This window comes from Aulonocara sp. 'chitande type north' Nkhata Bay, linkage group LG9 (genome assembly GCF_057382095.1).
Source record: "Aulonocara sp. 'chitande type north' Nkhata Bay isolate Kocher_YH1m ecotype deep benthic linkage group LG9, A_spYH_male_GT1.1, whole genome shotgun sequence".
NCBI classification, from domain to species: Eukaryota; Metazoa; Chordata; class Actinopteri; order Cichliformes; family Cichlidae; genus Aulonocara; species Aulonocara sp. 'chitande type north' Nkhata Bay.
Genome location: NC_141352.1, coordinates 36,054,681 through 36,176,576, shown reverse-complemented (window position 1 = coordinate 36,176,576; position 121,896 = coordinate 36,054,681). Strand labels below are relative to the sequence as shown.

At 40.2% G+C, this 121,896-nt stretch overlaps 2 protein-coding genes across 5 annotated transcripts; both read right to left on the bottom strand.

Annotated features, from left to right (window-relative positions):
* Window positions 1-2,315: 2,315 nt before the first annotated feature.
* LOC147322737 (outer dynein arm-docking complex subunit 2-like) lies at window positions 2,316-21,836 on the bottom strand. Of its 4 annotated transcripts, none has more exons than XM_086307282.1 (22): window positions 21,700-21,836; window positions 20,844-21,091; window positions 20,424-20,581; window positions 19,869-20,073; window positions 19,626-19,732; window positions 17,844-17,980; window positions 17,364-17,477; window positions 15,168-15,298; window positions 14,568-14,699; window positions 14,292-14,423; window positions 14,011-14,164; window positions 13,463-13,609; window positions 12,913-13,122; window positions 11,791-12,024; window positions 9,685-9,795; window positions 9,419-9,573; window positions 6,348-6,528; window positions 6,194-6,255; window positions 5,441-5,555; window positions 3,737-3,925; window positions 3,306-3,527; window positions 2,316-2,684 (listed from the first exon to the last, which is right to left on the bottom strand). In XM_086307282.1, exons 2-22 carry the CDS (start codon window positions 21,065-21,067, stop codon window positions 2,559-2,561), a joined length of 3,246 nt encoding a protein of 1,081 aa, XP_086163408.1. In that variant the 5' UTR covers window positions 21,068-21,091; window positions 21,700-21,836; the 3' UTR covers window positions 2,316-2,558. The 4 variants fall into 4 exon arrangements, with proteins under 4 accessions (XP_086163408.1, XP_086163410.1, XP_086163409.1 ...); XM_086307284.1 differs by having other exon boundaries at window positions 15,168-15,295; XM_086307283.1 differs by having other exon boundaries at window positions 20,844-21,085; window positions 21,700-21,810.
* Window positions 21,837-24,713: 2,877 nt separating this feature from the next.
* Window positions 24,714-61,680, bottom strand: LOC147322736 (MAGUK p55 subfamily member 7-like; the record flags this gene model as incomplete). Its single annotated transcript, XM_086305066.1, has 20 exons — window positions 24,714-26,911; window positions 29,655-29,798; window positions 31,389-31,497; window positions 32,184-32,277; window positions 33,257-33,337; window positions 33,788-33,958; window positions 36,620-36,652; window positions 37,402-37,416; window positions 37,529-37,549; window positions 38,099-38,140; window positions 39,513-39,577; window positions 40,107-40,303; window positions 40,592-40,666; window positions 41,163-41,248; window positions 41,931-42,012; window positions 42,169-42,300; window positions 46,679-46,759; window positions 47,896-47,973; window positions 51,937-52,055; window positions 61,668-61,680. Coding segments are annotated over 20 exons (1,818 nt in total), but the record flags the coding sequence as incomplete, so codon positions are not given.
* Between the last annotated feature and the right edge of the window lie 60,216 nt (window positions 61,681-121,896).

The window sequence follows — 121,896 nt, the reverse complement described above, 5'->3', positions numbered from 1 at the left end:
TGTAAGGTCTAGTCCAACGTAAGATCACTAAGTTAGGACAACTTAGTCATTGCAAGTACACAGTAATAAGAATAACCCGATTAATCTCAGTGTGAAATACCAATTGTATACCCACTAAACACCAAGTGCTAATAAATTAAAAGAAAACATTTTTTTCTTACACAAATTAAATGCAACTAGATCACATGATGTTTTTTTCTCATATTTCTAGATTAACACTGCAAATATAATTCAAAAATAATTAACAACACTTCTTGTAATGGAGTTAAAATCCAAATTTTATTTTCAAAACAAAAAATATATCAGCCAACATACTGGACACTGTTCTGCTGCACAACAAACAATATATTGCCACTATTAGAGCTTGTGTTATTTCACTATATTTTAAATGTTATCAATTTTATATACTATATTTTTAGTTAGACAACCTGAAACTTTAAGCTTACAATGAAACTTAGTCTCAGATTTAATTAATCTGAAACTAAGTTTAAGCTTCCCATAACTTTGTATTGCAAGTTACATTACCGATATAGTCTATATAAAATGTATTGTTTACCTACAAATGCAGTCTGTAGTTCAAATGCTTTTTTTGCATTCAAAAAACAGAAGCTAATATTCCAGTCATGGCATTACTGCCAAAATGACTGTCATGGATTTAGGTCGTCCAAATATAAGTTGATTCTGTTCATCTGGACGTACGCTACGATACGTCCAGATGATACAGTAGTGAGGAGTAGATTTCTTCACAGTAGATGTCATTCTAAAAGTGCGGTAACTACGTTTTTAGGATATAATCCACCCACTGTTATCATCGTCAATGCCCTGTACCAACACAGAGCAGAGCAGCTACTTGAACGCTACTCTAACAGAGGTCGATTATCTTGTTAATAATTTTACCTCCTCACTATTTATGACTGGTGAGTAGAGCTACAACATCAACTCATAAAAGATCACTAAAGTGAAATTACACAAGATGAAAAATGACAATATATGAATTTCCTATGAATTCATTATCATGTGAGCCCTTAAATGAAAGTCTTTCTCGAAGTCTGCTTTTCCTGAGCTGTAAAGGACTCAGTCTCACCTGTGAATGGTAAATGCACTGATTCTTATATAGTGCTTTTCTACTCTCCCGGAGTACTCAAAGCACTCTATACAACATGGCTCATTCACAAGCACTTCTATACACAAGTGCAAACTAACCTGCATTCACATCGGAGGGCAATTTGGGGTTAGTATCTTGCCTAGGGATACTCGCCATGCAGACTGGGGAAGCCAAGGATCGAACCAACGACCTTCCGATCAGTAGCTGATCTGCTCTACAGCCATCCCTGTGAAGAACGCGTGCAGACAGCAGATCAATTATGAGTACAGTGGCTAAATAAATGTTATGTGACTCGTGCGCATCAATGCAGTAAGCTTCAATTCTATTCTATTCAACTTGTAATTTCTAGTTAAATACTGAAATCTGTCCTGACAAGAGAAGCACCTTTGAGCTTTCATCATTAACATTGCGCTAATTCCGTGCAACAAAAGCACAGAAACTAAACACCCAAGCAGTATTTTTAAGTTCCAACCTGTGTCACCATTTATGACATTTAGTTTTCTATATGGGGTTACAGGTGAGAATAAAGAGCCATGCAAACTCGGTCCAGTTCGTTCAAAGTTGTATACGTGTTTGTCCTCTACATCATCCCTGTCCTGAGTCTCAGTAACGTGGCTCCATTCCTGCTGCAGTGTGAGCGCAGTTACCTTGTCCCGGCTCCCTCCTGAGTCTGAAATACTACTCAGAGTTGCCAGCTTGTGAAAACCCCCTTTGGCTGGTATTTAGTCCTTCCGTTTGGAACATAATACTGCAAAGCAATATTATAACTAGTCATTAATGAAGCCTGAGTAATTATAAATTAGTAGACCTGAGTACAGATTATCTTCAAACTTGAAGAGTTGGCTGGATTTGTACAAAGTGAAATGGTTGGCAATGAACAGATGCAAGGATATCACTGTTATAGCCTCATGCAGTAAAGAGCATGTATGCTATATCACAAGACACAATAAGATGACTGATCAAGGTTTTCACTACCTCATCGATACGAGGCATTTTGTAGAGGGTCAAGCAGCTGTGGCAGTTGTTTGACTTCAAATGACAACTTTAATATCCACATTTAACTTTCAACTTTTTTCTCAAAATGAACATATTTTTTTCTTAAATCGGTCCTAATACTCTGTTGTAGGCACCTGAGCTGTAAAGTAGGAGCTCAGGATCAAAGTTCCCTGTTGAAATCGAAACAAGAAAGCCAACAAATATACACTCATCGATCAAGGTAAAGCAGTTTATTTGAAACCAACAGATAGAATATATCTGAAAGACAGTTCAGACAGTTCAGTGAACACTTTCGTTATTAGAGCAGAAAGTGTAGGAATTTTTTTTCTAACAATTAAATGGTCCAAACGAAATTTGATAAGCCTGGAAAAACACAGTTCTTTAAAGTAACACATTACATAACTGCGCTGATCATTTTTGTATAGTCCCTCTTACATATCCAGGGGTGTTGCTGTGATCAGTTTCTAAAAGTGAATAACTCAGCATTCCTGTTAGCCATGTACAGTAGTCGGATGCTGCGCACACAGCCGGCAGCAGCTTCTTGAAGCTCCTCGTCATCGGATCCCATCATGTGGATCAGTGGCTGTGGAAGTATACAGGACAGAGCTGACAACCAGCAGAAGAATGTATTCCCAACAAATCTCATTTACTAAAGAGTGTTTCTCAAAACTGAATTAAAACACCAGAAACACATCACATTTCAAAGCATGAGATGCATTATAATACACCAGTCCACACATCGGTGTGGTTAGCAAAGAAGCAGAGGCAAGGCATTCCTAGGATTTTCCCAGAAAAACCAGAAGATGAAGTGAGCTAGCCTGTGGATGAAAAAGCTGTGAACTTACAGAATAAGTCCGGTTAAAATCTAAAAAACTGCTGTTCTTCTACTTATAACCACATTATTTTGTAGAAAAATACAAAAGCAGTCTGCTCAGTGTCGAGGAGTGTGTGTGAAACATTTGTGTTTCATGTGATTAAAATCCAAATATACATTATGGAGTAGTGTTGCAACTCTTAACTGGTACATTAATAAGGGCAAACATAGACACAGATTTAAAAAGTATTTCTTAAATTGGCACATTCTTACCACCCGTTAAAAAAAATCTAATAAAAATGTAAGTCTAAATGGAGGAAACAAAAAAGCAGTTTGAATGTGACTGAATTTTGGAGTCAGATATCTAGGTACCACAGCACTGTAACTGACCTGAACTACTTCTTTTTCATGCATGGTAATACAGTTGTTGGGATTCCTTGACAGCTGATACAGGGCCATGGCTGTGCTCCGCTGTACCGAGCCTTCTTTCGACTTAAGGTTACGCACAAGTGGTGCCACAGCTCCAGCCTCACCAAATGATGCCCTATTGCTGCCCCACATGCAGCACTGTGCGATGGCATCAGCAAGATGGTGACGGAGCCTGTCATGAGTCTGGAGAGAAATAAGACGCTACTGAATCCCAGACAGCATTTTTTACATTGCCCAGAACAAGTTGTGTCTACTAATGCACCCCTCATTAGCTGGATTCATACAGCAGTGAGTGATTAAAGAGCACCTAAACTCAGCATAAAGACGGTATATGAATACTGACAACAACACTACAACCCTGTTGTTTTTCTCCAGCTGTGAGGTGTTCTTACTGTGTTAGTCAGCTTGGCCAGCGATGGGACAACCCCGAAATCAGTGAGGATTGCCAGATTCTCCTCATCTTTGGCTATTTTGCAGATGGCAGCACAAATACTTGCCAGCACCTCATTGTTTGTTGAGCTCAGCAATTTAACAATCAGTTGGAATCCACCGATGAGCGAGCGTGCAGTTTCTCCTGCATCCTAGAGTCAAAAAGTCTGTTATTAGCTGCAAATGAACACAGAAGATGATCAATAGGGGAGCAGTCCTAAGAATCCAGTCCAGTGGATCCAGTGAATAAGTACTAACAAAGCCCGACCCTGTTTCCAGAAAATATCAGGATGCCTTTTAAAATGTAAATAAAAACAGAATGCAAGCATTTACATTTTTTTTCTTCCATCCATCCATCCATCCATCCATCCATCCATCCATCCATCCATCCATCCATCCATCCATCTTCATCCGCTTTATCCGAGGCCGGGTCGCGGGGGCAGCAGCCTAAGCAAAGAGGCCCAGACCTCCCTCTCCCCAGCCACCTCCTCCAGCTTATCCGGGGGAACACCAAGGCGTTCCCAGGCCAGCCGAGAGATATAATCTCTCCAGCGTGTCCTGGGTCTGCCCCGGGGCCTCCTCCCGGTGGGACATGCCTGGAACACCTCACTCAGGAAGCGCCCAGGAGGCATCCTTGTCAGATGCCCGAACCACCTCAGCTGGCTCCTTTCGATGTGGAGCAGCGGCTCCACTCTGAGCCCCTCCCGGATGGCCGAACTTCTCACCCTATCTCTAAGGGAGAGGCCAGCCACCCTTCGGAGGAAGCTCATTTCTGCCGCTTGTATCCGCGATCTCGTTCTTTCGGTCACTACCCACAGCTCGTGGCCATAGGTGAGGGTAGGGGCGTAGATCGACCGGTAAATTGAGAGCTTTGCCTTTACACTCAGCTCCCTCTTCACCACGACGGACCGGTGCAGCGTCTGCATTACTGCAGCTGCAGCCCCAATCCGTCTGTCGATCTCCGGCTCCCTTCTCCCATCACTCGCGAACAAGACCCCGAGATACTTGAACTCCTCCACATTTTTTTTCTTTTTAATTTTAATTTTTATCTATCATCTATCTATCTATAAATCGATCTATCGATCTATCAACTTTCAAATCACTGAAGTGGACTCTGACAAACAACACGAGTAACTGATGCTTAAATTATTTTCTGTGTTAAAGCTCAATTTAACTGGAATCTACACTGGTCCAAAATATGGATTGGCCTTGCTAACCACACAACTTAGCATAACCTTGTTCAAATATTGGCACACAATAACAACACAAAAATGTCCAAACTGCTGAGCTAGAGGTTTAAAGGTGGTAGTCCACTGGATTTGGACACAGTGGGTACATCAATATTTAATTTACAGCATTTCATAAGTTTATATGTTTTCTATGCTTTTAACATACCACGGTTACAAATGAATATAATGTTATTCTGTGCATGGTTGCTCTGTCCTCTGAGCTACAGCCACCCCAACTGTGTGCCTCTGGAGCTGGTAGCATGTTCAGAGAAGATTTTCAGCTGGGAAATCAGAAGCCATGCCACAGGATATTTACTCAGTCTGGCAAAAACACTGCAGAACTCTTTGGTTTACAGGATAAATATGTGCTTCACTTCACACAAACAGGAGACACAAAAGACCCAGTTTTAAGTCACAGACAACTAAAGAAATACATACCTCTGCATTTTCAATGCATGCACAAAGAGCCCAAGCAGCACTAGACTGAACATCTGCACTGGGGGTTTTTAGCAGCGACCACACCAGACGGATTCCATCAAGCTGGTCAATGATTCTGAAGAGAGAGAAAGACATGGAAGTGTTGTGAGAAAAGAGGGAATGAAAGACGGAATGAACAAACAAATAAACAATTGTAAACACATTTTGCCCACTGTGTGAAACTCCCCACAGTAACTGGCTATATTTTATCATACTAACAATTTTTTATTGGGCTTTTTATCCCAAACACATGTAATGGGTTTATTGTTAGTTAGCACTAATAGATAACTAACAACGTGAATTCTGACATTAAGTTGTATTTAGGTTTAGGTATGTTAGTCTGACCAGCTCACCTCCTAACAGTGACTGCAGGCCGATAGTAAAACACTGGGAATTAAACCACAACCACATTTAACACAGCAGGTACAATAAACAAAGCTTTTAAAACCTGTCATTAAGCCGGGGATAACAGGGTAACCTACCTGCATAATTACAAATGTAAAAAACAGGAGATTTCTTGAAGCATCAATGCATGACCAGTTAATGATACCGTGTTTAGATCCTTGACTTGATGTCATTCTTTTGTAAAACGGTATGACCGTATTGTCAAGAATATGTGAGTGTATGAATATATGAGTCAGACACATCACATTTTAACAGGCAGTTTGTCTTGTGTAAATTGTACTTGTGATGTACAGAAAGAGACAGACTTACACCATGTTATCCTTATTTGTTGCACAGGCACCCACTGCTTTGGTAACATTCACAAGCAGCGCCTGGTTAGATTACAGGAAGATGAATCGGTAAAGGAGCAAGTTGTAAACATGGCATCACCATTAATGCAAAAATAGAAAAAAAATCTAGATACCTGGTTTGGGCTTGTGAGCAACTTAACTAGTGGTTTGATGCCTCCAAACTCACGGATGGCAGCCTTGTTAGCAGGTATCTGGGCAAATTCTCCCAGGGCTCCCACTACATTGACCAAGACTTCTTCGGGTTGATCAGTTAGTAGATTCACCAAGATCTCCAAGGCTTTGTACTCTTGAAACCTTTAAGGAAAGAAGACAAAACTGGGGTTGTATGATATCACTTAGAATAATTTAGCAATTAATTATATTAACCAAAGAATGTAAAACAACACTAAGAGTTTAGTAGTGTTTACCAGGTTGTGCTAGACTGGGAACTGTAAACATTTGTGCTACCATTGGCAGCAAAAAAATACATAGGTGGAAAGTCAGGGGATGAATAAAGTACTTCTTATCTCACTTTTTAATCCATTCACTAGTCTGAACCATGTCTGGACCACGGTGTGAAGTGGTTTGAACAACAGACTGATGACTATCACTATGTCTAGAACCCCATGCAGGGCATACTACTCAAACTTAGCATTGACTTAGTTGCATCTGCAAGCCACACTGCAACCCACCTCTACTCCCCTTCTCCTTTCATGCCGTTTCTGACTAAATCCAGCATGAAATACTAGGAAAACACATGCATATCTACAATGGGAAGAAAACCAAGTCAAAAATAAATGTAAAATGTCAACAGCCAGCACACTGTGTGGCTCCAGTTTTGCCTTTTAACTGCACCATGGAATCAATGTCTGTATTATCATTAATCAAGAAAATGGCTAATATGTGCTGCTGTCCAGACCATGTAAATCATCAGTCACAGAAAAGAAAAAAACATCCTGTTGTTTGCAGTGGGCCACAGGGTCTCATTTGACCATGAACTTAATGACGGAAAAGAGAAGAAAGTCGACTTCCCTCTCAATACTCCTGTAACAAAACATATTCAAAAATGATTGTCATTTCAGTACGCCACTCAGCCTGTGACTGATTCTGAAATGAGCGCATGCCCCTAAAACCCTGTTACCATTAACAGCCTTTCCTTTTTGACAGTAATGGCTCTGTCGCTTCATTCCAAACTTTTGCCTGACCTAGACATTTCAACCTCCTAAGACCCGCACTCCTCTACGGCATGCATTTTTCATTTCTCTTTGATATTTGGTCACATTGGGGCCTTATTTTTGTTTTTAAGAAAAATAAGAGCCACATATGAGGATATTCGTTTAAAATTTTGATAGAACAGTAGCAGTATAATGTCCTTGTAAGTGGATATCAGGCCCTTGTCGAGCAAAATTGAGTATTTTGGTCTAAATAACCCAAAATGTGATGTCCAAATATGTGGACGCCAGGTCCTAGAAGGTTAAGTGATAAGCCTGAGAGAGTTCGAAAAAACAGATCCACTTACACATTCAAGTGGGAATTAAAAACATTTGCTGTACATCATGCTGGTTTCCTCCCGAAGAGGCGGCCAATTTCACCTTCATTCATATCCAGCTGTGCATGTCATCCAAAAAACACAACATAACACAACACACGGAAACCAAACCACAAAATGAGAGAACGCTGTCAACCTTTGTGATAAGTTAAAGTTAGAGTGAGGACAACCAAAGTGTTTTTTAGTCTTTGTAGTGTCACTAAATGTGCTTTACATAAGATTAATGGCATCATTTCTTCTCCCATGGAGGTTATGTACGTGAAAGTGTTTGTGCGTGTGTGCATGCATGCATGTCATTCTTTCTGTAAACACTAAAATTGTTTTTATAATCCTTATAAAAATGTCTAAGGCTGTAGAGTGGGGTCATGTTTACTATCCATTAAAGTTTGGCTAACATCCTCCGAGGTCTCAAAGGTTGAGTTGATAATTAATTGGTCAAAAATTGGTAAATAGCTTCAAGTGTAGAGTGTATTGTCAACATAGAGAAAGTACCGTACAAAGACCTATTTAAAACTATGTTTGTTACTGCCATTGTTTGTATGATAACAGCATATAAGAGATTCTAAATATCACATTACTTTGGACCTCTCACCTCTCTTTCATGGTCAAATGTTCATAAAATGTCTTTTATGTCGTAAACTGCTTAAAATTCTACTGCCATTGTTTGTAGTGGAAACATTTAGGAAGTGATACTGGCATATGGGAATTCTAAATATTACTTTATAGTTTTCATCCAAATATCATGTAACATTTGACCTCTGACCTCACTTTCAAAGAACAAAGAAAACGATAGGAACAAAATACAATACTGTTTCCTTGAAAGTAAATACAGCCCAGAGAGTGAGCTGCCTTGGCTGAGGTTTGCACTGTCTGAGCGCTTCTTCTGTTATTATTATTATCATTATCGGTAGCTGGATAACTGTTTTATAGTGTGACAATTCATTAAGTGAGGCAGAGACCCTGTACTGACAACAAGTGTTTTAAGCTGCTAAATTAGTCATGGCCAGTTAAGCTTTCATTGTGTCAGTTATGATATATGAAGTGCAGAAAGCCTTGTGAGTGCTACTGAACCCTTTTTCTAATTATTTTTAGAATTCCACTAAAATCTGAACTACACATAAGAAAAAATGCACTTTCTCACCTCAGGAAAAAGCTTTCAACTTCATATAGTACTTTTTTTTAAAAAATCATAACAATTATTACAACAGACTAGCTTATGAGTTCATTTGCTAAACTGAAGGGAATAACCAACACATCCTGACGTCTATGCAATCAGCATCCACGCTGATCCTTTTGTTTAGCTGTGCAAAAAACTGAAATCTATAAAAATAACATGTGGTGATGGTATAATGTCCCTCATGCACAGAAGTCGGCAGGATGCGTTCTATATCCACCGCTGCTACTCATGTGTTCACAGACTGCATCATTCTGGCAAACATATGTTCGAAAGGCATGGGCATATGTGGACGATTCAGTGTTTTACTGCTATCAAACTATTTCATCAAGAGATTTGTCAAAGTCATACTAATCTGTTACATCTAATAACGAACACTAAAAAGTTATGAATACATTGTTCTTTGTGTCTCTTTTATATTCTCTTTTAAAATCTGTGTGTGTTAATGAGTGGTACCGCTGTGCTGTCTGAGGTATTCATACTTAGTTACATTCTCCTGGCTTATGGAACATTTCCATATTGCTCCGGTAGCAGCAGCCAGAAGTTGCTTGTTGTCTGCTTTATGCAGCAGTGAGACCAGTGGCTGCAGACCTTTATACTTGCGCACCAGGTCACGGGTTTGCTTATCCTCTGCACACTGCAGAGCAAAAAGAAAGAAGTGAGAGCTATGTTAACACTGTATAGAACTCTTTTAGTCCAAATCCTTTATTCTCCAATGGATCCAAGACACAGACAAGAAACACGGTACCTTAAAGATAGCACTGGCACAGTGCATTTGTAGCTCATCGTTGTCACTGCTTAGGTTTCTGACCAAATCTTTGATCATGCCTAAAGTCTGAATGTCATTCCTGTAGCTCTCCTGTAGTGACACAAGAATAAACAGATCACATAACCATGAATGAACCATGAGGTGCTGTAGGGTTAGGCTCAGTGTGTCTCAGGCAGCAGCCAAGAGTGAAGGCCATGGAGGACCAATTGGTGGCTATTGAGGCTGGCGACTGAGTCCCAGCCTCCCAGTCTCCTCTCTAGTGGGGAAGGAGCCTGAACTAGTGTGTGAGGTTGAGAGATACTGGCTAGATATAGCCTCATCTCAACACATGGCTTGAGCTATGGAACCAGTCTCCTAGAGAAGGACTGGACTCTGTTCTAGTCTAGAGTTGCCTTCAATGGGAGGTGGTGGGCTGCGGTGGGCATCCTTGAATTAGAGTTTTAATCAGTGGACAAGAGCGTTTGATCCCTGCACCTGCAAGCCAGGGAATAGGTCCTGGATGTTGTTTGCGCTTGGAGTACCCAGTGTACCCATAGTATCCACCCTTCTTGGAGTTGCTGGGTGGTGTGCTCGACAGTGCTCTGTCTGGAGCCTCTGTTTTCCTACTAGGAGACTTCCACACTCATATAGGCAACAATAGTAAAACCAAATGGTGTTCTGTTATTGGACCTGCACTATATTGCCAAATGTATTCACTCATCTATCCAAATCACTGAATGTAGGTGTTCCAATCACTTCTGTGGTCACAGGTATATAAAATCAAGCACTTAGGAATGCACACTGTTTCTATAAACATTAGAAAGAAAGAATGGGTTGCTCTCAGGAGCTCAGTGAATTCCAGCGTTGCACTGTGATAGGATGCCACCTGTGCAACAAGTCCAGCCATGAATACTTCCTAGCTACTAGACAGCCGACAGTCAACTATTAGTGGTATTAGCTCAAGAACAGTGCATAGAGAGCTTCATGGATTTGTTTTCCATGGCCGAGGAGCTCCAATTAAGCCTTACATCTATAAGTGCAATGCAAAGTGTTGGATGCCATGTTGTAAAGCATGCCTGGAGTGAAAAATCATGCTTCTCTGGCTGGAAGAGTCTGGTTTGGTGGTTGGAGTGATACTTGACTAACTGCACTGTGCCAAGTGTAAAGTTTGGTGGATGGGGGATTATGGTGTGTGGTTGTTTTTCAGGACTTGGGCTTTGCCCCTTAGTTCCAGTAGAAGGAATTAAAAAATTTTCAGCATACCAAAGCATTTCTGACAAGTTCATGCTTCCAACTTTGTGGGGAGAGTTAAGGAAAGAATGACAATAAGTCAGAATTGTTTTGTGCTCATCCAGTGCTCTCCTATGTCACACATTTTGTTCATAACCTTTAAGCACAGAATTTGTATGAACAACCAAGCATCGGAAAGTTACGGTTCGTGGCACCCAGTATCTCATGTGGTCTTGTTGGCTGCAGGCGGTGGTCTCCAGCTCACACTGGAGCAATTCACAGTCGAGCATGAACCAGTGAATATGAGAATTAACTCCTACACGTCTAAGGCCATGGCCATCAGCAGAAATAGGGTAAATATTTTGACCCCTCCAGATAAGGGGCTCGTTGCTGTCCCAAGTGGAGGGATTCTTGTTCCCTTGATTGAGGGAAGACAGGGGCAGAAGATTGACAAATAGATTGCGGCTGCTGTACTCGTCCGTCGTGGTCAAGAGAAAGCTAAATGTGAAAGCAAAGCTGTCGATTTACCGGTCTATTTACGTCCCTACCCTCACCTATGGTCACAAGCTTTGAAACTAGTAGAAAACCAGCAGAAACTAAAAACTAAACATTTTTAAACAACAACAAAGAAAATGTAAATAAGAAAGTTAACTCTGAAACTAAATTTTAATTTTTTTTAAAGTTAAAATGAAATAAAAATAAAAACTAATTAGAAAATGCAAAACTATTATCAGTTCTATAAATGTATTTACAATAAAAAAGAAAGGGAAATTACTGGCATTGTCATTTAATAAAAATGATTTGCAGTATTTGTTTTAACACTTTGAATAGATGTTTTAATTTGACGACTTGTTGTCAATCCTAGGCCCCTCTCACCTCTGAAGCACATTCCTGTAGGGTGCCAACCACTGGAATAAGCATTTTCTGAAGTGGAGACTTGAGCAGGCGTCCCAGCAGAGGGATACCCCCAGCCTTCCGAATGGCCTTCTTGTTCTTGGTGCTCCTGCTGCAGCTCCATAATGCTAAAGCCCCACAACAGGCCACCTCTATATCCTCCTCCTGGCTGGGAGTAAGGCTGGCGAAATTAGGAAGGCAGTCCAGCAGCTTTACCTGATTAGAGATATAGACACCCCAAAACTTACATGTATATAAACACACAGATGAAGCTGTGTGCAGACAAGCAAACACACTCTGTATTTAATCTGATATTCTCTACATATAAGATCTGTGAGCCTAACACAAATTCAAGAACTAAACTCAAAAAATTTATTTGCTAGATTTGGGTAATAATTGATGGTTCCAGATGGAAATAGCTCATTTTTGGTCATGATGGGTGGGATTAAAGTTCTGTTACTAGAACATTTCATTCAGGGAGAATTAAAACAACAGAGAAGTTAGGAGTGGAAAACTGTCAGGATAGATGTTGATGCTGAAAAGCCCAGTGTGACCATTTAAAGCCATCATTCTGTGTTCATTTGATTTGGAGCTGAACAAAATAAACAAGACATGGTGGCTAAATTAGGAAGGCAGTCCAGTCAAAGATCCCTCCATCAATAATCACAAATGCAGGTCAGAGGATGTAGGAGACATTCTATCTGGTACCCAGCACCCACTTTCTAATTTAAAAAAAAAACTGATGACCACTATCAGGCATCTATTGTGTGAAAAGGGAACATAATTCTTTACTTCAAGGAAGCCAAAACAACAAAAAAAAACCTTTGAACTATGTTAATATATGGATTTCATCAGAATAAAACAGAATTTTTCTCAAAGTTTTCAGGTTTTCTGAGGTTATTACAAAGAAATACTACATCATAAATAAGCTGACCTGTGTTTTCAAGGAAAATCTGCCACTGTTGGACATTTTTCGTTATTACCAGTACAGAAAGATCAGGCTCAAATCTGCAGTGTTTTTTCCTGCTGCATTCCTCACCATGGGATTGTAGAGCTTGAGCCATGTCACACTCTGAACTTGCATTTTACTCTGCTTACACTCACCAGTTTATTGATACCACCATATAACCTGACATTTCTTCTTGCTCTGCGGAACTTGGCCACGTTAGCGATGGTCTCGGCAGCTAAGGCCTTCAGTTCCTTGACTGGTGAGTCCAGGATCTTCACTATGCTCTGCACGCCTTTCATGTCAACAATAACCCGACGGATTTGCGAGTTGTGGCTGATGGTTCTCAGTATTTTTAGAGATCCGATCTAATCACAAGAACACACATTAATATTAAATATAACCAGTTAAAAATTATGTTTGTTTTATGATAAAGAAACTTATGCCTACAAGAGGTCTCTAGTAGCCAAAAAAGTAGCAAAACTTTCCACTAAAAGTAGATAAAATGTTGCAGTACAACCCAGTTGAAAAGCACCAACCCACACATCTCATTAGGAATGCTATAGAATAATTGCTACCCCATGTTTTAAACAGCATGCTTTCTACCTTGCACTCATGTTTCTGAAACTAAAACACAGGCTGGCACACATGGCCAGCTCTGTTCATGCCAGCAGGCCATGCAGGTCCAACTTTGTCATGGCAACTCACTTTGCATTTGTGTTCATCTGTATCCAGCAAGTTAAGGAGGACTTTAAGGCCACCTGTGTCCTGGATAGCCATTTGGCATGACTCCTGCATCAAATTAAAGTCCATCATGGCACAAAGAGTGTCAACAGTGACTATCTGGTCACCATCCTGAAACAATAATTTCAAACACAAATGAATTAAAAAGTAGGAGAGGAGGAAATAACATTAAGAATTCTCCATTCTCTTATACTGCTCTTCCCTCTTACTCTGTTGTTTTTTTTCATAATGCTACACATGCTGGAGCTGTTTCATTGATGCCACAGCCTTGTACTTTAAGTGTTTAGCGTTGTGCTGGTTAACACTGATAGAAAAAAAATGATTTGCTAAATTCCTGGTGTTCAGTTTGGCTCATGGTAGGTTTCAGCATCTAATGGTAATGATATTATAAAATGACTACTGGGCAAACTATAAATAACTGTGCTGTGTGGCGTCCAGACACACACACACACACAAAGAGGTTTTTGTGAAACCTGAGTTTGCTTCTGTTGTGCAGAGTGAACTTATCATACCTTGAGATACTTAACCAGTTTCTGGATTTGCCAGTATTCAGAGGGCAGGTCTGTGTTAGTCTCTGGATGGCGATATGGCTGCTCCTCTTCCTCTTCACTCTCAGTGGAGCTCTCACTGAAAAGTTCCCCTGGCAGGGCTCCTGCTGATGTCTTCCTAAAATACACAAGAGCAACTTCTGCCTTTTTAATTAGACATACAATCAAAACCCTATATGTCTAACGTCTTGGTTGAATTTACCCCAATTGCAGATCTAGAGGAAACTCTTAAAAGGAAAACTTACAGTTTCTGGGAAGACACGTGTCCAGGTGAAAAAGATGCAGATAATTCTGCTTTCGTCTTGCTCTTGGCTCTTTGTCTTAGATTTTTGTGCTCATCTTCAGAACTCTTAAGGGGTTTATTTTCCTCTGTTTTACTATAATGAGGTGAAATAAGAGTCATTATAGCTGCTTCATGGCTACAATCAGATCCCTTGCACTTTTAACCTCTGCTTAGTTTAATTTAGCCCAGCTGCAGTGCAAGAAGGAACCCTTGTAGGTTTTGACAAAAGAGATCTTACCGTTTTTGGGAGGACATGTGTCCAGGTGAAGAAGATGCAGAGAATTCTGCTTTTATTTTGCTCTTGGCTCCTTGTCTAAGACTTTTTTCCTCCTCTTCAGAACTCTTACGGCCTTTATTTTCCTCTGTTTTACTGTAATGATGTGAAATAAGACTCATTATACCTACTTCTATTTTGAGATGGTCATTTTTCTGGCATAATCATTATTTAACAATTCAGGACAGGGTTCAGCATTTTTTAAGCAATTAAGATTAAAAAGACCAGTTTCTCCTCAGATGGGTACAAATATCCTGAGGTAAAGCTGCAACAGCTCAGCCCTTGCTAGATCTATTTATCAATCAAAGACCAAATTTGATAGATCTTTTGGGGATTCTTTTCTCATACTTATTCCTAAGTTTTGTGTTTAGCAGAGAGCAAAGAGGGTTTCCCTTGAATTTCTAAACCATATAACGATGTTTTTATAACATCTTAGCAGATACACTAAACACATGCATTAAAGACTTGGCATCATGGTCATCAAAGTTCATCTGCTCTTCAAGAAGAATACCTGCAATGCAATGAATATTCAGAAGAATTCTTAAGTGAGGAATCATCACATACCCACATGTAGACAAGATACCACTTGGTCTTGGTTCATATATGTTCCTACGTGTTGTGTGCAGCTCAAGCTGTAGTTGCTCATTCACAGTCTTTTCCTTTTTTGTTGATAGTTCTTGAACTGCAGAAGCCTGCTGGTAAGGGGGAAAGCGAGAAGTTGAAGAATGAGTGTAAATACCTCTTCCAATTTGCAACAAAACAAGCGAAATTTGACTGTAAAGTGCTTTGTAGTCTGACTGTACATTTCTCAAATTCTTGCTTATATAAAAAAAGCTATTCTGATTAAGCTGATTAGCATTTCTTTGACTTCTTGTCAATCAGCGTGCTGTATTTTCCATCCATTTTTGCAACTCTATGTCTGACAAAGTCTTGGTCATGCCACTCAAGGAAGACTATAAAAACCACGAAAGAGTAAAAAGTTATAATTAAAAACACAAAATTGACATAAGAGCCCGTACTCAACAATATATGGACTTATTTATTTGGGCTGTGTTTGTGCATTAGCTAGAGCCAAGCATGCCCAATTGCTTTTTTCATTGGCTTGTGTTTTATAAAACACAAAGTGCTATTGGAAACGTATGTCAATATACAAACCCACAGTTTGACTTTACTAGGCTAACCAACTTTCTCCAGTTCTACTATATGAGAAATGGACAAATTCCTACTTGTCTGCCTGGAACTCAAAAGTACTACAGGAAATTAGCCCTGTTGTTCTCAGCCAACTTTGGTGGTTTCTCCCATTGATACTTGGGGACGTCTAGTCCATATGCGGCACAGATGTTTCCTATACACAATGTCTCTGTGCTGTCCTTTTTTTGCTTTTAGCCTTTATTTGGACAGATGCAGTGAAGAAAGACAGGAAAGCAGGGAGAGAGAGAGGGGGGTTGGTTTCACGGACTTCAGGTGGAGACCTCAATGCACTGTAAGGAGTTTTTTATGTCTTGGCATCAATGCCACCTATCACCTCCTGTGGCCAGCTTATTATTCCATCAATACATATGCCCTATCAGCATATGATCTTATTCCTGCTGTTCAGTTTGCTTTTCAGAACCTTTTTTACCTTCTAGAGGTACTTGGCTATGGCAGGCCTTCACTTCACCTCAGTTCCCACTGGCCTGTGGGATAAGAAGGTACTTGCAGCTGCACTTTTTATCTGATATTCTATCTTCTAGCAAGTTTGGATCACCTTCCCTCTCTTTGCAGCTATTCGCCTACACGTTCCCAGTCTGAATGACATCTTGATATCCTCGCTAATGATCCTGGTGATGTAATGTTCCCTCACTGATGGGATTTTGCCAGTGAGCCGGGGACTCCTGCTCTTGGTTGAGTGGCTACTTGAGGTTGGGCACAATCTTTTTCCTCTGATAAAGATTAGATCCTTCTGTCCCTGTAGGCAGCTGGGTATCAACTAGTTCAATTCTGCTGGTCTCTTTTACTACAGTTGGTTCATTATGTCCATATTGCTCACTACTGTTTCCACTGTGCAATAGCCTCTTAAACTCCAGCTTCATCTTTTATTGATGTCATTGCAGTGAGCTGCCAGGTGCTTCTTGGGCAGTGTGGATGTTGGCTTTTGTGTTCATCCATAGTTCCCACATGTGTTAAAGATAACTGATCTCTTACTGCATTGGCTGGAATAGTAGCATCCATCAATTCTGTGTTGTCAGTCCTTGTCCATGTATAAGGCATACATGGACAAGTAGTAGTTCCAGTAGTCCACTTATCATCAGTATATCTGGGCATATATACAGATGTATAGTATTGCACTATTGCAAAAAATTCACATTCATTCACTCAGCTTAAATGGCTGAGAGTAGTACAACATGCTAATATAAACTGGGAGTTGGTGCAGACTATTGACTGATTAGCAAAGTCTGATAAAAAGTAAAAAAAACAGGGACACTGCAGGTTCATATACTAACAACTGCTCAATCATTGAAGTCATGTCCAGAAGCATACCCTGCTTTGCTGTCTGTTTGGTCTCTAACGAAATTTTTTAGCCTGGATTACAGAATCCCAACTCTGTGTACAGATATGAATCACACAGCATCAGTCATAAAATCACAGGATTAGAGAGAAGGTTCATAAGACAAAGAGGCATTTGAGAACCCACACACTTTTGCTTAGAGTTACAATTCACAGCAAAAAAAAAAGACACACCTTAATGTGTTTATGTTAATTGCTATAATTCTACTCTACCTGGTTTATTTTATCAGCAAAATGTGGAGATCTGCTCTTCAGAAGTGTTACCAGGTCTTCATAAGCATCACTTGTTCGCTCATATCCATTCTCCTCCCCCTCCTGTTTTATGCCCTGTGAAAACAAAGTTAAATTAACTTTTTTTTTATTCCAAAAACCACAATTTATTGTGGCTCACATGTCAGCTGTTGTTAGTTAAAGTTACAGTTGAGCTGAGGTTAGAACATATCTGAAAGCTTGTGTGAAAATGAAATGATTATGTTTTAAGTCATATTTACATAGAAATATAAAAGATCACAATGTGGACCACACTGCCTTTCTACGGAAGAGGATTAGGGCCACTGGAAAAAAAATCTGAGAAAAAAGTTAGAATTCTGACTTTTTTCTCAGAATTCAGGAAAAGAAGAAAAAAAAAGACGTGCCCACTTTTTTTTTCCAGTGGCCCTAATCCTCTTCCGTACCTTTCACTTCTAGTCTTACCCCATTGAGAAAACTCCCAGCAGTGCTACAGGTAATGTAGAGGGTTTCAGTGTCACAGGGCTCAATCACAAGGTAGCAAATGTCACCCTGCACCTGTCTCCACAGGGGGGCACGATAGCCATTTGAAAATTGAAAGTCTGAAAACAAAAACAAGAAAGCCAACTTAATAACCTTGGAAATGGTTAAAGGTACAGTCCGTTGATTTTCGAGTTTATTTCACAGAAAAAAAGAATTCAGCTTCAAGCCTCATCTCCTGAACTCAAGTTAGGGTTCTAACCAGGGTTCATACGCATTTTTGAGCATCAAATTCAAGCACTTTCAAGGTCCATTTTCAAGCTTTTCCAGCACATTACCAAAAAAAAAGAATGCCTGTTTCACTTTGCATCACCTCAGTAAGACCATGTAAAAATTAAAACAAACCATCTTAGGTCGACTTAAATGTACTTTGTGCCTCTTGTTAAAACAGAGAAAAATGCACCACACAAAAATACTGAAAAAGGAAATGGTTGCCTTATATGCATATAGTATACAAACTCAAACACATTTCTCTTAAAAATTAAGATATGCAAATGTGAACAAATGAACTTGTTAGAGATATTCATCTCCACTTGAAAAAAACAACAACCCCACAAAACAAGAAAACTGCACCAAACACCACAATAATACACAGCAAGGCCAAATTAATAAGTCTCTTATCAGGTATTGATGCTTCTTTCCTATGTGACACAAAAATAGGAGACAGATGTTTGTTTTTTTTAAGCACCCATGCCCAGAAAAATGGGGGCAAAAGGGAGGAGATCACGTTTAATCGGTTATAACAAGAGGTCAGAAATATAAGTGCCGACGTGAGTAGTGTCCATAGAAACCTCCGAATCTCAGCCAGAAAATCATGTAAACCATTTCAACAACAACCAAACAAAGCGAAGATACCAAACAGTTAAAAGAGCAGCTATGTCACCATGAATCTGTGGACAGGTAATATCCATATTTTGATTTATGATTTTCTGGAGTTAAAGGTGTTATATGCTATAAAATACTTTTAAATAAATTAGGTGAAGGGACTTTAAGAATGCACAAGCATCTACCTAAAATCTATTTATTTAGTCTATCATCTGTGATATAATTATGCAAAATTATAATGTGTTGTTCATCTCCCTTAAACAAACAGGCAGCCTTAAAGTATGAAATATTAATATATTAAAACACTTAAATTTCTCTGCTGTCTTGCTCATAGAGGGGCTGTCTGATTGTTGAGGTTTTCTCTGTATTATTTTAGGTGCTTAGCTTACAAAATAAAGGTGATGGTTGTGATTTGGCACTATATAAATTGTTTTGAATTAAAGTAAAAATATAGTGTGTAACAATTTTCTTTTTACGCAAACAGTAGTTGAACCACACCAGCTGGTGCAGCCATCATGGGGCACAGTCTAAATTTCATGTTTTTGATGTTTTCTACAGTAGCTAATCTACTGACATCTAACAGTGCAGCATGATATCATTGGTTATGATGTCTATAGTTATACTTGCAATATAAATCGGATTTGAATGGGGGGTTTTTTGTTTGTTTGCTTTTTCTGTAGAATAGAATAAAATGTGTCATTATGTGTGCATGCTGCTAAATGCAATGCAATGAAGCAAAATACCTGAGCTGAAAAATGACTTTGTAAACTGGAATCTGTCTCTCATGTCTTTGAGAGCAGCAGAACACAGCTTTTATGCAGCATTAGAGTTAACAGTGACTGCTTTCCTCGTATTCCAGTAAAATGTGGAACTGATTCAAACCTGATGTGTATCGCAGCGACTTCAACAGCCCTTTATCCCCTCCACCGCAGAACATTTGAAGGATTTCCACTTCATTCTTCACTGCTTTGGGGTTCAGCCTTACTTGTCTTTTGTGAATATTAAGGAAAACAAAACAATAATTCATTAGTAGTTACTTTTTTCAATATGCTTCCTAGTCCAATCAGATAGGCTGTTTCAAATGTGCTTGAACATGTCTAAATGGAAATATTGTGGAGCACTCACTCTGATATGTCTTTAAGAAGCTTGTCAAGGATCTGTTTGTCCATGACTTGGAACAACTGAAACAGTTTGACCTTGACCTCCAAGTCCTTAGATAAGCCTTCCTCCTTCGTCCTGTCTACCACACTTACTGCATCGTCATGGGCTTCTATCGCCAGGTCAGAGGAAAAGCTCCTACCAAGAATCTTAACCAGGGGCTCTTTGTTTTCTGAACAACAAAAGAGGGGAGGTTTAGCGATTCAAATTCAAATGCTATGAGTTGGATTCATTCTGAACTATAAAAACAGCTGGCTTTGACTGTACTTTGTTTCTTTTCAAAACTAAGCTAATATTATCTCTCCATAACAAATCCACTGGCAGTATGAAATAAGTATTACTATATTCATCATGTGTCCATCTGTTAAAGAAATATATATTAGTTCAGAGAAAGAATTACCAATGGTGGCATAATTGGATGGCTGTACACAGTAACAAGGAGGACAAACACATTAAGTCTGTGGGTTATGGAGGAATGCTGGTGGTTGGACTGCTTAGGATGCAAATTGGACTCAAATTTACCTTCTAGACATGCCCGAACCTCCACCAACTTCTTATCATCTGCCAGATGAAGCAGTTTAGAGAGCTGGCTGAAGCTGCGTACATAAACAGTCGGTGGAGAGAGCTGCAGGAGTGGATGGCCCTCACTATCTCTTTCGTGGGACTGAACATCTGAGTCACTGAGTAGGAAATAAAACAAAAAAGAAACTTTAATTGCCTGAAATGCTTAATGGAGATCTGAGTCTTTGTTTTTGTACTTCTGATGAAATACAGTGGAACGTTCTCAATCTTACTGAAGCTGAAAAACAAATTAATTACAGTCCACATGCAGCTTTGAGTATGTCTAAGGTAAAAACATTTGGAGACCATGGTGACAGCAAATCCTGCACAGACACATAATACTGAGAGCCAGCCAGCTGCCCACTTCATGATTAGACCAACCTGATGTCGTAGTCTGTTTTGAAATCAGACGGCACTAAAGTGGTACTCCACTGGAGTGGCTCCTCAAACACATGTTCAGCTTCCTGTGGGTGTTGGGAACTAAAGTGCTCCACAAAGTGCAGGATTTCTTTCAACAAGGACTCATTCATTGGTGTGGATGCCAGCTTTGCAGTACTGGAGCTGACCATGGTCCATTGGGCAGCCCTGGTCAATGATATCCCCATCGCTGTGTCTGGGATACTCTAAAACTTAACATTAACAAAGGAACCATTTAAAACAGCCTTTTAAGTCTTGGTTTGCTTGTTGGATATGACAGGAAATAAATAAATATTTCTGGATGGATTCATGGATAATTTTAAAAAAAAGAAGACAGATGCTTGCACTGGTATCATGATGGCCATAGTGGGTCATTCAAATAAATGGCATGTACTATATACACTATATAATCCCCTCCCTCCTCCCATCATTATTATAGCTAAATAAAATCTAGAGAGCCAGACCCTTACGTCTGTGTTAGCTGCAGAACTTTAACAAAAGAAAGACATATCCAACAATCAAAACTCGCTAGAGGACAGCAATGCAAAAATAAACAAGTAATGTATTATAATAACGGCGTTAACGAGACTGTGAAGAGCACCAGCACACTTTCTTGGGACAGGAGTGACTACAGTTAAGCGTATTTTTATGCTACAGAGTCCCGTTATTAGAAAAGCCGATGGTCTTCAGCTAATATTAGATACAACAACTGAAACCACACCGAGGTATTCCTCATTAATTCACCATGAAGCAAGTCTCTTCCGCTGTCTGTCATGAAGTTATGACTATCTGTTTTTTACCTGTATTAGTACAAACTTACCGTGTATTTTAACTTGCTTTACAACACCTTTACTGGTAGCTAGTCAACCACAGTGTCCATAGAAACAAGACCACTATCGGCTCTAGTAAGTGCCCCTCCCACTTTTGTTGCCATGACACTGGTAAACGAAACGGCAAGCGAGTTAAGTCAAAATTCACAAAACCAATTGTTTCAGTTGACACATGACGATAGAAAACGACTTTTTATATAGAGAAGAAGAAGAAGAAGAAGAAGAAGAAGAAGAAGAAGAAGAAGAAAGGTGGTGTCAAGTGTTGTTGTTGTCACTTACTGAAGTTGGCAATCTTTTCAGCTGCTGGTGAACATGTTAGGAGCCTACAAGTCATGTCCTGCGACCCAATCACTTACTGTATTCAAATTCAAATTTTATTTGTCACATACACAGTCATACACAGCACGATATGCAGTGAAATGCTTAGACAACTGCTCGTGACCTAAAATAAAAGACTATGAATAGGATAGGAAATAAATATGAAAATTTAAAAAAAAAGAAAGTTAAAAATAAAATAACTGTACAACAAAATACACAATATAGAAAATATATAAGAATATATGAAGAAATATAGAACAATAAGAGCAGCTGTACAAGTAATAAATGGTAATGAAAGAAATGTAATGTCCAGGGTTGTGCAATCCACATATTTAAGTGTCTTGTGCAGTGCAAAAATGCTTAAAAGTGATTTATTTAAGTGACGTGTGACTAAGTGAGTGATTTGATTAGATGACCATGCAGTGTAGTTGTGAAGTGCCCACTAGTGTAAACAAATGTCCGGAATGTCCAGTGTGTGTGTAAGAACCATATGTGTGGGTCAGTATTATGTGGTGATGTGATTGAGAGACCGTATCGCCTGCGGGAAGAAGCTCCTCCTCAGTCTCTCTGTGTTGGTCTTCAGGGAGCGGAATCGCTTTCCTGACCTCAACAGAGAGAACAGTCTGTTGTTGGGATGGCTGAGGTCCTTCACGATCTTCCTGGCCTTGGTCCAGCACCGTCTGCTGTAGATTGAGTGCAGGTCAGGGAGCTCGGAGCGGATGGTGCGCTCAGCTGATCGCACAACCCTCTGTAGAGCTCGTCGTCTGTCCTGCATGGTGATGTTCCTGAACCAGGTTGAGATGTTTCCCGTCAGGATGCTCTCTATGGTGCACGAGTAAAAGTTCCTGAGCACCTTGGAGGGCAGTTGGAAGTCTCTCAAGCGTCTGAGGTGGTAGAGACGCTGACGGGCCTTTTTCACCACGGTGTTGATGTGACAGGACCATGACAGGTCCTGCGTGATGTGAACTCCGAGGTATTTGAAGCTGTCCACTCTCTCCACTGGGCACTCGTTGATGACGGGGGTCTGGTAGTTCCTCTCCTGCTTAGTGCTGAAGTCCACTATCAGCTCCTTTGTCTTACTGACGTTTAGAAGGAGGTTGTTCCTCTGGCACCAGTTCTCCTGTACTGTACTACTTTGTTATTTTAATGATCACAGAAGTGTAGTAAACTTTTCACGGATAATATTTGTGTTTAGTAAGTCACATAAACCAGTAAAATAAAAAGCTATGAAATGTTCAGGATTTAGCCTGTGGAAGGTTAGTGTGTAACAAATGAGATAATTATAAAAATCACTCTGTGTGATAGTTTGCATGTGAGAGGTGTATGAAAACACAGCTGCTGGGTGATCTTATGTGTGTTGGGAAATAATTTATAATTGTGATTTTTTCATGAAGTTATGGCTATTGCCATAACTTGGCAATAGCCATAACTATGGCTATGCCACGTGTGTCTCTTAGATACAGTGAGTACCAAAATGCCACTGAAAATTTGTCACACTTTCTCAAGGATGATACAGTTTGATAACCTCGAGTCAAGACCTGCAATATGTGTGATGACAAACTAGCTGCCTTAAACTAGCCCACTGAATGAACAATGGGCTTTGAGGTCGGTTCCATAATCATTAATAATCAAGGAACTGACCTCACAGCCCATTGTTCTTTCAGTGGTGCTAGTTTCAGTCATTGTTCAAAGGTACTGTTTATAAGGTTGTGAAAATCCTGCAGTCAGCTGAGACTCAAAGTCGTCACTTAGAGGAGTGACAAAATGTTCCTCCCACTGAAGACGCTACGTCCAGATGAACAGAACTTTTGGGGATTTACTTACTTGGATGACTGAACATGCATCAAGACATAGCTCCCATAACAGAGGTGTGGGACAAGTGGGTAAAGGTTCTTCAGATTTTAGATTTTTAGTGAGTTTGGGTCATTTTTGACCCTAGGCGTGTACAGGACATGAGGACAACAGGAGGGCTAGAGTGTCTTCCTTAAAAGATGCAAAGCAACTTGTGGTATTAACAATTTAAGAGAAAATTTGGTCAAATACACTTACTTAGCACCTCCTAAACCCATCACTGTGCAAGCTTTAGACAGCCTGGAGGTGCTGTTGCCAGTACCCAGTACATCTCCGCATATTAAAAATGAGCCACTGACCTTGATTGCTTTTGGGGGGGAAAAACGTATTTGCCCATTCATTCACTTGTGCGTACAGCCTTGGGAGTGTGGAGGGTTAGTGCCACATTACTGTATGTGAAAGCAGCCATTTTGTGTCCCCCTTTACTCTAGTATCCTAATTATGAAGCAGGAATGAGTGAAAGACATCAGCAGCAATGTGTGGACAAACTGAGTAAGTGGCTTCTCCTCCTCTTCCCCCACCTAGCACTTCTCTGCCCAACACCATTAACTCTCCTTTGCTCTGCTCTACTCTCAAAGTGAGCACCATGGAAGGTGTTTGGGTTAAGTCAACCTGATTTTGATCTGTACAGGATTTCTTTTGAACATCAAGCGGAGGGCGGCTAAATCCTCTTCTTAGGAGCCCCCCCCCCCCCCCCCTTTCACCACCTCCACCTGTTCATTACCTTTATTCACAAAATATGCAACATTTTATTAAAGAGAAGTAGGGATTGTGCTGGTAAACATAAAGTTGTGTTCACTCTTTGCTTGGCTAACAACATATATGAATTAATTTGGGGACATTGCAATTACAAGTTTAGTCGTATTTTCTTTAATAAAAAATGCAGCAGTTATCAAGAATAATGTAAATTCATACAATGTGCCACTTAAAGAGTATATCATTACAGGGAGACATTAAAAAGGTATTTTCTGGTGACTGTACAAATGTGACTTTGATCTGTAAGATGGGCAGCAGGGGGGTGGGGAGGTAGAAAAACTGAATAAACAAAAAGACAAAAAAATGTTGGGACAAAGTATGGCAGACAAGAGTGTTAAAGACTTTTAAATCATATTACATCAGAGCAGTATAACCAATCATGCTTACACTTAAAAAAAAGGACACAAATCAAGTTTGTATATGTCACAGTTGGTGGAAAGGGAGAAATAAATGATGCACAATTTGGAAACATACAACCTGAGCTGGACATTCAGCAGAGTAAGAGAGTATTCTTAGAGTAAAGAAAAAAAAGAATAAATATAGAGTTTAAGGAATCATTTAGACAGTTTGGATAATATGCTTAATGCTTTTTTTTACTGAGACTTTGGAAGACTGATAGCACTCTTAGAGTTTTAAATGCAGCTAGAGATTGGAGGCAATCAGCCGAGCAAGCACAGAAATTAAGAGATGAATTCAATATGAACTAACTGTTATTAATAGGGATGAACAATGTACTAAAATCACAAGTTCAGAAAGACTAGCAGACATAGGCTAGCTCCTCCTAATTGTTTCCAGTCTCCAACTATCCTTGCGCTCTACCTCCATGTATAAAGGACAACTTATCCATTGGCTTGTATTTTGTCATATACTAAGCAGATATTAAACACTGCTAAATATGCAAAATATGCAAAAGGTCATCTCTGGGAGGCAGTGCATACGAGCACTAGTTTCTGTTTGCACAGGCTAGGTGAGGGGCAACCAATCAAAGAAAGTATACTTTTAAGGAGCAGGAAGTTAAAAAACAAAACAAAACAAAACAACAGCCCAAAGCATAAATAAATAAAATATGGATTGTTTTTGTGTGAATTCTGGTGAATAAAAATGTAGCTGGAATTATAGTCTCCCCTTAATTTAAAGGAGGTCAGCTTGTCCCAGAATCAACAAGAGAGCAAAATCTGGAGCTAGGAGAATTGTAGCAGTGCTGATAATAGAGCCAAATAAAGCCAAGTAGAGCTGACAGAGCCAAAAAACTAAACTAGGGTGACGAACAAAAAAATGCTAGATTGAGAGAAAAAAATGCTTCTAGTAAAAAGAGGCTGTCACAGAGATGGCTACAGCTAAGATCATATTAAAGTCATAAATGTATATAAAATGCATAAAAAGGACTACAAGCAGATATTAGAAAATATATTAATTTCTTTTAAATAAAATTACACTTATTGCCCTTTCTCAAAAGTGTACCTGACAGTGTTTTGCTTGGAATAACAGTCATGGAAGATTTTAGATGTACAAAAGTCTAGTAAGACAGAAGGCAAGTATGTTTTCCTTTCTCCTCTTTCCCTGGTGCTGTGCTCTTTTACAGACAAACACATGTAAGTTGTCCACGAAGAAGAAATACATCAATCCCTTTGGTTTCTAATGGTCTAATGTTATAAAACCACTAAAGGAGTCCTGTTTGGCCGGTTTACTGATGTGCTGGCAGGACTGCTGGTGCTACGATGCTCCAAGCTCGCTCCACGTTCCGGTTTGGACCAAGGCGCTCCAAGTTGTGGCCATGGATGTGTGACCCAGACTGAGACCCTGATCAATGTCAAAGTCTTAGATTCTGGAAAGAAGCCTGCAGCCACAACCTGATCACATCTGGTCAGACCTGGAGCTTCCAGACCACAGCTGAGGTCTAAATCCAACCTGATCCCAGGCAGAAGCTTATTTTTAGCTCGATGCAGTTCAGGTATGGCGACACAGCAGCCAGGCACTGTTTTATTCCTGATTTACTTCCCAACACCGTCCCTGGCAAATATTTTTTTAAAAAGATAGAAAACCTGCATATTTTTGTCAAAGCGCTTCCCTTTTCTCCTTTTACAGTCAGTATGTCTCTCAGGAGTGAGTCCAGCTGACTGGAATCCAGTGTGTCTCTGTCTCCACTTTCTTTAGTGCCAACTGCAGCTCGCTGAAGGCAACATCGAGGTTGTCGTTGACTATAACCATCTCAAAGAGATGGCTGTACTGAGTCTCCATTGTCTGGGCCGTGTTCACCATCTCCTGAAAGTCTTCCTCCTGGGAAAAGAGGGAAGAGACAAAATAGATGGAAGTTAAAAACACAAAACGAATAAAATCTCTTTCGTCAGTCATCCAAGTGACTGATGAAACGTTTCTCCCACTGAGAACGCTACGTCCAGATGAACAGAATCAACTTTTGGAGAACTTATTTTATCATTTATCATTCAAGTAAATACTGCCTTTCTAAATGAGCCCAGGTATCTCTTGGTAGGTTAGGGTGCTGTGTTTTTACTGGGAACACTTAACTTTAAATTGGACTTTAGCTCATTTTCGCTGCTTGTATCTGTGATCTCGTTCTTTCAATCACTACCCAAAGTTCATGACCATAGATGAGGGGAGGGACATAGATCCACGGATGAATTGACAGCTTTGCTTTTACACGTTGTCATGATGAAGCTGTCTCTTACAGGGACTTTTGCCAGCAGTTCCTTCAGAATGTTTCTGGTGGTTTCTGCTTCATAATGGATTAGCTGTGTTTTTGTCTGCCCAACAAGAACATTAATCTGAGCAGGAAGCCGTTTAAGGAACAGCAAGCTGGGTTTGGAAGATGAATAGAAAATCAGAGAACTTAAAAAGAAAAGATTGGTTTAGGATGATGCCTCTTCTGGGGGACCAAACTTGAGAAAAAGCACACCCGGGACTCGTTTATTCCCACTAGGTGGCCTAATTTCCACAAGAAGTTATGTAGCATCTTGTGCCTGTTTAAGTACTTTGTAACAGCATAGATAAATTTCATTGCACAGCAACTAAATACTGAGTCACAGTTTAGGTGAACGTTCCCTCTGTTTTTATTGTAATTCTTTTATTTGTAGCCTTTATACATTTGTTGCTTTTACCTTACAGGACTATAAATCTTTACGCATTTCAGTGGCATGAAGCAGCACGTGTCAGCCTCAGTATCCTCTTTTACAAGCAACCACGTTCTCTGCTGGACACCTGCTTTGTTGTGCCAATAAAACCCACCTGTCTTTGCGTTTTAAAAAAGTGTCAGAAACCAAAGAGATTTCCTCAAATCACTTTGAAATGCCTGTGGTTCTTTCAGATTGGGTGCCAGTTTCTATGCTAACCACATTACAGCTGGGATTTTGCATTACATCAGATTGTTTTGCTTGTATTCACATCACGCTTCCAGCCAGCTCGACTGAAACAATGAGACGACTGTTCCTCGGCCTTTATCATTAAAGCAGACCTGTCTCTTGCAAAGAAAAATACAGCTAGCGTTGGATTGAAAATGTCTGGGACGACTTGCCCAACAACAGCTTCCCTTCATTTAATAGTAAATATAAGATGGGTTTGGGTCTGTCAGTGTACATGAACATTTACACAGAGACTTTGTTTGTTAGCTGGTTGAAATACAGCCCGCTGTCACACAGCTTTATAGAAGTATATTTGTATTACATGAGAGAATAACAGAAGCTAATAAAGGGACGTTAAAACTGCAACAGACTGTTCACAACCAGATTGCTTCTGACAACTAAAGCTTATTGTTCTCAAGACCCAGCTGGGAAATAAGGAGCGGACTGAGACAGAATTATGTTTACCTGTGTGAATAATATAAGCTGATGCTGTGTCTGTATCAAGGTTTAACAAGCTGACCTTCAACCATAAATTCACTGCATGTTCTAGGTGAAAGTGTATTGTACTCTAGCATTTTCCTCAACACTTATTACCCATAAATGCACTAAATTATGCCTCAATAAGTCGGATCCTATTATATTTTGTGTGAATATGACTTGACTAACTATCAGCTCTGGGCATATGTGTTGTAACTTTTTTAAACAGAGTAATGTTTGACCTTTTGATTTGACATGTGAGTTAAAGGTAAATCAACACATGTGGAAATGAAACCACTGGCTATCGACTGATGACAAATTAGCTTTTTATTAGCTTTCAAAAGTTTTCTACATTCCTAAACAATGACCCCTTTGGCTCAGATGTCTGCTGCCTATACCAGAAGCCCTGAAATATTGCCAGTTGTTCTACAGAGGTCAACTAAAGTCCTGTGACTGTATCACTGCAGATTGCATGTGTGTGACTTGTAGTTCATCGTAATATAATTGCCAGAGACTGCTTATTTTCAGGTCATTTCAGATCGGGTCTGACTACCAGGCTTTTAATTTTTATGGGGTTGTGTTTGGGAAATTAATTTGTACCAGTTTGTAATTTCTCTATGGTCCATTCTGGTGTCAGTATAGAGTTGATAGAGCTATGACTAGAAATGTATCAGTGGAGTCATCAACTGATGTGGAATTAAGATCTGCTGGAATTGCAGCTTAATTTGACTGCATGTCCTGCCTGAAGTAATGCTATGCTTGATTTGACAACTTTAGGAAGGTTTAACTGCTATATTAGCTCAAATAGAGCTGTTGAAACTGAAGAGAAATATTTTTATTTCACAGTATCACGTGAACCGTGCTTGAATGAAATGTACAGGATTGTATTCGTTCCTTGTTGGTCTTCAGAACGGCCATTTGCCCCAAGGCTGCACTTTGAAAACATCTGTTTGAATCAACCAAGCACCACGATGTACCTCAAGCAAAAAATACATCAGAACAAATCACATAAAACAGGTCGTGTGGACAGAGAGAAAGATACATTTAAACCCGACCGAGTCACAGTTACACAGTAACAATTTCCTCTTGCTTTTCTATCTCAACTTAAGCAGGGAGGTAATATCTGATTAACATACGATATAAACTATCAGCCATGTACAACCCACACACTAGAAATAAGTTTTTACCGTGAAGGGTTTGGTGGAGTCCTTGTCGTCTTTGCCTGATATAATTTGGGTTTTCTTTCTGGTCTCTCTCAGTCTGTCGACGGTCGGGGGCTTCACGAACACAACGAAAGGTTTAAACTCTGCTGTTCGAAGATGCTTTATTAGCTGAAAAGAATAAAAGTGGATGCAGAGAAAAAGGAGTTAGGCATTTGGCAGCACATTAAGACGTAATCACAAAGTGTGTCACGTATGGTATAAACAGACTGTGAAAAAATTAATAGACAAAACGTTTAAAAATATAATCCTGAAAAAAAAAAGGTTGCCAATTCATGGTCCACTTGTAATAGTGATATGAACTGGATTATGGGGTTGTCACAAAGTCCAGTTTAACAGATTCAGTCTGCTGATTTCCAATCGAGAAGATATTAAAAATTAAAATCTTCCTTCTATTTTTAAGCAAAGACATTTTCTGCCTTAAGTTCCTCAGACATGAAAAGTTGAGGCTTTTCTTCCATTCTCTCATTGTAAACCGAATATATTTCTGTTTTGCTGAAGCATTAAATCTTAAATTACCTTTTAACTTATTGACCTCTCTAGAATGAAGAAGTCTTTGCATAAATGACTTATTAGTTGGACAGAACAATAAATAATGACCACAGAGCAGATGACTTCCCATCATTCTGAGTGAATCTAGAACTTTGATATCATGTTTATAGTTTTTGTCATTTAAAAATGACTCACAAACACCAATCTGAGGGATAAAGACTACTCACACTAACTCATCACAGCTTTTAAATTCTTTTGGAAGATAGTGGAGGATATATATGTTTTTATTTATGCCTGATCTTTGTGTCTGTCTCTTCTTTGTGGTGACAGTTTTCTGAAATAACATGCCAATCTGGTACCTCAAGGGCCTTTCACATAGGATATGGCAAGTGCAGAGCTCTGAAACCCATTTGTTTCTATTGCTTGCGCCACTCAATAACAGTTTTAAAGAGCAAGTGCGCCGGTAAGAGTACTCTTGCATGCAAGGGTCAACGTTTAACTGGGTTAAACTTGGTTAAACTTTGACTGCTGCGACGTACCGTCGCACGACCAACAGAAACGAAGCAAACAGCCCTACTAAGTTCAACCACACAATGAATGAAAACAAGGAGGAAAAGTTGATTGTGTGTGTTTCCGAGTTCAACAAACTTCATGACACAAGTTGACATGCATACTGAGACTTTGGGAGGAAACAACACAAGTGTTCACTTGTGGGGACAGTGCCAAAGCTTTCTTTTTTATGGATGAGAAATAGCTGGTCCATCGAGTTTTCGACGTACAAGAGCGCAACAACCACTGCAAGACAAATTTTAGGCCACTCGCTCCAGCTCGTGGTAGGTGCGCCCAATGTGAAAGGCCCTTCAGAGGTATGAGAGAGATGAGATTTGATTAGAGGTGGTGTCTGGTTCTGGCATGATCATCTGACCTTCTTGCTATGCTAATAGCAGTGGGTCAAGACCCACAACTCACAACAAGATGGATAAAAAACTTAATGGAGAGGCAGCAGCGGAACCACTGGGAAACAGCTTCCATCATTCACTCAGTTGGTCAATAACTGAGAAATGGCATTACTGTGGAGGTTTATGGTGACATAAGCCAAAGAGGAAATCTTCAAATAAAGTAACAGGGCGATCTGCTTCTGAGACAGGTAGTTTCCAAAACAGGCTAAGAATACAGTACAGGGATGGTGAGAAAGAAGGTGTCACTCACATGAGGCTGGACATCCAGCAGGCACACTTTCTTCTTTGAGAGGATTGAACGTATCGAGTCCAGACTTGTGCCGTAGAAATTCCCTTTGTACTCGCCATGCTCAATGAACCTGAGACATGAAAAGAAGAGTGATGAGAAAAAGCACGAACGCACATCTTTGGATGGACACATGGACAAAGTTTCAAATAATTATGTCAGTTTTTAGAAGAGTAATTACTGTAATCTGAGTTAAAGCTCAGGCCTTGTACCTGAGCTAAAAGAGGTTCTTTTAGACTGTGACGAGACAAGGATTATTTTTAACTGCATATATTGTCCAAGAAAGAAAATATAGATCTTGAAATGAGCATCAGGAGGACATTTTTAAACTAGTTTACATAAAACAAACAAACCTTTTTCCACTGTATTAGATATGTTAATTTGTGCTTTTAAGATTTTTTTATATATCCTCATAAGAGCAGGATTTTTTTTTTTAAACAGCAACTTTCAACTTTCATTTTTATAATTAATTTTCTACAATCACTGTGATTTCTGAGATTAGAGTTTTGAGAAATGGTGATAAACCAAAACAATTCAGAATTGTTCTCTCCATTGTAGTAAACATTAAAGAAAGGCCGTTTGAAATAGAGACGTACAAACATATAATCTACACACAGCAGGATATCCAAAAAAGTTGTTCTCTTTTTTTTCCCAGGGAAAAAGTACTTTTGTTTTGGCCAGAGTATGAATATCAATTGTTCATCTCTGCTGCATAAAGTCTGAATGTGTGTTGTGATTGAATTCATCAGTTTTGCTTACTTGTTGTTTTGGATGTCCGTCTCAAAGAGCTGCTTGGAGATGAAGTGGTAATCCACACCATCGGTCTCCTGGTTCTTCTTGGGTCGACTGGTGTCTGAGTGAAAGAAGATGAAGATGGAAAGAGAGGGAGTGATGCCTGTGAGTCATTGCAATGAATAGTGCAATGCTCCTTGTGTGCAACAAGCAGAGAGACAGAGAGAGAGCCGGTGGTCTCCAAAGCTCCGGTTTTCAAATTAACAAAAAGAAGCAACACTTTTGGGCTTAACCCGAAACAACAGCAAGTGTTAAACATATCCATGTGTCCACTGGCAGCGATCAAACATTCAAAAAGAGCGAGACGAGACACTTTCCGATTCTCCTTCCTCTCAATGAGAGCCAGGACCTGTGCCATACGTTTCCTATACGGGTCTGAATCAGACTGTCTGGGCTCTATTAAACAACAGCAGCACAGGTCACATTTGAGAACAATTAACAGGCTGTGTGGAGAGAAAAAGGCCACGCCAATGGGATTTTAATACCGGGGACATTTCAAGTGTCAGACTTTGGCTGGGGGAAGACAATAAAGTCATAAAACTTGGTTATAAAAGTTTTTTTTTTCAATAATTAAAAAAATCTCTCTATGTAAAGAAATATTTCAAATAGTGAGAACAGTGAGAATAATACAGCCACGTTTTTATTACATTTTATTTTATTTCATTTATGTTGCATCCTCAATTCAAGATAAAGCACAGAACGGAAGAAAGACAGAAACTTTAGTTTCGGCACACAAATGTTTAAAGGTTTCTTTGGGATGAAACAAAGAGAAAAGAGATTGTTGGGAACACCACATTTAATGGTCAGCGAATTAACTTCTATTCTATTAACTAGTATAAAGCACACATTCACATATAAGACGCAGAGATAAGAACAAAGAAATATGCAGAGCGAAAGACAAATGAACTGTACTGTTCAGCCAAAGTTTGGTGGGCTTAAATCAGAAGAGTGAAGTTATCTTTTTTCCTTTTTTTTAATTTAACCTTTATTTACACAGGTAGTCACACTGACACCCAATGTCTCTTTTACAGGACACTTACGTGGAATGGTCACACTGAAGTGCTGGGGGTCAGAGATCAACAGTTTCTTCTTCAGTTCACTCAAGCCGACACCTGTGGGTCCTACACACAAACATCTAATTATAAACTCTGCCAAACTCCTCATCACGTTATTATCACATCCATAACATGATATGAGACATTCAAACTTTCTTTCGTCTGTACTTGGTGGTTAGAGTTGCCGAGGTTAACTCAAGACCTCAAACACTAATGATGAGAATATAAATTCAAATGTCTAATAGGATCAAATGATGAACTAATGAAAATTTGTATCCAAAAGATCTAAAGTTACTTTCTGGTTATTCATATTCACTTCTTAGGAACAGATGATAGAGAAACATAATATTCAGCTTCTCTCTTGCAGAGCTGGGCCACCTTTATTGTTTCTGTCGTCTCTATGTGACAATGAGATTGAAGGTGAGGATTTTCATTAAATTCGGTATCCTAACAGCAACAGTGTGTGAGGTAAGCAGCGACATCAGAGTTTGAGAACTTAAATTTCTCTTTACTCACCTACTAGCACCACCAGCCTGTGTTTGTCTCCCCTTTGCCTGCGGTACGGGACGACTTCCTCGTATGTGGGCACGTCAGCCATGTCGTACATTTCACTCTTCTTCGCCTCGTACATGGACTTGGTGGTCTTTCTGTCTCTCCTGCTGAGGCGAAAGCTTCTCCTGAACCCAGCTGGAGGTCAGCATGAGCCAAAAGAGGAGACAGAAGAAACAGATCAATCAATACAAAAAAAGAAAATTCTTTGTCAGTAGTGTAAAATCCAGCACAACCGTATGTACACATACAAATACTGTGGACTTCAATTTATAGTTGTTTCAGGATCTTGGCAAACACCTCCACACAAACATTACTTTCCCCAGGTGACATCAAACAGGTGAAAACTCATCATAGGTCTATCATCATCCAAAATACAGTCCCTCTCTCCTCTTGCACCCGCTGACACACTCACTAAAATAACACAGGTAACTAATTACACAACAACAACAACAACAACAACAACCATCCTGTCTTCCATACCAGTGGAAACTGTATTACACAGAGAGGATGACAATGAATGTGCTCCAAATTTTAGAACAAGTCAGGTATGGGTAAACGAAGCTTGCTCATTTGTTCTGGAAAGCCTCATAAGATGATCCAAACACGAACAAGTTAGTAAAAAGAAAGGAACTGGCACAAAGTTCCGATCTCTACTTTGATTCAAAGCCCCTTCAGTAAAGTAGAAGTGCAAAAATGTGAAGGAAAAAGATGAGCATATTTAACACAAGCTGGGACGACGCACACTTACACACAGATACATACAGGAAGCGACTTTACTTCCACAAACAAACAGTTAAATGAAAACAGAAAGTTGGTGTAAAGATTGAAATCAGTGAATGAATCTAAGCGTCATCAGCTTAAATGTAAATTAATCTCTACACTTGATGTAACCTAACACTGACCCCCACAGCTGCTCTGTATCAGCCCAACACAGAGCTTTACTGTGATTTCACCACATTAATGCAAGCTAACCTGTTTATTCTGCAAATATGATATTATAGAAAGACAAAGTTAGTATACTCACACAATGAAAATAGACCATTTGTCAAAACACATATGTGATATGTGATTAAAAATTTTGACATGTAACCTTTAAATCTGCAGGTCATTAAATGTCCCAGAGCAGAGATCAGCTTTAAAAATAATCTCTACTCTTTCTCTCCTGACCTGACTTTCTTATCTTTCTCCGTCTCTGAGTGAAGTTAGCTCTCTTTCTTTTCTCTCCTTGTGAAATACAGCAGCTGGACCTTTAACTAGCAACACACTGAGACGAACAGCACACAAACAGCTTGAGTCTGCTGATGTTTGTTGAGCTGATAGAAATGTTGTAGAAACATTATGTTGTGAAGCAAGGTTACTCCCTTTATACTCATTCCTCTTTTGTAACACTAGCTACAAGCTGACTAAAACATACAGACAAACGCATTTTTTCCGACTCAATTTCAGCTGATACTGTTGAGTCTAGAGTAACGAGCCTGTTTTAAAAATGATATTTGTGCAAAAATGTAGAGAATAAGAGTAAATACTAAGGTAAAGTACAGATACCTGAAGGTTCTACTTAAGTACAGTAACGAAGTAGCCTCTAAACAGTGCTTACTAAGGAGATATCATTCTCAAGTTTGCAGGCTGTAAAATCAGGAATCTGTTCATCCCAAAGTTGTGCTCAAGAATGACTCTGGCAATGGAAGTTACAGACGTTGCATCATTGAGAGGCATGGAGAGAAAACAAACCAAAAACTAAGGACAACAACTGCCGCCCCCTCCCACTCCTTTATTTCCCCATGCAACCTCAGCAGCATTGCAAAAGCATCTGTAAGTTCTAAGATTTCAAACTTTTAGGGACAGGCCAACTTTAAATCATACAACCACATCCAACAGGCTGAAAAGCCATGCAGCAAGTACTCTCATAGAGAAGATGTTATTATAACTCACTATTTTTTACTTCTTCTCCCGAGGTTCTCTCATTTCATTTAAACCTCGTTCTTGGCTGCTGGACTCAAGGTGCTGGACTTTTTTGGGCAAAAAAATGGAATAATGTTTGGCAGAGTTCGGCTTTGGGAGTGACCCTGATTGAGCTTGGCAGACATGACTCAAATGTAGTATTTATAAACTTGCGTGTGCTCTGGATATCCTGTGAAATCTGGAGTCTAAATGTGCAAATGACAGTGGTAATAAAAACACGATGGGAAACATTTTCTGTACAAGACAGGGATTTGGAAGCAGCTCTCTGGAATTAAAGTGGTTGCAGAACCAAAGTGGGCCATGGTAATTGTCATTAAGTCTGACTGGAACCACATCAGCAAGACCGGCCTTCATCCGGACCTCCACAATGCAGCGAAGCACACAAACCTTTCTTTTAAGCCAACTCCAACCAGAACCTCTCAAAGAAGTCCTCAGACCCACAGCAGAGGCAGAACAGGATAACTACATACTGCAAATCCATGACATGATCTGCCAGTGCACTCATGCTGTCAGCATGGGAGCACAAATAGCACAGCACAGTGAGAAAGTACAAAACTATTAAAGTCCAAAAAGTGAATTATGTAAGAAGGTTTAAGAAGTGAATTATTTGCCCCACAAGTGCTCTGTGAGTTAGAAGAACAGGTCAAAGGTATGAACAACTGTTCCGTCCCGTGAAACATGTATGACTTAATAGTTCTTAGAAGATGATATATGAAGGATTCATGTGGAAAAAACAAAACTTGTACTTGGCCACTGTCCTCATATTTATTGTAACAGTGAAATGACCACATCTGGCAGGAAAAGGCAAGAAGACAAAAGAAGACAATCTCTCACCTAGGTGAAATCCACCACTATAATCAGCATCCTCTGGTGATGAAAAGAAAGGAGCCAAAGAGAACCACAACATCAAGTTAAATAGAATAGTCAGAAATGGGCTGCGGCCCTCTAAATATGATAAAGGGAAAAACACACAGGTGCTGTTAAGAAGAGAGTGATCAGAGAGGTTTGGGGTAAATTTTGCTTGAGTTACATTTTATAGTGTGTTCGTTATTTTTAAATATTGGCCTTTTGCCCAGAATGACAGCCACGCATGTAGAGGTAAATTCAAAGACAGGTTACATATAACCTCCATCTAGTGAGCAGCTAAAGTTGACCAAAATAAACAAAATACTCTCTTTTTCTTTACAGAACTAACAATGCTGAAAAATGTTGATGGTCCCAGCTAACTGACTAAGCCCCATTTAGCCTTACAGGCCACTACATTCTTGGCTGTGGTGTTGGACGATTCTTGGAGACAGTGAATCAGTTTGTGCTGTGACTGAGTCCAACAAATATTACTTGTGACGGGATGATTCTCAAAAATGATGTCCACATTTATGAAAATGAGTCGAGGAAAGATGAGGCTTTGTAAAATGTTAAAGTCAATAAAATCTATGAGGAACCATTGACTGTGACAACTAATGTTACTCTTAAATGGTGAATAGCTTTAATGGGTCAATTGGGGAGATGAGGTAAGAAGTGGACCTCATTACACACAAATAGCATGAAGGGGAACCAATCACAGATGGTTGGGTTAGTAAAGTCCTACTCGGTGGAGGATGTCAGAAAAGTAGTACCTTCAATCTCTTCAGCTTTGAGTGCAAGAGAAGCAAGGAATGGAAATTAGGTAATACTAAACAAAATATTAGATTAGGAAAGTAAACATAACTCAGGGATGAGGAAGAAATATAAGAAGAAACCTACCAAACTCTACTGTCACATCATCTTAGAAAAGCAGAGCAAAAGACAACAGAGAGAACATTATAAAACATTTTAAAGCTGAGTGCCACATCCACAAACATCCTATGCAGGTTCAATTCAGTCATTTCTCACAAAACACTGAAAAAGCAAACAATTCTCTTCAGTTTTGTAATGTTTGTGAAAAATACCGAGCTTGACCACTACACTGTAACTCCCAGTATCACTCTAATGGTATCACTAGTTTAACTATCTACGTTTCAAATAATAAAATAACTCAAGTTCCACTTGGTTCTGAAACACTCGTCAGGTCTTCCTGAGAGGAAGTTGCAGTACACTCAGCTGTCATGACATAAATTGATGGAACTCATTGAGGAAATCTTATCCTTAACTTCTTTCTTTTTTTAAGGTTGGGTTTAAAAAGAACACGTACAGAAACCCTTCATAAGCCATGCTGCTACTAAAAGGTTACAAAAACACCAGTAAGTGGAGCTTGAGTTCAGGTTTTATGAGAATATAACAAACATTTACTTTCTATTTGCTCCTATTTTGATAGAAATGTATATCCATTGTTACCTAGTGATACACAATCTGCGGTACATGTCTGTGGTGCAGTCACTATTTACAGGGGGGAAAAAAGCCATTTAGATTCATAAGCCTCCAAATGATTGATATTGTAATACTGATACAGTCCTCTGTAAGTATTTAACAGTATGAAGCTCACCTTACATCACTGCATTCATTTTCCAGAGTGTTGTTCAGCATGTCCAGAATTAATGTCTAACCAAAACAACAGTCAAGACCTATCTGTGCAAGGTTGTTTGTAGGCTAGACGCATCAGGCACGAGAGCGGCAGCTGTTCTGAAGTGTGTGTACCTTTATCTGACATCTTGTTTCAAATGTCAGTGGCCAGGTCAGTTTTCCCACTGATGTTGCCCTCTTCCTGCTCTAATGTGGCATCTTAACTGTACTGTGAATAAGAGTTTAGCCAGATTTAATTATCTAATTTATTTGAAACTAAACCTTAAAGAAAGAATGTGATGAAAACTGCCATAAAGATGTATGATTAGTCCACCTTTATCAAGTCCATGGGTGAGCTGCCAGGAATGTTTACATTGGAAAAATCTGGGTAATAATGTAATAATACTGTAATACTGTTTGTCTTCATTCTCTTTTCCGGCAGTGATGATAAGGAGTTGAACTCTGCAGTTGGAGTCAATCACGGACAATTGCTGAATAACAGGCTGCCATCAAAACCATCCTTGTTATTACCCTCATCATCATCACCCCAAGAGTATAAGTGATTATCCAAATTAGAAGCCAGGCAGCCAAGTGACAATACCAGTTCACATGAACTTGTCTTTTATCTTTGCTATCTGCATTATGCACAGCTTTTAGAAAATCAATCATCTCTTTAGCTAGAGTAACAGCCAGAGGGCAAACCCTCTCCTAATTCATATTAAAGCTCCTGCGTGACTACAACAACAATCATATGACCCCCTATGAGCAAGCACTTTGGTAACATTGGGAAGGAAAAACTCCCTTTTAACAGGAAGAAACCTCTGGCAGAACCAGGTTTAGGGACGGGCGGCCATCTGCCGTGACCGGTTGGGGGGAGCAAAGGAAGGCAGGATAAAAGACATGCTGTGGACTTAGTGAACAACACACAAAGAGGCTGTAGAAGACACATGGAACAGACTCTGGATAGAAATTTAGAGGGAGAAACATTGAGCAGACAGGAAGGAAAATGAAAACAAAGATAAATCTAAATTGCTTCTCCAGACGACCAGCATGAACTACACAACTACACGAAAGACTCCAGTGGTGGAATCAGCAGAAGGATGAGTCTGTTTCAGAAATGAACTCCACAAACTATCCTGACCAGCATTCCTCACTTTTGCCATTCTTCTCTTCCTCCCATCCACCTGTTAAAGACAACTGTCTTGTTGTGGTTTATTAGTCGCTAACACAGCAAATAATATATGCTTACATGATCGTCTAGTAGACCTCCTTAGGGACGAAAGAGTCGTAACAGGTTGCTGAAATGCAAGTCTCCTGAAAGCAAAAAGATGGATAAAGAAAGAGAAGAAAAAGGAAAGAACAGAAAAAAGAAAACCATCAGTTTTCATGGTCACTCTGGGAATAATAAACACTCTGCTATGCTACAGAAACCCTGCTCTACAATATCCTTCATTTCTATTCTGTCAGCTGAGACTGGTGAAACCAAAGATTGAGGAGGTGAAGAACAGAACATCTTTCTATTGACAAAAGTAGAATAATAAACCTGAATATAAAATGTTCTACTCGATCCCTTTACTCTTCAGCCTTCCTCTTTCTGCCCAAGCCTCCTGAGCTCTGTGTAGGTCTGGTGTGTGTTTTCCATCCACTTGCAGTTCAATGTGGATTGGTACCAGCGCTATCATTTTCTGTCATTACTCACTTTGGACCAGAAAATGTGTGGAAACCCAGACTACTTTGGCAGAGTGAAGCAAGAATACATGGATTAAAGAGGGAGAGAAAGAAGATGGAACATCTATGACAGTGACAGCACTGGAGCCAATAAGGTCAGCCTTGTGTTTCTCACCTCTCCTGGAACTGTTTGGATGGTATTAAGCCAGCACGAGGATTTGTGTCGCCCTCGTGTTTGGCCTGCCACCAGGTTGCATCATCTTGGCTCATGATCTGTAGGATGCAACCCTTCTTGAAGGCCAAACCAGCTTCCTTACATGGGATGGTGTTGTCATCTTTTGGGTCGTAGTCAAAGAGCGCCTTCACAAACATCTGTACATCATCATGAGGGAAAGGCAAGAAAACAAAGAGGAGGATTGAAGACACAACAGGAACAAGTTCACTATGTTGTATATAAAATGTTTTCTTTCTAAAACATTGTCATCATGGTTAAAGGTGATTCACCAAAGCTCAGAGTGATTATTCTCAAAAGATTACAGCAATCGATGGTAAACGCTGCAAGTGATGGCCAAGATGGTCTTTCAATGACTTTCCACTATCAAAGGGTCTAAATCACTTAACAAGTGGATAAACCAAATAACAGAGAAAGACAGGACCTACCTGTGGCTCCTTGATAGATGCCTCGTCCTTTGCACCAGGGACAACTTTAAAGGTAATGGCTCCTTGTGACTGTGCCTAAATAATGTAGGAACAGAAGTTGGAGTAATTGTAAAGGATAGTTTTCCTATCCTTTTAAGTATTTTATAAGAGACCTAATCTAGTTACAGTGACATAGCGTCAAGCATTGATTTTTCAACAAAGGAAGGTTTAGTGGGATAGTATAACCATTCTTGACAGAATTAGGGAGTACAGTGCAGGGGTGTAAAGGAGGAGTGTTGAGAGCTCAAAGACTTTTGTGTCTGAGAAGGCCTTAAGAGTTTAAGATCCCAGGCACATGACAGAGCTCATTTAGGCCTGTGACCAAAGCTGCGTGGAGGAACTACACATCATCAGCCTCATCCACAGAGACTCTGCATGTGATCTATCGGCCACCAACACGGCAATGGGAGGCCTGGGTCGTGGATGAGTTGATAAGGGGAGGTTTCTGTCATTATAAACAAAGGCTGGTACCAAGGGAGTGGAGCTGAAAAACCCTCAGTCTCACAAACGTCCATAGAAAGACAAGACTTACCAGAATACGAATGATTTCCTCTGGTTTCTTGTCGTCCACAGGGATTCCATTGACCTCCTTCAGTTCATCCCCTACATGAATTAAACCTGCCACACATAAACAGACGTTACTAATTTGCAGTCATTCTGGCATTCTATTATTTTAACGCCCTGATGTAAGCGAGGTACTAAATTCTGTGCAATCCCAATATATTCCACACTACAGACTTGTATGGCTCTTTTCCACTAGTATCTACTTTGCTCATCTTGACTTGACTCTGTTTTTTAGGGTTTTCTATTAGATGGCAGCACCTGATACCTACTAGAGCAGTCGTTTTGAGCAACCTGAGTTGATCTGAAACTGTGACGTCAACAGACTCCATGCCACCATGTGATGCCAGTCAATTATGTCACTTGATGAGTCATGAAAGTGATTCCTTCACAAACATCAAAACTGCCCTTTTTGAAACACGGCATCCAGGGAAATGGGTGCAGAAAAACCAACAGTGTGATCGGACAGGTATACCAACGCCTCCATGTCCACTGTTGTGTGCTGGGTTTGTGTTGCATACAAATGACATCATGGGACTTTTAAATGAGTTGCTATAACGACCCTATGTAAACTGAGGTGCTACACAGTGACAGAAAATGACAGAAAACTGAGTAGAATCGAGTACACACACACACACACACACACACACACACACACACACACACACACACACACACACACACACACACACACACACACACGCAAACTTATAAAAGAGAGAAAAAGGCTGGAACCAACCACTTCTGTCAGCTGGCCCTCCCTTCATGATCCGGGCCACAATGATGGCACCTGTGCTCTCATCACGTCTTATTGTTGCTCCCTATAAAAGAAGAATAGTCATTATAACAGCATTTCTACCTTTATGACATTATGATGTGCAAGTCAAACAGCAATGACCTAAAATCACTGTAAAGATGAAAATTAAGGCGTAGAGACAGATAGATACTGCACACAGGATGATTGTTAAGTTACTTACCAGTGGCTCCTTGTTCTTGACCAATCTTATAATTTTCACAGAATCTTCATCGTCATCGATGTCTTCAGGCAGCGGAGGTAGTTCGGGGTCATACTTCTTTTGGGCAACTGTGTCGTGGACGGACAGGAGGCTCTAGAAAAAGGAGAAAATAGGATTTATGGGAGGAAACACAAAACAGGCAAGGGTTATCTGTCAAGCCACGAAGGCCTGGGATGGGCGTGAGGTTCTGGGGGTGCTCCGTCTCTGGGCGGGGGCCCGGGCCGGGCCTCGGGGGCTCGGGTCCTGGTTGGTGTGTTGCCGGGGTTGTGGGCGGGTGGGTGCATGGGGGCCCGGCCCTGGAGCAGGGTGCCACCGGTGCATCGAGCCGCCTGGGGGGCTCTTCAACTGGTGGGGGGGATGGTCACATCTGGCAGGAGCTTTCTTCTCTCAGGAATTCTCTGCAGGAGGGGGAGATACAGGAGAGGTGGAGGAAGATCTCAGCCTGGGCGTTTACCGTCTTATGTAGTCTGGAAGATGTGTGGTTGGTGGGGTGGGTGCAGTTTTCTCTGTGGTGGGGTTGGGTGGACTGTCCAGGGCTCTGTGGAGCCGGGGGGCGCTACTGCACTGGGCCCCGGTCTGATGGGCCTGGGCCCCCCTTCCCTGGCGGGTCGCGGAGGGTGGGAGTGCCTACTGGGGTCAGCGGGGGAGCTGGCCCCAGGGAGGGGTTACCTGCCCCTCCCTTCCTTCCCTCCCCATCTCCAGCTGCCTCCCTCTTCCCGCTCCTCCACAACCACCCACACATGCAGGGCCTTGGAGTGGGGGTATGTCACCAGGGTGCAGAGGAGGCTACCCCCCCCCCTGTCCCCTTCTGGCTGCCTCTGCCTCAATTTTATCCCACAACTTAGACATTCACATTATTCACACTCTCATTACACATACATATAGGATCTTGGGGGTGGGCACAATCACGGAGTCCAAATCACCATCAGGGTGTATACCTCACCCCTGACGTCGTTGCCCACCTCTCAATTTTAAATACACTTAGTCATTGAGGGCTAGCAGGAGGGACCATGCGCTTACCTGCTGCTCCTTGGCAGGTAGCTCCATGCCCTCCTGGGTTTTAATTGCACCTTAGAACACATATGCATCAACATTACAATGAGCGGGTGGAGGGAGGTTTGGAGTCTTCTCCCACCCCCATTCTCTGCGGCCTGCTGGAGCGGGGGGGCTAGTAGGAGGAGTTGGCCGTCCGACTGCGGTCTGGGGTGTGGGGCCTCCCTGCTGCTGCGGAGTCGGGGTGGTCTGCCTCTCCCCACCGCAGGGAAAAGGGTAACACCACCTGGGTCTGGGTGCAATTCCCCCCTCCAGGGGCAAGGGTACCTAGACCCGGTTTGTAGAGTACGCTTGGGGAGTGTGATTGTGTGTACAGCGTCTCTTTATGTCTGTCTCCACGTTGGTTGAGTGTGGAGTGAGTGCATATGAGAGCATGAGGGTGGGAATGGATGTTTGTGTCTGTGTGTGCCTGTATGTCTGTGTCTATATGTCAGGTTGGGTATCAGACGCCACCTCTCTGGGGACACCTCAGGCCCTCCAAGGTTTGGAGGCCTATCTCCACCCACCACCACTTCCCCTGCCAGTGGCGGACTCCCTCAGGTGTCGGTGTGTTGGTGGTTCTTTGTGTCTGGGGGTGGGCGTCCGGGTACACACCGGCTCACTCCTTGGCGGCCGCTTGTCGGGGCCTGGGGCCTGGGGCTCGCTCGGGCCCCTTTGGAGGTGGGGTGCCCCCGGCCTCTCGGCCTAGGGCTCGGTCACTCAGGCGCAGCTGGGGGCCGGCGGAGCTCACGGGCGCGTCACTGCAACCCCCCCTGGCTTCTGCTCCGCGGCTGCTGAGTGAGCCCTCATCTGGGACTCTCCTCAGCTCTTACTGGAACAGTGGCGCGGCTGCCCCTCTGTTGGTCTTCCATGGTCTCTTGTGTTCTGGGGGCCTCTGGATGTCTGGAGTTTTGATCTCCTCCATACCCGCTTCACACCCTGGAGGACGGGGCTGTGGCCCCCCCACACTCCCTAGCAGATCATTACATGGAGAAACCTTTGGAATGCAAGCATGCTGATCCACACAGGTATGCACACATGGGTATTCACAGACGCGGACTAAAGCTTTCTTGGCTGCTGCCTCAAAGCACACTGTGCGCTGTCTATCTTGCGTGCTGCACAATATCGTTTATTACTTAGTAAATACTGATATCTATGACTAGCTAGTTTATTGTGATGGTGCTTTGTTTTCTCTATTATTATGTTGCTCTTTGTTGTTTGCTGTCTCCTCTGTTTGTTTGTTTGTTTGTTTGTTTGTTTTTTCTCCATACAGGTGACCCAGGAGTTTTTTTTTTTTGTCTCTCTTCCCCCCCCTTCTCACCGTCTCTTCTCCCCTTGGGTTTTCTTTCTTTCTCTCCCCCTCTCTCTCTCATTCATTCCCCCTGTCCTATTTATTAAAAAAAAAAAAAAAAAAAATGACAAAGGATGAACTGAAGCTCTGCCATCACGTAATGTCGCATACTGCTGTTTCTGATGTCATTTAAAAAAAAAAAAAAAAAAGGAAAAAAAAAAAAAAAAAAAAAAAAAAAAAAAAAAAGCCACGAAGGCCTCAACTTTACCCCAGTCCACTTAGCTAAGTAAAGTATGGCCATGCATGCTATTAAGAGTCCGATCTATCACTTCCTTTTTTAAGCAGGACAGAGACACTGCAGACTGCAGGGAGGATGGTTATGAATTGGGTTGTCTCCCTCATGTGCTGGGTGATGGATTTGAAAGCATTCAAGGCCAGAGCTTGTAGATGAACAAGCGTTAATTGCCATTAGGCCCGTGCTCTCCCTCCATACATCTCTCTGATTAAAGGCAACCCAGGCTCGCCCTGCACCATTGCTCAGCAAGAGCTGCAAATGTGACCACCACAAAATCCACACTTTGCAGGGTAAGGTGGTGAAGACTCAAAAGCAAAGTTCTCAGCTCAGATATTTCACACTTTCACGAGCAGGCATAAAAAGAGACGGGACGCAGACGGGAATGATGCCATTCAGGAGACATTCATTTTTCAAAGTATTTAACAACCGCGTGTCCGGACCAAGATGCAGCTAGATGCGTGCTGCTTTTTCTGTGGTTTAGAGGGGGGGAAAAAATTGAGAAAAACATCTTCCAACCAAAGTGCCAGACAAAAGTAGAGGGGTGGAGAGCAAGAGAAACAGGGAAGAAAGAGAAGGATATGGTGAGAAGAGAAGCAGTGTGTTTTATGACATGGGAGCATGCTGCAGTACAGCATTCAAGATGTTGCTAACTGGGAGCAGATGAGAGGAGGAGACACAACTGGAGCTATGTGAGTAGTCTTTGGAAGGCAAAGAGTCTGTATTACCTTATTATAACTAAAAATAATAACTTCTTTCGATCAAGAGAATCCCAAATGAATAACACATGTAAAGAAAATCTCACAGCCAGGAAATCTTTAAAAATGGTTGGTTTTGATCCTACTTCAGAGATAAAATGCCACTCCTCTCCAGCTTGTCTTCTTTGGCTTGTGCTGCTACACCGTCTGCCAAAATTCACCAGCCAGCAATGGAGGAAGCAGTAGCAGAAAGAACATTTTCCATTGTTTGGTGGGGAATTGCTTGGCTGACCCCATTCTGCACTGGAGCTGAGAGACCACTGCACAACTACAGCAGCAATTATATGTGTTAGGTGCAGGGGAAAAACATAGTAATGAGCCAAATGAGTACCAGTTTGCTGGAGGTGTGTGTGGAGTTGCTGATTCTATGTCTAAAATATGTGCTGCCTGGTGAAATATGTGTGTCTGTACCTATAGCACCTGTAAAAAACACATGCTCCACACTTGTCTTTGAACAGATTAATGTAGTTGTTCTTAATGTGTTTGGAGAATTTAGGAAATGAATCATAATTACCAGCTCAGACATTGAAAAATCCATGTTTGGGAACCACCATCTCTTGAATTCCTGCTGTTTGACACTGATAGGTATTAAATATTTGCATGTACTGTAAGTGTGTGTGTGTGTGTGCTATGTTGGGGGAGAACTAGAGAGCTGTTGTTTCTGGCAGAGCCCAAACAAGCATGACGACAGCGCATTAAAAACGGAGCCTGTCCAACTCTGCTTCTATCCTGCCGTCGTGAAGGCAGCTCTGTCTGGCTGAGACACCTGGAGGCCCTGATGGATGGCCCCAGTTATGCATTAGAAAATAAAAATGTGTAAATTTATTTTGTAGCTGTCTGCATCTGGCTAACGAGGTCAGCAACGGCAGCCAAGAAAACGAGACAAGGCCTGGATCTAACAGGCGTGTTATTTTGTGTACAGCACGATGATTGTAACGCTTTAATGTGGCTGCTGTGCAAACAGCAAAGATCCAGAGCCAGAATTGCCAAATGCTTTGCTGTTTTTTGGATGGAATAATACAATCCTCCACAAAGAGAATATGTGGTTTTAGTTTGTTAAAACCTGCTCAGTACAAAATAAGCAAATCCTTTACTCACCTTTACATGTGGGTTTGCCAGCAGTTTAAGAAGCTCTTTGACATCCTGACTGGCTGATTTGCCTTCCAGCTCATCAGACACCTGAAAATAGTCAAGGACACAATGTTCACACAACTGTGCTCAGACCATTAAGCATGCTTCTCTTTTTCAGGTGTGCATGTGAACATTCAATGCTTCGACAAGAAGACAACAGCAGTCTGTATAATGAAAAACCAATGGTAGAGGTTTGTAATTAACAGTTCAACTCTGCAAGGTGTGCTTTGTGTCAGTAATGAATAGAGGACTTGCATTTAGAGAGATAAACATACTAGTTATGCTTTATCTAAAGAAGTTATGTTGGTGTATCTTCTATTTGTATCATATTGTATTAAGACATAAAAATGCAGCTCTTTCAGTTACAGGATTTATCTGCAGCTTCATCTTGTCTTAAATAAGGTAAATCGCAGCTGGAGGCAAGGCCACACTTTGTCATGTGGCCTAGAACTCCCACCTACTGGCACCTGCCCTTTGATAAATCTTCTATTGTACCAGATCATTTTCCAATGAGAATCTCAAGAACTAAAGAAAACAGTCAGTTAAACCTGGAAACAATGGGAGCTCTGAGAGCATCACTGATTTATGGAAGATCCTCCTGGACTTGGTTGGAGTGTGGAAAGGAGCAGCAAGCCATCCCACACAGTAAAAACTGACATGAAAGCCACTTGACACTGATGAACCCTTTCTCTGTGTTTGTATTTTTCGTATCTGACCCTGCAGGAATAAAATGCAGACCAATGCTCTCTGATGGCACCAAGTGATCTGTCCAAGTAACAGCAGAGTTTGTATTAAGATGTTTGGAAGTCAGCCAGAAGAGGAAAACGGTTTTCCAACAGGGAGAAGGATACAAGTCAACCATAACAACCATACAGTTCTAGATCAGTGGCCATCATTTGAACTATTTATTGATGATGTGGTGTGTCTCACTTGCTTACACCAACGGCACTGGCCATGCTGGTTTCACTTGAGCGGTGGCAGTCACTTGCTGGGAGTTCTAGACAGTACGGCCGGGGCCAGACGAGGGTTGAAGTGTCATTTTATGTTAGTCAATAAATTAAACCTCCATTAACCGAAACCCATCTAGACAGACACTGTTCACCAAAGGTTCCTTTAATCGATTCATTTGCCTCCCAGCCAATAAAAAGATCGATCAGTTTAAACATGTTTTTTAAAACACTTACGTCACGTGCCAGAGGTGCAGCTCCTTCCAGGACAGGGGCGGGCTTGCTCTCTTCATAGTGCTGCAGCCGTTCGTGGATCTGAAAGGACAGATTGTATTCATTATTAAGGTAGTTATTGAGATAGTAGTGAGCACATGTGGAAGAAAAAGTGTGCACGCTGGAAGCCATGTGCACATCTCCAAACAGACATGTAAGAAAACATGTACAACCTTCATCAGCACCATCTTGTACATACACAGAGTTCATTAAATCATGTCCTTAAATACCAAAAGCACACACAAAGATCTTTCACTCCCTCGATCCACTAAGTATTTCAGTTAGCTTAGCCACTGTACAAACAATCCAGTTTTCCACCATGCATTCGATATGTCCCAGTGGCCCCGTGATGATTCCAAATCATTTCAACAGTCTGGTGAAATTGGCTAAACATTTCCTTATCAGCCTCAGCGCTGTGACTGCACAGTGTTGAGAGACAGAGCTGCGTCTCTGGAGAGTTGCTAAAATGGAAAGTAAGCCTGACTCGTGCGCTCACTTTCACTCATTTATACACGCAAAACCACTTCATCATATGTGGAGCAGAGATGGAATAATTTATATACACACAAAGCACACGTTCACACCCACGCACACAACGTCAAAGGCACAGTTGCACACTTGTGCCTACGCACACACAGACTCACAAAAAACACTACAGATATCCCATTTGTGATTTAAAAGCAGCTGCGCAGGAATGCATTGACAGCCTACAGGCTGCTGTCAGGTCCCATCAAGGAACAGACAGGGACAGCTTTCCTCCCAGCAGCCACTCCTGCGTCTCTCCTTCCTCAGGCCCAGCATGGTGAAGGGGATCTGGGCCACGGGTCTGACTGATAGCTGGGCCCCGAGCCTGGAGCTTCCAGCTGGATGTCCTAGAAAGCATTCCAGGAGGATGGTGGAACAGAGGAGCCTCTGGCTGAGGAGAGAGTGACAGAGACGCTCTGGGCCACTTCTATATCTAAAGGGCCAAATCCACACATGCGGGAGTGCGCACACACACACACACACACACACACACACACACACACACACACACACACACACACACACACACACACACACACACACAGATGGAGCCGTGACAATGTGTGACAGAAAATCACTCAGCAGGACAGAAAAAGACAAGAAAAGCAGTTTGTTTGCTGTCACACTGAACGGCTACAGATGCTTTGTGCAATTAAAACATCTGTTTTAGGAATGTTAGACATAGTTTTTACTCCTCGCAACACAGGTGATTATGTTTTAAAGCTAGATGGTAGCAGTACTGTAAATACGGAGGAAAGCAAGTCAGAATCACTGACAGTTGAATGTTCTGACACAGTCACAGGACGGTATTTGACCTCAATGTTTTTGGCCCTGGTAGAAGTTCTGATTAACAATAACATGAGCAGCGTGCGTAGATGAGTTGATTTGAGTCTCTCCAAGCTGTCATCTGGCTTCGATAATCACCAGGGACCAACACCAAAATCCAAAACATGATGTCATTCAAAAACATTACCCAAACACCAAATGTCACCCATCAAAATCACTTTTATAACTTTCCAGTGAAGAAAACGCGACGCAACGACGTGTGAAATGTCTTTACATCGTCTCTCCCCATCAAGATTCCAGTTTAAATCTTGGCCTTAAACAGCTACAGCCATTTCAGCTGGACTTATCCATACAGTCTGCCGAGATAAATCACAGCCTGTTAGGACTCTGTCTTGGCCAGCACAACAGTCATGTTTCAAGGTCAGCTTAGAAGTTCAAATCCTGCATAAAGCCGTTATTACTCAGCAATAAAACACGGTGCATTAGGCGTGTCGTGGAGGTAAACATGTTTTTCCCCTGTGGACATGCTGATGGATGTTAGGACTGCTGTTGATGCTTCGGCAACCTGTCATGCTGTAAACTTTTTTAGACCCCCAATTATCTCAGAATTAATCCTGAGATAAATGGGGGTCAAATCACTCTATAACACTATATAAAACAGTGCTAACTGCATCTTGTGAACATCATCTATAAGCCCTAACATTATGGCTAACTAGTTTTATTTTTCTTTCCACTGAGTTATTGGTTTGAAATAATCTGTCACTAGTTTGCTAACATGAACTAATGTAATGTTTAGGGTCAGGGTTGCACACTTTGGAGACTTTTCAAAATACCCGAAGACATAAAACATAGTATTTAAGCAGGCTTAAGACCTCTGCCCAGAAAACTTCACATCACATCCTTTACAAGCTGAACATCTTTTTCAAAGTGACCCGGAGCAAAACCCTGTGACAGACTGGCGACCTGTCCACGGTGTACCCTGCTTCTCGCCCTAAGACAGCTGGGATAGGCTCCACAGTCCCCCCGCAACTCTGAAAAGCAGCAGAGAATGGATGGAGGGATGGATGAAACTGGAGTAATGGCTGTGGGATTTTCCTTGATTACCAATACAGACAATACAAAATGATAGAATAGGGACTGGTTGACCTGTAGCTTTCTTCTTGTTTTAATTGTCCCTCCAGTGTGCTTGACATGGTTCAAAAAGTTTTTCAGTAGTCAACAGCATACTGTGACCTGTCTGCTGCAATATGGAGTTTCCTTCTTCCTTCCCCTGTCCCTATCATAACCTTGCATTTGGCTTCATCTATCATCATCTAGCCACTTTTGGCTCATTTCAGAGGTACTTGTTTGTGAACAACGTGCTTGATCCGGTAAATCTGGGCTGCAGTCAACCATTGAACTTTAATGAAAATATTTGGAAGGCAGCCTAAATCCAAAGTAAGACAGTGCAAGGAAGGGGATATATTTTGGATTCAAGTGAGGCTTTTAAAATATAAATAAGCACCTGGCTCGTGTCATGAGAATATTTTCTAGCAACAAACAGATGTAAATAAAAGCTGAAAGATGATATCGGACAATAATTCTTTCATCTCTGTAACATAATCGGATTAGGATGGATGTGAGACGTCCCGACCATCTGGTGAGTACAGGTGAGAGAGACAGAAAGAGCATATGTCTGGTTTAAGTCTTCATGTTACTCTGAATTCTCTACTTCTTTCTTGTTTCTCTCTCCATCTGTGACACCTCCTCCTCTGGACCGTCTCTCTCCTTCCAGACAGAGTGACCAACAACTGGTTGTAATTACCCAGGTGAGGCAATTACAACCAGTGAGCGACCTGGGTTGGGAAGCCTGTCAGATTAACTTGATGTGTGTGTTTTCTCTCTGCTGTTTAGCCATTCTTTCGTATCCCCTCTACAACCTTACACAAATCCCAAATAAAGGTGGACTGTGGAGATTTGGTGGCCGAGCTTTAGGAAGAGGATAATTAAGGTTTTATTAATGGTGTGTCCATGATGTTAGCCTGAATGCTGCATCTGGTTTCTGAGTAAGACGAGATGGTTGTTTAGTACTTGTGTGCGTTTTAAAGTCTGCCCGTCTGTCCATTTGGCTCACTAGGATGGCTCAGTTAATCAGTCAGACACAGCAGTCGAGCAGCTATTACATTTATTTACTGAATAATAAAGAATGGAAAGCCGATTTGCAGGAAACTACCCCATGTTTAGGGGGGAAAATTGTTCTCTATTTAACAACAAAAATCAGAGAAAGATTTCAGACAAACCTTCTCCCCAATCTCTGCAGCTATCTAGTTTAACAGGCAGTAACCAAACCACAGGCCCCTTCCTGCTGGTAGAGGAAGGAATTAGAAGATCTGGGCAGGTAGATGGTGCAATAGGACTGTAATTCATGAATAATAATTGCTTTGGAGGCCGGGGGCTCCTCTTTTCAAGACTTTTTATGTGACTAATTTAGTTGTCTGCCTTCTTGACAATAAACTTTGTACACAATCTACATGTGCAATTAAAGCTAGGCTTGGTTAAACTGAGGTATTCATATGTATAGCACTTAAATGAAATTACTTAAGTGTTTTAAGTGTATTTAAGAGTTATCAGTGCGTGCATATATGAGTTAAACAACACGTGATTTTCTGAAAAATATGTAGGCGAAATTCCTATAACTCTATTTGTTTGTTGTACCTTAACAAGTGAGTGGAGACTTCTCTCTCCAAACATATCCTGAAGGAAGGTGTTGTCCTCAGAGCAGTTGACATGAGGCTGCAGCTGGGATGGCAGGGCCGCCAGCAGCTCATACAGACCTGCAGAAGGAAAGAGGAAGCAGGAGGGGTCAGTGTGGTAGTGGGAGGTGTGAGTTGTTGCATGCACAGCAAAAGACACAAGTGCTGTATGTGTGCATGAATACATATACACCCAACACACCCAGAGTCAGGCAGAAAGCAGATGCACACGTAAAAACAAAACACACAAAGTCCTGTACTAGTGCCTTTAGGAAGGAGTACATACTTACACAGACTACAGCTCTAATTATAATCTGTGGATGCTCTTCCTTTTCCTTCCATGCTGATTCTATTACGCATTAAAAAAAACAGAAACAAAAATGTATGGTTCAAACTTCTACGAGCGACAAAACAGACGATGATATCCCTCCCTTTCTTGCCACTGGAAAGAAGAGGAAACGTAAAGGCAATAAACTATTTCCCTTCCCCCGCCTTTACTTCTTGCTTTTGTTCCAGACCTTCCTGTTGTTTGAGGGACGCTTCTGTCCATGATTAGAAACAACTGAAAAAAAACAGGGAATAAATCTGAATCCTCTCAGAACAGCGGATGCTGAAATCCACAAGGCCTTTCAGGGTTTTACTCACCCAGCTTATAAAAAGAATGAAGATTTCAAATTCAATTTAAAGAGAACCAGACTGGGGAGCTGATGGTTTCAAGATTAAGCAGGGGGGAGGTGAAGCACTCAAGACGGAGAGAGCACAAAACCAGTGAGTGAGTGGGGTTACATCCAAACACAACACAGTCTTGGAGCACAGCTGATGGAGACTGGTAGCAGATACTTGTTTGCTGCTCACTTCTGGTCCTCAGCCTGGCTGTGATCCACCAAACTAGGTGATGCATTAAAGGTCAGGCTCATACTGAATGCAGTCAAGCTGCATCAAAGACCCCTTCACTAATTCTCCAGAAAAGGCCCCCCAGTTTCAAACTCCACAAACACAACCACACGGTGCTTTAAAGCCTTTGAACTAACACTGATCATGTGAAGAAGTTCTAAACATATCCACAGCAGAGCCACTGAAACGTCAAAACAAAGACAAGTAGCTTGGCTACCTCTCTGAGAGTGTCTTTCATCAGAGCACAGGGCAACAGAGAGAAAGGAGAGAGCAAAAAATCACCACAGACAGAAGCAGAGTAAGTCAGAGCTGAAAAGGACTGATTGATGGTTGACGTTGACTGCTGGACGAGCGACTGACTGAACTGGGTTCTGACCAGGTTAGAGTCAGTGTGTACTGGCAGCTCTGGACGTTTTGTGGGAGAGCTTATGTCATGCTCTCCATCTGCTGCTGTTGGGCACCAGGATACATCAGTATGATATCCTGTCCTTTTCTCTAAACCCTGACATGATTCCTGTGCAGTGTTAGCGCCTCATACCTCACCGTTTCTCTGGAGAAAAAAAAAGGGGGGAAGAGAGACCAAGAGAACTTTTACACATAATGATGCAGGCCAGATGCAGGTTCTGGTGTCCTCATCACCAGAAAGTTTGCTTTGTAGCTAACAAAAGCCGACTGAGGGCAGCTGGCCCTCTCAATCATTTACAACTTGGAACTCTCTACAGAACATCTCACATAATATATTCAACTAAAGGATTTAAAGAGACATGGGATGAGGTGATGGGTGTAGAAAGGGCTGCTAAGGGAGCCCACTTCCCACACTATACTGATCTTCTTACAAAATACGAACTGATGAAAACAAACTCGTTTGAATAGAGGAAATGAACGCTGGGTTTTGTCTTTCTCCCAGGTGCTCGGTGAATTATGGACCCCCCTCAATATATGGGGGGATTTACGAGGTTTGCCAGACTGCTGGGGGAATAGTGTTGTGACAACATATTTCAAACACTGCCTTGTGAACATGTCTGAGAGTCATGTTCACTAATCCACTTGAGGCTTGATTTACCTTCCTGTTCTCCAGTTGAGAGAGGAGGAAAGACAGCCTCAAGCAACAGCTTTACTGACAAAGCAGTAGACTTGATAGTAAAAGATACTTATTTGAATTTTTTTTTGCCAAACTTGCTGAAAAAAACGGTTTTCAGTGAACTTTGATAAAAGAAATTACAGAAGAGGATGTACTGATGGATAACTGCAATCACACTGAGGAGCGTGAATTTTTGTCAGGCATGTGTTTGGTGTTTTGCTGACAGATTTGACATGTTTTGAGTATAAATGTGGGAACAGGGTGACAGCAGAAGTTGCAGACTGATGGATTTGGATGGAAAATCTCAAAACCCCATTATTTGTCACTATGACCTGCCAGTTTAATAAGCTAGAACTGTCAGATGACATACAAGGGCCCAAATAGCAGACAGGTCTGGCCCGGATCTGGTGTCAAGCCGGCACTGCTGGCTGACTTCCGGCATGGTAAGTGATATGTCATCCAGATATGGGCCAGGCCTGGCATAGATGGCACTGTTTATGTGATGGCATGCCACATTTGGCCCGATGTGATTTGGTGTATGTGGCCCAGGCTCATAGAAAATAGGTCTGGCCCGGATCTGGGATCAAGCTGGCACTTCTGACTGACTGGTGTCATGGCAGGGTGTATGTCAACCAGATGTGGGCCAGGTCTGGCAATGATGGCACTATTTATGTTCCTATTTTCCTATTTTAGTTAGAAGACCCAAATGCCATGTTGCAATACTATACTGCTATGGTAGCCAACGTTTCAAATGCAGGTTTGACAGGTTTATGAGTGTACACTTTATCCAAAACCTAGTGACAGTTTACTCATGTTTACCACTGGGTGGCTGTAGTTCAGGAGGTAGAGCAGGTCATCTACTGATCGGAAGCTTAGTGATTCGATCCCTGGCTCCTCCAGTCTGCATGTCAAGAGTGTGAATGTGTACGAATGTAGTTAGGAAGCACTGAGTTAAGAATCAGTCCATTCACTGTCTGAACACAGTTTCGTCATGTTACTTTTGTTCTATTATGTTCCAGCACATGTTGTTATTACATGGCTTGATTAAGGTACACATTAGGCTGATATCTGGGGCCAGAGGTGAAACTGTTCTGGGCCAGCACAGGGCCAGCAGTGTGTCTGCAACTGGCCCTGTGCTGGCCCATGTGTGGGCCACCTCTGGTAACCTGATCTGGGCCACCAAAGGGCCGTCATTCTTTGTGGTATGTGTGCCACGTGTAAGCACAATGTGTGGGCCAGATCCGGGCCTTACAAATTTTGCTATGTGGGGATGTGTGCTGCATACAAATTCAGGAAAATACACATCAAAACACAAACATTTTGATGAAATGTATCTACAAATTGAAGTTTACAGACATACTTACAGTTTTTAGAGGTTAAAATTTTTCAAGTTATTAAATTTATATGAATTATTATATAAACAATGGCGTGGCTTTTTGGCAACAAATCATAGGTATGGAAAATGTCATTTTTTCCCACTCATCAAGTCAGGAACTCCCTTTAAAAAACACACATTAGTAATTTAATGTGTGTGACACCATCCCTACCATATTGTCTGTTTTCTTCTCATGATTCTTTTAAAGTCAGGTGTCACAGTGTAAGTACCATATTCTTTATTTCCTCCTGAAGTTTAGCTTAGATTCATTTCTCTTACCTCTGAATAAATCTATGGAAGTGCTTGTTTGTATAAGCCTTTGTGTTGTTGAATGTAACTTCCTTTACTCTATGTCCTCTTTGTCTATGTGTTATTGTCTGAGTTTATTCTCTCCTTTTTTTTCAGTTCCTACCTCTTTCATTTTAAATGTTGGTTCCTCTTTGGGCTTTCACTTTTAAAGATAGATTTGGCAGAAAAATGAGTTTCATTCTAATTAAGGATGGGAATCAATAACAAGTTCTTGTAGAGAAACAGTTCCCAGTAGTCCAAGTCCTTGGAACCGTTAATGTGCTTGCCTATCGATTCCACTTATCCACTTGCACTTGCTCTACAATCAGCGGGTGTTAAAGTGCAAATGATATCCAGGACAGAAACAACTGTACTATGCTCTTAACACAACTTTGGCTCTTTGCAAGTATCTGCATAGACAACATGCTAATGCTAAGCTAGCCAAGAACCTAAAGTGATGTTAAAGCTGAGTGAATGGCAACCCCAGACCCTGAACTTCAACAGATTACAAACAGACGAGCACAAACCTTTGAACATACAGTCTGTAATTAATTTGAACAAATGTAATGTCTTTGAGATCCTACTTAACAATGGTGACAACAGCTGATATTGATAATGGAATCAGAATCAATAAATTCTGATCAATTCCCATCCAGGATGGCTGGGCTGTCCCTTAGAGACAGGATGAGGAGCTCGGAGTAGAGCAGCTGCTGCTCCGCATTTAAAGGAGTCAGATAAATAAGGGATCTGACTAGGATGCCATCTGGATGCCTGCTAGATGAAGTACAGTGGGGCAAAAAAGTACTTAGTCAGCCACCGATTGTGCAAGTTCCCCCACCTAAAATGATGACAGAGGTCAGTAATTTGCACCAGAGGTACACTTCAACTGTGAGAGACAGAATGTGAAAAAAAAATCCATGAATCCACATGGTAGGATTTGTAAAGAATTTATTCGTAAATCAGGGTGGAAAATAAGTATTTGGTCAATAACAAAACTACAACTCAATACTTTTGTTGAAATTTCCCAATTCTTTGAATCTTTGGGCTGAAGGAAGGACAATACTCGGTGTATTTATGCTCAATCAACAATCATTTATTTCCATACAATTCAACACTTAAGAGCATAAGGACCATCATGATGGGGAGACCTGCCTGAAGAGGGTCACAGCAGTCTCAAAATGGTGACGGGTTATTCAGCTTCTTATAGTCTCTGGTGGCCCCCACCTAGTCGTAAAAGCCTAAACATTACATTCTTTCTCTCTTACGGCGCCTAAGTTATGACCTCGGCTCCCTGTCTTTCTGCTCTTCTGAAAGGTGGGGGTATGGAATGTGGTCTATCTCCCCTGTCTTAGACACCAAGTCTCCTGCTTACAACCTTCTTTTTATGATTCAACAATAGAGCATGTCAAGAAAACAGTGTAACACATTCCCAGCAGATCAAGGATACAGAGTGATGCACATTTATCTAATGAACTAATATGTGAATATGTTCTGTTAACTCAAAAGTATAATGAGAACTAAACTACATACAGATCACACCCTCTATATTAAAGGGTATAATATGATCTACAGCAGTATTATAATTCAACTACTTTGATTACATATACAGTGGGGCAAAAAAGTATTTAGTCAGCCACCGATTGTGCAAGTTCCCCCACTTAAAATGATGACAGAGGTCAGTAATTTGCACCAGAGGTACACTTCAACTGTGAGAGACAGAATGTGAAAAAAAAATCCATGAATCCACATGGTAGGATTTGTAAAGAATTTATTCGTAAATCAGGGTGGAAAATAAGTATTTGGTCACCTCAAACAAGGAAAATCTCTGGCTCTCACAGACCTGTAACGTCTCCTGTAAGAAGCTTTTCTGTCCCCCACTCGTTACCTGTATGGATGGCACCTGTTTGAACTCATCATCTGTATAAAAGACACCTGTCCACAGCCTCAAACAGTCAGACTCCAAACTCCGCCTTGGCCAAGACCAAAGAGCTTTCGAAGGACACCAGGAAAAGTATTGTAGACCTGCACCAGACTGGGAAGAGTGAATCTACAATAGGCAAGCAGCTTGGTGTGAAAAAATCAACTGTGGGAGCAATCATCAGAAAATGGAAGACATACAAGACCACTGATAATCTCCCTCGATCTGGGGCTCCACGCAAGATCTCATCCCGTGGGGTCAAAATGATCATGAGAACGGTGAGCAAAGATCCCAGAACCACACGGGGGGACCTGGTGAATGACCTGCAGAGAGCTGGGACCAAAGTAACAAAGGTCACCATCAGTAACACACTACAACGGCAGGGAATCAAATCCCGCAGTGCCAGACGTGTTCCGCTGCTGAAGCCAGTGCATGTCTAGGCCCGTCTGAAGTTTGCCAGAGAGCACATGGATGATACAGCAGAGGATTGGGAGAATGTCATGTGGTCAGATGAAACCAAAGTCGAACTTTTTGGTATAAACTCAACTCGTCGTGTTTGGAGGACGAAGAATACTGAGTTGCATCCCAAGAACACCATACCTACTGTGAAGCATGGGGGTGGAAACATCATGCTATGGGGCTGTTTTTCTGCCAACGGGACAGGACGACTGATCCGTGTTAAGGACAGAATGAATGGGGCCATGTATCGTGAGATTTTGAGCCAAAACCTCCTTCCATCAGTGAGAACTTTGAAGATGAAACGAGGCTGGGTCTTCCAACATGACAATGATCCAAAACACACCGCCCGGGCAACAAAGGAGTGGCTCCGTAAGAAGCATTTGAAAGTCCTGGAGTGGCCTAGCCAGTCTCCAGACCTCAACCCCATAGAAAATCTGTGGCGGGAGTTGAAAGTCCGTGTTGCTCGGCGACAGCCCCAAAACATCACTGCTCTCGAGAAGATCTGCATGGAGGAATGGGCCAAAATACCAGCTACTGTGTGTGCAAACCTGGTAAAGACCTATAGTAAACGTTTGACCTCTGTTATTGCCAACAAAGGTTATGTTACAAAGTATTGAGTTGTATTTTTGTTATTGACCAAATACTTATTTTCCACCCTGATTTACGAATAAATTCTTTACAAATCCTACCATGTGGATTCATGGATTTTTTTTTCACATTCTGTCTCTCACAGTTGAAGTGTACCTCTGGTGCAAATTACTGACCTCTGTCATCATTTTAAGTGGGGGAACTTGCACAATCGGTGGCTGACTAAATACTTTTTTGCCCCACTGTATAAGGTAACATACAGTAACAGAATAATCTAATACTTTGTAACATAACCTTTGTTGGCAATAACAGAGGTCAAACGTTTACTATAGGCCTTTACCAGGTTTGCACACACAGTAGCTGGTATTTTGGCCCATTCCTCCATGCAGATCTTCTCGAGAGCAGTGACGTTTTGGGGCTGTCGCCGAGCAACACGGACTTTCAACTCCCGCCACAGATTTTCTATGGGGTTGAGGTCTGGAGACTGGCTAGGCCACTCCAGGACTTTCAACAGGACTTTCAAATGCTTCTTACGGAGCCACTCCTTTGTTGCCCGGGCGGTGTGTTTTGGATCATTGTCATGTTGGAAGACCCAGCCTCGTTTCATCTTCAAAGTTCTCACTGATGGAAGGAGGTTTTGGCTCAAGATCTCACGATACATGGCCCCATTCATTCTGTCCTTAACACGGATCAGTCGTCCTGTCCCCTTGGCAGAAAAACAGCCCCATAGCATGATGTTTCCACCCCCATGCTTCACAGTAGGTATGGTGTTCTTGGGATGCAACTCAGTATTCTTCTTCCTCCAAACACGACGAGTTGAGTTTATACCAAAAAGTTCTACTTTGGTTTCATCTGACCACATGACATTCTCCCAATCCTCTGCTGTATCATCCATGTGCTCTCTGGCAAACTTCAGACGGGCCTGGACATGCACTGGCTTCAGCAGCGGAACACGTCTGGCACTGCGGGATTTGATTCCCTGCCGTTGTAGTGTGTTACTGATGGTGACCTTTGTTACTTTGGTCCCAGCTCTCTGCAGGTCATTCACCAGGTCCCCCCGTGTGGTTCTGGGATCTTTGCTCACCGTTCTCATGATCATTTTGACCCCACGGGATGAGATCTTGCGTGGAGCCCCAGATCGAGGGAGATTATCAGTGGTCTTGTATGTCTTCCAATTTCTGATGATTGCTCCCACAGTTGATTTTTTCACATCAAGCTGCTTGCCTATTGTAGATTCACTCTTCCCAGTCTGGTGCAGGTCTACAATACTTTTCCTGGTGTCCTTCGAAAGCTCTTTGGTCTTGGCCATGGCGGAGTTTGGAGTCTGACTGTTTGAGGCTGTGGACAGGTGTCTTTTATACAGATGATGAGTTCAAACAGGTGCCATTCATACAGGTAACGAGTGGGGGACAGAAAAGCTTCTTACAGAAGACGTTACAGGTCTGTGAGAGCCAGAGATTTTCCTTGTTTGTGGTGACCAAATACTTATTTTCCACCCTAATTTACGAATAAATTCTTTACAAATCCTACCATGTGGATTCATGGATTTTTTTTTCACATTCTGTCTCTCACAGTTGAAGTGTACCTCTGGTGCAAATTACTGACCTCTGTCATCATTTTAAGTGGGGGAACTTGCACAATCGGTGGCTGACTAAATACTTTTTTGCCCCACTGTATTTTGGGCATGTCCTACCATGGGGTAACCCCAGAGCAGACCAATGACTTGCTGGAGAGATTATATCTGTTGATTGGCTCTGTTGAAGTCTTGGTGTCCCCTAGAAGAGCCTCCTTTCTCTGACTAAAGATAAGGCAGCCAGGGTGAGGGAAGTCTGGGCTTCTCTGCTCAGGCTGCTGCTGCTTAACTACGATACAGGGCAGGGACGTGCAGAGAGGTTTAAAGGGGCGGGTGCTCAAAGTTAAAAAGGGGCACATTGAACCATGCTGAATAACAACAACACACATTCATCAAGAATCTAATATGGGAAGGGCAGGGCTGTGTTGATCTGAGACTGTAGACATTAAAAAGTCCACAGGAGAGATGGTAGCTGATTAAACAAGTGTCATGAGATAATAACAAAATGCAAAGATTGGTGACAGCGCTTGGAACCATAAGGCAATGAAAAACTGTGACATAAACTCGGCTCTGCCTGTGAATCACTCTTTGCTTCTCTTCTTCCTTCCTTCCCATCATTTCATATATCACTCTCCACTTGCTGTCTATCTGAGAACAAGGCACAACTTGCTATTGCAATAAACTATAATCTAATTATCCACACCTAACAACTCTTGCACTTAATCTATAATAAAATGATGACAGAAAAATGTTATAGCACTGCCTTTAGTAGCCTCATACAGCTCCTACTGTTTCCTCCTCATGTCCTTACCAGCCATGTCTGCACAATGTTATATCATGAGTAATATTTTTTTAAATCCAGCTAAATAAAACACACACATGCACACACAGTGACATTTTAGACCTTCTTCAGAATACTGTATATACTATGGGCATCCTTACATTATTATTTATTACTAGAGCTACAATAATAAAGCAATGAGGAGGGGGAAGTAATAAATATGAAATAATGTATTTATGATGATTCCATTTGTTTCACTATCCACTCTGTGCAGGGCAAAGCTTATTACATTTTTAAACTGTATTTTTACTGCTGTAAAATCCAACTTTTGTCTTATTTAAAATATAAATCTAATATAATCTGCTTCTTAATGTATGTTCTTTAAAATACAGCGTGTGTTTTTTAATATATTATAATTATAATAATTATTATGTGGACATGCATATTAGATCGTTTTTTAGTGAAATATAATCCCTCCAGAAAGGCAGGAAATGCCCAGAAACTTACTTTAAAACTAAATATGTTCCCTAAAACGGTGACAGAGCTACAGACCCATGACAGCCTTACACAGGTAGCCAGCAGCTATGACCAGCACTACTTGTGCAGTTAATAAAAGGACAGGTAATGTTTGTCGCGCTGTTGCACACACAGCACCAAGACAGCTTACCAACGTGTACGTAATAAGCTAATACTCCTGTGTGCTACACACTACAGTGTACGCTGTACACCTACTTACTGGTTTTGTCGCATCAGTCTGTGTCTCTGAGTTAACTTGTGTTTCTCCTACAGCTCCGGACCGCTAAAAATGCGCGTGCTCTTTGTGAGCTCGTTCCCGGCTCGTAACCAGCGCGTTCTGCCGTCGAGGGCGATCATTGGTTAAATGTGATCATGTGACTGATGCAAGCCAGATCCTTTTATTTAGCAAAACTATGATTAATAGTTAAATATTATTGTTGAGGGGCACAGACAGGACTCCGCACGCACACACACATAAAATAAATAAATAAATAAAATTTAAAAGTTGCCTCAACAAAAGGGCACTTTGGGCACTCATCAGGAAAGGGGCGGGTGCTCAAGCCCCTCTAGCCCCCCCCCTCTGCACGTCCCTGATACAGGGTGATTGATGGATGGATGGATGTTGTTCATTCTTCGTGTGGTAGGAAGGTGTGATCGCGTAATACCTTGCTAAGGGTGCAACAAACCTCAGCATAGCACAAACCTTTCTCCCCATGCCATAACTGCCGTTCACTTTAGTTTATCTCAGTTTCTCATTTCTTCTCTCTCGTGCTTGGCCTCTCACTCGTCACACGATTCTGCAGAGTTGCATCATCATCATTTTTGTGGCTTATTTGTGGTAGCAGAGCAACCTTTAAAACCAGGGCATGGCAAATATAAAACTACATTGCAGAAAGGAAATTCAATAAAATATTATCTATCATATGTCTTCCAGCTGGAAGTACAGATTGTATTGAAACAGATTAAACAACAGTGGTGCACCAGGAGTCATCATATTTTTTAAGATGTTATTTCCTTATTACATTTTGAAGCTGTAGTTTTAAGTCACAGCTGATCTAAAAATGTATTTATCAATTAAATGGTTGCTTTTTTTCTTGAAAACTATGGATTCTTTTTTCCATCATTCTCACAGAACTTTGGCTCCTAAATCAACAGCTTTCTTAGGATACCAGGAGTAATACTACCAGTAATCTGTGCGAACGTCGGTCACTCCCTATGCCAGGCTAACCACAAGCATTTATGACTTCTCCCAACCTGTAACACAACATTCATCCATAATGCTCATTAGGTTTCACCTGCACACACAACTTCACGGCTTTCTACTTTGCCTCTACAAATTTCCAGAACAACAGGACCTTTGGTTACTAGTAAATGGACTGATTCTTATATAGCGCTTTTCTACTCTCCCAGAGCACTCAAAGCACAACATGCCACATTCCCCCCCATTCATTCTTCTATACTTCAGGGATGTTTAGCAAACATTCACGCACATTCACGCTGCGACGGATGTATTGGAGAGCAACCGGGGGTTAGAATCTTGCTCAAGGATTTTTGGCATGCAGACTAGGGGGAGCCAGGGATCGAACCACCAACCTTCCAATGAGTAGCTGACCTGATCTATCACCTGAGCTACAGCCACCCTGGTGCTCTTTACTCTGTTAAAAGTCTGGACACAGAAAAACACACGCTCTTTATCCATCAGCGTAAGACTTAATGTCTCTCCTCCTTTTGTCCTCATGCTGTTCGGAGCTTGTCAAGACCTCTGTGTGTGCGTGCACAGTGATGTAGCTGCCCATTAAGCCGGTCTGAGAGGAGGAAAGCGTTCCTGAGGGGAGAGGTGGTGATTTCTGCCAGCTGTCTCTCTGATGACAAGTCTGACATGTTCCTCGTTCTGACATCACACACACGCACTCCTCACAACTGGAAGGCGAGAGCACGGTGTATGTATTTTAACATCGTTTTGCTCTATGTTGTTAAACTGTAAATTCACAGCAGTATGCTTTTCATTGAGCTGGGCACAAAATGGAGCGAAAATAGACTTTGGTTTATTTTCCAACCGCAGTTTTACATGGTCCACTCGAGTGAAGAAAAAGTACCCTGAGGCACACGAATAGTAATTCTTTTCTACACTGAAATTAAATTTGGGCTCCCCTTGAAGTGGTGGGCGCACCAACAGGCTATACTGACATTTAAATAAAGATGTATTCATTTTTCAGCTGAGGTCAGACTTGCATTCATACTCTTCTATTTGTATGCTGTGGAGCCACATAATAGCATGAATCAAATAAGTCCTTTAGCAATTTCTTCTAAATGACACATATTAGTAGTGTTGCTCAGGTGTGATTTTTTTGACAGCTCAGACAGAATCAGCACTCAGCCATGAGTTCCTCATGATTCTCTAGTTTTTCCACATAAAATACTTCTGCTTATATATGTACACACATGAACAAATACATGCTATACAGATATAAATCTGTGTTTAGGTCAACCTGTCCTTACAGAGTGCTTAGATATGTGAAATCATTCTCTCCTTACTTAGTGCACGCCAAGAAAATCAACATGAGTCTACTGTATTTTTTATTTCCTATAGAAAACTCCAGTAAATAACTGGTAGGTTTTGAACTTTGCACCAGATCCTCACACTTCCCGTGTTAATATAAGCTCTTAGTTACAAGGTTATCGTATCAATCAGTATGAACTGTACGAATAATGATAAAAAGTGACAAAAGTCACTTTGTCTACACAAAAATCATTTGACCACAGAAATAGATTTGAGTAAGCCAACCAGCCAAAAATCTACAGGAATACAGGATGATACCCACCCGCCAGGTGTGTCAGCTCACCTGAACAGACCTGGAAATCAAGTTTCTGCCTAAGGTTTGACTGTGCTTCTCCCTCTTTTACTTTAGACGAGATCGGAGGTGCTCAGGGTGGTATGGCTGTAAGTTAAATAGGGGTGGCTGTAGCTCAGGAGGTAGAGCAGGTCATCTACTGCTCAGAAGGTTAGTGGTTTGATCCCTGGCTCCTCCAGTCTATATGCCGAGTATCCTTGGGCAAGTTGCTTTCTGATGCATCAATGAGAGCATGAATATTAGTAAAGAACAAAATCTGAATTGGGTGAATGTGGCATGTTGTATAGAGCGCTTTGACTACTCTGGGGAAGTAGAAAAAGGCTATATAAGAGTCAGACCATTTACTTAACACTACAAATCAATAGTGAACAGACAGGGAAGGTTTTATCCAGTTTGACCCCCCAAAAAACAAAAAGAAAATTATAAAAGACTTTTTGAGAAACTGGAATTTTTCATTCCATTTGTGTTGACATACAGTTTAGTTAAACATGTTTTTTAACCCTTTAAAGCCTGAAACATGAAATCATTTCAGGCAAATTCCTTTTTTCTTTTGAGATTATTGAACCATTTGACAAATTTGTTATAAAATGTATTCTTAATTTTTATAGTATTTGCTACATCTGGAATTTTGCTTAAAATGTATTGTGCAATTTATTTAGATTTTTCAAGGGAAAAAGTCACACTGATTATATACACTAGATGTCGATACACCATATATATCTATATATCTATATATATATATCTATATATATATATCTATATATATATCTATATATATATATATATATATATATATATATATATATATATATATATATATATATATATATATATATATATATATATATATAGATATAGATATATATATATATAGTATAATAACACTGTAAACTCCAAATATGTCCAGATAAGATGTTAAGTAAAGTTAAGTAAAGCATGCTACACTGCAGATGTCTTTTAAGAATGTGATGATAAAAAATAATCACTAGATGGCGCAATCAGCCCACTGAAAATATAACACACAAACCCTGTATTGGAGAATGGTAGGTACCTTAGGTTTACATTGCGGCTTCAGTATCTGTATTTTTGTGTTCAGACATCAGTAATCTCATCCACTGCCTTCCACGCAGGGCCCCTTATTCCTAATGATACGAAGGGGCCAAGAGGAGACTGTTTAGCTTTTGATCCTCATATAGTTAAGGTGGCACACAAACATAAAAAATTATATATATATATATATATATATATATATATATATATATATATATATATATATATATATATATATATATATATGCTAAAAAACAACAACGGCTGGAAGCAGCAGGGGTGTCAAAATTCAGAGGCCATATCCACCCGAGGCCTTCGCGGTCTAAGTGCGCCGGGTCCTCCGAAAGCCAGGTAGGCTGAAGTGAGCGACTGTGAAATTGGACGGTCAGAATTACGTCACGAGCTCTCTCGGTGGAGATCAACTCTGCCGTCTGCTGCTTGCTATCTAAAATATAACCGGACTTTGGCGCAAATTCTCGACCATCTCACACTTCTGTTTAATCGGTTTTCTGTTTGACGTTTATTCAGTTGTGTGAAATACTCAGGAATCCTCCAGAGGGCTTAATAAAGTTTTATTGACTCTAATCATCTCAGCCAAACCGATTTACTCACGAATAAATAAAACACTGAAAAAAGCCAGACAATAACATTTTTAAGTTATCCAAGTGACTTATCATGTTTAACCTGAGTAGCGAAAACCGCGGGGGTTTGCTGCTCTCGCCGGCTCAGATATTTAAGGTTTACACACCTACATTCTCGCCTGAAAATATGTTAAAAGTTTATTTTGCGACCCAGAAAGAATAATAAGAGTAATATTAACACTAAGTAGCTGCCGCCATTGTTGGAAACTGGAATTGGCTGGACCGTGCTTTGAATTCTGGGATATGGTTTTTCAACTTTGTTGTCCGGGTGGAAAATCGGGAGAAATTCGGGAGAATGGTGGCTCCGGGAGATTTTCGGAAGGGGCACTCCCGGAGAAATCGGGACGGTTGGCATGCATGCCTTAGACCCATGCAATTCATTTTTCCCTACTTTTACAAAAAAAACAAAAAACAAACAAACAAACGGTTCTGCGGCTCAGACAGCGTGTAGCGGTTGCTAGGCAACAGTTTCTCGTTTTTTCTTTGAGGGTGGGCGGGGTTAAACGCAGATCAAATGACATCACAACCAGGGATCAAAGGAGTAGTCACGTCACAGGCGACGTGAATCTATATATAGAAGGCAAGGCAATGTCTAGACACACACACCGCTTGGGTTCAAACGCAGTTACTTGCTTATTAACAAACCTAGAATAAATTTTCACGAAGCAAAGAGAAATTTAAACACAATGAAAAATATAAAAGCTAGGAGTAATCTGGATAATTGTACAACTGATGACACAGTAAGTGCTGTGAAATCACTTGTGCGCCAGTTGTTCGACAACATTACAGCGGGGCAGTGGGACGAGTTTCTGTTAGGTCGCGCAGACAAGGTCACCACACAACAGCTCTCTCAATTTGTGGCAAACATGGTGACCCTGTGCTCACAGTCGACAGCTGCAAACCAGGGGTCTTCCCAGGCCACCCCTGCACTTGACGTCTCCTCTGCCACTGCTGGCAGAAAAATAGTCAAGCGAAGGAAGACTGCACGTGGCGGTGGGTTAAAGAAAAAACTCAAAAACCCGTGGATGCGCTGTAGGCGTCAGTCAAGTTCTGTCAGCTCCGCAGACGGAGTTGAAAGCGCCATAGAAAATCCAGTCAATGTAACATCTTGTGACGTTCCTATGGATTACACCGTACAGTCAGTCATTGACGGTGTGATTTTTCAGGCCGAAAAAGCAGCACATCTCTCTGCTGAAAATTACAAGAAAGAAATGTTTGACAAACTCTGGCCTGAGCTGGAGTCTAAAGATGTAGAAATCGCAGAAAATGTGGAAACGGTCATTTTCTCTGACATCTGTAAGGAGCTGGCTATTCCAGAGCATGCTGTTTTCTCCACCATGGTTTTAGACGAAAAACACCAAGAAACGATCATTTCTACATTCAAAAAACACCTGGTTCCATCTTCTGAATATACATCTAGTTCTGTAAAAGCTCCAACCCCACAGAAATCCCCTGTTAAACATGAAAGCGTGCCGGCTGAAAACAACTCTGAGGATCAAATATGGCTGAGCAAACTTATTCAAACTGTGTTTTCAGAATTTGCTAAAATATCAGTGTCCCCCTCTTCCGATTCTCTGCATGAACGTTTGTTGGAGGAGGTCTGGGCTGAAATCCAGAACATTAAAGTGCCTTTAGGCCCAGAAGTGCTGGAAAAGGTTGCCAAGGACATTTTCAGTGATCTAAATGAAAAATTAACTGCTTTAGATGAATCACTGAGTGACACCACAGTTTTTTGTGTGTTCAAACAACACCTATTGGCATTAACAGACACGTGTGAAGTTGAATCACGTGAAAAAGAAGAAAAATACAGACTTTCTGTGGAACTCTGTAATGGGGACGTGATTAGGTGTGCTTTTGATAAGGCAGGCATTTTCATGCCCCCAGACATGATTGAAGCCATCCAAAACAGATTTACCACTGTAGTCTGGAAAGAACTCAAAGAAGAATGTGTTAAAGTTCCATTGGAGAACTTTAAAAACCTCAGCAAGCTGGTTTACAAATCTCTTTGCAAAAAGTATAAAACGCCTGAGAACGTTCTCCTGTTCATGCAGTTACAGTACCCAATAGTTGAGGAAACAATCGTGGACGTGTTCAAAAACCAAATAGCAAAATTATCTAAGAAACCGGGTTCCATCCGCCAATTTTTAGCATCTGCACGCAATTTTTTTTGCCGGAGCAAAAGACACAATAAGGTTTCTGTAATGTAGGGAAATCAACTGAAAACATTTCTTAAAAACTAATTGGAGCCATTTTTAAAATCATAATGGCTCTTTAATTAATTGGATCATTTATGAAACTCCGCGGACCGGTCGCGACAGATGGCCGTCCCCTCACTGAGCCTGGTTCTGTCGGAGGTTTCTTTCTCTTAAAAGAAAGTTTTTCCTCCCCACTGTCGCCGAGTGCTTGCTCAGAGGGGTGTGTCTGCTGGGGTTTTCTTTTTAACACTGGAAGGTACCAAACCTTACAGTAATACATTGTAAGGTTTCCTTACAGTGTATTACTGTAAGGAAACCTTACAGTGTGAAAAGACCATCATTTACTTTCCCTTACAGATTGAAGTGAACTGAATTGAACCGAAAACACAACTAATTCAGCGCTTCAAGTTAATGTCAATAAAAATGTTTACATTTCATGCCCTGATTTCTGTTTGATTTCATTGTCTGTGAGTTGAACAAATTCATTCTTACCAACTTCGTGTTTCATTTAAACGTGTAACCTATTTTTAAACCTTTCAAAAATCTGAACATGGCAGAATACCGTTTAATAAAGCAGAATGTGATATTTTGTATCTGACTTATTTCAAAACATACATTGATTTATGTGTGGAAGAAGACAATGTAGCATTTTTTAAAGGAGAGAAAAGAAAAGAGCCAGCTGAGTCTATTATTGTTACCAGACAAGAATATAACTGCACCAAATTTTGGAAGATTAAATACAAGAAATTTTAATCTTTTGACAAAGTGATTAAGTGAAACATTTTGGATTTACTCAGTTTCGAATGATGAGATTTTCTGAAATGTAGATATATTTAAAATAAATACATTTTTAAAATAGACATTGAACAGGATACACTTCCTTTTCAACATGACACCCACCTTCAGAAGGCATGTGACGCTCCTTATTGGCCCACAGTTTTCACTGATCGATGTCTCAGGCCAAAGGGTTGAGTAATGAACCATGACGGCTCTGTAGGCACGTTCACTTATTCAACCTGAACTAAACTGAGAGCAAATTTTGGCTTTTAGGGAGAGGTGAAAGAGATACCTGTAAAGGAAAGAGGAGATGTTGATTCAAAGCAAAAAAAATATGAACAAATGAGATCTTCAAAGTTAACGGAACGCAAGCTGATGAATGATTCAAATGAGTTTTTATCCCAATGAGCTTGTTTAATTGGTTGTTAAAAGCCAGAATTGTGATTTAAATCATAATTCAATTCATCTCCCAGCTCTGTGATTAATTACTGGATTATTAAAAGTATACTCATCACTTCTCGTAGCACAACAATAAACTGTGAAAAATGAATGAATGAAAATCTGTGGTCTCAAAGAATCACCTGTTAGGACATTAAACATTGTTGAGCTCGATATGGCCAATTTGTTTGTGTTGAGCTTATTCCTTGGTCATTTGGTGAAGAGGCTTCTGTGTGAACCTGTGATGACAAAAGTGCTGAAATTAAATTGTGCGTTTTTATTTTACTGTGAATGACAAACAGGAAGTTGGTACATGCAAGAATGAAATGTCCCCAGTAAATAGAACAGAACTGCCCTTTTGTCACGGTACTGGCTTAACCATCATACACCCTCTCTGTGCTGTTTGAGTTTTTGGTTTTGTTGTCTGTATTAGAGTTTTCCAGCAACAAAGCTGCCGTTTTGACTTTACTCCCCATGTACAAGTCCTGGTGAGACCTTTACTGTCATTGTACATGTACAACGAAATTGAGGATGCTTCACACCAACTGCAGGAATAAAATATTCATTGTAAGACAGCAGCAATTTAAAAAACAAAAACAGAAATGTATACAAAAGGAGAGAGGAGCACACATTTCACTGTAAGGTCTAGTCCAACGTAAGATCACTAAGTTAGGACAACTTAGTCATTGCAAGTACACAGTAATAAGAATAACCCGATTAATCTCAGTGTGAAATACCAATTGTATACCCACTAAACACCAAGTGCTAATAAATTAAAAGAAAACATTTTTTTCTTACACAAATTAAATGCAACTAGATCACATGATGTTTTTTTCTCATATTTCTAGATTAACACTGCAAATATAATTCAAAAATAATTAACAACACTTCTTGTAATGGAGTTAAAATCCAAATTTTATTTTCAAAACAAAAAATATATCAGCCAACATACTGGACACTGTTCTGCTGCACAACAAACAATATATTGCCACTATTAGAGCTTGTGTTATTTCACTATATTTTAAATGTTATCAATTTTATATACTATATTTTTAGTTAGACAACCTGAAACTTTAAGCTTACAATGAAACTTAGTCTCAGATTTAATTAATCTGAAACTAAGTTTAAGCTTCCCATAACTTTGTATTGCAAGTTACATTACCGATATAGTCTATATAAAATGTATTGTTTACCTACAAATGCAGTCTGTAGTTCAAATGCTTTTTTTGCATTCAAAAAACAGAAGCTAATATTCCAGTCATGGCATTACTGCCAAAATGACTGTCATGGATTTAGGTCGTCCAAATATAAGTTGATTCTGTTCATCTGGACGTACGCTACGATACGTCCAGATGATACAGTAGTGAGGAGTAGATTTCTTCACAGTAGATGTCATTCTAAAAGTGCGGTAACTACGTTTTTAGGATATAATCCACCCACTGTTATCATCGTCAATGCCCTGTACCAACACAGAGCAGAGCAGCTACTTGAACGCTACTCTAACAGAGGTCGATTATCTTGTTAATAATTTTACCTCCTCACTATTTATGACTGGTGAGTACGGTGGCCCCTAGAGACAAAGCATGTATAAACTCCAAAACACTTACAAATTCCAAATAGCACGCACAAACTCCTCAACACATACAAAATCCAAAACACATGCAAACTCCAAAACACATGCAAAATCCAAAACACGTACAAAATCCAAGACACGTACAAGCTCCAAAACACATACAAAATCCAAAACACGTACAAAATACAAAACACGTGCAAAATCCAAAACACGTGCAAACTCCAAAACACGTGCAAACTCCAAAACACATACAAAATTCAAAACAGTACAAAATCCAAAACACAACGGAAGTGCTCCAGGACGCTAGGGGCAGTGTTGAGCTTTTGTTACCTAGTAACTACACAAGCCAGGAAGTACCAATGACCGGATTTGGGGTCTGCAGCCTTAAAGGCCGCATTTTAAGGCCGATTATGTCACAGCGACACGACAAAGACTGTCCCAATTCAAAGGCTGCTCGAAATGCGGCCCTCAAATGCGTCCTTAATTTCCCTGAATTTTAAGAATGGATCTGTGTAGCCTTCATGGCCCAACATATCCCAGACTTCATAGCGCGGCGGTGGTTTGGATAATTTTGCCGAAAAAAAAACGGCGGAAGCGGAGCGGACGAAGAGTAAACTTCCAGAAGTAAGTACTGAATATTATGTCACTTATTTATGCGCAAATGTTTTTATAATGAAGAACATTAAAACATTACTGTTGGCAACATGTCGGGAAAGTTATGTGACATTAGCGACGTTTGTACTAACTTGGTTTTAAAGCCTTCACTTCAAAATATTCGCCGTTCAATAGCTGACTTTAATCTTACAGAGAATGTGATGATTTTATGCGTAATTAAAGTCAGTCATGTCAGTCAGCTGACGGTTCACTCCTTAAGCTGAAAGAAAGATGCTTTAATCACAGGAGTCACACATGTGTCCACTGTACCATCTGGGAACTCTTCTTGTTTAGCACTCGTAATGACACAAACACTAAATCCTCCTTCTCTGGTGCTGTTTTGTAGCAGTGTGTACACCTGAGACTGTCACCTGTCTGTCTGTCCTGCACTCTCTCTCTGTTTCTTTCTCTCTGATTGTGGAATAAAAGTATGAACATGTATTTATAAGTCACACTTGTGTTTGAATCCTGCAGCTTATCACACATTTGATTTCTATGTGTGACACCTGCAAGTGTCCAGAGTGAGGACAGACTGAGGGACCCACTGCATTACATCATCTGTGAGGCTTTGCACCCCTGATGATCCACCAGGACAATCTCAGCAGTATGTGAGGAAGAGGAGGAGGAAGAGCCAGCAGCAGCTGACAGATGGAGAGAATAGACAGACTGTTCCCTGTTTGTGAAGGACTGCTAGAAAAGTTTAAAATAACTAATTGTCTGTCCTGAATCAGTCTTATTAGGTAATGTTCAAATAATTTTATCATTCCAGTGTTTCCAGTGTGGGAGAAAGTACTCAGGGCCTTCAAGTTACGCACTATGAAAGGCAGCAACAAGTTTAATGTTCAGAAACCTAAAGTCTGTATCAGCAGCAGAATGGAACTAAAAATAAATGTTTGTTTCAGTTCTATGAAGCTTTGAGTATTTTGGATTAGTAGCACTGCTGTGTTTGTTGCATCATATTGCTGTAATTGTTTATATGCTTTATATATTCTGAGGTAAGTTGATCTATAGTGTTACATCATATTCTATAAGGATGTTATGTGTTTGTATACTTTCTGCCCAGTTTGACCCATTTAGCAGACGTCAGCCTGTTTAAAGCTCTGATATCTATTCTGTATGACTTAAAGCAGTTATGACATGGTCTGATTTTCTCACCCAATAAAGGAATATTTAATACATCAGTCTACTCTTCATTTTATCAGAAACATATATATACTATTATATATTGTACATATATTTATTAGTTTCAGATGTAGCCATTCTTGTATTTTGCTTGTTTACATTATTGTATTTTGCACAACTCTGTTGCTTGTGAAGCTCGCACACAAGAATTTCACTCACATGTGCTGTACCAATGTACCTGCACATGTGATGTGACAATAAAAGGGATTTGATTTGAAACAGCTCACAGCTTGTACATTTTCTTTTTACACATGTATGTAAGCATTTGAGCCAAATTTAGTAATGCCAACATACTGAAGGAACAACATTTGTCTCTTATATATGATACACCTATATATGCACTGTCAATATACATTTTGAACCAGCTGCAGATGTCAGAGTAACAACTGACTGACCCCCACATAAAGTGCGTTACAGTAGTCCACAGGGGAAGAAATAAAAGCATGGATCACGGTTTCAAAGTGCTGCCTAGAAAGAAACGATTTCACTCTTGCCAGTCGCCTTAAATGATAAAAATGGACTGGTCCAACTTAAAACCAAGGGCAGTAACAACAGGTTTAAAATAAACCTCCAGGGGTTCCAAATGAAAAGAAGAGGACTCACAGGGGCCACTGGGTCCAAACACCAACAAATCTGTTTTCTTTTCATTCAAATTTAAAAAGTTTAGAGCCAACCAAGCTTTAATGTCATCTAGGCATGTCAAGAGAGGTTTTATTCAGATGCCATCCTTCGGCTTCAGTGGCAAATAAATTTGGCAGTCATTCCTATATACTTGTCTTTGAGTGAAGATTTAAGGTGGTAAGACATGTAAATAACTGCAACTTGAATCTGTACTGAAGCTCAGTATTTGACAAAGAGTTCATGTTCACTGCTGTAATACCTAATAATGACTAATATAATAACCATAATATTGGCCATATTATATTTACATTACCAAAGTGATATGACTTTAGTCTCATGAACAACATTAGCTAATTGTTATTTACTAGCTAATCTTAAATGACTGTTCAGTACAGAAATGAAGCCCAAAAATCATGTTTTACTGTCCTGTGGTCTCAGCCTCAGATACTTATCAAATCACACAAAGCTCTTGTAGAAACAAACAAACAAATGAAAAAAAATATGTTCTCCTTCATTTCTGTCAAAAAAAGTTGTATGACACGTTTCCAGCTGTTAGTATCATAGTTGCTAGGCAACCTGGGAAGCGCAACGGAGACTAGAGCCCATGTGTTTGCAACAAACTTGCCGTTTATTTTACAAATCGAGCTCAACACTGCCCCTAGCGTCCTGGAGCACTTCCGTTGTGATTTGGAGTTTGCATGTGTTTTGAATTTTGTACGTGTTTTGGATTTTGCACGTGTTTTGGATTTTGCATGTGTTTTGGATTTTGTACGTGTTTTGGATTTTGTACGTGTTTTGTATTTTGCATGTGTTTTGAATTTTGTACGTGTTTAGTATTTTGCACGTGTTTTGGAGTTTGCACGTGTTTTGAATTTTGTACGTGTTTTGGATTTTGCACGTGTTTTGGATTTTGCATGTGTTTTGGATTTTGCATGTGTTTTGGAGTTTGCACGTGTTTTGAATTTTGTACATGTTTTGGATTTTGCACGTGTTTTGAATTTTGTACGTGTTTTGGATTTTGCACGTGTTTTGAATCTTGTACGTGTTTTGGATTTTGCACGTGTTTTGGATTTTGTACGTGTTTTGGAGTTTTGCATGTGTTTTGAATTTTGTACGTGTTTTGAATTTTGTACGTGTTTTGAATTTTGTACGTGTTTTGGAGTTTGCACGTGTTTTGGAGTTTGCACGTGTTTTGGATTTTGCACGTGTTTTGTATTTTGTACGTGTTTTGGATTTTGTACGTGTTTTGGAGCTTGTACGTGTCTTGGATTTTGTACGTGTTTTGGATTTTGCACGTGTTTTGGAGTTTGCACGTGTTTTGGATTTTGCACGTGTTTTGTATTTTGTACGTGTTTTGGATTTTGTATGTGTTTTGGAGCTTGTACGTGTCTTGGATTTTGTACGTGTTTTGGATTTTGCATGTGTTTTGGAGTTTGCATGTGTTTTGGATTTTGTATGTGTTGAGGAGTTGGTGCGTGCTATTTGGAATTTGTAAGTGTTTTGGAGTTTATACATGCTTTGTCTCTAGGGGCCACCGTAGGTACGGCCACATAATAGCATGAATCAAATAAGTCCTTTAGCAAATTCTTCTATAAGACACATATTAGTAGTGTTGCTGATTGTGTTCCTCGCCTGGCTCATGGCCGGCTCCGGTGGCCAGGGCAGGCATGTCTCCTGCCGGCTGCTTCCTGGTTCTCCTCAGACTGTGGAAAATGGCAGCGGGGTGTCAGAGTTAAGGAGCTCCTCAGAAGGAATCTCCACGGAGCAGCTGAATCTGAGGATGGGCTTTATGCCATAGAGCCCTGCAAGAGAACAAGAATTTTGAGCCTACTTGTGGCAGAATAGATGTATATGTCTGAGTATGTGTTTAGGGATTACACTGGCATCTGTAACCATGGATATAAATATATATATTATAAAACATATATTTGTCTCTGTAGGTGAGCCAGTGCATGACTCACTCTGTGTGCATTGACAGCGCGTTCACAGTTTTCTTGAGGTGTTTACAACCCAACACTTTTTTCATAAGCTGCTGTACATCCTGCTTCATACATGATCAAACAACACCTTGCCCAGCATCCATGCTGTGTATGTACACATCTGAACACACACACACACACACACACACACACACACACACACAGCTATGCCAGAGTTTGTTCAGCATCCAGCAGAAATGATGGAAACTTTATCTGCTGAGGGGAAAATAAGCAAGCAAATACAAGAAACCTGTGAAATATCTAACAGGCGTGGAAAAACAACGCTTCATAAATAATGGCAATAGACCAAACAGCCAGATAGAGCAGGAAGAAGGGGATGTAGAGGATAAATAAAAATGAATGTGGCTCACTGAAATCTTCCACTGCAGCAGATGAACCTCCTGAATCACAACACAAGGAAAACACATAGTTAATGTGAATCAACTTGGACAATGCAAAGCATATTCTGTTCATTTCCGGCTCCATACCTTAATTCCTGAATTCTAGTGAAGCCCATTTCTATGATTCATGGTTCAAACTACTTTTTTATCCTTCTCTTCATCATCTGTATGGGTTCTTCCCCAAAGTTTTAAGCCAGTTTTTTTCTGACTGACCCCTCATATTTTTAAACAAACATCCTGTGACTAGTTTGCTACTCTGTTAAAAAAGATCCTAATCAGCAAGTCTAAAAGACAGAAAATACTGAGATATTAGGTAAAACGGGCACACTAAATAGAAAAGTTAAACATTCGCCAACTAAACATTTCTAAACATTTCATTTTCATTTTAAGAGCTGCATGAAACCATTAATCACGTTCCTCATTAATCAAATCATGATTAAGTGATGCTGAAATGTGCAGCACTTTGCACCATGTATATGTTGCAGGCACATAGTTTCAGATTAATATTATATTTCAAAGTTTTCCCTTCAGCAGACCCAAAAGACCCCTAGAAATCTGTGCAAGGTCCCCAAGTCCAGCTAGTTTTTTTGTATCCAGCACAAACGGTTTAACTGAAAAAATAGAGAATGGAAAATAATTCGGCTCTTTACAGCACGCAGCCTAATCAGCTATATGTCAGCTCCCGTGTGCTGTGGCCCAGTCAAACTGTAGTTCCTTTGGGTACTTTTAACATTTCACTTTACTGGAAGAAAATGCTATAATTAAACTCAAGTGGTGACATAAGCTACATTATGTGTGTCTCTCATGTTGATAAGTGTTGGCTCCTTGGGAACACTGAGTCACAGTGTGTAGTATTTGACTCAGAACCACTTGACCAACGATGGGGAAAACCAAGACACCTGCGGCACTCCAGCTCACTGGTTCACTCAATGGCTAGGTGGTGTAAGCCACACACACGAAGTCTGAAAAGAATTCTTCAAACTGTTAACCAGAACTTTATTATACAAACATTTCTGTAAATTAATTTCCTCTGCCCCTGCTGACAGCTGTGTACAAACACATGGAGAGGTTGAGCCTCAAACCTGCCAAGACATCAAGCCCACATAGAAAATATTACCACGCCTGTCTGACATACTGCGACGTGAACTCACCTCAGGGCCTAGCAGACCCCAGGTGGACCCTTGTGGAAAAAGCATCCAGACAATACAGTCCAGTATCAGAAAAAGGGATATTTTTCTTCTGGATTAAGACGTACAAAATATGGTGCATCCATCAAAGACCACTTAAGAAACAATCGATTTTCCAATGTGAGGAGATCTGGGAGATGAATTCAAAATCCTGCTACTATGTCACCGCAGATTTGACAGTCGTTTGCATGAGCTTTCAAAATGGTTAGGGACAATCGAAAAAACCTGAGGAAATCAGATTTAACTTCTGTTAAACCTTTTGTTTATTTCAATAAAACAGGTTAAGAGGATCAGCAGAGACGAGCAAAGGCACCTCAAGCCATGACCACAAAATCTCTCCAGCAGGCCAATTTTGAACAGGGGGACTAATCCTAACATGCCAAGAGCACTGACCCATGCTAAATCAGTTCAGTGTTTCAAAAGACAGCACTATGGCACGGTTTTGTCATAACCTTTGTGATTGGAATGACAGACTTTATGAAAAACAAGGGATGGAGAAATGGCTTTGGTGGGATTAAGGGGGGGGGGGGGGGGGGGGGGGGGGCAGATTTACTGTATGCTATGTTGTAAAAGGGGAATGACCACATTGTCCCTGATCGGAGGAAGGATTCATCTTTCCATTCATGGAGTTTTCTGAAGGCCAAGGATCATGTCGCAGGCCTGGAACACCTGGGAATGTTTACAAGCCCCAAAAGGATCATAATAGACAAACTTTAAGATTAGAAAAAAAAACATTCTCAACTGTTAGAGTCTGCTCAGAAGTGACACCTTACCGTTTGGACAACGGTCAAGCTCTGCTTAATTGCAATCAGTTGTTCCATCGTATGTCCCTGTAAAACTTGATATCTTCACATGGTTCTGCCACCATCTAGTGGGAACTATTGCAACTGCAGGGACTGTTGGGCCTGAAAACCCAACCTGAAGGACCTTTCCTCAACAAAACACCTGTATGTATGTAAGTCAGAAGATCTTGTCTGCACGTTTTTTGTCGTGTTCAGTGTGTGAAACCTGAGGTTCAACAGATATTTAAAGAGAAAACATCTCTGGATGATGGATGGATGAGTGGAAAGATGGAAAGGTGCACAGACTGTTTTTCTTCTTCTCTTTTCAAAAACAATCCTTTCTGCTGGGCCTGCGGGGAGAATCGGTGGAACAATCTGAATCTCAGCTGGATGCTGATGAAGTTAGAGAAAGAAACAGTCAGGAGGTGAATGACTTACAGAGAAAAACACTCGAGTGCCTGAAACTTCTCACTGCCTATCAAGAAATGTAAAGTCTGTTTCAAGTTTAAAACTTGAAGACAGTTTTGTTATTTAATCTTTAGCTTCCTCTCCTCTTTCTTGAGCAGACGGGACATTGGAAGATCACTGCTCAAAGCAAATGACCAAAAGACATCAAGAACTTCATCAGGTAAAGAAACAGGAGAAAAACGTGTCATCCTCTGAATGCTTTCTCAGGGTTCAACTGGGAGAAATGCTGTCTCCATCTGGGCCTGACAGGAAGAGCAACGACAGGACACAAGAGAGGTCAACTTTGCCAACGAAGGTCAGCGCCACTGAATCCTCCCCAGGCACCCACTGGGATGTTGGATTTTCTGTCTGTCCTGTTCTTCCCACATCCAGTAACAGCAAGGCCAGCTCCTGGCACTGGATTTTACTGGGCCACCATGAATGACACTCGTCTCCACTGCGTAACTGATGACCATCCAAAACCAGCCCTGTCACACCTGCTCTGGTTACAGCTCAAAGGAGCAGTTAGCTCCAAAGTTATCCAGCAGCTCCAGTGTCTGCTGATCAGCTTCAGGGTTTATCTACACTGGTCCTTATATGACAGAAAATCTATTCAGCAGCCTGTGCAACACATGCTCCTTTTACCAACACCGTTCTGTCAGTTTCAGCATTGTTTTGTCTTAGGCCTAAATGATCTTTGGTCAAATTACGAAGATCACCTTTTATTTTCCACTGTGCTGGTGCTTTTGACTTCATGAATCCCTCTGATCTTAAGAAAAACAATTAAAAAGAACTTTACTCTCACAGTTTTCAAATTACTCTCAATGAAAAAATTTTTAAACTCAAATTACAATTTCACAAGCACTGCTGCAACTTCCATTCCTACATCAGTGATCCCAGCTCTAACTCATAATCCCATAATTTCTTCAATCCAACCATTGACAATCAGAATTTGTATTTTTTGCTGTCACTTTAAACTTCACATGTCACCCTATTGAGGCTGGGATTGGCTCCAGGCCTCCTGTGGCACCTAATTATATAAGTGGAAGGTGGATGGATGGACGGATGGATGAACGGATGGATGATTTGCCTTTCTCCAAAACACAAGGTTAGGGTTAGCACCTGTGATGCATCTCACAGGGTTTACGGTAAGACTTGGGTCTGTCTTTTTGTTTTCCTCCTCCAACATCATAATAAATCTTCTGTTTCTTGCAAAATAGTGGACCATGCATTGATAGGAAGAAAAATATTTTCCAGAATGTTCCTCCCAAAAGGCCTGATAATAGACAAATAGTACTGAAATTGCCTAGTTCCTAGTGAAAAACTCATTTTGATTGTGTCACATTTGTAGTGCAACGGAAAAAAATTAAGATAGATTTTTCAGCCCAAAGCACATCCAGCACCAGAAAGGAGAATCATAATTTAGTCAGTAATTTAAAACAGATTTTAGGACTAATTCCAAATGGGGTTAAACCCTCCTGCCTCTACTACCTCCACATCGTTGGCAGCTAAAGATTAACTGTGAACCAAACCAGCCCTTTTAATGTCTTTTCCCTCTTTTCTTAATCTTTCTGGTTTATCCAATTATAGAGGTGTGCAAAAGGGAACTGCGTGAATATGTACATATATATATATATATATATATATATATATATATATATATATATATATATATATAAACAAAACAGCAACGCATTCCCTCTAACTCCAACTATCATCTAAATCCACTCTACGAGTCCTGTCTTTGCATCTTAATCCATTCCCCACCACAGCATAGTTCCGCACTCTTGCAGCATCCAAGGCCACAGACTTGCTGAGGTATTAAATTTGCAGACAGTAATCAACAGCTGCATGCTGAAGGGTACACTATGTTGTTTTTGCTTGCTCTTGTGTGTTCCCATAAAGGTCAGTTATGATAGCAGACAGCACACAATCTTCAAGTCCACAAAAAGAGGTTTCCAAACATTAGTCCTGTGATGATGTTTAAAAAGAGGGAGGTTCTGCTACAGACACTGAAGATGAGAGATTTACAAGCTCGTGGGTTTAAAACGAGGAATAAAGCTGTGCTTTTTATGGAAAACTGTGTTTTTTTAACTTGAAGCCCCATTGGTAAGCTTCGGTTTGGGGTGTTGGTATCGGGGCAACTGTGAAGAAAGAAATCAATTTGTATTTCAGCTACTCTACATCATACTGACTTGAAGGAACCACAATGTGCAAAGTCAGACAGACAGAAGTAGATAGAGTTACAGGCGATGCACACAAGCATACATGACACACTTGTAAGAGCATAATTGCAGCTTAACCAGCTGTGGTAAAGGCGAACATTCATTTACACACAGTGGAACTCCATTTCAATGAGCTGTGCATAATTGCAGTGTATTAAAGCGTGGTCTTTGGGAATTTTTATCCACATGACATTCTGAAATGGAAAGAAAGAAATTGAGAAATCCTTCTGATGGCAGCCCTCTGCCGTTTTCTGGTTCTTCTGTGGAAAAACACATTGTTGAATAATGTCTTTCTCCTGCCTCGCTGTGGCCCTGCCAAAGTGTCACCACGTCCATTCCTATTAAGCATGAGGCGCGTGGCGTTGGCGGGACAGGGTTGAGTTTTCTGGAGCGTGCCATGCGTCTTCTGCTTAATAGCCGTTAGCTTTATGAGGGATCGGGGCTGCTTAAAATAAGACTTGGCGGTACCTGGCACGGTTTGTGTTCCTGCAATGACTGACTGCTATGAAGGAGGAGAGGAGCAGTAATAACAATGCAATGAGCAATAGGAAGAAGTCCATGCATGCATATAAACAGCGTATGGAAACAGATAAGCAAATGTGGAATATCGATGTAAACCAAGATGTAGAAGAGTTCATATCAACAAGGGCAGCATCCTTGTGAGCGCTCATCTCTCGGGCTCAGGTGTGATTTTTTTGACAGCTCAGACAGAATCAGCACTCAGCCATGTGTTCCTCATGATTCTCTAGTTTTTCCACATAAAATACTTCTGCTTATATATGTACACACATGAACAAATACATGCTATACAGATATAAATCTGTGTTTAGGTCAACCTGTCCTTACAGAGTGCTTAGATATGTGAAATCATTCTCTCCTTACTTAGTGCACGCCAAGAAAATCAACATGAGTCTACTGTATTTTTTATTTCCTATAGAAAACTCCAGTAAATAACTGGTAGGTTTTGAACTTTGCACCAGATCCTCACACTTCCCGTGTTAATATAAGCTCTTAGTTACAAGGTTATCGTATCAATCAGTATGAACTGTACGAATAATGATAAAAAGTGACAAAAGTCACTTTGTCTACACAAAAATCATTTGACCACAGAAATAGATTTGAGTAAGCCAACCAGCCAAAAATCTACAGGAATACAGGATGATACCCACCCGCCAGGTGTGTCAGCTCACCTGAACAGACCTGGAAATCAAGTTTCTGCCTAAGGTTTGACTGTGCTTCTCCCTCTTTTACTTTAGACGAGATCGGAGGTGCTCAGGGTGGTATGGCTGTAAGTTAAATAGGGGTGGCTGTAGCTCAGGAGGTAGAGCAGGTCATCTACTGCTCAGAAGGTTAGTGGTTTGATCCCTGGCTCCTCCAGTCTATATGCCGAGTATCCTTGGGCAAGTTGCTTTCTGATGCATCAATGAGAGCATGAATATTAGTAAAGAACAAAATCTGAATTGGGTGAATGTGGCATGTTGTATAGAGCGCTTTGACTACTCTGGGGAAGTAGAAAAAGGCTATATAAGAGTCAGACCATTTACTTAACACTACAAATCAATAGTGAACAGACAGGGAAGGTTTTATCCAGTTTGACCCCCCAAAAAACAAAAAGAAAATTATAAAAGACTTTTTGAGAAACTGGAATTTTTCATTCCATTTGTGTTGACATACAGTTTAGTTAAACATGTTTTTTAACCCTTTAAAGCCTGAAACATGAAATCATTTCAGGCAAATTCCTTTTTTCTTTTGAGATTATTGAACCATTTGACAAATTTGTTATAAAATGTATTCTTAATTTTTATAGTATTTGCTACATCTGGAATTTTGCTTAAAATGTATTGTGCAATTTATTTAGATTTTTCAAGGGAAAAAGTCACACTGATTATATACACTAGATGTCGATACACCATATCTATCTATCTATCTATCTATCTATCTATCTATCTATCTATCTATCTATCTATCTATCTATATATATATATATATATATATATATATATATATATATATATATATATATATATATATATAGATATATATAGATATATATATATATATATATATATATATATATATATGTATATATATATATCCATAGGTCCCTCATCCTATTCATGTAGCCCCTTCCGCCGGGGTTACTGACCAACCTGTGCACTGCCTGGATTGATTACAAGAAGGCCTATGACTCAATGCCCCACAGCTGGATACTGGAATGCCTAGAATTGTACAAGATCAATGGGACCCTAAGAACCTTCATCAGGAACTCAATGGGGATGTGGCGTACAACACTAGAGGCCAACTCCAAGCCCATAGCACAAGTCACCATCAAGTGCGGGATCTACCAGGGAGATGCTCTGTCCCCACTGCTGTTCTACATAGGCCTGAACCCCCTCAGTGAGATCATTAACAAGACTGGCTACGGATACCGACTACGGAACGGAGCAGTTGTCAGCCACCTCCTGTACATGGATGACATCAAGCTGTATGCCAAGAGTGAACGAGACATCGATTCACTGATCCACACTACCAGGCTATACAGCAATGACATTGGAATGTCGTTCGGACTGGAGAAGTGTAGTCGGATGGTATCAAAGAGAGGGAAGGTAGTCAGAACTGAGGGGATTGAACTACCAGAAGGCAACATTGCAGACATAGAGGACAGTTACAAGTACCTGGGGATCCCGCAGGCGAATGGGAACCATGAAGAGGCCGCTAGAAAAGCTGCAACCACCAAGTACCTGCAGAGGGTCAGGCAAGTCCTGAGCAGTCAGCTGAATGGTAAGAACAAGATCCGGGCCATCAACACGTACGCCCTGCCCGTGATCAGGTACCCTGCTGGGGTAATAGGCTGGCCAAAGGAGGAGATAGAAGCCACTGACATAAAGACAAGAAAGCTCCTTACCATGCATGGAGGGTTTCACCCCAAGTCCAGCACCCTGAGGCTGTACGCTAAGCGGAAGGAAGGGGGCCGGGGACTGGTGAGTGTCAGCACCACAGTCCAGGATGAGACAAGGAACATCCAAGAATACATTGGGAAGATGGCCCCAACTGACCGAGTGCTCAGTGAATACCTCAGGCAACAGAAACCCAAGAAAGAGGAGGGAGACGAGGAACCATCATGGAAGGACAGGCCCTTGCACGGTATGTACCACCGGCAGATAGAGGAGGTGGCTGATATCCAGAAATCCTACCAGTGGCTGGACAAAGCTGGACTGAAAGACAGCACAGAGGCACTAATCATGGCAGCACAAGAACAAGCTCTGAGCACAAGATCCATAGAGGCTGGGGTCTATCACACCTGGCAAGACCCCAGGTGCAGGCTGTGTAAAGATGCCCCAGAGACAATCCAGCACATAACAGCAGGGTGCAAGATGCTAGCAGGCAAGGCATACATGGAACGCCATAACCAAGTGGCCGGCATAGTGTACAGGAACATCTGTGCCGAGTATAACCTGGAAGTCCCGAGGTCAAAATGGGAGATGCCCCCAAGGGTGGTGGAGAATGACCGAGCTAAGATCCTGTGGGACTTCCAGATACAGACGGACAAAATGGTGGTGGCTAACCAACCGGACATAGTGGTGGTAGACAAACAGAAGAAGACGGCCGTAGTGATCGATGTAGCGGTTCCGAATGACAGCAATATCAGGAAGAAGGAACACGAGAAGCTGGAGAAATACCAAGGGCTCAGAGAAGAGCTCGAGAGGATGTGGAGGGTGAAGGTAACGGTGGTCCCCGTGGTAATCGGAGCACTAGGTGCGGTGACTCCCAAGCTAGGCGAGTGGCTCCAGCAGATCCCGGGAACAACATCGGAGATCTCTGTCCAGAAGAGCGCAGTCCTGGGAACAGCTAAGATACTGCGCAGGACCCTCAAGCTCCCAGGCCTCTGGTAGAGGACCCGAGCTTGAAGGATAAAACCGCCCGCATGGGTGTGCTGGGTGTTATATATATATAGATATAGATATAGATATAGATATAGATATAGTATAATAACACTGTAAACTCCAAATATGTCCAGATAAGATGTTAAGTAAAGTTAAGTAAAGCATGCTACACTGCAGATGTCTTTTAAGAATGTGATGATAAAAAATAATCACTAGATGGCGCAATCAGCCCACTGAAAATATAACACACAAACCCTGTATTGGAGAATGGTAGGTACCTTAGGTTTACATTGCGGCTTCAGTATCTGTATTTTTGTGTTCAGACATCAGTAATCTCATCCACTGCCTTCCACGCAGGGCCCCTTATTCCTAATGATACGAAGGGGCCACAGAGGAGACTGTTTAGCTTTTGATCCTCATATAGTTAAGGTGGCACACAAACATAAAAAATTATATATATATATATATATATATATATATATATATATATATATATATATATATATATATATATATATATATATATATATATATATATATGCTTGTGCTTGTGAATGAGCCATGTTGTACAGAGTGCTTCGAGTACTCCGGGAGAGTAGAAAAGCACTATATAAGAATCAGTGCATTTACCATTCACAGGTGAGACTGAGTCCTTTACAGCTCAGGAAAAGCAGACTTCGAGAAAGACTTTCATTTAAGGGCTCACATGATAATGAATTCATAGGAAATTCATATATTGTCATTTTTCATCTTGTGTAATTTCACTTTAGTGATCTTTTATGAGTTGATGTTGTAGCTCTACTCACCAGTCATAAATAGTGAGGAGGTAAAATTATTAACAAGATAATCGACCTCTGTTAGAGTAGCGTTCAAGTAGCTGCTCTGCTCTGTGTTGGTACAGGGCATTGACGATGATAACAGTGGGTGGATTATATCCTAAAAACGTAGTTACCGCACTTTTAGAATGACATCTACTGTGAAGAAATCTACTCCTCACTACTGTATCATCTGGACGTATCGTAGCGTACGTCCAGATGAACAGAATCAACTTATATTTGGACGACCTAAATCCATGACAGTCATTTTGGCAGTAATGCCATGACTGGAATATTAGCTTCTGTTTTTTGAATGCAAAAAAAGCATTTGAACTACAGACTGCATTTGTAGGTAAACAATACATTTTATATAGACTATATCGGTAATGTAACTTGCAATACAAAGTTATGGGAAGCTTAAACTTAGTTTCAGATTAATTAAATCTGAGACTAAGTTTCATTGTAAGCTTAAAGTTTCAGGTTGTCTAACTAAAAATATAGTATATAAAATTGATAACATTTAAAATATAGTGAAATAACACAAGCTCTAATAGTGGCAATATATTGTTTGTTGTGCAGCAGAACAGTGTCCAGTATGTTGGCTGATATATTTTTTGTTTTGAAAATAAAATTTGGATTTTAACTCCATTACAAGAAGTGTTGTTAATTATTTTTGAATTATATTTGCAGTGTTAATCTAGAAATATGAGAAAAAAACATCATGTGATCTAGTTGCATTTAATTTGTGTAAGAAAAAAATGTTTTCTTTTAATTTATTAGCACTTGGTGTTTAGTGGGTATACAATTGGTATTTCACACTGAGATTAATCGGGTTATTCTTATTACTGTGTACTTGCAATGACTAAGTTGTCCTAACTTAGTGATCTTACGTTGGACTAGACCTTACAGTGAAATGTGTGCTCCTCTCTCCTTTTGTATACATTTCTGTTTTTGTTTTTTAAATTGCTGCTGTCTTACAATGAATATTTTATTCCTGCAGTTGGTGTGAAGCATCCTCAATTTCGTTGTACATGTACAATGACAGTAAAGGTCTCACCAGGACTTGTACATGGGGAGTAAAGTCAAAACGGCAGCTTTGTTGCTGGAAAACTCTAATACAGACAACAAAACCAAAAACTCAAACAGCACAGAGAGGGTGTATGATGGTTAAGCCAGTACCGTGACAAAAGGGCAGTTCTGTTCTATTTACTGGGGACATTTCATTCTTGCATGTACCAACTTCCTGTTTGTCATTCACAGTAAAATAAAAACGCACAATTTAATTTCAGCACTTTTGTCATCACAGGTTCACACAGAAGCCTCTTCACCAAATGACCAAGGAATAAGCTCAACACAAACAAATTGGCCATATCGAGCTCAACAATGTTTAATGTCCTAACAGGTGATTCTTTGAGACCACAGATTTTCATTCATTCATTTTTCACAGTTTATTGTTGTGCTACGAGAAGTGATGAGTATACTTTTAATAATCCAGTAATTAATCACAGAGCTGGGAGATGAATTGAATTATGATTTAAATCACAATTCTGGCTTTTAAAAACCAATTAAACAAGCTCATTGGGATAAAAACTCATTTGAATCATTCATCAGCTTGCGTTCCGTTAACTTTGAAGATCTCATTTGTTCATATTTTTTTTGCTTTGAATCAACATCTCCTCTTTCCTTTACAGGTATCTCTTTCACCTCTCCCTAAAAGCCAAAATTTGCTCTCAGTTTAGTTCAGGTTGAATAAGTGAACGTGCCTACAGAGCCGTCATGGTTCATTACTCAACCCTTTGGCCTGAGACATCGATCAGTGAAAACTGTGGGCCAATAAGGAGCGTCACATGCCTTCTGAAGGTGGGTGTCATGTTGAAAAGGAAGTGTATCCTGTTCAATGTCTATTTTAAAAATGTATTTATTTTAAATATATCTACATTTCAGAAAATCTCATCATTCGAAACTGAGTAAATCCAAAATGTTTCACTTAATCACTTTGTCAAAAGATTAAAATTTCTTGTATTTAATCTTCCAAAATTTGGTGCAGTTATATTCTTGTCTGGTAACAATAATAGACTCAGCTGGCTCTTTTCTTTTCTCTCCTTTAAAAAATGCTACATTGTCTTCTTCCACACATAAATCAATGTATGTTTTGAAATAAGTCAGATACAAAATATCACATTCTGCTTTATTAAACGGTATTCTGCCATGTTCAGATTTTTGAAAGGTTTAAAAATAGGTTACACGTTTAAATGAAACACGAAGTTGGTAAGAATGAATTTGTTCAACTCACAGACAATGAAATCAAACAGAAATCAGGGCATGAAATGTAAACATTTTTATTGACATTAACTTGAAGCGCTGAATTAGTTGTGTTTTCGGTTCAATTCAGTTCACTTCAATCTGTAAGGGAAAGTAAATGATGGTCTTTTCACACTGTAAGGTTTCCTTACAGTAATACACTGTAAGGAAACCTTACAATGTATTACTGTAAGGTTTGGTACCTTCCAGTGTTAAAAAGAAAACCCCAGCAGACACACCCCTCTGAGCAAGCACTCGGCGACAGTGGAGAGGAAAAACTTTCTTTTAAGAGAAAGAAACCTCCGACAGAACCAGGCTCAGTGAGGGGACGGCCATCTGTCGCGACCGGTCCGTGGAGTTTCATAAATGATCCAATTAATTAAAGAGCCATTATGATTTTAAAAATGGCTCCAATTAGTTTTTAAGAAATGTTTTCAGTTGATTTCCCTACATTACAGAAACCTTATTGTGTCTTTTGCTCCGGCAAAAAAAATTGCGTGCAGATGCTAAAAATTGGCGGATGGAACCCGGTTTCTTAGATAATTTTGCTATTTGGTTTTTGAACACGTCCACGATTGTTTCCTCAACTATTGGGTACTGTAACTGCATGAACAGGAGAACGTTCTCAGGCGTTTTATACTTTTTGCAAAGAGATTTGTAAACCAGCTTGCTGAGGTTTTTAAAGTTCTCCAATGGAACTTTAACACATTCTTCTTTGAGTTCTTTCCAGACTACAGTGGTAAATCTGTTTTGGATGGCTTCAATCATGTCTGGGGGCATGAAAATGCCTGCCTTATCAAAAGCACACCTAATCACGTCCCCATTACAGAGTTCCACAGAAAGTCTGTATTTTTCTTCTTTCTCACGTGATTCAACTTCACACGTGTCTGTTAATGCCAATAGGTGTTGTTTGAACACACAAAAAACTGTGGTGTCACTCAGTGATTCATCTAAAGCAGTTAATTTTTCATTTAGATCACTGAAAATGTCCTTGGCAACCTTTTCCAGCACTTCTGGGCCTAAAGGCACTTTAATGTTCTGGATTTCAGCCCAGACCTCCTCCAACAAACGTTCATGCAGAGAATCGGAAGAGGGGGACACTGATATTTTAGCAAACTCTGAAAACACAGTTTGAATAAGTTTGCTCAGCCATATTTGATCCTCAGAGTTGTTTTCAGCCGGCATGCTTTCATGTTTAACAGGGGATTTCTGTGGGGTTGGAGCCTTTACAGAACTAGATGTATATTCAGAAGATGGAACCAGGTGTTTTTTGAATGTAGAAATGATCGTTTCTTGGTGTTTTTCGTCTAAAACCATGGTGGAGAAAACAGCATGCTCTGGAATAGCCAGCTCCTTACAGATGTCAGAGAAAATGACCGTTTCCACATTTTCTGCGATTTCTACATCTTTAGACTCCAGCTCAGGCCAGAGTTTGTCAAACATTTCTTTCTTGTAATTTTCAGCAGAGAGATGTGCTGCTTTTTCGGCCTGAAAAATCACACCGTCAATGACTGACTGTACGGTGTAATCCATAGGAACGTCACAAGATGTTACATTGACTGGATTTTCTATGGCGCTTTCAACTCCGTCTGCGGAGCTGACAGAACTTGACTGACGCCTACAGCGCATCCACGGGTTTTTGAGTTTTTTCTTTAACCCACCGCCACGTGCAGTCTTCCTTCGCTTGACTAGTTTTCTGCCAGCAGTGGCAGAGGAGACGTCAAGTGCAGGGGTGGCCTGGGAAGACCCCTGGTTTGCAGCTGTCGACTGCGAGCACAGGGTCACCATGTTTGCCACAAATTGAGAGAGCTGTTGTGTGGTGACCTTGTCTGCGCGACCTAACAGAAACTCGTCCCACTGCCCCGCTGTAATGTTGTCGAACAACTGGCGCACAAGTGATTTCACAGCACTTACTGTGTCATCAGTTGTACAATTATCCAGATTACTCCTAGCTTTTATATTTTTCATTGTGTTTAAATTTCTCTTTGCTTCGTGAAAATTTATTCTAGGTTTGTTATTAAGCAAGTAACTGCGTTTGAACCCAAGCGGTGTGTGTGTCTAGACATTGCCTTGCCTTCTATATATAGATTCACGTCGCCTGTGACGTGACTACTCCTTTGATCCCTGGTTGTGATGTCATTTGATCTGCGTTTAACCCCGCCCACCCTCAAAGAAAAAACGAGAAACTGTTGCCTAGCAACCGCTACACGCTGTCTGAGCCGCAGAACCGTTTGTTTGTTTGTTTTTTGTTTTTTTTGTAAAAGTAGGGAAAAATGAATTGCATGGGTCTAAGGCATGCATGCCAACCGTCCCGATTTCTCCGGGAGTGCCCCTTCCGAAAATCTCCCGGAGCCACCATTCTCCCGAATTTCTCCCGATTTTCCACCCGGACAACAAAGTTGAAAAACCATATCCCAGAATTCAAAGCACGGTCCAGCCAATTCCAGTTTCCAACAATGGCGGCAGCTACTTAGTGTTAATATTACTCTTATTATTCTTTCTGGGTCGCAAAATAAACTTTTAACATATTTTCAGGCGAGAATGTAGGTGTGTAAACCTTAAATATCTGAGCCGGCGAGAGCAGCAAACCCCCGCGGTTTTCGCTACTCAGGTTAAACATGATAAGTCACTTGGATAACTTAAAAATGTTATTGTCTGGCTTTTTTCAGTGTTTTATTTATTCGTGAGTAAATCGGTTTGGCTGAGATGATTAGAGTCAATAAAACTTTATTAAGCCCTCTGGAGGATTCCTGAGTATTTCACACAACTGAATAAACGTCAAACAGAAAACCGATTAAACAGAAGTGTGAGATGGTCGAGAATTTGCGCCAAAGTCCGGTTATATTTTAGATAGCAAGCAGCAGACGGCAGAGTTGATCTCCACCGAGAGAGCTCGTGACGTAATTCTGACCGTCCAATTTCACAGTCGCTCACTTCAGCCTACCTGGCTTTCGGAGGACCCGGCGCACTTAGACCGCGAAGGCCTCGGGTGGATATGGCCTCTGAATTTTGACACCCCTGCTGCTTCCAGCCGGACAATAATAACGATGAAATTTAACTTACTTTATCCGATAAATAAACACTGTAAAATTAAAGTTTTGTTGTTGTTTTTTAGCATATCTATCTATCTATCTATCTATCTATCTATCTATCTATCTATCTATCTATCTATCTATCTATATATATATATATATATATATATATATATATATATATATATATATATATATATATATATATATATATATATAATTTTTTATGTTTGTGTGCCACCTTAACTATATGAGGATCAAAAGCTAAACAGTCTCCTCTGTGGCCCCTTCGTATCATTAGGAATAAGGGGCCCTGCGTGGAAGGCAGTGGATGAGATTACTGATGTCTGAACACAAAAATACAGATACTGAAGCCGCAATGTAAACCTAAGGTACCTACCATTCTCCAATACAGGGTTTGTGTGTTATATTTTCAGTGGGCTGATTGCGCCATCTAGTGATTATTTTTTATCATCACATTCTTAAAAGACATCTGCAGTGTAGCATGCTTTACTTAACTTTACTTAACATCTTATCTGGACATATTTGGAGTTTACAGTGTTATTATACTATATATATATATCTATATATCTATATCTATATCTATATATATATATCTATATATCTATATATATATATCTATATATATATATATATATATATATATAGATAGATAGATAGATAGATAGATAGATAGATAGATAGATAGATAGATAGATAGATAGATAGATAGATAGATAGATAGATAGATAGATAGATAGATATGGTGTATCGACATCTAGTGTATATAATCAGTGTGACTTTTTCCCTTGAAAAATCTAAATAAATTGCACAATACATTTTAAGCAAAATTCCAGATGTAGCAAATACTATAAAAATTAAGAATACATTTTATAACAAATTTGTCAAATGGTTCAATAATCTCAAAAGAAAAAAGGAATTTGCCTTTTCTTTTCTCTCCTTTAAAAAATGCTACATTGTCTTCTTCCACACATAAATCAATGTATGTTTTGAAATAAGTCAGATACAAAATATCACATTCTGCTTTATTAAACGGTATTCTGCCATGTTCAGATTTTTGAAAGGTTTAAAAATAGGTTACACGTTTAAATGAAACACGAAGTTGGTAAGAATGAATTTGTTCAACTCACAGACAATGAAATCAAACAGAAATCAGGGCATGAAATGTAAACATTTTTATTGACATTAACTTGAAGCGCTGAATTAGTTGTGTTTTCGGTTCAATTCAGTTCACTTCAATCTGTAAGGGAAAGTAAATGATGGTCTTTTCACACTGTAAGGTTTCCTTACAGTAATACACTGTAAGGAAACCTTACAATGTATTACTGTAAGGTTTGGTACCTTCCAGTGTTAAAAAGAAAACCCCAGCAGACACACCCCTCTGAGCAAGCACTCGGCGACAGTGGGGAGGAAAAACTTTCTTTTAAGAGAAAGAAACCTCCGACAGAACCAGGCTCAGTGAGGGGACGGCCATCTGTCGCGACCGGTCCGCGGAGTTTCATAAATGATCCAATTAATTAAAGAGCCATTATGATTTTAAAAATGGCTCCAATTAGTTTTTAAGAAATGTTTTCAGTTGATTTCCCTACATTACAGAAACCTTATTGTGTCTTTTGCTCCGGCAAAAAAAATTGCGTGCAGATGCTAAAAATTGGCGGATGGAACCCGGTTTCTTAGATAATTTTGCTATTTGGTTTTTGAACACGTCCACGATTGTTTCCTCAACTATTGGGTACTGTAACTGCATGAACAGGAGAACGTTCTCAGGCGTTTTATACTTTTTGCAAAGAGATTTGTAAACCAGCTTGCTGAGGTTTTTAAAGTTCTCCAATGGAACTTTAACACATTCTTCTTTGAGTTCTTTCCAGACTACAGTGGTAAATCTGTTTTGGATGGCTTCAATCATGTCTGGGGGCATGAAAATGCCTGCCTTATCAAAAGCACACCTAATCACATCCCCATTACAGAGTTCCACAGAAAGTCTGTATTTTTCTTCTTTTTCACGTGATTCAACTTCACACGTGTCTGTTAATGCCAATAGGTGTTGTTTGAACACACAAAAAACTGTGGTGTCACTCAGTGATTCATCTAAAGCAGTTAATTTTTCATTTAGATCACTGAAAATGTCCTTGGCAACCTTTTCCAGCACTTCTGGGCCTAAAGGCACTTTAATGTTCTGGATTTCAGCCCAGACCTCCTCCAACAAACGTTCATGCAGAGAATCGGAAGAGGGGGACACTGATATTTTAGCAAACTCTGAAAACACAGTTTGAATAAGTTTGCTCAGCCATATTTGATCCTCAGAGTTGTTTTCAGCCGGCATGCTTTCATGTTTAACAGGGGATTTCTGTGGGGTTGGAGCCTTTACAGAACTAGATGTATATTCAGAAGATGGAACCAGGTGTTTTTTGAATGTAGAAATGATCGTTTCTTGGTGTTTTTCGTCTAAAACCATGGTGGAGAAAACAGCATGCTCTGGAATAGCCAGCTCCTTACAGATGTCAGAGAAAATGACCGTTTCCACATTTTCTGCGATTTCTACATCTTTAGACTCCAGCTCAGGCCAGAGTTTGTCAAACATTTCTTTCTTGTAATTTTCAGCAGAGAGATGTGCTGCTTTTTCGGCCTGAAAAATCACACCGTCAATGACTGACTGTACGGTGTAATCCATAGGAACGTCACAAGATGTTACATTGACTGGATTTTCTATGGCGCTTTCAACTCCGTCTGCGGAGCTGACAGAACTTGACTGACGCCTACAGCGCATCCACGGGTTTTTGAGTTTTTTCTTTAACCCACCGCCACGTGCAGTCTTCCTTCGCTTGACTAGTTTTCTGCCAGCAGTGGCAGAGGAGACGTCAAGTGCAGGGGTGGCCTGGGAAGACCCCTGGTTTGCAGCTGTCGACTGCGAGCACAGGGTCACCATGTTTGCCACAAATTGAGAGAGCTGTTGTGTGGTGACCTTGTCTGCGCGACCTAACAGAAACTCGTCCCACTGCCCCGCTGTAATGTTGTCGAACAACTGGCGCACAAGTGATTTCACAGCACTTACTGTGTCATCAGTTGTACAATTATCCAGATTACTCCTAGCTTTTATATTTTTCATTGTGTTTAAATTTCTCTTTGCTTCGTGAAAATTTATTCTAGGTTTGTTATTAAGCAAGTAACTGCGTTTGAACCCAAGCGGTGTGTGTGTCTAGACATTGCCTTGCCTTCTATATATAGATTCACGTCGCCTGTGACGTGACTACTCCTTTGATCCCTGGTTGTGATGTCATTTGATCTGCGTTTAACCCCGCCCACCCTCAAAGAAAAAACGAGAAACTGTTGCCTAGCAACCGCTACACGCTGTCTGAGCCGCAGAACCGTTTGTTTGTTTGTTTTTTGTTTTTTTTGTAAAAGTAGGGAAAAATGAATTGCATGGGTCTAAGGCATGCATGCCAACCGTCCCGATTTCTCCGGGAGTGCCCCTTCCGAAAATCTCCCGGAGCCACCATTCTCCCGAATTTCTCCCGATTTTCCACCCGGACAACAAAGTTGAAAAACCATATCCCAGAATTCAAAGCACGGTCCAGCCAATTCCAGTTTCCAACAATGGCGGCAGCTACTTAGTGTTAATATTACTCTTATTATTCTTTCTGGGTCGCAAAATAAACTTTTAACATATTTTCAGGCGAGAATGTAGGTGTGTAAACCTTAAATATCTGAGCCGGCGAGAGCAGCAAACCCCCGCGGTTTTCGCTACTCAGGTTAAACATGATAAGTCACTTGGATAACTTAAAAATGTTATTGTCTGGCTTTTTTCAGTGTTTTATTTATTCGTGAGTAAATCGGTTTGGCTGAGATGATTAGAGTCAATAAAACTTTATTAAGCCCTCTGGAGGATTCCTGAGTATTTCACACAACTGAATAAACGTCAAACAGAAAACCGATTAAACAGAAGTGTGAGATGGTCGAGAATTTGCGCCAAAGTCCGGTTATATTTTAGATAGCAAGCAGCAGACGGCAGAGTTGATCTCCACCGAGAGAGCTCGTGACGTAATTCTGACCGTCCAATTTCACAGTCGCTCACTTCAGCCTACCTGGCTTTCGGAGGACCCGGCGCACTTAGACCGCGAAGGCCTCGGGTGGATATGGCCTCTGAATTTTGACACCCCTGCTGCTTCCAGCCGGACAATAATAACGATGAAATTTAACTTACTTTATCCGATAAATAAACACTGTAAAATTAAAGTTTTGTTGTTGTTTTTTAGCATATCTATCTATCTATCTATCTATCTATCTATCTATCTATCTATCTATCTATCTATCTATCTATCTATCTATATATATATATATATATATATATATATATATATATATATATATATATATATATATATATATATATATAATTTTTTATGTTTGTGTGCCACCTTAACTATATGAGGATCAAAAGCTAAACAGTCTCCTCTGTGGCCCCTTCGTATCATTAGGAATAAGGGGCCCTGCGTGGAAGGCAGTGGATGAGATTACTGATGTCTGAACACAAAAATACAGATACTGAAGCCGCAATGTAAACCTAAGGTACCTACCATTCTCCAATACAGGGTTTGTGTGTTATATTTTCAGTGGGCTGATTGCGCCATCTAGTGATTATTTTTTATCATCACATTCTTAAAAGACATCTGCAGTGTAGCATGCTTTACTTAACTTTACTTAACATCTTATCTGGACATATTTGGAGTTTACAGTGTTATTATACTATATATATATATCTATATATCTATATCTATATATATATATATCTATATCTATATATATATATCTATATATATATATATATATATATATATATAGATAGATAGATAGATAGATAGATAGATAGATAGATAGATAGATAGATAGATAGATAGATAGATAGATACATATGGTGTATCGACATCTAGTGTATATAATCAGTGTGACTTTTTCCCTTGAAAAATCTAAATAAATTGCACAATACATTTTAAGCAAAATTCCAGATGTAGCAAATACTATAAAAATTAAGAATACATTTTATAACAAATTTGTCAAATGGTTCAATAATCTCAAAAGAAAAAAGGAATTTGCCTTTTCTTTTCTCTCCTTTAAAAAATGCTACATTGTCTTCTTCCACACATAAATCAATGTATGTTTTGAAATAAGTCAGATACAAAATATCACATTCTGCTTTATTAAACGGTATTCTGCCATGTTCAGATTTTTGAAAGGTTTAAAAATAGGTTACACGTTTAAATGAAACACGAAGTTGGTAAGAATGAATTTGTTCAACTCACAGACAATGAAATCAAACAGAAATCAGGGCATGAAATGTAAACATTTTTATTGACATTAACTTGAAGCGCTGAATTAGTTGTGTTTTCGGTTCAATTCAGTTCACTTCAATCTGTAAGGGAAAGTAAATGATGGTCTTTTCACACTGTAAGGTTTCCTTACAGTAATACACTGTAAGGAAACCTTACAATGTATTACTGTAAGGTTTGGTACCTTCCAGTGTTAAAAAGAAAACCCCAGCAGACACACCCCTCTGAGCAAGCACTCGGCGACAGTGGGGAGGAAAAACTTTCTTTTAAGAGAAAGAAACCTCCGACAGAACCAGGCTCAGTGAGGGGACGGCCATCTGTCGCGACCGGTCCGCGGAGTTTCATAAATGATCCAATTAATTAAAGAGCCATTATGATTTTAAAAATGGCTCCAATTAGTTTTTAAGAAATGTTTTCAGTTGATTTCCCTACATTACAGAAACCTTATTGTGTCTTTTGCTCCGGCAAAAAAAATTGCGTGCAGATGCTAAAAATTGGCGGATGGAACCCGGTTTCTTAGATAATTTTGCTATTTGGTTTTTGAACACGTCCACGATTGTTTCCTCAACTATTGGGTACTGTAACTGCATGAACAGGAGAACGTTCTCAGGCGTTTTATACTTTTTGCAAAGAGATTTGTAAACCAGCTTGCTGAGGTTTTTAAAGTTCTCCAATGGAACTTTAACACATTCTTCTTTGAGTTCTTTCCAGACTACAGTGGTAAATCTGTTTTGGATGGCTTCAATCATGTCTGGGGGCATGAAAATGCCTGCCTTATCAAAAGCACACCTAATCACATCCCCATTACAGAGTTCCACAGAAAGTCTGTATTTTTCTTCTTTTTCACGTGATTCAACTTCACACGTGTCTGTTAATGCCAATAGGTGTTGTTTGAACACACAAAAAACTGTGGTGTCACTCAGTGATTCATCTAAAGCAGTTAATTTTTCATTTAGATCACTGAAAATGTCCTTGGCAACCTTTTCCAGCACTTCTGGGCCTAAAGGCACTTTAATGTTCTGGATTTCAGCCCAGACCTCCTCCAACAAACGTTCATGCAGAGAATCGGAAGAGGGGGACACTGATATTTTAGCAAACTCTGAAAACACAGTTTGAATAAGTTTGCTCAGCCATATTTGATCCTCAGAGTTGTTTTCAGCCGGCATGCTTTCATGTTTAACAGGGGATTTCTGTGGGGTTGGAGCCTTTACAGAACTAGATGTATATTCAGAAGATGGAACCAGGTGTTTTTTGAATGTAGAAATGATCGTTTCTTGGTGTTTTTCGTCTAAAACCATGGTGGAGAAAACAGCATGCTCTGGAATAGCCAGCTCCTTACAGATGTCAGAGAAAATGACCGTTTCCACATTTTCTGCGATTTCTACATCTTTAGACTCCAGCTCAGGCCAGAGTTTGTCAAACATTTCTTTCTTGTAATTTTCAGCAGAGAGATGTGCTGCTTTTTCGGCCTGAAAAATCACACCGTCAATGACTGACTGTACGGTGTAATCCATAGGAACGTCACAAGATGTTACATTGACTGGATTTTCTATGGCGCTTTCAACTCCGTCTGCGGAGCTGACAGAACTTGACTGACGCCTACAGCGCATCCACGGGTTTTTGAGTTTTTTCTTTAACCCACCGCCACGTGCAGTCTTCCTTCGCTTGACTAGTTTTCTGCCAGCAGTGGCAGAGGAGACGTCAAGTGCAGGGGTGGCCTGGGAAGACCCCTGGTTTGCAGCTGTCGACTGCGAGCACAGGGTCACCATGTTTGCCACAAATTGAGAGAGCTGTTGTGTGGTGACCTTGTCTGCGCGACCTAACAGAAACTCGTCCCACTGCCCCGCTGTAATGTTGTCGAACAACTGGCGCACAAGTGATTTCACAGCACTTACTGTGTCATCAGTTGTACAATTATCCAGATTACTCCTAGCTTTTATATTTTTCATTGTGTTTAAATTTCTCTTTGCTTCGTGAAAATTTATTCTAGGTTTGTTAATAAGCAAGTAACTGCGTTTGAACCCAAGCGGTGTGTGTGTCTAGACATTGCCTTGCCTTCTATATATAGATTCACGTCGCCTGTGACGTGACTACTCCTTTGATCCCTGGTTGTGATGTCATTTGATCTGCGTTTAACCCCGCCCACCCTCAAAGAAAAAACGAGAAACTGTTGCCTAGCAACCGCTACACGCTGTCTGAGCCGCAGAACCGTTTGTTTGTTTGTTTTTTGTTTTTTTTGTAAAAGTAGGGAAAAATGAATTGCATGGGTCTAAGGCATGCATGCCAACCGTCCCGATTTCTCCGGGAGTGCCCCTTCCGAAAATCTCCCGGAGCCACCATTCTCCCGAATTTCTCCCGATTTTCCACCCGGACAACAAAGTTGAAAAACCATATCCCAGAATTCAAAGCACGGTCCAGCCAATTCCAGTTTCCAACAATGGCGGCAGCTACTTAGTGTTAATATTACTCTTATTATTCTTTCTGGGTCGCAAAATAAACTTTTAACATATTTTCAGGCGAGAATGTAGGTGTGTAAACCTTAAATATCTGAGCCGGCGAGAGCAGCAAACCCCCGCGGTTTTCGCTACTCAGGTTAAACATGATAAGTCACTTGGATAACTTAAAAATGTTATTGTCTGGCTTTTTTCAGTGTTTTATTTATTCGTGAGTAAATCGGTTTGGCTGAGATGATTAGAGTCAATAAAACTTTATTAAGCCCTCTGGAGGATTCCTGAGTATTTCACACAACTGAATAAACGTCAAACAGAAAACCGATTAAACAGAAGTGTGAGATGGTCGAGAATTTGCGCCAAAGTCCGGTTATATTTTAGATAGCAAGCAGCAGACGGCAGAGTTGATCTCCACCGAGAGAGCTCGTGACGTAATTCTGACCGTCCAATTTCACAGTCGCTCACTTCAGCCTACCTGGCTTTCGGAGGACCCGGCGCACTTAGACCGCGAAGGCCTCGGGTGGATATGGCCTCTGAATTTTGACACCCCTGCTGCTTCCAGCCGGACAATAATAACGATGAAATTTAACTTACTTTATCCGATAAATAAACACTGTAAAATTAAAGTTTTGTTGTTGTTTTTTAGCATATCTATCTATCTATCTATCTATCTATCTATCTATCTATCTATCTATCTATCTATCTATCTATCTATCTATCTATCTATCTATATATATATATATATATATATATATATATATATATATAATTTTTTATGTTTGTGTGCCACCTTAACTATATGAGGATCAAAAGCTAAACAGTCTCCTCTGTGGCCCCTTCGTATCATTAGGAATAAGGGGCCCTGCGTGGAAGGCAGTGGATGAGATTACTGATGTCTGAACACAAAAATACAGATACTGAAGCCGCAATGTAAACCTAAGGTACCTACCATTCTCCAATACAGGGTTTGTGTGTTATATTTTCAGTGGGCTGATTGCGCCATCTAGTGATTATTTTTTATCATCACATTCTTAAAAGACATCTGCAGTGTAGCATGCTTTACTTAACTTTACTTAACATCTTATCTGGACATATTTGGAGTTTACAGTGTTATTATACTATATATATATATCTATATATCTATATCTATATATATATATATCTATATCTATATATATATATCTATATATATATATATATATATATATATATATATATATAGATAGATAGATAGATAGATAGATAGATAGATAGATAGATAGATAGATAGATAGATAGATAGATAGATAGATAGATAGATAGATAGATAGATAGATAGATAGATAGATAGATAGATAGATAGATAGATAGATATGGTGTATCGACATCTAGTGTATATAATCAGTGTGACTTTTTCCCTTGAAAAATCTAAATAAATTGCACAATACATTTTAAGCAAAATTCCAGATGTAGCAAATACTATAAAAATTAAGAATACATTTTATAACAAATTTGTCAAATGGTTCAATAATCTCAAAAGAAAAAAGGAATTTGCCTTTTCTTTTCTCTCCTTTAAAAAATGCTACATTGTCTTCTTCCACACATAAATCAATGTATGTTTTGAAATAAGTCAGATACAAAATATCACATTCTGCTTTATTAAACGGTATTCTGCCATGTTCAGATTTTTGAAAGGTTTAAAAATAGGTTACACGTTTAAATGAAACACGAAGTTGGTAAGAATGAATTTGTTCAACTCACAGACAATGAAATCAAACAGAAATCAGGGCATGAAATGTAAACATTTTTATTGACATTAACTTGAAGCGCTGAATTAGTTGTGTTTTCGGTTCAATTCAGTTCACTTCAATCTGTAAGGGAAAGTAAATGATGGTCTTTTCACACTGTAAGGTTTCCTTACAGTAATACACTGTAAGGAAACCTTACAATGTATTACTGTAAGGTTTGGTACCTTCCAGTGTTAAAAAGAAAACCCCAGCAGACACACCCCTCTGAGCAAGCACTCGGCGACAGTGGGGAGGAAAAACTTTCTTTTAAGAGAAAGAAACCTCCGACAGAACCAGGCTCAGTGAGGGGACGGCCATCTGTCGCGACCGGTCCGCGGAGTTTCATAAATGATCCAATTAATTAAAGAGCCATTATGATTTTAAAAATGGCTCCAATTAGTTTTTAAGAAATGTTTTCAGTTGATTTCCCTACATTACAGAAACCTTATTGTGTCTTTTGCTCCGGCAAAAAAAATTGCGTGCAGATGCTAAAAATTGGCGGATGGAACCCGGTTTCTTAGATAATTTTGCTATTTGGTTTTTGAACACGTCCACGATTGTTTCCTCAACTATTGGGTACTGTAACTGCATGAACAGGAGAACGTTCTCAGGCGTTTTATACTTTTTGCAAAGAGATTTGTAAACCAGCTTGCTGAGGTTTTTAAAGTTCTCCAATGGAACTTTAACACATTCTTCTTTGAGTTCTTTCCAGACTACAGTGGTAAATCTGTTTTGGATGGCTTCAATCATGTCTGGGGGCATGAAAATGCCTGCCTTATCAAAAGCACACCTAATCACATCCCCATTACAGAGTTCCACAGAAAGTCTGTATTTTTCTTCTTTTTCACGTGATTCAACTTCACACGTGTCTGTTAATGCCAATAGGTGTTGTTTGAACACACAAAAAACTGTGGTGTCACTCAGTGATTCATCTAAAGCAGTTAATTTTTCATTTAGATCACTGAAAATGTCCTTGGCAACCTTTTCCAGCACTTCTGGGCCTAAAGGCACTTTAATGTTCTGGATTTCAGCCCAGACCTCCTCCAACAAACGTTCATGCAGAGAATCGGAAGAGGGGGACACTGATATTTTAGCAAACTCTGAAAACACAGTTTGAATAAGTTTGCTCAGCCATATTTGATCCTCAGAGTTGTTTTCAGCCGGCATGCTTTCATGTTTAACAGGGGATTTCTGTGGGGTTGGAGCCTTTACAGAACTAGATGTATATTCAGAAGATGGAACCAGGTGTTTTTTGAATGTAGAAATGATCGTTTCTTGGTGTTTTTCGTCTAAAACCATGGTGGAGAAAACAGCATGCTCTGGAATAGCCAGCTCCTTACAGATGTCAGAGAAAATGACCGTTTCCACATTTTCTGCGATTTCTACATCTTTAGACTCCAGCTCAGGCCAGAGTTTGTCAAACATTTCTTTCTTGTAATTTTCAGCAGAGAGATGTGCTGCTTTTTCGGCCTGAAAAATCACACCGTCAATGACTGACTGTACGGTGTAATCCATAGGAACGTCACAAGATGTTACATTGACTGGATTTTCTATGGCGCTTTCAACTCCGTCTGCGGAGCTGACAGAACTTGACTGACGCCTACAGCGCATCCACGGGTTTTTGAGTTTTTTCTTTAACCCACCGCCACGTGCAGTCTTCCTTCGCTTGACTAGTTTTCTGCCAGCAGTGGCAGAGGAGACGTCAAGTGCAGGGGTGGCCTGGGAAGACCCCTGGTTTGCAGCTGTCGACTGCGAGCACAGGGTCACCATGTTTGCCACAAATTGAGAGAGCTGTTGTGTGGTGACCTTGTCTGCGCGACCTAACAGAAACTCGTCCCACTGCCCCGCTGTAATGTTGTCGAACAACTGGCGCACAAGTGATTTCACAGCACTTACTGTGTCATCAGTTGTACAATTATCCAGATTACTCCTAGCTTTTATATTTTTCATTGTGTTTAAATTTCTCTTTGCTTCGTGAAAATTTATTCTAGGTTTGTTATTAAGCAAGTAACTGCGTTTGAACCCAAGCGGTGTGTGTGTCTAGACATTGCCTTGCCTTCTATATATAGATTCACGTCGCCTGTGACGTGACTACTCCTTTGATCCCTGGTTGTGATGTCATTTGATCTGCGTTTAACCCCGCCCACCCTCAAAGAAAAAACGAGAAACTGTTGCCTAGCAACCGCTACACGCTGTCTGAGCCGCAGAACCGTTTGTTTGTTTGTTTTTTGTTTTTTTTGTAAAAGTAGGGAAAAATGAATTGCATGGGTCTAAGGCATGCATGCCAACCGTCCCGATTTCTCCGGGAGTGCCCCTTCCGAAAATCTCCCGGAGCCACCATTCTCCCGAATTTCTCCCGATTTTCCACCCGGACAACAAAGTTGAAAAACCATATCCCAGAATTCAAAGCACGGTCCAGCCAATTCCAGTTTCCAACAATGGCGGCAGCTACTTAGTGTTAATATTACTCTTATTATTCTTTCTGGGTCGCAAAATAAACTTTTAACATATTTTCAGGCGAGAATGTAGGTGTGTAAACCTTAAATATCTGAGCCGGCGAGAGCAGCAAACCCCCGCGGTTTTCGCTACTCAGGTTAAACATGATAAGTCACTTGGATAACTTAAAAATGTTATTGTCTGGCTTTTTTCAGTGTTTTATTTATTCGTGAGTAAATCGGTTTGGCTGAGATGATTAGAGTCAATAAAACTTTATTAAGCCCTCTGGAGGATTCCTGAGTATTTCACACAACTGAATAAACGTCAAACAGAAAACCGATTAAACAGAAGTGTGAGATGGTCGAGAATTTGCGCCAAAGTCCGGTTATATTTTAGATAGCAAGCAGCAGACGGCAGAGTTGATCTCCACCGAGAGAGCTCGTGACGTAATTCTGACCGTCCAATTTCACAGTCGCTCACTTCAGCCTACCTGGCTTTCGGAGGACCCGGCGCACTTAGACCGCGAAGGCCTCGGGTGGATATGGCCTCTGAATTTTGACACCCCTGCTGCTTCCAGCCGGACAATAATAACGATGAAATTTAACTTACTTTATCCGATAAATAAACACTGTAAAATTAAAGTTTTGTTGTTGTTTTTTAGCATATCTATCTATCTATCTATCTATCTATCTATCTATCTATCTATCTATCTATCTATCTATCTATCTATCTATCTATCTATCTATCTATATATATATATATATATATATATATATATATATATATATATATATATATATATATATATATATATATATATATATATAATTTTTTATGTTTGTGTGCCACCTTAACTATATGAGGATCAAAAGCTAAACAGTCTCCTCTGTGGCCCCTTCGTATCATTAGGAATAAGGGGCCCTGCGTGGAAGGCAGTGGATGAGATTACTGATGTCTGAACACAAAAATACAGATACTGAAGCCGCAATGTAAACCTAAGGTACCTACCATTCTCCAATACAGGGTTTGTGTGTTATATTTTCAGTGGGCTGATTGCGCCATCTAGTGATTATTTTTTATCATCACATTCTTAAAAGACATCTGCAGTGTAGCATGCTTTACTTAACTTTACTTAACATCTTATCTGGACATATTTGGAGTTTACAGTGTTATTATACTATATATATATATCTATATATCTATATCTATATATATATATATCTATATCTATATATATATATCTATATATATATATATATATATATATATATATAGATAGATAGATAGATAGATAGATAGATAGATAGATAGATAGATAGATAGATAGATAGATAGATAGATAGATAGATAGATAGATACATATGGTGTATCGACATCTAGTGTATATAATCAGTGTGACTTTTTCCCTTGAAAAATCTAAATAAATTGCACAATACATTTTAAGCAAAATTCCAGATGTAGCAAATACTATAAAAATTAAGAATACATTTTATAACAAATTTGTCAAATGGTTCAATAATCTCAAAAGAAAAAAGGAATTTGCCTTTTCTTTTCTCTCCTTTAAAAAATGCTACATTGTCTTCTTCCACACATAAATCAATGTATGTTTTGAAATAAGTCAGATACAAAATATCACATTCTGCTTTATTAAACGGTATTCTGCCATGTTCAGATTTTTGAAAGGTTTAAAAATAGGTTACACGTTTAAATGAAACACGAAGTTGGTAAGAATGAATTTGTTCAACTCACAGACAATGAAATCAAACAGAAATCAGGGCATGAAATGTAAACATTTTTATTGACATTAACTTGAAGCGCTGAATTAGTTGTGTTTTCGGTTCAATTCAGTTCACTTCAATCTGTAAGGGAAAGTAAATGATGGTCTTTTCACACTGTAAGGTTTCCTTACAGTAATACACTGTAAGGAAACCTTACAATGTATTACTGTAAGGTTTGGTACCTTCCAGTGTTAAAAAGAAAACCCCAGCAGACACACCCCTCTGAGCAAGCACTCGGCGACAGTGGGGAGGAAAAACTTTCTTTTAAGAGAAAGAAACCTCCGACAGAACCAGGCTCAGTGAGGGGACGGCCATCTGTCGCGACCGGTCCGCGGAGTTTCATAAATGATCCAATTAATTAAAGAGCCATTATGATTTTAAAAATGGCTCCAATTAGTTTTTAAGAAATGTTTTCAGTTGATTTCCCTACATTACAGAAACCTTATTGTGTCTTTTGCTCCGGCAAAAAAAATTGCGTGCAGATGCTAAAAATTGGCGGATGGAACCCGGTTTCTTAGATAATTTTGCTATTTGGTTTTTGAACACGTCCACGATTGTTTCCTCAACTATTGGGTACTGTAACTGCATGAACAGGAGAACGTTCTCAGGCGTTTTATACTTTTTGCAAAGAGATTTGTAAACCAGCTTGCTGAGGTTTTTAAAGTTCTCCAATGGAACTTTAACACATTCTTCTTTGAGTTCTTTCCAGACTACAGTGGTAAATCTGTTTTGGATGGCTTCAATCATGTCTGGGGGCATGAAAATGCCTGCCTTATCAAAAGCACACCTAATCACATCCCCATTACAGAGTTCCACAGAAAGTCTGTATTTTTCTTCTTTTTCACGTGATTCAACTTCACACGTGTCTGTTAATGCCAATAGGTGTTGTTTGAACACACAAAAAACTGTGGTGTCACTCAGTGATTCATCTAAAGCAGTTAATTTTTCATTTAGATCACTGAAAATGTCCTTGGCAACCTTTTCCAGCACTTCTGGGCCTAAAGGCACTTTAATGTTCTGGATTTCAGCCCAGACCTCCTCCAACAAACGTTCATGCAGAGAATCGGAAGAGGGGGACACTGATATTTTAGCAAACTCTGAAAACACAGTTTGAATAAGTTTGCTCAGCCATATTTGATCCTCAGAGTTGTTTTCAGCCGGCATGCTTTCATGTTTAACAGGGGATTTCTGTGGGGTTGGAGCCTTTACAGAACTAGATGTATATTCAGAAGATGGAACCAGGTGTTTTTTGAATGTAGAAATGATCGTTTCTTGGTGTTTTTCGTCTAAAACCATGGTGGAGAAAACAGCATGCTCTGGAATAGCCAGCTCCTTACAGATGTCAGAGAAAATGACCGTTTCCACATTTTCTGCGATTTCTACATCTTTAGACTCCAGCTCAGGCCAGAGTTTGTCAAACATTTCTTTCTTGTAATTTTCAGCAGAGAGATGTGCTGCTTTTTCGGCCTGAAAAATCACACCGTCAATGACTGACTGTACGGTGTAATCCATAGGAACGTCACAAGATGTTACATTGACTGGATTTTCTATGGCGCTTTCAACTCCGTCTGCGGAGCTGACAGAACTTGACTGACGCCTACAGCGCATCCACGGGTTTTTGAGTTTTTTCTTTAACCCACCGCCACGTGCAGTCTTCCTTCGCTTGACTAGTTTTCTGCCAGCAGTGGCAGAGGAGACGTCAAGTGCAGGGGTGGCCTGGGAAGACCCCTGGTTTGCAGCTGTCGACTGCGAGCACAGGGTCACCATGTTTGCCACAAATTGAGAGAGCTGTTGTGTGGTGACCTTGTCTGCGCGACCTAACAGAAACTCGTCCCACTGCCCCGCTGTAATGTTGTCGAACAACTGGCGCACAAGTGATTTCACAGCACTTACTGTGTCATCAGTTGTACAATTATCCAGATTACTCCTAGCTTTTATATTTTTCATTGTGTTTAAATTTCTCTTTGCTTCGTGAAAATTTATTCTAGGTTTGTTAATAAGCAAGTAACTGCGTTTGAACCCAAGCGGTGTGTGTGTCTAGACATTGCCTTGCCTTCTATATATAGATTCACGTCGCCTGTGACGTGACTACTCCTTTGATCCCTGGTTGTGATGTCATTTGATCTGCGTTTAACCCCGCCCACCCTCAAAGAAAAAACGAGAAACTGTTGCCTAGCAACCGCTACACGCTGTCTGAGCCGCAGAACCGTTTGTTTGTTTGTTTTTTGTTTTTTTTGTAAAAGTAGGGAAAAATGAATTGCATGGGTCTAAGGCATGCATGCCAACCGTCCCGATTTCTCCGGGAGTGCCCCTTCCGAAAATCTCCCGGAGCCACCATTCTCCCGAATTTCTCCCGATTTTCCACCCGGACAACAAAGTTGAAAAACCATATCCCAGAATTCAAAGCACGGTCCAGCCAATTCCAGTTTCCAACAATGGCGGCAGCTACTTAGTGTTAATATTACTCTTATTATTCTTTCTGGGTCGCAAAATAAACTTTTAACATATTTTCAGGCGAGAATGTAGGTGTGTAAACCTTAAATATCTGAGCCGGCGAGAGCAGCAAACCCCCGCGGTTTTCGCTACTCAGGTTAAACATGATAAGTCACTTGGATAACTTAAAAATGTTATTGTCTGGCTTTTTTCAGTGTTTTATTTATTCGTGAGTAAATCGGTTTGGCTGAGATGATTAGAGTCAATAAAACTTTATTAAGCCCTCTGGAGGATTCCTGAGTATTTCACACAACTGAATAAACGTCAAACAGAAAACCGATTAAACAGAAGTGTGAGATGGTCGAGAATTTGCGCCAAAGTCCGGTTATATTTTAGATAGCAAGCAGCAGACGGCAGAGTTGATCTCCACCGAGAGAGCTCGTGACGTAATTCTGACCGTCCAATTTCACAGTCGCTCACTTCAGCCTACCTGGCTTTCGGAGGACCCGGCGCACTTAGACCGCGAAGGCCTCGGGTGGATATGGCCTCTGAATTTTGACACCCCTGCTGCTTCCAGCCGGACAATAATAACGATGAAATTTAACTTACTTTATCCGATAAATAAACACTGTAAAATTAAAGTTTTGTTGTTGTTTTTTAGCATATCTATCTATCTATCTATCTATCTATCTATCTATCTATCTATCTATCTATCTATCTATCTATCTATCTATCTATCTATCTATCTATCTATCTATATATATATATATATATATATATATATATATATATATATATATATATATATAATTTTTTATGTTTGTGTGCCACCTTAACTATATGAGGATCAAAAGCTAAACAGTCTCCTCTGTGGCCCCTTCGTATCATTAGGAATAAGGGGCCCTGCGTGGAAGGCAGTGGATGAGATTACTGATGTCTGAACACAAAAATACAGATACTGAAGCCGCAATGTAAACCTAAGGTACCTACCATTCTCCAATACAGGGTTTGTGTGTTATATTTTCAGTGGGCTGATTGCGCCATCTAGTGATTATTTTTTATCATCACATTCTTAAAAGACATCTGCAGTGTAGCATGCTTTACTTAACTTTACTTAACATCTTATCTGGACATATTTGGAGTTTACAGTGTTATTATACTATATATATATATCTATATATCTATATCTATATATATATATATCTATATCTATATATATATATCTATATATATATATATATATATATATATAGATAGATAGATAGATAGATAGATAGATAGATAGATAGATAGATAGATAGATAGATAGATAGATAGATAGATAGATAGATAGATAGATAGATAGATAGATAGATATGGTGTATCGACATCTAGTGTATATAATCAGTGTGACTTTTTCCCTTGAAAAATCTAAATAAATTGCACAATACATTTTAAGCAAAATTCCAGATGTAGCAAATACTATAAAAATTAAGAATACATTTTATAACAAATTTGTCAAATGGTTCAATAATCTCAAAAGAAAAAAGGAATTTGCCTTTTCTTTTCTCTCCTTTAAAAAATGCTACATTGTCTTCTTCCACACATAAATCAATGTATGTTTTGAAATAAGTCAGATACAAAATATCACATTCTGCTTTATTAAACGGTATTCTGCCATGTTCAGATTTTTGAAAGGTTTAAAAATAGGTTACACGTTTAAATGAAACACGAAGTTGGTAAGAATGAATTTGTTCAACTCACAGACAATGAAATCAAACAGAAATCAGGGCATGAAATGTAAACATTTTTATTGACATTAACTTGAAGCGCTGAATTAGTTGTGTTTTCGGTTCAATTCAGTTCACTTCAATCTGTAAGGGAAAGTAAATGATGGTCTTTTCACACTGTAAGGTTTCCTTACAGTAATACACTGTAAGGAAACCTTACAATGTATTACTGTAAGGTTTGGTACCTTCCAGTGTTAAAAAGAAAACCCCAGCAGACACACCCCTCTGAGCAAGCACTCGGCGACAGTGGGGAGGAAAAACTTTCTTTTAAGAGAAAGAAACCTCCGACAGAACCAGGCTCAGTGAGGGGACGGCCATCTGTCGCGACCGGTCCGCGGAGTTTCATAAATGATCCAATTAATTAAAGAGCCATTATGATTTTAAAAATGGCTCCAATTAGTTTTTAAGAAATGTTTTCAGTTGATTTCCCTACATTACAGAAACCTTATTGTGTCTTTTGCTCCGGCAAAAAAAATTGCGTGCAGATGCTAAAAATTGGCGGATGGAACCCGGTTTCTTAGATAATTTTGCTATTTGGTTTTTGAACACGTCCACGATTGTTTCCTCAACTATTGGGTACTGTAACTGCATGAACAGGAGAACGTTCTCAGGCGTTTTATACTTTTTGCAAAGAGATTTGTAAACCAGCTTGCTGAGGTTTTTAAAGTTCTCCAATGGAACTTTAACACATTCTTCTTTGAGTTCTTTCCAGACTACAGTGGTAAATCTGTTTTGGATGGCTTCAATCATGTCTGGGGGCATGAAAATGCCTGCCTTATCAAAAGCACACCTAATCACGTCCCCATTACAGAGTTCCACAGAAAGTCTGTATTTTTCTTCTTTCTCACGTGATTCAACTTCACACGTGTCTGTTAATGCCAATAGGTGTTGTTTGAACACACAAAAAACTGTGGTGTCACTCAGTGATTCATCTAAAGCAGTTAATTTTTCATTTAGATCACTGAAAATGTCCTTGGCAACCTTTTCCAGCACTTCTGGGCCTAAAGGCACTTTAATGTTCTGGATTTCAGCCCAGACCTCCTCCAACAAACGTTCATGCAGAGAATCGGAAGAGGGGGACACTGATATTTTAGCAAACTCTGAAAACACAGTTTGAATAAGTTTGCTCAGCCATATTTGATCCTCAGAGTTGTTTTCAGCCGGCATGCTTTCATGTTTAACAGGGGATTTCTGTGGGGTTGGAGCCTTTACAGAACTAGATGTATATTCAGAAGATGGAACCAGGTGTTTTTTGAATGTAGAAATGATCGTTTCTTGGTGTTTTTCGTCTAAAACCATGGTGGAGAAAACAGCATGCTCTGGAATAGCCAGCTCCTTACAGATGTCAGAGAAAATGACCGTTTCCACATTTTCTGCGATTTCTACATCTTTAGACTCCAGCTCAGGCCAGAGTTTGTCAAACATTTCTTTCTTGTAATTTTCAGCAGAGAGATGTGCTGCTTTTTCGGCCTGAAAAATCACACCGTCAATGACTGACTGTACGGTGTAATCCATAGGAACGTCACAAGATGTTACATTGACTGGATTTTCTATGGCGCTTTCAACTCCGTCTGCGGAGCTGACAGAACTTGACTGACGCCTACAGCGCATCCACGGGTTTTTGAGTTTTTTCTTTAACCCACCGCCACGTGCAGTCTTCCTTCGCTTGACTATTTTTCTGCCAGCAGTGGCAGAGGAGACGTCAAGTGCAGGGGTGGCCTGGGAAGACCCCTGGTTTGCAGCTGTCGACTGCGAGCACAGGGTCACCATGTTTGCCACAAATTGAGAGAGCTGTTGTGTGGTGACCTTGTCTGCGCGACCTAACAGAAACTCGTCCCACTGCCCCGCTGTAATGTTGTCGAACAACTGGCGCACAAGTGATTTCACAGCACTTACTGTGTCATCAGTTGTACAATTATCCAGATTACTCCTAGCTTTTATATTTTTCATTGTGTTTAAATTTCTCTTTGCTTCGTGAAAATTTATTCTAGGTTTGTTATTAAGCAAGTAACTGCGTTTGAACCCAAGCGGTGTGTGTGTCTAGACATTGCCTTGCCTTCTATATATAGATTCACGTCGCCTGTGACGTGACTACTCCTTTGATCCCTGGTTGTGATGTCATTTGATCTGCGTTTAACCCCGCCCACCCTCAAAGAAAAAACGAGAAACTGTTGCCTAGCAACCGCTACACGCTGTCTGAGCCGCAGAACCGTTTGTTTGTTTGTTTTTTGTTTTTTTTGTAAAAGTAGGGAAAAATGAATTGCATGGGTCTAAGGCATGCATGCCAACCGTCCCGATTTCTCCGGGAGTGCCCCTTCCGAAAATCTCCCGGAGCCACCATTCTCCCGAATTTCTCCCGATTTTCCACCCGGACAACAAAGTTGAAAAACCATATCCCAGAATTCAAAGCACGGTCCAGCCAATTCCAGTTTCCAACAATGGCGGCAGCTACTTAGTGTTAATATTACTCTTATTATTCTTTCTGGGTCGCAAAATAAACTTTTAACATATTTTCAGGCGAGAATGTAGGTGTGTAAACCTTAAATATCTGAGCCGGCGAGAGCAGCAAACCCCCGCGGTTTTCGCTACTCAGGTTAAATATGATAAGTCACTTGGATAACTTAAAAATGTTATTGTCTGGCTTTTTTCAGTGTTTTATTTATTCGTGAGTAAATCGGTTTGGCTGAGATGATTAGAGTCAATAAAACTTTATTAAGCCCTCTGGAGGATTCCTGAGTATTTCACACAACTGAATAAACGTCAAACAGAAAACCGATTAAACAGAAGTGTGAGATGGTCGAGAATTTGCGCCAAAGTCCGGTTATATTTTAGATAGCAAGCAGCAGACGGCAGAGTTGATCTCCACCGAGAGAGCTCGTGACGTAATTCTGACCGTCCAATTTCACAGTCGCTCACTTCAGCCTACCTGGCTTTCGGAGGACCCGGCGCACTTAGACCGCGAAGGCCTCGGGTGGATATGGCCTCTGAATTTTGACACCCCTGCTGCTTCCAGCCGGACAATAATAACGATGAAATTTAACTTACTTTATCCGATAAATAAACACTGTAAAATTAAAGTTTTGTTGTTGTTTTTTAGCATATCTATCTATCTATCTATCTATCTATCTATCTATATATATATATATATATATATATATATATATATATATATATATATATATATATATATATATATATATATATTTTTTATGTTTGTGTGCCACCTTAACTATATGAGGATCAAAAGCTAAACAGTCTCCTCTGTGGCCCCTTCGTATCATTAGGAATAAGGGGCCCTGCGTGGAAGGCAGTGGATGAGATTACTGATGTCTGAACACAAAAATACAGATACTGAAGCCGCAATGTAAACCTAAGGTACCTACCATTCTCCAATACAGGGTTTGTGTGTTATATTTTCAGTGGGCTGATTGCGCCATCTAGTGATTATTTTTTATCATCACATTCTTAAAAGACATCTGCAGTGTAGCATGCTTTACTTAACTTTACTTAACATCTTATCTGGACATATTTGGAGTTTACAGTGTTATTATACTATATATATATCTATATCTATATATATATATATCTATATCTATATATATATATCTATATATATATATATATATAGATAGATAGATAGATAGATAGATAGATAGATAGATAGATAGATAGATAGATAGATAGATAGATAGATAGATAGATAGATAGATAGATAGATAGATATGGTGTATCGACATCTAGTGTATATAATCAGTGTGACTTTTTCCCTTGAAAAATCTAAATAAATTGCACAATACATTTTAAGCAAAATTCCAGATGTAGCAAATACTATAAAAATTAAGAATACATTTTATAACAAATTTGTCAAATGGTTCAATAATCTCAAAAGAAAAAAGGAATTTGCCTTTTCTTTTCTCTCCTTTAAAAAATGCTACATTGTCTTCTTCCACACATAAATCAATGTATGTTTTGAAATAAGTCAGATACAAAATATCACATTCTGCTTTATTAAACGGTATTCTGCCATGTTCAGATTTTTGAAAGGTTTAAAAATAGGTTACACGTTTAAATGAAACACGAAGTTGGTAAGAATGAATTTGTTCAACTCACAGACAATGAAATCAAACAGAAATCAGGGCATGAAATGTAAACATTTTTATTGACATTAACTTGAAGCGCTGAATTAGTTGTGTTTTCGGTTCAATTCAGTTCACTTCAATCTGTAAGGGAAAGTAAATGATGGTCTTTTCACACTGTAAGGTTTCCTTACAGTAATACACTGTAAGGAAACCTTACAATGTATTACTGTAAGGTTTGGTACCTTCCAGTGTTAAAAAGAAAACCCCAGCAGACACACCCCTCTGAGCAAGCACTCGGCGACAGTGGGGAGGAAAAACTTTCTTTTAAGAGAAAGAAACCTCCGACAGAACCAGGCTCAGTGAGGGGACGGCCATCTGTCGCGACCGGTCCGCGGAGTTTCATAAATGATCCAATTAATTAAAGAGCCATTATGATTTTAAAAATGGCTCCAATTAGTTTTTAAGAAATGTTTTCAGTTGATTTCCCTACATTACAGAAACCTTATTGTGTCTTTTGCTCCGGCAAAAAAAATTGCGTGCAGATGCTAAAAATTGGCGGATGGAACCCGGTTTCTTAGATAATTTTGCTATTTGGTTTTTGAACACGTCCACGATTGTTTCCTCAACTATTGGGTACTGTAACTGCATGAACAGGAGAACGTTCTCAGGCGTTTTATACTTTTTGCAAAGAGATTTGTAAACCAGCTTGCTGAGGTTTTTAAAGTTCTCCAATGGAACTTTAACACATTCTTCTTTGAGTTCTTTCCAGACTACAGTGGTAAATCTGTTTTGGATGGCTTCAATCATGTCTGGGGGCATGAAAATGCCTGCCTTATCAAAAGCACACCTAATCACATCCCCATTACAGAGTTCCACAGAAAGTCTGTATTTTTCTTCTTTTTCACGTGATTCAACTTCACACGTGTCTGTTAATGCCAATAGGTGTTGTTTGAACACACAAAAAACTGTGGTGTCACTCAGTGATTCATCTAAAGCAGTTAATTTTTCATTTAGATCACTGAAAATGTCCTTGGCAACCTTTTCCAGCACTTCTGGGCCTAAAGGCACTTTAATGTTCTGGATTTCAGCCCAGACCTCCTCCAACAAACGTTCATGCAGAGAATCGGAAGAGGGGGACACTGATATTTTAGCAAACTCTGAAAACACAGTTTGAATAAGTTTGCTCAGCCATATTTGATCCTCAGAGTTGTTTTCAGCCGGCACGCTTTCATGTTTAACAGGGGATTTCTGTGGGGTTGGAGCTTTTACAGAACTAGATGTATATTCAGAAGATGGAACCAGGTGTTTTTTGAATGTAGAAATGATCGTTTCTTGGTGTTTTTCGTCTAAAACCATGGTGGAGAAAACCGCATGCTCTGGAATAGCCAGCTCCTTACAGATGTCAGAGAAAATGACAGTTTCCACATTTTCTGCGATTTCTACATCTTTAGACTCCAGCTCAGGCCAGAGTTTGTCAAACATTTCTTTCTTGTAATTTTCAGCAGAGAGATGTGCTGCTTTTTCGGCCTGAAAAATCACACCGTCAATGACTGACTGTACGGTGTAATCCATAGGAACGTCACAAGATGTTACATTGACTGGATTTTCTATGGCGCTTTCAACTCCGTCTGCGGAGCTGACAGAACTTGACTGACGCCTACAGCGCATCCACGGGTTTTTGAGTTTTTTCTTTAACCCACCGCCACGTGCAGTCTTCCTTCGCTTGACTATTTTTCTGCCAGCAGTGGCAGAGGAGACGTCAAGTGCAGGGGTGGCCTGGGAAGACCCCTGGTTTGCAGCTGTCGACTGCGAGCACAGGGTCACCATGTTTGCCACAAATTGAGAGAGCTGTTGTGTGGTGACCTTGTCTGCGCGACCTAACAGAAACTCGTCCCACTGCCCCGCTGTAATGTTGTCGAACAACTGGCGCACAAGTGATTTCACAGCACTTACTGTGTCATCAGTTGTACAATTATCCAGATTACTCCTAGCTTTTATATTTTTCATTGTGTTTAAATTTCTCTTTGCTTCGTGAAAATTTATTCTAGGTTTGTTATTAAGCAAGTAACTGCGTTTGAACCCAAGCGGTGTGTGTGTCTAGACATTGCCTTGCCTTCTATATATAGATTCACGTCGCCTGTGACGTGACTACTCCTTTGATCCCTGGTTGTGATGTCATTTGATCTGCGTTTAACCCCGCCCACCCTCAAAGAAAAAACGAGAAACTGTTGCCTAGCAACCGCTACACGCTGTCTGAGCCGCAGAACCGTTTGTTTTTTGTTTTTTTTGTAAAAGTAGGGAAAAATGAATTGCATGGGTCTAAGGCATGCATGCCAACCGTCCCGATTTCTCCGGGAGTGCCCCTTCCGAAAATCTCCCGGAGCCACCATTCTCCCGAATTTCTCCCGATTTTCCACCCGGACAACAAAGTTGAAAAACCATATCCCAGAATTCAAAGCACGGTCCAGCCAATTCCAGTTTCCAACAATGGCGGCAGCTACTTAGTGTTAATATTACTCTTATTATTCTTTCTGGGTCGCAAAATAAACTTTTAACATATTTTCAGGCGAGAATGTAGGTGTGTAAACCTTAAATATCTGAGCCGGCGAGAGCAGCAAACCCCCGCGGTTTTCGCTACTCAGGTTAAACATGATAAGTCACTTGGATAACTTAAAAATGTTATTGTCTGGCTTTTTTCAGTGTTTTATTTATTCGTGAGTAAATCGGTTTGGCTGAGATGATTAGAGTCAATAAAACTTTATTAAGCCCTCTGGAGGATTCCTGAGTATTTCACACAACTGAATAAACGTCAAACAGAAAACCGATTAAACAGAAGTGTGAGATGGTCGAGAATTTGCGCCAAAGTCCGGTTATATTTTAGATAGCAAGCAGCAGACGGCAGAGTTGATCTCCACCGAGAGAGCTCGTGACGTAATTCTGACCGTCCAATTTCACAGTCGCTCACTTCAGCCTACCTGGCTTTCGGAGGACCCGGCGCACTTAGACCGCGAAGGCCTCGGGTGGATATGGCCTCTGAATTTTGACACCCCTGCTGCTTCCAGCCGGACAATAATAACGATGAAATTTAACTTACTTTATCCGATAAATAAACACTGTAAAATTAAAGTTTTGTTGTTGTTTTTTAGCATATCTATCTATCTATCTATCTATCTATCTATCTATCTATCTATCTATCTATCTATCTATCTATCTATCTATATATATATATATATATATATATATATATATATATATATATGTATGTATATATAATTTTTTATGTTTGTGTGCCACCTTAACTATATGAGGATCAAAAGCTAAACAGTCTCCTCTGTGGCCCCTTCGTATCATTAGGAATAAGGGGCCCTGCGTGGAAGGCAGTGGATGAGATTACTGATGTCTGAACACAAAAATACAGATACTGAAGCCGCAATGTAAACCTAAGGTACCTACCATTCTCCAATACAGGGTTTGTGTGTTATATTTTCAGTGGGCTGATTGCGCCATCTAGTGATTATTTTTTATCATCACATTCTTAAAAGACATCTGCAGTGTAGCATGCTTTACTTAACTTTACTTAACATCTTATCTGGACATATTTGGAGTTTACAGTGTTATTATACTATATATATATATATATATATATATATATATATATAGATATATAGATATATATGGTGTATCGACATCTAGTGTATATAATCAGTGTGACTTTTTCCCTTGAAAAATCTAAATAAATTGCACAATACATTTTAAGCAAAATTCCAGATGTAGCAAATACTATAAAAATTAAGAATACATTTTATAACAAATTTGTCAAATGGTTCAATAATCTCAAAAGAAAAAAGGAATTTGCCTGAAATGATTTCATGTTTCAGGCTTTAAAGGGTTAAAAAACATGTTTAACTAAACTGTATGTCAACACAAATGGAATGAAAAATTCCAGTTTCTCAAAAAGTCTTTTATAATTTTCTTTTTGTTTTTTGGGGGGTCAAACTGGATAAAACCTTCCCTGTCTGTTCACTATTGATTTGTAGTGTTAAGTAAATGGTCTGACTCTTATATAGCCTTTTTCTACTTCCCCAGAGTAGTCAAAGCGCTCTATACAACATGCCACATTCACCCAATTCAGATTTTGTTCTTTACTAATATTCATGCTCTCATTGATGCATCAGAAAGCAACTTGCCCAAGGATACTCGGCATATAGACTGGAGGAGCCAGGGATCAAACCACTAACCTTCTGAGCAGTAGATGACCTGCTCTACCTCCTGAGCTACAGCCACCCCTATTTAACTTACAGCCATACCACCCTGAGCACCTCCGATCTCGTCTAAAGTAAAAGAGGGAGAAGCACAGTCAAACCTTAGGCAGAAACTTGATTTCCAGGTCTGTTCAGGTGAGCTGACACACCTGGCGGGTGGGTATCATCCTGTATTCCTGTAGATTTTTGGCTGGTTGGCTTACTCAAATCTATTTCTGTGGTCAAATGATTTTTGTGTAGACAAAGTGACTTTTGTCACTTTTTATCATTATTCGTACAGTTCATACTGATTGATACGATAACCTTGTAACTAAGAGCTTATATTAACACGGGAAGTGTGAGGATCTGGTGCAAAGTTCAAAACCTACCAGTTATTTACTGGAGTTTTCTATAGGAAATAAAAAATACAGTAGACTCATGTTGATTTTCTTGGCGTGCACTAAGTAAGGAGAGAATGATTTCACATATCTAAGCACTCTGTAAGGACAGGTTGACCTAAACACAGATTTATATCTGTATAGCATGTATTTGTTCATGTGTGTACATATATAAGCAGAAGTATTTTATGTGGAAAAACTAGAGAATCATGAGGAACACATGGCTGAGTGCTGATTCTGTCTGAGCTGTCAAAAAAATCACACCTGAGCCCGAGAGATGAGCGCTCACAAGGATGCTGCCCTTGTTGATATGAACTCTTCTACATCTTGGTTTACATCGATATTCCACATTTGCTTATCTGTTTCCATACGCTGTTTATATGCATGCATGGACTTCTTCCTATTGCTCATTGCATTGTTATTACTGCTCCTCTCCTCCTTCATAGCAGTCAGTCATTGCAGGAACACAAACCGTGCCAGGTACCGCCAAGTCTTATTTTAAGCAGCCCCGATCCCTCATAAAGCTAACGGCTATTAAGCAGAAGACGCATGGCACGCTCCAGAAAACTCAACCCTGTCCCGCCAACGCCACGCGCCTCATGCTTAATAGGAATGGACGTGGTGACACTTTGGCAGGGCCACAGCGAGGCAGGAGAAAGACATTATTCAACAATGTGTTTTTCCACAGAAGAACCAGAAAACGGCAGAGGGCTGCCATCAGAAGGATTTCTCAATTTCTTTCTTTCCATTTCAGAATGTCATGTGGATAAAAATTCCCAAAGACCACGCTTTAATACACTGCAATTATGCACAGCTCATTGAAATGGAGTTCCACTGTGTGTAAATGAATGTTCGCCTTTACCACAGCTGGTTAAGCTGCAATTATGCTCTTACAAGTGTGTCATGTATGCTTGTGTGCATCGCCTGTAACTCTATCTACTTCTGTCTGTCTGACTTTGCACATTGTGGTTCCTTCAAGTCAGTATGATGTAGAGTAGCTGAAATACAAATTGATTTCTTTCTTCACAGTCGCCCCGATACCAACACCCCAAACCGAAGCTTACCAATGGGGCTTCAAGTTAAAAAAACACAGTTTTCCATAAAAAGCACAGCTTTATTCCTCGTTTTAAACCCACGAGCTTGTAAATCTCTCATCTTCAGTGTCTGTAGCAGAACCTCCCTCTTTTTAAACATCATCACAGGACTAATGTTTGGAAACCTCTTTTTGTGGACTTGAAGATTGTGTGCTGTCTGCTATCATAACTGACCTTTATGGGAACACACAAGAGCAAGCAAAAACAACATAGTGTACCCTTCAGCATGCAGCTGTTGATTACTGTCTGCAAATTTAATACCTCAGCAAGTCTGTGGCCTTGGATGCTGCAAGAGTGCGGAACTATGCTGTGGTGGGGAATGGATTAAGATGCAAAGACAGGACTCGTAGAGTGGATTTAGATGATAGTTGGAGTTAGAGGGAATGCGTTGCTGTTTTGTTTATATATATATATATATATATATATATATATATATATATATATATATATATATATATATATATATATATATAGATATAGATATATATAGATATATATAGATATATATAGATATATATATCTATATATATATTCACGCAGTTCCCTTTTGCACACCTCTATAATTGGATAAACCAGAAAGATTAAGAAAAGAGGGAAAAGACATTAAAAGGGCTGGTTTGGTTCACAGTTAATCTTTAGCTGCCAACGATGTGGAGGTAGTAGAGGCAGGAGGGTTTAACCCCATTTGGAATTAGTCCTAAAATCTGTTTTAAATTACTGACTAAATTATGATTCTCCTTTCTGGTGCTGGATGTGCTTTGGGCTGAAAAATCTATCTTAATTTTTTTCCGTTGCACTACAAATGTGACACAATCAAAATGAGTTTTTCACTAGGAACTAGGCAATTTCAGTACTATTTGTCTATTATCAGGCCTTTTGGGAGGAACATTCTGGAAAATATTTTTCTTCCTATCAATGCATGGTCCACTATTTTGCAAGAAACAGAAGATTTATTATGATGTTGGAGGAGGAAAACAAAAAGACAGACCCAAGTCTTACCGTAAACCCTGTGAGATGCATCACAGGTGCTAACCCTAACCTTGTGTTTTGGAGAAAGGCAAATCATCCATCCGTTCATCCATCCGTCCATCCATCCACCTTCCACTTATATAATTAGGTGCCACAGGAGGCCTGGAGCCAATCCCAGCCTCAATAGGGTGACATGTGAAGTTTAAAGTGACAGCAAAAAATACAAATTCTGATTGTCAATGGTTGGATTGAAGAAATTATGGGATTATGAGTTAGAGCTGGGATCACTGATGTAGGAATGGAAGTTGCAGCAGTGCTTGTGAAATTGTAATTTGAGTTTAAAAATTTTTTCATTGAGAGTAATTTGAAAACTGTGAGAGTAAAGTTCTTTTTAATTGTTTTTCTTAAGATCAGAGGGATTCATGAAGTCAAAAGCACCAGCACAGTGGAAAATAAAAGGTGATCTTCGTAATTTGACCAAAGATCATTTAGGCCTAAGACAAAACAATGCTGAAACTGACAGAACGGTGTTGGTAAAAGGAGCATGTGTTGCACAGGCTGCTGAATAGATTTTCTGTCATATAAGGACCAGTGTAGATAAACCCTGAAGCTGATCAGCAGACACTGGAGCTGCTGGATAACTTTGGAGCTAACTGCTCCTTTGAGCTGTAACCAGAGCAGGTGTGACAGGGCTGGTTTTGGATGGTCATCAGTTACGCAGTGGAGACGAGTGTCATTCATGGTGGCCCAGTAAAATCCAGTGCCAGGAGCTGGCCTTGCTGTTACTGGATGTGGGAAGAACAGGACAGACAGAAAATCCAACATCCCAGTGGGTGCCTGGGGAGGATTCAGTGGCGCTGACCTTCGTTGGCAAAGTTGACCTCTCTTGTGTCCTGTCGTTGCTCTTCCTGTCAGGCCCAGATGGAGACAGCATTTCTCCCAGTTGAACCCTGAGAAAGCATTCAGAGGATGACACGTTTTTCTCCTGTTTCTTTACCTGATGAAGTTCTTGATGTCTTTTGGTCATTTGCTTTGAGCAGTGATCTTCCAATGTCCCGTCTGCTCAAGAAAGAGGAGAGGAAGCTAAAGATTAAATAACAAAACTGTCTTCAAGTTTTAAACTTGAAACAGACTTTACATTTCTTGATAGGCAGTGAGAAGTTTCAGGCACTCGAGTGTTTTTCTCTGTAAGTCATTCACCTCCTGACTGTTTCTTTCTCTAACTTCATCAGCATCCAGCTGAGATTCAGATTGTTCCACCGATTCTCCCCGCAGGCCCAGCAGAAAGGATTGTTTTTGAAAAGAGAAGAAGAAAAACAGTCTGTGCACCTTTCCATCTTTCCACTCATCCATCCATCATCCAGAGATGTTTTCTCTTTAAATATCTGTTGAACCTCAGGTTTCACACACTGAACACGACAAAAAACGTGCAGACAAGATCTTCTGACTTACATACATACAGGTGTTTTGTTGAGGAAAGGTCCTTCAGGTTGGGTTTTCAGGCCCAACAGTCCCTGCAGTTGCAATAGTTCCCACTAGATGGTGGCAGAACCATGTGAAGATATCAAGTTTTACAGGGACATACGATGGAACAACTGATTGCAATTAAGCAGAGCTTGACCGTTGTCCAAACGGTAAGGTGTCACTTCTGAGCAGACTCTAACAGTTGAGAATGTTTTTTTTCTAATCTTAAAGTTTGTCTATTATGATCCTTTTGGGGCTTGTAAACATTCCCAGGTGTTCCAGGCCTGCGACATGATCCTTGGCCTTCAGAAAACTCCATGAATGGAAAGATGAATCCTTCCTCCGATCAGGGACAATGTGGTCATTCCCCTTTTACAACATAGCATACAGTAAATCTGCCCCCCCCCCCCCCCCCCCCTTAATCCCACCAAAGCCATTTCTCCATCCCTTGTTTTTCATAAAGTCTGTCATTCCAATCACAAAGGTTATGACAAAACCGTGCCATAGTGCTGTCTTTTGAAACACTGAACTGATTTAGCATGGGTCAGTGCTCTTGGCATGTTAGGATTAGTCCCCCTGTTCAAAATTGGCCTGCTGGAGAGATTTTGTGGTCATGGCTTGAGGTGCCTTTGCTCGTCTCTGCTGATCCTCTTAACCTGTTTTATTGAAATAAACAAAAGGTTTAACAGAAGTTAAATCTGATTTCCTCAGGTTTTTTCGATTGTCCCTAACCATTTTGAAAGCTCATGCAAACGACTGTCAAATCTGCGGTGACATAGTAGCAGGATTTTGAATTCATCTCCCAGATCTCCTCACATTGGAAAATCGATTGTTTCTTAAGTGGTCTTTGATGGATGCACCATATTTTGTACGTCTTAATCCAGAAGAAAAATATCCCTTTTTCTGATACTGGACTGTATTGTCTGGATGCTTTTTCCACAAGGGTCCACCTGGGGTCTGCTAGGCCCTGAGGTGAGTTCACGTCGCAGTATGTCAGACAGGCGTGGTAATATTTTCTATGTGGGCTTGATGTCTTGGCAGGTTTGAGGCTCAACCTCTCCATGTGTTTGTACACAGCTGTCAGCAGGGGCAGAGGAAATTAATTTACAGAAATGTTTGTATAATAAAGTTCTGGTTAACAGTTTGAAGAATTCTTTTCAGACTTCGTGTGTGTGGCTTACACCACCTAGC

What these genes read in the sequence shown, in the direction of transcription:
- LOC147322737 (XM_086307282.1), bottom strand. Translation starts at nt 21,067, where the DNA reads ATGGGGATATCATTGACCAGGGCTGCCCAATGGACCATGGTCAGCTCC. An exon ending in CAGATGAACACAAATGCAAA is followed by an intron (nt 13,123 to 13,462) that starts GTGAGTTGCCAT and finishes TCTTGTGATTAG; the next exon opens with ATCGGATCTCTAAAAATACT. An exon ending in TGGCCAAGCTGACTAACACA is followed by an intron (nt 3,528 to 3,736) that starts GTAAGAACACCT and finishes ATTTCTCTCCAG; the next exon opens with ACTCATGACAGGCTCCGTCA.